Consider the following 144,179-nt stretch of genomic DNA (forward strand, 5'->3'; position numbering starts at 1 on the left):
CGGCAAACTGTTGAACCAATCACTAACAGCTTCCTTAAGTTCATCATCACTGCCGTAGTGGCTTCGTGTGGAAAGAATTCGTGCAGCCCATCAATAGTGAATCGCCTATCCTCTTGAATTTTCCGCTCAATTCTTCCTTTGAGTTCGTCAGTCACAACAGAAGGCCGGCCCGAGCGTTCCTCATCGTGCACATTCGTCCGTCCGTCATTAAACATAATGCACCACTTACGAACTGATGCTTCATTCATTACATTTCCATACACCTCAGTGATTTGTCTATAAATTTCTATCGGACGCACTTTTCTTGCATTCAAAAATCTTATCACACTACGAACCTCACACTTGGCGGGATCAGTAATTGTATCGCACATTTTACAGTCGCACAGCGAAGCAATAACGGACCGTAGCGGATCGCAGCTGGTGCCAGACTGAGGCTAAAGCATGCCCAGGTCAATAACCCAGCGGCAGCGGGGGTGGGGGAACACGCGCACGCGCTAGCGCAAAACGTTCTTTACTTTCCGAATGACCCTCGTATATATGCATTAGTATAGATATAGATTGGATTCTTGTAGTGAGAAATACACAAAGGTACAGCGTGGCCCGTAAGTCGCTTGACTCCAGCAGTTATTCAGTTCTCAAGTGACTGGAATAGTTGTTGCTGATTGACGTAAAATGCAGTATACCTTGTGATGTTGTTTGTGACAATGTGTGGCTCGTGAATAATATGTAATAAGAAGCGGTTTTACAAAACATTTGAATCTTGTTACATTTGTAATTAAATATGTTTACACTAAATAGAAAATTCTCACAAGAGCAAACGTGTATTTGTACATCAAACGTAATTCTGGTATAACCACAATTACCAAGATGAGATTATTAGGATATTATTTTATCTGAAGAATAATGAAAGACACAGTTAAAAAGAATACGAATCTAAAAGATTTAAAGGAGCGTCTTACTACTGAATTTGAAATAATGTTATCCAATAACTTTAGTTATGTAATTTGTGCATTGAAAATGATGGAGTACCCTATTTAGATAATCAAAATGCTATAATTATTTGTAATAATTTTAGTTTCATAGTTATTGTCAAGTGACCAAGAAAATGTACCTTAATATCTTGGATTAACGTTTGTTTCGTTCGGTGATATTTAACTTAGTCAGGAAAGAACTTGATTATTGAGCTGTGTGGTTTCTGGTAAGAACTCACTAATCCAATAGATTTTTCTATTCTATTATTATGACGTTGGTTGACAAACTGAAATCAAATGAAATATTTCAGTTTACCGTCCCACGATTATGCCCTTTAGGTTAAGGTAGACAATAATTAAGGCAAGTGAAAGGTTATGGAAGAATCGGTGGAATGAGAATGTTGGAGGAAACGTGAGTACCCGAGAAAACCCACGAACACGATATTGTCCACAACAAACTTACTTGGACGGGGATCGAATCAGGGATCCCACGCACCAGAAGTAATTGCTTTATCACTGAGCCATCGTGCCCTCCGATATTGATTTCTAATTCCAGGTATTGTTGCTCTGTGAGAATTTTCAATGCTTAGTTGCTATACATCTAAAAATAAGCGACAAGTGTTCAGTGAGTAGTGTTTTTGTTAGGTTAATGCAATATTGTGACAACAGTATGGCAAACAGTGATAGGCAAACATTATATTTTTAAAAGAACTTAAAAACTCTATTGCGCTTTCGTTAACGGAAAACAAGTTAGACTATTATTGAACGACAATCAAACCATATAAGCCGGGATAATAGTCATTCTATTGTGTGCATAAATTCAAATAACCAGCAATATTCAAATATCAGAAATGTAGGTAGAATCAAGGGGGTAAAAGTGGGGGGACGCGGGGTGACACCGTCCCCCTACCTCGAAAAAAACATGAATGACGTCCCCTCAGTTTCTAAAAACTTACAATGGGCAAATATAGGCAGGGGAACGGCGTGACGTCATGCCGCTACCTACCGTTCCCCTACCTTTTCAGATCCTCCTTTAACACCTGGGTAGAATCCCATACAATGAATGTTGCCTAATGTTTGCAATAAGTAAGTAATTTCGGTTCTTTGTTTAAAAAAAATATTTGATTGGTTCGTTTTAACGTCCCTTTTAAGCCCCAGGCCCATATCCGAAGCTGGATAAAACGCAGGGCCACACGTGCTACGAACTTGCCTGCGGAGCACATTTTTCAAACTGTATGTAGTTGTATAAATTACATATTCCATTACAATCATACCCTTCATGAAATAGAGTAAAGATAAACATAGGGTAAAGGAGACAGGTGACAGAAGAAAATGGAGATTGAGTAGAGGAGGAAAATAGAAGACAAACGAGAAAATCCATTAATAAGACTCTATTACAAAATTGACAGTCCTGAAATTGAACGCGAGGTCTTTCGTACTACAAGTAAACGTTTTACGGCTGGAGAATCGTGCATCATATTATTCATATTCATGTTATTCTATTCCAGCAAAGTCACCGTCATCGTCATCATAACAAGTGAGTTTCGAATCATATTCTGAAACAACAGTAGACTCCCAAACTACGAGAAAAACCGGAATTACTAAATATATCGATTCTGGTTGCAATACAGAGATAATGTCACAGATGAAACCTGTCTTTGGGATGCTGAATTCATATCAAAAACAATTTCCTTTTGAAAACAACATTGAAACCGGAAATTGAACTTAACTTTACTGCTTCCGGTTTCAACAGAATAGTAAGAGTTGAAATCGCACCTATTCTTGCGATCAGAAAACCATATCAAATTATCGTGTGTCGCCACCTATTACCGTTTTCACTCAATGAAAATAAATATTGGAACCATAAAAGTAGGAGTAAATTTCTACCACTTCCAGTTTTAGTGAAAATATAAACGCGGTGATAGAATATATTCTTTTGAACATTGAATCTTTAACAACAAAAGAAAACCTTCTAGCTAGCTATTGTCGTTTCTACTGTATGGTCTTCAAAGGAAAGTGGAAATGGTTTATCTATACTCACTTCAGATTTGAAGAGGGAATTAAGGTAGGAAGTGAAACCTATTTTTGAGACACTGAATACATATTGAAAAGCCTTTCCCGTTATCTCTTAAAGTTGTGCTCTGAAACCTGAATGTCTGACGAACGGACGGACACAGTGGTCGAAGTGAGACGGTATGTGTTGGTATGCCATAACCGCCTCTGGTTTTTCCGTAATAAGGACATACCGTCTCAAGTTTTTTCAGTAATCAAGACAATATTTAAATAGCCGGTATGTTGAGTCAATATCATAATAAAAACATACCGCCTCTGCTTTTTCTCCACTTCGAATACAGGACTATGCATAGCATGGTTGGGAAGTCCAGAACATTCTCTCATCACTGATGTTTTACTTGCCATGAATTGATAAGCTTCCAAGCCCATCGGTTCTCCATCAGTCTCTTCATTTTAAAGTAAGAATTGCCTTCTTTAATGGGTGATATCAATAAAAATAAGAACTGCTCCTGAGAAGTCCTGCTCGAGAATCGGAGTAACTACACCCGGAGTAATCTCTTCCCTTAATTTCGTATCAATAAAACCAGCCACTATTCAGGTCTAGTCTGCTCCAGATTTATGAACGTTTACTCGCGTTTCCTCTGCACGTAGCAGTGAGTCATATCAACAAAAGGAGTAGTTACTAATTTCTCCCATCTCTCGGGCGGTCATTTCGTTGTATTTAACCTATGGCGCAGTATCCAAAACGCCTTGGAAGGGACAAGTAGCAACGACAATTTCAATTAAAGTGCATTTGTGGATATTATAACAGAATTTCCAGTGATACTTTCAAAGTGACAGTTACCAGAAAGCAAACGAAAGAAAGCCGAAGCTTTGAAGGCAATTACAGTGAAATGCAACGAAATATCAAATACATTTACGACTGAGACACAAATCCAAAAGAGAATCTTTAATATTCGAACAAGAATAAAACAAAAAAATAACTAATTTGAAAAAAAAAAGAAGATAAACAAGAAAGTAATACTGAAATCATGAGAACGAACCTATTGGAGTTGGATGTTGATTCGAATCCAGCAATATCAAGATTAACACGATAAACGCATATCACGTGTTGTCTGAGGTCTTTGTAGATTGTGTGGCTTTAAGAACGAAATCAAGCACTTGTCCCCATCGTTTCCTTTTTAAAGAAGCCCAGCCAGTCACATCATAAAGTACGTCCATCTGATTTGTGTTTTCCACACCATACGTGTCCCCTTTCGCCTTGACATCAACAAAATACATACATATATATACCCCCTTCCTATCAACGTTGAGTTGAGTTGATTTTGAGTTTAACGTCCCTTTTAGTAGCGAGGTTATATGAGTCGGGACCTACTGATTAACATGGAATCCGAACCACAAGGGCTCCCGCCGGGGATCGAACTCGGGTCTCCCACGCCAAAGGCATGTAAGCTAACCGTTTAGGCACGACGGAGCTCTTCCTATTAACGTATTCGTCTCCAATACTAGGTTTCTTCATTGCTACGTGTGTATAGTCAAGTGCTCCGATAGCATCCGGAAATATATATTGTTCTTGCCACTCTGCTGCTTGCATATTACGCGCATTTGCCGGACACAATCCAGTTTTCAGATTTCGCAATAATCGCATCCATTACACTTGTAGTAGTCATAGACAGTACTTTGAGCCACACCAGAATCTTCTGACACTCCGACCTGAAATCCAGGATCACTCACGTAACACAAGAAAAAAACTCGCGTCTTTTCGTCATTACTTAGTGCGCCACCCCGACTTTCGGTTGATTCTCCTAAAAAAAAAAGTTGTGCTAACCATTCTACATTTTCTTTCATGAACCTATAATGTTTTTTGTAATCACCATTTTGCAACATTTCTAGGCAGTTTATAAGTTTTTGTACGCTGCAAAACAATCATATACTCTGCCATATTTCGCCCGGAGTCAGCTACTGAGCTTGCTCCACAAATTTGGAGAAGTTACTTTCATCACAGAGGAGATTTTTATTGATATGAAACGCGGAGTAGTTACTCGGCTCGAGAATAGAGGTGTGGTTTCTACAAAGAGGCGCAGCTTCTGAGGTCAGCTGAGACGACTAGTTCTCAGTTCTCTTTTTATTGATACCAATACGAGTAACTACTTCAAAATTGCTAATAATGAGTAACTTCTTCGTTTTATTGATATCACCCAATATTTCTAACGTGCTTCTCCTCTCACGCTTTTACTTTCTACCACACCTTTCTTTCCATCTTTAAGAAATCATTTTTTTTAAGCAAGATACAAAATAATTTATTTCGCCTTTTTAAGTAATTCTATTATTGTTTGTCTTTCTTCAAGTTTCTCTGACATTTCATCTCTGATTTCTTTTTCATTGCACCTACTTTAATTTTCTCAATTCTCTATTGTTATATTTCGAAATTCCTCAAAGTTCCCGTGTGCTTATAGTAGTTGCAATAGCCGAGTGGTCTCGGACATTTGGCTTCGGATTGCAAGGTGCAGTCTATCGTGAGTTCTCAAGTCCCATTGCAGAGCATAGAAGCTTTCAACTATAAATTGCTGTTCGTGCATTTTTTTTTTTTTTTTTTTTTTTGTTCGTGTCCCTGTCACAGGTTGGATAACATAAAAAAACACTGCACAAGAAAGGGCACAAGTGGGGACGAACTTTGTTAAGAAAAGAAAAATGAAATGAAATGTTTAAGCTTTACGTCCCATGGTTATGACAGCTAGGGTAAAGGAGACGGTGATGATGAGAAATGAATGAAGATGATGGAGGAAACTGGGGAACCGCGAGGAAACCCAAGCATACGGTGTTTGTTCACCACAAAGTTCACTTTGCGCGAGCTGGGATCGAACCCGGGACTCCACGCACCAGAGGTGAACGCTAAACCATTTTTTTTTTTTTTTAGAGTTAACTGATTCACCGAACATGCCTCATTAACTTGCTTATCTACTTATGACTAGTTTCTACTGAACTTTACAAGCTTTTTACTTGTTTAACTCCTTTACCAGTAACCCAGAACGACAGGGACACGAACACAGAAACACCAAGGACAATTAAAATTCCAAAGGCTCTCCCACCGGGAATCGAACCCGAGACCCCGTACACCAAGGACGCACGTGATAACCACTAGACCAGCGGGGAGGACCCACTGAGCCACCACCGCCCTTTGTTAAGGAAAGAAAATATACGGTTAGTGAATTCTTAGTTCTAGTTCTTGTGGTATGGATTCCATCTTAATTATATAAGCAGGCTTACATGTCTTATACAGCTTCGGTTCTGAAACAGGTGTGTGCGAATGTTTTCCCGAAGTTCTCTCGTTTCTTCCCATTTTACCAATCCACCAATTCTTTCACAATTATTCACTCTTATTATTCATCCGTCTCTTTTAGCTTACAGGGCGTAATCGTGGGACGTAAAACTAAAAGAATCTATTTCACTTTTCTAATCTAACTCTCCCTCCAGTCATCCATCGAAGTTTTATTTATTTTCTTAATAGGTTATATCCAACAAATTAAGAATATTTAATTTAAAATATATATTTCTAGAATTTGTAAGAAGAATGTTAGTTTTTCTTTTCATCCATTAGGAAAAGATTGTTCTCCGTAACCTCATTGCATTCAGAATTAATTGTTCTTTCACCATATGTGTCTGCAAAAAACACTAGAAATTGTATAACAAGATCGAACGAAGGGCAACATATAATCCTATTGACTTTGTGATAACCTTATCTGTACTGTAAAGTATTAGAATCTACATACTATTTCTTTTTTTATTTTCAGAATATACATTGGGAAAAATACGTCTTATCAGTTAAATATGAGATTATGTTAGAAGTATAGCGGCAGAAGCACGAAGCATTGACAAAACGAAGAATTTTGTTTGGTATGCAATTGACTACATGAAAGACAAAATGAGTGATAAACAAGAGAAAAGAGATTTAATTTCCTACGAAGATTGTACAAAAATTATTAACAACTACTTGAAAAACAAGAACTTTAAAATTCTGGATTATCAGCTCAACAGCGTAGATTCCGCTTCCGGTTTTATGGGTATTTATTTCAATCTTCAAGTGTTGGTTCTTCACGGTGATGAACAAAAATCATTCCGATTCTTTGTGAAAAGTTTACCATTCCAGGAGAGCCACAGAGAGTTTGTGCGTGCAACGGGTGCTTTTGCTCAAGAGCACATATTGTATGGACAAGTGCTACGTGATATGAAGTGCATAGTGAACCAATGTGATCTCCCATTTCCTTCTGTTTACTTCACTGAAACGGATCGCATTGTGATGGAGAATTTAGTGTCGTCTGGCTACACTGTGCTTGATAAAAGGGTTCTTTTAGATTTTGATCAGTGTTCCCTTGTGTTAAGAACGTTAGCGAAATTCCATGCGGCCTCAATAGTGCTTGACAGTGTCAAGGGTGAACCATTAGACAAAGTTTACGGTATCTATGAAACTTGGTTTAACGATTATATGGAAGGTCATCCGGGGACATCCTCTACTACAAGTAGTTATGAGGCTTTCTTAGCTCTTGCCTCAATCTTACCAGAACACAAAACCTTTCTAGAAAGCCACGGGGATAATGTACGCAAATTCTTTGATTTAATATACCAGCTTGTGAAACCTTCGAGTAGTTACAAAAACGTGATGTGTCACGGTGATCTTTGGATTCGAAACTTAATGTTCCGATTCAATGATTCCACTTCTCAAGTGACTGATGTGAAGTTTGTAGATCTTCAGTTAGCTCGCTATGCTCCACCAGGGATAGATATATCGCTTTTCTTGCACACAACCACTACCAGAAAAATGAGAGAGGAAAATCTGGAACGGTTACTGAATACATATTACACTTCTCTAACATCACGTTTATCGGAAATTGGGGGTGAAAATTTCAGATTTCTGTCTAATTTCTCATTTTCGACCTTTGTACGTAGTTACAAAGATACATGTAACTTTGGTCGAATTGCAGCAGTGATTTACCTACCGCTAACTCTTATGGATAATTCATCAACAATTAAGGTAGTTGACGATACATCAGAAGATAATTTTGGAAGTTTTATGAAAGGGGATCGATTCAGTGCTTTCCGTTCTTGTTTCCTTAATGATTCCATTTATAGGAGTCGCGTCACGGAAGCGATATCTGAATTTTTTGAGCAGTGTGTATGATACCTTATTTTGTGTAACTAAAATAAAATCGTTATATTGTATGATATAATAAAATAGGTCTATTTTGCTGTACGGTCAAGAAAAAACGCATTTTGAGTCAGAGAAAAATGCATGTAAAACTGTTAAATTTTCACTTTTGGAATATTCCATTGTCACTATTTATCCTAGGATCATGATTAATACCTCATTCTCTTCAGAATGGAGCTGGCTTTCAAATGGTACCACTTGCATGCTCATACCATATACCAGGAGAGGGAAAAGTAATGCCAAAGGGAAAATTTCGAGGGGAAAAAAATTCCATACTTTGGGCCCCTCTGGAACGGCCCTGTGTGAACGTAGAGACCTCAAAAAAATCTGGTAAATAGTACTTGGTATACTGAATGTGTGTGCCAAATTTCAAGTTTCTATCTTGAATACTAAGGGCGGGAGAAATTTTATCAAGAATCCCCACAATGCCCCAAATTACCACAAAACACCATGATCTCAGGTAAAAAATTTCCTGAGACATCTCTATTTACCCTAGGACTATAATCCGCCAATCATTCTCTTCAGAATAGAACTGCCTTTCACGCGGTACCATTTACGTGTCTTTGTCGTGTATCTAAGGCGTGAAAATCCTGAAGAAAGGGATTTTTGGGGTCTAAATATCCCTTTTTTCAAATTTAGCCCCCCTGGACCCCGCCCTGTTTTAACGCAGAGATCTGAAAAAATCTGATAAATACTACTAAGTGGGCTGTTTATGCGCAATTCCAATTTTCCAGGTGCAAAAGTAAGCCCGCCAAAAAATATATACCGACAATGTCTCATATTCCCGTATACAGAGGGATATTTTGTAACCATTCTCTGAGACATCCCTAATCACCCTAGGATCATGGTTTGCACATCATTCTTTTCAGAATAGAACTGCCTTTCTGGCGTTACCACTCACATGTCTCCATCATGTATCTAAGGCGGGAAAATCCCGTGAAAGGGATTTTTGGTAAAATATCCCTTTTTTCAACTTTTAGTCCCTGTGTACCTCCCTGTTTTAACACAGAAATATGAAAAAATCTGTTAAATACTACTCGGTGGACTGAATGTTTGTGCACAATTTCAATCTTCTAGGTGCAAAAATAAGCCCGCAAAAAAATACCGAAAATGTCCAAAATTCTCTTATACAGAAGTATATTTTGATAAAAATTCCCTGACACTTCCCTAATTACTCTAGTGTCATGTTTCGCCCAACATTCTCTTCAGAATAGAAGTGCCTTTCAGGCGGTATTATTCACATGTCTCCATCATGTATCTAAGCCGGGAAAATCCCGAAGAAAGGGATTTTTTGGTAAAAATATCCCTTTTTTCAACTTTTTGCCCCTCTGGATCCCCCCCTGTTTTAACGCAGAAATTTGAAAAAATCTGGTAAATACTACTCGGTGGACTGAATGTTTGTGCAAAATTTCAATCTTCTACGTGCAAAAATAAGCCCGCCAAAAAATAATGAACATAGGCGAAAAAGAAAACATATAAAAGAAAATATATACTTAAAATTATGACTCATCACCTCCTATGTCTCGACGCAGGAAGGTGTGAAACCATACGTAAGGTCTTCTACAATGCCTCTGGGCTTGCAAAAAAAAATAAATAAATAAATAAAATAAAAAACGGACGAAAAAGCTCAAATAGGAGAGTTATAACTAGTCTTCGGATTTTTGCATATTTGCATGTTTTTTTCCTGATGTGATATTGATATGCTCTTTAAACAGAAATTCGTTTCAGGTGTTTTGGAGTAAAATAGCAGAGTTTTATAGTGCATATATGTGCATATTTTGGAGGTTAGTGCATGTTTATGTCGTTAATGCATATAAATGCATATTTAAAGAAACCACCAAATTCAAAATTTTTAACGTCCAATAACTTTCCTCATAAATGGAATTTCAATTTTCTAATATAGACTCAAGATCTTGAAATAGTTCATTGATTTTGGTTTAGAATATCTTCCAATGTAATGTGAAAGAAGAATAAGAAAGGAGTGAGTGATTCATTCTTCCGGTAATGATGCATGACTGCCACCTTTTTGGAAGAACATATAAATAACGGTGTCAAATCACCTACAATAAAATTTCCACGTCACCCATCTCGTAAATTATGTGGTCCTGTGACAATATGAGAATACCAAAAGAAAAATCTGGGTCCATTTAGTTGTAGTGCGACATCTTCAAATTTGAATTTTAACTACCTCAGAATTTTGTCCCATTGTCCACCCAAGAAAAAAAAATGTACCATTCAAATAAACGAGAGAGAGCCATTTCAAAATTTCGGTCACTTCGATCACCTGTAGTGCGAGATCTTTAAATTCAAATTTTAATTAGCTCAGAATTGTGTTGAATTTTGGAAAATTTTTGTACCACAAAGAATAAATTCTGTACCATTGGAATAAACCAGGGGCGGTCATTTAAAAATTTGACCACTTAAATCATTTGTAGTGACACATTTTCAAATTTGAATTTCAACTAAGTTGGTAGTACAAAAATCTACAAAAAATAGGGAAAATTCAAAGCTAGTTAGAATTCAAATTTAAAGATGTCACACTGCTGGTGATCGAAGTGACCGAAATTTTGAAATGGCTCGTGTTTTACAAGTGCCTCCATCCGATTTCTTCAAATTTGGCAGATCAACTACAAACACAAACAGTATAGCGTATTTTATAGTATTTCAGGAGGCACCTTTTAACCCTTACAATGTTTTTCCGCATAAACAAAAACAGGTATCGATTTATTTCCAGTTTGCTGTTGATGTGCCAAATTTGAAAGGAAACGGATAGGGACACTTGAGAAACAAGAAAGGCCTTATCTTACATAGGGTCTATATAATATCTACACAAAATTTCATTTTCTTTAGTCCACTCCTTTCTGCGCTATTATGGTAATATTTACTTTTTTTTCGGATTTGGCCTAGGCCCCAACACTCTTTTTCCGCACAAATTAAAACACGTTTCATTTATTGTTTTGCAAATTGCCCCTATACGAAGTTTCGTTGTAATTCTCCATATTCTTTAGGAACTTCTGACGTATGTTTATTTGCACTTTTGATATTTCGTAATCAACGGTTTAGAAGGCCCGTGCCTCACCCAACCGCTTTTTTCCAGGAAAATGCGAAATCTAATTATCTATTTTTAAGTCTACAACGTCTGTGCACAATGTCATTCAATTCGGTGCACTTCTCCTTGCCTTTTGGGCCTCAAGTTTCAAAATTTTGAATGGGGACTTTTGCCCCCTAAAACCGTTTTCCGCAGAAAATAAAAAAAACGTATTTGTTTATTTTTTGCGTATTGTCCCTACACAATATGTCGTTCTTCATGTCCTTCATGTCCTTCTTCATGTCCTTTAAGCGCTTCTGACATACTGTTATTAGCACTTTTGATATTTCACGATCAAAGTTTTGGAGAAGCCTGTGTCCCAACTAAACGGTTTTCTTTTTTCTTTTTTTCCCAGGAAAATAAGAAAACCGCATTTCCTCATTTTATGTCTACAATATCTGTGCACGGTTTCATTCACTTCGGTTCACTTCCTCTGGCCTTTCGGGCCTCAAATTTCAAAATATTGGATAAGGGCTTTTGCCCCTAAAACCGTTTTTTCGAAGAATATAAAAAAAAACATATTCGTTTATTTTTTATTTATTATTATTATTATTATTATTATTATTATTATTATTATTATTATTATTATTATTATTATTATTATTATTATTATTATTATTATTATTATTATTGCGTATTGTTCATACAGAAAGTTTCGTTGCAATTCTTTATGTCCTTTACACACATCTGACATACTGTTACTAGCACTTTTGATATTTCGTGATCAAAGTTTTGGAGGGGTCCGTGCCCCACCCAATCGTTTTTTCCAGGAAAATAGGTATTCCCTCATTTTATGTCTACAATATGTGTGTACAATTTCGTTGACTTCGGTTCATTTGTTTTTGGCTTTCGGACGTGAACTTTCAAAATTTTGGGTGGGGGCTTTTGCCCCCTAAAACCGTTCTTTTGCAGAAAATAAAAAACACGTATTCATTTATTTCATATGTAGTATCTACCTGACAAATTTGATCAAAATAGGAGTGTTACACTTCGGAGGTGTTACTTGTAAGTCTTCTGTTATGTTTTCGATAACTTTACCTTCTTCCCATTCATGCTCCGTGTCTCGCTCAAATCACTTTGTTCCAATTGAAGTATCAATATTATACACAGTAAATTATTGCTGTTTGAAACTGACAATGTTACGCTAGAATAAAATATTCTAGGATTTACATATAATTGGATGCAAAAAGTAATTTCAAGTGAATTTATTTTCTTTTAAACTATAGAACATAAGGTTTTTGAATACAGGCTTTTAATACAATAACAACTGCTTTTAAAATACCCCTTATAAAACGGAAATTTATTTTAAACGGAAATATTTCACAGTCCCATGATTTAAAGCTAAAAAAAAATGTGTTAAATTCTCTTGATTAGGCGGAACCTGTGTTGCGAACAATGAATGTTAAAATATACTTTGTAACATTAATTTTCAAGTTCCGGAATGCAGCGTTTAGAAAAATTTTAGACATTCTGTGAGAGGTTAGGTATAAGAACTACATTGTCTGTAAAGGTCTTCGTTTACTTGTTACCCTACACATTTAACCTTTAGTCCACTGCCATGTAAGGCCCTAGTTTTTGAACGAAGTGCAATTTACATAGTTATTTTCAAATACCAATAACTCGTTCTCTAGCTGGTCTAGAGACATGGAACAATTAGCGTAATATACACAATAGATCAAAAGGGAGCCAATAGTAGAGAGAGAAGCGCTGAAAAGGGCATAGAATCTACTTTTTGTCTTGGCCTTTCAAACCGTTTGTAGTCTTTTTTCACTGTAAGTTTTATGTGTATTAATTCGGAGGATAAATAAATGCTGTAATTGAACACGGTAGGCCTATGTACAACATTTTATCTCACTATGTCCATTGTATGTATGTGAATTGTTTAGTTTTTAAGCTTAGATTCGTCTCCGTTAACTCTAGAACATTTAACGGAAGTTTTTGAGAGTCCTGTTCAGTTTTGCTAGGCAGGTTTTATTATATGCTTTTAAGCCAGAAATTATTTATTTCTCTGAGTATATTTTTATTCACAGATTCTTGGCGCATTCTTATATATATATAAAAGGTATTTTAATTTCACATACTGACTGTGAGCTGTTTTTAACTCGAAGAAATGAAATATATTCAAGAAGCCTTGGACGCTTACGGAGCTGAAAACATTAAAAGCAACCTTGCGTTTATCAATACTCATTTCAGTTCAATTTTAAAGATCATAACGAAATTAAAAGAGCGATAATTAGGATTTTGCAGTGCATTTGGGATGTTTGATTCAGTAACGAAACAGACGCCATCAAGACCAATCGGACAAGCATTTCTTCGAAACTCATATTCAATAAACGCGAAAACTCTAGGCATAAAATTCTTGTTTAATGTAAATAAAGTGTTCCTGGGAACAACGTCACACGCGGCAAGTAACATTGCTTTTTTTAAATACTGTCCCTTAACGACATGAGACACGGAAGAAACTTTTCGATGTACAGTTATGTTTTAACCGACAAATGCAGGTTTTTGCAAGAAAACACCGGAAACTACACAGTTGTGTATTGTAGCATAAATACATCATAGTTATACACCAAGTACATGTAGTTCAAGTAGAGATGCAAGGGCTCGGAAAAAAACCCGGCTTTTTTGGAAAAAAAACTCGGTTTTTTCTGCTTCGCTTTTTTGCTTGGGAAATTTTGGGCTTTTTTGAAAATTCTGCTTTAAATTAATAAACCAGATTTTGTTTCGCTTCTCTACAACACAAAAAGTCATTTAATTAGTGGTTGATGCCGATAATAATATAAAACCTCGAAAATAAACCATGAATTTCGAAAAGATATTTCAAACAGTTTTACTTTTCAACATATTTACATTATGAATTCCAAAGGATTAACCAATGTATATAATAAGATTTTTTTAAACCTCCTACATACAAAAGTAAGCAGGGTTGGCAAGAGCCATGGTTGTTTTTGAAAATGCCAAAAACCCGTTTTTTGGGGGGAGTTTAAACTAGGCTTTTTTTGGTTTAAACCAGGTTTTTTGGGGTTTAGATATTTTGCTTTATGTATTTATATTACATATTGACAGAAATAAGTTTGCTTCGCCTTGGTGTTATTATGCAACAACGGGGTTATGCTGGAAGAGGTCACATAAGCTTAAAGAAGTCCGGTCAGTAAATTTCTTAAATTGAGAAACTCCCGCCCTAGCCATCGGGAAAATCCCGTCATTACTCTAAATGTAAAACAATAACGGAAAAAATCCTGTTATTGCTTTGCATGTAAAATTTAAAGGTCAACGTATCATAATCAGTACGCTAAAACTGAGGTATTAAATTACAAATTTAGTGCGTACATATCATTGAAAGTACAATCCAAGCTAATGTTGGAAGCTACGTAGGCAATCGATAAATTTTGTCAATTTATATCAGTATATTTAAGCAACCTTGGCTTCTTTATAAAACAACAGGCATTCAGGCATGCAGAAATATACAATTTAGTTTCGTTTCGTATGTTCAGGCTTAACATCCTTACGTAACACCGAGGTTATCAAGGAGAAGACTTTCGCTTAAAGTGACATCCGAACCGCTACTTTGTTTATGCATGAAAGAAGGGTTGTGGTTCGACCGAGAATTGAACATGGGACACCTTGATTAAAAGGTGAAAAGGAAATAAAACTAATGCAGATGGTTTGATGTATGGAAACATCACCATGAAGTTCACACGATTCGCATTTTTCGTATCTTTTATTTTTTTTTCGGTTTAAACCAGTTGTTTATTTTTTAAAAAAAAGAAAAACAGCTGGTGTAAACTAGCCAACCCTAAAAGTAAATACTTCTTTTAAAAAAATACTCAAATAAGTAGCAAAATTCTATGTAGTATATTTACTTCAAAATATTCCATACCCTCTTTTTGGAACAAAATAAAAGTAAAATAAAACATAAGAAAAATACTTAGATTTATATGATACACTTAAAGGCTGCACACCTAGAGCTTTTGGTTTTGTATATTCTTGAAATTCTACAGTTTTATATAAGGACCATCACGGTTTATTCAGTCCTCAAGTTTTCTGTATTTTTAACAAGAGGGATTGAACATGAAGGGTGTGAGATAAGAACATGGTAACCCATAATTTTACTATTTTAAGAAATTAGAAATTTTCTGCTGCACAATCCATTTTGAAAGTCGGAAAGCTGATTTTTCACATAAGTCTATACATGAAGGATTAAACGAAGCGGTATGCGTTGCTGCCTATCTGATGCTGCGTAACTCAGCAATTGAAAATTTGTTAGTTACCATGTTCTTGGCTCACACCCTTCATATCATTATGGAACTCTCCCCATCCCACCAACACACACACACACACAAAAAAAAAGGACTACGGAATATATTTAAGTTAAGATAAATACAACTGCACAACAAACATGATTGACTGGAGCTTTTGCGCTTCTATCGAGAAGTCCGGAATTCAACTCAGCATTCGACCATTCTGACAAAACTTTTCTTCATTCCATCTATGAAGTAGAAATAGTGCGTGTACTGTGAGTTGGCTGACTTCATTTCTTATTGTTTTTAAATCGTTATTATTACTAATTACCAGCAATGACGGTTTTGCGAGGGTTAGGGGGGGCGGTCTTTCGGACTGAAGCCTGTTTTCAAAATTACGGAATGTCTAAAACAAACGAAATATCTATTAGTTATGCCTTTACTCATAAACTTTAAGCTGCCGTCAAATAAAAATTACGAATGTTTAGAAAAACTAAACATTAGTAAGAAAAAAAACCCTCCCAAAATACTTTTCTAAATCCGCTACTGATTCTCAGTATAAAATGATCTTCAAGGTTGTATCCGGAAGATTATCGCTAAATATATAAACGAAACGAAATACAGTATTAGTTATGCCTGTACTCAAACTTCAAGCTCCTCCCAAATAAAATTAGGAGATTTTAGAAAATGAAACAATCAGAGAAACCCGTCCCAAAGTACGTTTCTAAATCCGCTACTGATTATTTGTATAAATTAGTATTAGTAATCCGCTTTGACGGATATATAGAAAAACGTAAGTTTAACTTCTGCGTTAGAAGCCAGAGTACTAAGCTCTTAGAAATGAAACAGACGACAAACTGAAATGATATCGAGAAGAAAAAATATCGATAACTCAAAAGTTAAAATAAAGTTAAATAGCCTCTAAAATTGCCCTCAAATACTACATTCTTCATGTTAGCTTTAATTCGTAAAACATGTGCTCCATCCATCTTGATGGTGAATTTTAGAGCGAAATATGGCATTTAGGTCATGGAATTCTTACCTAAGTATAGAATATACTATAAGAAAGCTATTTAGATAGAAAAATTATGAAAATGAAAAAAGCCAAAATTTCCAAAATTCTCGTTTTTTTTCAATAAAGCCGGCTTTTTATGTGAAAAAAAACATCGATTCAAAAAAGCCGGCTTTTTTGCATCTCTAAGTTCAAGTAATACAACTTTTTTCTCTAAAGATAATAAAATTATTCATTTAACTTTAGCTTTTGATTGGTGCATATTTACAATTTTTAGTGCATATCGGCATATTTTCAGTGCATATTTTCGTGATTTTTAGCGCATATTTGCATGCATATTTTGCCGTTTTTTAGTGCATATCGATCCGAAGTCTAGTTATAACGCAATGTACCATGCAACACCCGTATGGTACAAATTGTACCATAAGTACGCCAAAGGGATAAGGATATAGATAACCAAAAATTATTTGAAGTTGCCATCCAGTAACCTGAAATTACAATATGGGAAGAAAAATCAACGTTTATTGTCGTTTACTGCACATATTCAGACACTCGGAGGTATGAGCCTTCTATTGAAAACTAGGTTCTTTCACAAGGGCCATCTACTGTTTCCGTTTTCCTGACATGCTCTGAAGAAGCATGGCAGTATTAAAAGAGAGGGAAAGACCACACGCAGAGGCGGACATAGAAGGTGAAAACTGGGGGGCCAGCCAGAATCTAGACTATGGTAGGTATCTCATGAGTTTACTATAGCCTAAACTTCCAATATATATATATATAATATCTTAAACTATTTTTGTCGCTCGAAAACTGGGGGCCTAGACCCCCCGACCCCGGGCTAGATCCTCCACTGGACCACAGACCCTAACCCAGTTTCTTGCTCACGTTCAAGATCCCAAACAAGAAACATGTAAGTGTGTAAAACACTCTCATATGTGCAGAAATATTAGTACCTACAGAGTAGAAAAAATTTAACAGGGATTTTTTTTTTTTTTTTTTTTTTTTGTCATTAGTGGGACATTGTCTCAGAAAAATCTACGGATATTGATTATAGAACAGTGTTTAAATCTGTGAATACGTGTACCGAAGGTGATATCGCAACTTGTGAGTTTCGAAAGAGTCCACTTGTTAACATAAAGTCATGCATATTTTTAGGTACATAAAATATGACATACATTTTTTTATGTAAAAAACATTTAATGATCTATGATGCAGTATGAAAGTACATAATGAAAATTTGATATAGTCACATGAATAATATTACAATAACAATATATGTCGTAATTAAGAAGGTTAAAAGACAATTATTTAACTATTAACACTAGAATTGAGCACTTCACAATTGTTCTTCTCGTTCCATGCATTCTTTTATTATGTACAGTCTTGTTTCAAAAAAACATCCTTTTACATCTCGTTAAAAGATTCAATATTCTTATTCATACGTAGAATACAAGGTAATACCTTCTCTTCTGTCAGAAATATTGAGAAATTCATCCCCTACTATTCCAAAAGTAGATCCCTTGGGAGTGAGTAATTTTAACACAAAAAGAAACACGCACACACACTCACGCACATTTGTCTTTTCAAAGTAAACCCGTTACGTAAAGACAATATTGCACACTAACAAGCTGAATAAGAAGGTAATACAATTTTAAAACAGAAATCACAGTACAATTCATCGAGCAGAGAGTTTTTAAATAATGTTTCTAAACTCCAATTCCTTTGGATATTGTTCTTTAAATAAACCGTAAACATTTTTTTCTCCTCCATATTACTGTATCATTGAAGAAAGAAAACAAAAACAGCGAAATTGCTTCATAATAATATTAATAGTTGGCATTATAAGTTTGTTATCTTGGAGTAAGTCTCACTCTCAATCCATTTTTGGCCATCAACACCACATTTGGAACAATCCCAATATCTTCCGGTTTATCCAAAGATTCAATTATATATTTTCTCAGAATTGAAGACACAATCACTTTCTCCACCAAACTCATGAATTTTGTGGCTAGAAAGAAACAAATTTGAAATAGCTGTAAGATACTTTACTAAGAAAACAATTTAACATTAGGGAAATACATGTAAAATGTAAGTGAATTTATATTTCACTTTGTATACATATTATATATATTCTTTTCAAGTATGTAAAAGTATTTGTCTCCCTACACATATTCTTTTCAAATAAGTAAAATAATATATGTCTCCCGGTACACATTCTTTTGAAATGAATAAGCGTATAGATCTTCCTATTAGAGAAGCTAAAAACCCAGCTTTTTCGGGATGGAGTTGTTTCATTTAAAAAAAAAATAAAAGAAAAGTTTGGGGAGCGAAAACAGACAATTTTGTCTTTATGGCTTTCTGTAACTGTCTTATTGAAGTACCACCTTTGTGTTCCTGCAGTAGATTCCACAGCTTAAAAAGTGTCTCCAGAGCACTCATTAGTTTTGAGTCCTAGTTTCAGTCTGGGACTGGTTATCTTCATGAGTTCTCAGGCTAACATTTCTTCGGTTCACAGTAAGAGTACGTTATGTAACTCAATATATTACTAGTGACTCTTCGGTTGCCTAGCCTCCTGATCAACTTCCTGAAAGTTATACATCTTTTCATGACGTTTTACTGGTTTTTAAAGTCAAACTGCCAGACAAGAAAAAATATGCCACGAAGCAAGAAACGGATACGAACAATTTAGTTTTGGTATAAAATCTCGCTTACATTTTGTTCTCCGTTTGGAAAATACCATTGTGACTTTCAGATATTGTATTAAAACATAAGTTCGTTTTATAAAACCAAAGTTATTAACAACATTTTTGAATATGATGTTAGATTAACGGTAGTAAAATTTTATTATTCACAACACTACTTCTTTTCTTACTGTCCTATAGAGTCAATATGTTTGTAACAGGAGACTTCGGTATCGTATTTTCACTTGAGCTCCCTTATGGCTATATAGACAGCAAACAAACCTTTCGCGTGGGAGACCCGGATTTGATTCCAGGCTGGAGCTCACGTGATTCGGATTTCACGTTAAGCTTTAGACCCATGTTTCATGTAGCCTCGGCGGCTGAAAAGGACGCTAAATTGAAATGAAATCAAATCAAATGACCTCGATAAATAATATTTGTGTGAACAGATATACTTTTTCTGTAAAATCTCCTACATAAAATGTGTTTCTGCTCCTAAAACGTTATTAAGTGAAAGTTTCGTTTATGTATGAATTGTAAACACACAGTAAAAGATGGTTCTGTTAATTCAACTCAATTTTAACACAGGGCAGTGGTTCCAGCGTGACTACCACTATGTGGTGTTAGTTCAACACATACCCCGCGGTGTTGGCGTTTAACACAGGGGGTGTGTTACGTCTTTAACACATAACCAGTGTTGTGCCATGCCGTAAGCGTTAATGAACCACAAAATTATTCCCCCAAAATATGTTAAATCGCCTATGTGCGTAATGTGTATACATTATGCTGAGTATAAAAAAGCACTTTAAACAAGTAACAAAAATGTACTCCAGTGGTGGGGGAGGCATGAACCACCAACCTTTCAATTACTAGCCGCGTGCTCTTCCGACTTGGCCACGGAGGCGATTAAGAACACGTCGTTTGTAGAGGGATAAATTGTTGAGGTCTTTTGAATTTGACTAATCAGAGTGCTCCTTTAAGCCGCGTATATTCGACGATAACCGTTCGGGATAAGATAAAATCTGCTCGCCATGTAGACCTAATTTTATAACAAAATGACGACTGTCTATTTACTTTATTTTATAGTTCTTCCATATTCACTTTCAAATGATCGGCGACAGTTGCCATCTAATAAAGTTGATGCGTTTGTTACTTCTAGTACACAATCGCTTAGAAAAAGAAGCAATAAATGCATCGAATGTGGGAGATGAATTTGGAACACCTAAATGGCACATGCCTAGCACTTCTTGTGCTGTTAGGGTTTCTTCAGATACATTATGTAAAACAATTGAAAACACATAGCGCGGTTTGCATTTTGAAATTTTGCGTATACCTGGATTTGTTTAAGTATTTCTTTCTACTGTGTTTTTCTGTAGCTTCAATTCATAAGTCTTTATAATTAGATGCGCAACATATTTGGCAATCATGCAGAAAACAACACCGAAGATTCTACACTTGTGTTAATTTAACATACAGGCTTTGTGTCATTTCAACTACCGGCATTTGACTCACAACTCCAAATTTAGAGTGAGTTGTTCTAACCACTTGTTAACTCTATTAAACTTTTTACCAAAACATTTTTATCATTCAACATTACTCGAATAACTCTACGAACAATTCAGTAAAACTAAAAAACAAAATCCACTTCCTTTACTGATTTATCCTTTTTTCCTTTCTATGAAGTAACTGATTTATTTGATTCTTTAATTTTTCGTGTTCCTTTTTTCAAAATAAAATAACTAAATATCTTTTTGTGTTGCAATGGAAAAAGAAACGTGAAAGTACTGTTATTTCTTCATTATAATCGAAAAGTTCAAAAAAGTCTAAGATTTTCCCAGGCAAAAAACGTGGATAAAACTTCTTTTTTTTCGAGCCCTTGCATCTCTACTCCTTACATACACTCTTTTGAATAAATTAAAGTATATGTGTCTACCTATGTACACACTCTATGAAATAAGTAAAAGTTTATACGTCTCCCTATGCACACACTCTTTTGAAATAATTAAAAGTGTATACGTTTCCTTATACACATACTCTTTTCAAATATGTAAAGGTATGGAACTTAGAGAAAAAATATTTAGAGAGCTTCAGAATGTGAAGTTGGAGGAAGATGGAGAAGATAAAATGGACAGAAAGAGTAACAAACGAAGAAGTTTTAAAACGGATAGGAGAGAAGAAGAAGCTTCTAGCCGCCATCCTTCGCAGAAAAGCCAATTGGATTAGACAGATCTTGTGAAGAAACTGTCTTCTTCATACCGCCATAGAAGGAAAGATGGAAGGAAAGCGAGGAATAGGAAGAAGAATAACACAAGTCATAGATGATTTGAAAAATAGAAGAAAATATTGGGAGTTAAAAGAGAAAGCTGAAAATCGAGAAACATGGAAGAAACTTTCCAGGCCCAAACTGAAAATTAATAAGAAAAGAAAAAAGAAGAAAAACAACCTCACTAGTCCCAGGACCTGAAAAAAGGCAGAATACTTATTATTATTAATATTATTAATATTATTATTATTATTATTATTATTAATAATAATAATAATAATAATAATAATAATAATAATAATAATAATAATAATAATAATAATAATAATGTCAAAACCAACGTCAAAAACTTGAAAGAACGCATAGGCAGAGAGAGCAAATATGTCAAGGAGTTTTGGTAAACCAAACTCCTTAAAAAGGTGGAATGGATTCCAATGTACATAATTTCTGTACATTAAATTTTATTTTTTTCACTTCGGTGACATTGCAGAGATACCCAAGGACATCACTATCTCTATTTAAACTCTATTGAAGTACGTTTCTTAACAAGCAGTCGAATGAAGCAATAATAAAGAGTGAGTGACGATTTTTATTTAAGGATCGCACATAAGACCTATATATTTCTTCCAACTTGTCACTTCAAATTTTCATTTAATAAAAATTAGATTCAACATAGGTTAGAGAAGTACGATTATCTCCAACGCATTTCAGATTCGAAACCAGCTCTGGGAGGCGCGGTGGCTCAATGGTAGAGCGTTCACCTCCGGTCCTTGGGTCCCTGGCTCGATCCCAGCTCGCACCATGTGGAATTTGTGGTGGACAAACACCGTGCTCGTAGGTTTCTTCGGGATTCTCCCATTTTCTTCATTCCACCATTTCACTCATCTCTCATCATCACTGTCTCCTTTAGCCCAACCGGCAAAACCGTGGGATGTAAAACTTAAAGATTTCATTTTATCTGGTCATTTTCATTGTCATGATTTTATTTATCGTATCTTTCCGGCTGTTTTCCTCTACCCACATGGGTATAATATTATGTATCTCGATAACAGTAAGAGTTATCGACACACGAATTTTAGGTTTGATACCAGCATCCTCATTTTACCAGCTCGTTTCTCATATAATTACCTAAGTGCTAATCTGTTCCTCCATCTGTCTGTGATGTCCTGTATCTTGGAAATAAATCAAAAAATTTTCCACAAAAAAGAATTCATATTCGGAGTCAGATATAGAGGACACATTACTCACTTTTTTAACACACGTTATGACATCACACGTTACTGTAAATTAAGTTCTAACTTCGTTATGGTATCTCATTAACATTACCATTACTTAAATCTTTTTTTTTAAAAAAAACTTCATAGTAAAATAACAAGTAGAACGCCCTGTTGCGGGCATTGCGTTAACATAGATCTCTCTTCTCGTTAAGCTGCTAATAATACCCACCTATACAATTTCTTGGTCCCGCACTGAATGGAATATATGCAAACGGATGCCTTGACTGGATTTTTTCAGGAAGAAAATTGTCAGGATCGAATACGTCAGGGTTTGGATAATGATCAGGATGACGATGGACCAAAAATGGTGGAGTTACGACATCACATCCTGCTGGTATTATGTGCTTACCTGCAAACAAATATTAATTTCAGTAGTTGAAACAGCACTTGGTTAGCTATGCCACTTAATTTTCAAGGAAATAAAGAATATTAATTTTTACACGATTTGCATGTAATAAACACCAAAGAAATTAAGGTGATAGTATATAAAGCATAATTTTGTTAAAACATATATGAATATATGTTGTCACGTTTTAACCTGCAGGACAAAATGTTGAAGCAACACTCATCTAATTGACACAAAAGCCACTTTACATTTGCGCCACTGATAATAAGATCTTTATATTCACCGCAATGCATTTGAACCACTCATCAAGTATCAAGAAATATACAAGTAGAAACTTTTCAGAAGTTTGAGTTGGCAAACGTACAGTTTCCCCTCTGACTGTCTTTTACGATAAATACTACATTGTAAATCAAAGTGCGAACTGTTAACTTACTATACATACATAATAGTTGTTATGGGTATGCCAATTCCTATTCCATGGAATATCTTTACATTTGCTTCTTAAGAGAGGCAAAGAAAATTCACGTTGAAATTGACAACATATATACGATCTTTCTCTTAGCCATAACAAAACACTCAAGTTCGGAAAGTTTGAACCATAAAATTAACGTTAATTGTCAAAAGTTATACGCTTTGTTTTCTTTGTTATCAAGGAAGGGATATTATTGTAAAGTACTAGATTAGCTTTCAAGTGACAATCATGTGTGATTATGAAAGAAACATATGTTCAGGTGAAAAACTGCAGCAAAATAAACAAAAATCAAACAAGAAGTTGTAAATTTCTAAAACACTTAAGATTAAATTAGTACAGAACAAAGCTTTTCCACGATGATTGTGTTCAGTATGATATGATAGCAAGTCATGTAATGATACTTGACACCTGAGTGTTTAATTCGTTCAGTTTTCCATACGTGTGAATTTACCCGTACAACCCGAAGTTGAAAATGAACACATGAATGAGATCACATTCGCAATCACCAAGAAAAAAGAAATTCAAAACAACACCTTTTGCTGAAAGAGCGATTATCATAGTCTTTCTCGAGATATTGATGGACTGAGATTGGTGGATGTTCTCGCTCGAAGTGAGACAATCAATTCGGAAACGAACAAGAAAAGCCCCGAAAGCTCCGAATTCCCTTACAAGAGAAGAAAAATACATTTGAATATGCTAAAAAAAATGCCACATATGTAAAAGAACACTTCAAGAAATTCTTTGCTGATTAGAAAAGAATATAGAGAATTTAAATATTTTAATTAGCTATTTAGAAAAGAAAATTGAAAAAGAATTAGAACACTTCGAAGAACAGTTGTATATAGGAAAGATGTTGAGATGGATTGGAAACATAAAAAAGTAATAGAAATAAAAGAAAAAGTACAAATGAAGGATAGGGATGAATGTAAGAAAGAATTAGTAAATGGGATTTAGATTTCTTGGTTTTCGGCATCTATGGCCATTTAGCAGGTCATGTATGAGCACAGGGAAGGAAGGAAGCGGCCTGGGACCTATAATTTATGCACGACCCCCGACATTTGCCTGGTGTGAATTAGAAAAAAAACACGAAAAACTCATTCAGGATGACTGTCCTGGAAAAAACTTTTTACACTTTTTCGACCGAGTGCCCTCACCGGGAATCGAATCCGGGATTGCTCGCACCGGAGGGGAGAGTGTTAGCGACTACACTACGCGGGACCACAGAATTTGTAAATAGTATATGTAGTATAGAATCATGTAAATGAAAAGTTGATGATGATAATCATTAAACAGGGAAATTTAGAGAAGCAGCTCAATCTTATTGCAACTTCCAATATACAAATCCAAGATGTATTCCAATATTTATTCATAATTTGTCTGGATATGATCCGCATCTACTCATAAAGGGGTTAAGTGGTGGACCATTAATAGAAAAATAGATATAATACCAAACACAGAAAGACAATACATTCAAAGACAATAAGAAATAAATAAAGATAAAAGAATAAAGAAAAATTATTCAATTAAGATTTATTGACTCGTTTAGAGTTTTATCAGAGTTTTAGCAAGAATTAGCAAGTCATTTAAAACCAGAACAATTTAGAGAAATGCTCAAATTCTTTACTAAAAACGCGTTTGGTCCCGTAGAAATAAAAGTTTAAATCCATATGATTATGCTAATTCGCCCTGAAAAATTAAAAGAATCCGTTCCGCTATCCAGAGACAAATGTAAAAACTAATTAGCAGGAGAAAAAATAAGCATTGTGGATTATAATCACCATATAAAAGTTTGTAAAATATTCGATCTAAAAACCTTAAGAGAATTTACACAATTTTATAACAAAATAGATTACATTCAATTAATAGATGTTATTGAAAATTTTTCACATTCAGCTGTTAAAACATATAAATTAAACCCAGTATGGTATTTTACTACTTCTGGATTTGCTTGGGATGCAATTTTAAAAATGACAACACAAAATTAGAATTATTAACTAATTACGACAAATTGTAATTGTAAAACTTCAAAGAACAGATTTCTGTTAAATCAAGTTGCTTATTTTTGAAAAGAAACATATTTACGCAAATGTTCTTCGTAAGGTAATAGAATTATCGCAAGAATTACTTTAAAAAAGAAAGAAAGAAACTTAGACCAGGAACGTACACACGAATTTATTTCGGGGTGTCCAAAGATTTTTTAGAGAGTTCAAATTCAATATGAGAGTAAATTGTACTAAAATTTGTAAAATTATCCCTAAAATTAGACTAAATTTACAGAAAAGTTGAGATTTGGAGAGGGGGATTCGAATCCGCAGGACCCACTCCCTGGCTACTTTCCTAATAAAAGAAATGCGTAATCGTTAAAAGCCTGGGTACCCTTAGATACTTTGTAAATTACACAACAGAATGAGTGATTGTAAATCATATAAACTATATGAAAACTTAATCAACGGACCTTTAAAACCACACGAACTTAACCGAACAAGTTCTGTAGTTGATTAACATCTTTCCAAAAGCAAGCATATTTCTTGTACACATCATATCAAATTTCGCCATCTTTAAAACGCAGCTGCAAAATACGACACCGAAATATTTGAAAATATATATTTTATAATATGTATTTATACGGTTGTAAAATGGAAAAACTCACCTATTTTTACATCTTCAGGCAAAGTTCTTGCAATTAGAGGCAAACAAGGGAATAGTCTATGGGCTTCCTTGATACATCTTTCGAGATAATGCATTGATTTCAATTCCTCCATAGTTGGAGCCCGATCTGAATATGATAATATTTCATTCGTTTCTTCTACAATTTTCTCCTAATGTAAATAAAATAACAAAATTAAAGTAAAAATAATATTATTAATTATAAACATTAACGGACATGTTAGTTGTTAATATATTTTCTTTTTTTTGGGGGGGGGGGAACTCATGAGATATCATTGTAGTTATATTTTATAAAATTATTTATTTATTTATAAAAATATGAAAGTGTATAAATATTTAAATTAGTGTCCAAACTATTAAAGAATTTCTTCAACTTCTGAAATATTTATACCTGATCAACATAGCACACATGCTACGCACCTATATACCAAAGCTAAAAGCCGCCCCAGATCTGTTCAGCAAATTCACCATCCTCACGGATTTCTTCTCTGAACTACTACCGTGGAGTCAAGAAACCTTTACACCACTTCGGGGCTTCATTGCTTGTTGTAGAATACATTTTTCTTGTTTTATTTGTATTGTTCTGTATTTTATGATTTTGTATTGTAAACAGTCAAAATAAATAAATAAATAAATAAATAAATTCTGTTACCCATCTTCCAGTAAAAACTAGAAATAAATAAATGCTCATGGCCCAAGAAACGGTGTTATATTTTGCGGCCCACCCATCTTCAGATGGGAACAAAATTGCACTTTAAAAAAGTGTATAAAACATTTTTAATTGTATTAACACATAATACATTATTTTAAATAAGGTTAAAGAGTTTAGAATCAACTTTTTCTTCATTATATATTGCAAGCTCGATTCATTAATAATAATGGATTTAGCCTTACGAACTATATTGCACATAAGATGGGATATTTTATACGTATTTTTTTTAAATATAGAAACTGTTCCCATCAATCCATACAGACGTCTGTATGTATATTTGTCTATTGACAAGTATCAAAGGAATACAGAAGCAGATAGCGAGAAATGGATATGAATTCAGGGTCTCACCGATAGATTAAAAACTCTGCCATTATTCATCTAATGAAACCAGAAGTAGTTGATCTAGAACTTATGATTTAAATATTAGATCCCCATAGTTTTGAAAAAACATATCTATCCCATATCTCCGTTTCTCAAAATTTGCTCTATCGAGTCTTGAAAAAAAAAACGGTATTCAGTTTTAAAAGAAACTTACTTCATATTGTTGCAGTTATTCCAATTGTTGCTTCTTCTAATTACACGTAAATAAAGACCGAAATTTAAAATATGTAATGGCTTGTCTATCTGTTTGTTAGAAATTTAACGTTCAATTTCAGTATCAAACCTAGACTGCAATTTTTTTTAATAATTACAGTGAATAGCCGTCAATCATGCTGCCATTCCATTGCTATTAAATTACAGCGATACAACACAAGAAATATCATTAATTAACAGACAGACGGATGGACACAATCGTTGTACGAGAAGATTCACATACTTATACATAATGTATTTTGAAAGTCTAAGATTGCAAAATGTATAAAACTTAACTAAAATTGTAAAATTGCAAAGAAGAAAAAAAAGATTTATCATTTTTCATCTGGAAAAATCAATAAATAATTCGTGTTTTGAAAAATGTAAGAAGAACTAGGTGACAGTACTGCTAAATAGGCCTAATCACTATAGATTGTTGAAAATGAGAATACAGCACAATTGTTAAGTAATAACACAATATTTGTTGTATCATGCATAGTTTCAAATAGTAATTTCTGCACCAGGTAAATTTACAGAATTTCTTAACGTAGATTATTGTGTACAAAATATAAATCGAAATTATTAATACTTGTGTTTTACATACTGTATATTAAACATGTTATGCAATGCTCCACATCAGCTCCTTGTTAAACATTCAAAATCATGAGAAATTGTAGACCTTCACTCAGAAAGTCGTTTCTTGCAAAGAGTTATAGTTCTAAAATCATTATCTTCAAAATCAGTCAGGTTTTCGAATTATCCATAAATTTGCATGTGTAAATTATCCATAAATTCGAGAAATTTTCCCGGAATTTCCCGAAAAATATTTTTTATCTATTCAGACACCCATATTGGGGCTTCAAGTTTATCTAGCTGTACAAAAGAAAGATGCTACATACCCTAGGTTATATATTTGGTAAGTTTAATTGAAACGCGGTTAGTACCTACGAAGTTAAAAGTACTTTTTGACCACGACAGTTCCGGTTAGATATTACTTTATACTTATTTCGTTTGCCATTGAGTTAAGAATGAATAATCAGAATTTCGAATGACAATGTAGATATGTGTTACGGATCCAAAAGTAGCTGAGAAATTTTGGGGAAAAAAATGACTCTTCTTTTTTAACATATGAGCATATTATCTAAGTTTCAGCTTTAGGCAGCTGCACGAAAGATACCTTGAAAACTGAAACATGTCCTACATTATATATTTGCAACTTTCAAGTTTCATTCAAGTACGGTTCGTAGGTGGGTGGCCCAAAAGTAGGTATACAGTACCGGACTGCATTTTGTATCATTTCTTATTGTTATCCATCAGGTAGACTTAGTTTCTTTATTATTTGTTCTTATTATGTTTTTACTTACATCTTAAGCTCGGAAGAGTCGAAGCAAGTAAACCCATAAACTAGAATGTTATACTTGATTGATCAATGCAGGGGTATATACCTAGATATGTATATATATATATATCGAGCCAAGCACAATAAGTTTTGCTCTTAATGCGACTTGAAGAGAATGAGAGGAGAGAGAGTGTATTTGTGTTTGTGTACGTGTGTTATGTGTCTCGGATATGTGTTTACCTATATAAACAATACCACGATTTATTGAGTAAAATGGCGGCGGTCAGAAAAGCACTTAATTTAAATATTTACGTGTAAATGCTACAAATGCTACGTAAATTACCAGTGATCACACCTGCTCATGAATCATCGTATGAAACGTATTATTAAAAAAAAAAAAAACTAAAGATATAAGATCAGCGCCTGAACCTGTATGATGTGTCTACAATAATCCAGGACTTTCTTTTTTTTTCTATTTGATTTGGATGTTGATCTGTGCTTATCAAGTGATGATAGAGAACATTTCACTTACTGATGTGCATATTGTTGTAGAGTTTCCAATAGAAATGATTATATGTTCCTTACCTTCTATCTTGTGAATAATTTAATTCGAACATTCTCTAGCTACTATATTCTCTGTTTACCACACACACACACACACACAAAAAAAAACTTCTCTCAAATTGGTTAATTCCTTCTATTGTTACTGGCAAAGGAGCATATTTAAAAGATGTATGTACATATTTTTACTGGTAACTGAACCTAAATTTTTTGGTTTATGGGACGCCATATATATTCAATATGTTATTTTACTATAATATGACTATACAGTGTTTTATTTTATATATATATATATATATATATATCAAATATATAGATACTACATGATAATTTAAGTATTTCATTAATGAAGTAAGAAGAGGGATGAAAATTTGTCACTTTGCGTACCTGGACATCAGGATACAATCCCAGTGTGTACAAACAAAAGCTGATTGCAGTGGCTGCAGTAGATTCCTGCCAAAAGAGAACAAACTACATTAGTAAAATTTAAAATATAGACTACATAGCATAGTTATTATCTACACTACACGGCTGGTAATTACAATTACAATAATACAGGCAGGAATACCATTACATATGGTTGCGCATTATAATTTTGGGAAATTCTGCTATTGAAGAACTGAAGTAGTGGAACTACAACATGCTCTGACATCTCATTGATATAACAGTGGCTGTTGAACGCCCGTGTGTATCAGACGCGATCTAGAATGGAAGAAAATGACACTCAAAATGATTCCTCCCGATGTTGGACCGTTCCACTGTCCTGAGTACCGCCACAAGAAGTCTTGGGGATGCTCGAGCATCGGAGCATCCTTCACTTAGTCATAGAATCTAGTTCAGTCTAGTTCATTTATCTTCACGTAGCTAAATGTCGTCACTAAACCAATACAGCAAGGGCACAATGACCAGTTAATTTACCTGTATTACTTAAAAGGTAGGAAACAGAAAATTAAGGAACTGGAGTGGAGGAATAGATAGGGTATACATGCACAAAAGAACTAGGAAATTATGGCTTAGGTACACAAATAGTAAAATACACTCTAATATTATTAATTGACTAGTAATAGTCATTGAGTATTTTTGATAAACATATATTAATAGCTCTATATAATCTGTAAAATTGATTTGTAGAAAGTTGCTACTTTATGTACAGTGGCGGATCTAGCCCGGGGCCGGGGGGCCTAAGTCCCCCGGTTTTTTGAGTAACTGATGAGAGGGTGTATTGTATATATTTTTCAAAATTGATAGTAAACTCATGGTACACCTATCATAGCCTAGCTTCTGTTTTCCTCCTTCCCCGCAGTTTTTATCTTTTAGATCCGCCTCTGTTTATGTAATGTGTCATTTTTGAAGCTTACTACTCAATTATATTATGAAATTGTAATAAAATGATAAAAGAAACACTCACCCCATTAATGAAAGCTAATAATTCATCCCTGATAGCTTCATCTGTGAGACTATAACCATCTTCAGAGGCTTCGATTAGAAGGTCCAAGAAAATCTTGTCCTTTTTAGGTTGATCTTTAGAAGAAACAGAAAAAGAAAATATAGTGTATTTCCTGTACAGTTCATTTTAGAGTTAAACAGAAAAATGTCTTAGTAGTTTATATTATTATTATTATTATTATTATTATTATTATTATTATTATTATTATTATTATTATTATTATTATTATTATTATTATTATTATTATTATTATTATTATTTGTAACGAAACAACTCAACTTCAACTATTCAGGTTACTCCTTCGCTCTGAAAATCTCCTTAAAGGCAGTCTGCAAAATTATGAAATGAAAATAGTACACGAAGTGACCGGTAGAGTGCAGGTATGAACAGTGTTACAATGCCACCTTGTGGAGCAATCTAGTTTCATGTCCAAATAAATACGTCTGTTAGCTGTGTATTTCACTTTATTTTCTTGCAAATACGTTTCGTTTCCATCTCTTTGAACCATTTCCTCTTTAAAAATTCTTTTTTTTTTTTTTTCGGAAACGTAACCCTTAACTACTCTTGAATGTAAGTTACACTAATGTGCAACATGAATGGGAAGAAAAACAAAATTGGTTTGTCTAAGGGATATATCGTTCTGTAACTTGCAATACGTTGTATGTTAAAATTTGGGTATTTTAACTTAACACCAGTATTGGATCTGGTGTCACTTGTTTCATCATCTGACAAAGTATCGTATGTATCCGGCTAATAATAGCAGAGTTATAAAAAAGAATTGTATATCTCACCCTATTTCAAAACTATAAAATTCAAAATAGTTTTTACGCTCTCCTATTAAGTTGTGATTTTCAACATACGACCTATTGCAAGATACAAAGCGATATATAAAAGCTTCCAATCTATGTTAAACCTATAGTCCAACATTCAGAAGAATAAGTAGCAAGATATACATACCTTTCTGCTCTACGGTAGTATTGTTATTTTTCCCTCTGGCAATCGCCTCCTTGTTTTCCTTTATTACCTACAAAGTATACCAAAGGAAAGTGTATCGACAGCTGTTGTACTCTACAATATAAAGCACTATTATTTATGTTTCATTTCATTAACGAAGTTTAAAAATACTATTACATTTTCCAAACGTACTTGAATAAAATAGAACACTCGATTTTTTTAAAATTTATTTATTGTAGGATAACAAACAAAACTCGGAAGCATTCTACATAACACTCCCTCTCTCCTCGAAAGAAAACTCTAATTTAATTTTACGAGGATATTGCCACAAGTTCCCGGTCTACTACTGAAATATCACTCATTGGTGATATGACATACAGTACCAGCTATGAAAGAAACGATATGTCAACTTCAACTGTCTAGTTAGGTCAGTTTCTTGGAAGTAGTCGTTTAAATAAGTCGTAGTACATTACGCTTGCATAGTGGATGACAATGCTCCTGTTCATAAGGCTGTGGTGACCAAGGCTGCAGGGCTAAATCTGGGCTGTAGAGTGGATGATGAATCTCCTCGAAGTCTTTTACTGGAGTCCTGACAACAGCCGTGTGAGCTGGTGCAATGCTATGCAGTGTGTAAGCACAGCGATTGATTAAAATCACTACAAAGAACTAATTGAACTAACTAGTTGAAATTAATACTTTATTGCTACCATAGATGGCACTATATGCCATAAATGATGTGTTACAAGTGCTCGATATTTCAATGCTATGCCGAAAACTTTTTGGAAATACCCTCGTAAGCAGAACTGTTTGACTTTTGTTATCTATTTTCATCTTTCTTCGAAGTTAATAGGATCCACCTCCTTTTTCACTTGCATCAACGCTGCGACGAATCAGTTCAAGTAAGTGAACCATGCTGTTAAATGGGGGATTTGGTAACTATTACAAAAGTAGACTGATTGATGCTTGTCAGGTGGCTATAATCACTTGTATAAAATGCGAAAATACAGGAGCGATCTGTACCATTCCATATTAGGAAGTAGAAACTCTCTGCCTCTGCCCAATATTAGTAGATCTGTTTGTAGTGCTCAAGCGAACTACTATCTGTTTTCACACAGGAATTTCTGAAAGGCACATCAATATTGTTATGCGCTGAAGACATGTAAACGTTGGTGGTTGGTGCAACTTAAACAAGGATGTGCGCCTTATATATACATTTGCAATCATGCGTATATACTATAGCTGAAGGAATTTCTTGAGTTCCGACCTAGGTCAAAGAGAGCAAGTTGGCTCAGTGGTACAGTGCTTACTCCTGGTGTTAGAGACTTTGGGATGGACAAGATCGTGTTCATGTTTTTTCTTTTAATTCTCCCATTTCCTTCCACATTCTTATCCCACTAATTCTTCCATTATCATGTCTTTCATTAACTATCCGTCTTATTTAGCCTAAAGGGCATAACTGTGTGATATACTCTACTAGTCATAAATCTGAATACACTCCGAAAATTCAAAGTTTCTGAAAAACAGAATACATTAACACATAGATGGCACATGAATTCGTATGTGTGGAGACGTATATTTTTATTCAGAAGAATGTATATTCAAGAGTTATGATTACATCGAACTTGTATATATTCAGTGTGATGCAAGGAAAAGACGAGTTTAATAGTATGGTTTAAAAAAAATAGTTAATACGCCACCCAACATGTTCTATATCGCAGGTAATGGTACCACTAGCCAAGATATCCTTCCGTATAACAATATGGGAGTCGTGGATCTAGACAGTAGGAGGTGTGTGTCGAAAGGAGCAAATGGAAGTGTTCTATATTTTTGTGATTGTGTGTATGGAAAACGTCTTCGATAGGATTGCCTACATAGCTGCAGGAAAAGAATTAAGTAAAGAGACGCGTGCAGCGATAGTTGCGTTGCGAGACGCAGGTCATTCGATAAGGGATTTTTTTAATTTTTAGTTTTTTAGCGTCCCTTTCAGCAGCGAGGCTATATGAGACGTGGACCTACTGATTAATGTGGAATTCGAACCACATGAGCTCCCGCCGGAAATCGAACCCAGCTCTCCCACCATTCGATAAGAGAACTGCAAAATTGCGAAAGATGTCAATTGGGGGAGTCCAGTCGACGGTACGAAGGAATACTGACGCAGGCATCTCAGCGATCGCCTGTGGCCAGTAAAGTCACGGAGTGCACAAGAAAACAAGAAGATACGAATAAATTCACTGGAATTGCGAGCGAGAGAAATCAGTTCAAAACACCGCATACAAAAATGCGCTGATCTACATGATGGTGGTGAGAGGTGGGGGATAAAATATTTCATTTGAGAATAGTAGAAAGAATATTTAGCGTATTTTAAGTTAGTACACTGATATTAGAAAAAAATTGTTTGCTTCTTTCTTAAATTCTGTTAGCAATAAATTTAGCTGTATTTTAAGTAAGTTTAACAAGTTTAGCTACTTTTGTGCGCCATTTATTTCTTTTCCTGAAGGCACCTGTTGTTCACTAAATAATGAGAAAACCACGTATTTAAAATCTAGTAGAAGTGTCCGTTCTTCACATGGACTGAATAGTATAAAACCTGCAATATAGAAGAGTAGTTTGGTTTGTCTAATTGGAACGACTTCTGAAATACATCACACTTTATGAACTTCCATAACATGTGACCCTCAATTGCGAAACTCTTATGAAAGACACACGCACACGTTTTATATATATGATGATACGAAGTGTGAACGTGAAATCAAAGCAAGGATAGGAATGCCGAAAGAATCCTTTAAAAGAGAAAAAGTTACTATTTTGTGAGACCTTGAATAAAGAGTTGAGAAAAGTTCTCATAAAGTGCTTAATGTGGAGTATTGTACTCTATTGGGTCAAAACATGGACATTACACAAAAATGATGAAAAAAGACTCAAAGCTTTCGAAATGTGAGAGTGGAGAAGAATAGAGAGAATTAGCTGGGTTGAGCGGGAAACGAATAAGAGTGTCTTGGAAATGTTGGGGGAGAAAAGAACCATTTTAGATATTATTAAGAAGAGGAAGAGAAACTGTTTGGGACATTGGCTAAGAAGGAACTGCATCATAAGGGATGTGCTAGAAGATATGGTGGCAGAAAAGAGAGGAGCGGAGCGAAGAAGACTGCAATATTAATGGACGATATCAAAACAGAAAAATCGTACATGAAGACTAAGAGGTTAGCGGAAAACCGTGAAACATGGAAGCTTCTCAGCTTCTCACCACATCTGCATATTCAGCGTGGGTGTATTGGAACGGCATTCTACTACAACACTGTCAATCTTTTTTCACAGTCTACATGCAAGCTAGTGATGTGTCATTCGCGAGTGAGCCGACTCTTCTGACCGACTCTTTTGGATGAGTGAGAGTCATGGCTCACTAGAAATGAGCGACGACTCTTTGGGAGTCGTAATTCTCCGGGAGTTGTTGTTCTTTAAGAGTCGTGATTCTCTGAGAGTCGTTGTTCTTTAAGAGTCTTGATTCTTCGAGAGTCGTAGTTCTTCAAGAGTAGTTACTCTTCAGGAGTCGTGATTGTTTTGGAATCACTATTCTCTGGGAGCCACGTTTCTTTGGGAGTGCCAATGTTTGAGGAACGTGAATCTTGTACGTACGTCGCTCACTCGCGAACCGCTCTCTTGCTTCACGATCTTGTTCGTTGGTTTAGTCAGTTGCTCTTTTGGACAGGTGTTTTTGCTGGTTCTCACTGAAGTGAGCGCCTCTTCAATCTAGTTCAGTAAGTGTGCATTGGCATAAATGTTAATGTATTTACTCTACATATATGTGTAACTTTGACATGAATAAATTAAAAATAGTACCAACAACGTAAATGTTTTGCACTTTAATGCAGTAATTGGAATTACAATGATATTTTATATATAAAGCGTAAAACTAATTCGTAAACTTTTCACTGTTAATTAAAATTAAATTTGCACCATGGGGGAGTAGGTCAAGTTAATAGATTCCTTTAAAAGCCGGTTCTTTTCTTTTCGCTGAATCTGCTCTGGCAATCTGCTATTCATTTGAGAGTTTAAAGAATGAGAACATAAATGTGCAGTAGTGGTAAGAACTGACCAGTGGTACTATGTTTGTTCGTACACTAATTGTGCAACTGCTAGTTTTAAATATAGGTGTGTGTTACACAATTCTTAAGGGAGAATGATATGTTGAAATAAGCATATATAATTCAAATAAATTCTTAATAATTGCAGTAAACTCTTATTATATTTTATAATAAGAATCAATTCTGATTACGACTTAGTTCACTATTTTCTTTGCAGAAGGTAATTTCAACTTAAATAATGGTCTGCTGAAGGGAAATGGAAATTCTTAAGGCTGTGATGTACAAAATTCAAAACGTAATTCACCTAAATTGTATCCGAACATCTCTGAATTTTATAGAAGTACACAGAGGTGGGATGGTTGGGGCCTACGCCCCCATTAAGACTTTGTGTATTTAAACAATTCTTAAACCGCAATATTATATTATTGACACAATAAATCTATTTTATATAAAAATGACAAGAATCTTGTTTATGATCGCATCACAGGAAAACAGTTGGACCGTTTAAATGAAATTTTAGATATAGTTATCACCTACCTCGAACTCGATTTTTTTGATTCCCGGCGGGAGCTCATGTGGTTCGGATTCCACGTTAATCAGTAGGTCCACGTCTCATATAGCTTCGCTGCTGAAAGGGACGCTAAACTAAAATCAACTCAACTCAACTCGATTTTTTTATATAATTGATTCCTAAGGAGGGATGAGCGTTGGTCATTTTAAAGTAGAGATGCAAGGGCTCCGATAAAAACCGGCTTTTTTGGGAAAAAACTGGGTTTTTTCTGCTTCGCTTTTTTGCTTGGGAAATTTTGAGCTTTTTTCAAAATTTTGCTTTAAATTGATAAAGCAGACTTTGTTTCGCTTGTCTATAACACAGAAAGTCATTTAATTAGTGGTTGATGCTGGTAATAATATAAAACCTCGAAAATAAACTATGAATTTCGAAAAGATATTTCAAACAATTTTTCTTCAACATATTTACATTATGAATTCCAGAGGATGTATATAATAAGAATTTTTTAACCTCCTATATACAAAAGTAAGCAGAGTTGGCAAGAACCATGGTTGTTTTTGAAAATGCCAAAAACCCGTTTTTTGGAGGATGTTTAAACCAGGCTTTTTTGGTTTAAACCAGGCTTTTTTGATTTAGATTTTTTGCTTTATGTATTTATATTACACATTCACAGAAATAAGTTTGTTTCGCCTTGGTGTTATTATGCAACAGCGGGGTTATGCCGGAAGAACTCCCATAAGCTTAAGGAGTCCGGTCAGTAAATTTCTTAAATTGAGAATCTCCCGCCCTAGCCATCGGGAAAATCCCGTCATTACTTGAAATGTAAGACAATAACGAAAAAATCCGGTTATTGCTTTGCATGTAAAATTTAAAGGTCAACGTATCATAATCAGTACGCTAAAACTGAGATATTAAATTACAAATTTAGTACGTAGATATCGTTGAAAGTCCAATCCAAGCTAATGTTGGAAGCTACGTAGGATATCGATAAATTTTGCCAATTTCTATCAACATATTTAAGCAATCTTGGCTTCTTTATAAAACAACAGGCATTTAGGCATGCAGAAATATACAATTTGGTTTCGTTTCGTATGTTTAGGCTTAACATCCTTACGAAATATCGAGGTTATCAAGGAGAAGACTTTCGCTTAAACTGACATCCGAACCGCTACTTGGTTTACGCATGAAAAAAGGGTTGTGGTTCGACCGAGAATTGAACATGGGTCACCTTGATTAAAAGGTGAAAGGGAAATAAAACTATTGTAGGTGGTTTGATATCTGGAAACATCACCATGAAGTTCACACGATTCGCATTTTTCATTCTTTTTATTTTTTTTAATTAACCAGTTATTAAAAAAAAAAAAGGTTGGTGTAAACCAGCCAACCCTAAAAGTAAACACTTCTTTTAAAAAAATACACAAATAACTAGCAAAATAGTATGTAGTATTTTTACTTCAAAATATTCCATACCCTCTTTTTGAAACAAAATAAAATTAAAATAAAACATAAGAGAAATACTTAGATTTATATGATACACTTAAAGGCTGCACATCTAGAGCTTTTGGTTCTGTATATTCTTGAAATTCTACAGTTAAGTTTTATATAACCACCATCACGGTTTACCCAATCCTCAAGTTTTCTGAATTTTTAACAAAAGGGATTCAACATATCATTACGGAACTCCCCCCCCACCCCCACCCAAAAAAAGGACTACGAAATATATTTAAGTTAAGCTAAATACAACTGCATAACAAACATGACTGAATGATTAGCTTTTGCGCTTCTATCGGGAAGTCCGGGATTCAACCAGCATTCGACCATTCTGACAAAGTGTTTCTTCATTCCATCTGTGAATGCAGAAATAGTGCGTGTACTGTGAGTTGGCCGACTTCCTTTCTTATTGTTTTTAAATCGTTATTATTACTAATTACCAGCAGTGACGGTTTTGCGAAGGTTAGGGGGGCGGTCTTTCGGATTGAAGCCCGTTCCCCAAAGTTACGGAATGTCTGCAACAAACGAAATATCTATTAGTTATGCCTTTACTCATAAACTTTAAGCTCCCGTCAAATAAAAATTACGAATGTTTAGAAAAACTAAACATTAGTAAGAGAAACCCTTCCCAAAATACTTTTCTAAATCCGCCACTGATTCTCAGTATAAAATGATTTTTAAGGTTGTATCCGGATGATTATTGCTAAACATATAAACGAAACGAAATATTAGTTATGCCTGTACTCATAAACTTCAAGCACCTCCCAAATAAAATTAGGACTTTTTAGGAAACGAAACAATCAGAAAAAACCCTCCTAAAGTACTTTTCTAAATCCGCTACTGATTATTTGTATAAATTGGTATTCAAGGTTGTGTCCGGAAAATTATTGGTAAATCACTTCACAGCTACAGTATAACAGAAATGTGGAAGTACGGCTTGACGGACATATTGAAAAACGTACGCTTTGACGGATAAATAGAAAAACGGGCAAGTTTAACTTCTGCGCTAGTAGCTAGAGTACTAAAAGCTCTTAGAAATGAAACACGGATGACAAACTAAAATGATCTAGAGAAGAAAAAAGATGTCGGTAACTCAAAAGTTAAAATAAAGTTAAATAGTCTCTAAAATTGCCCTCAAATACTACATTCTTCACGTTAGCTTTAATTCGTAAAACATGTGCTCCATCCATCTTGATGGTGAATTTCAGAGTGAAATATGGCATTTAGGTCATGGAATTCTTATCTAACTATAGAATATACTATAAGAAAGTTATTTAGATAGAAAAATCATGAAAATGAAAAAAGCCAAAATTTCCAAAATTCTCGTTTTTTTTTTTCAAAAAAGCCGGCCTTTTATGTGAAAAAAACCATCGATTCAAAAAAGCCGGCTTTTTTGCAACTCTATTTTAAAGTAAAAAAAAATGTTTCTCACGTTGCTGTGAAATTAGAAATATTAAACTTGGAATGTAGACTCTTCACTAAAAATAAGCGGGCTCGTATCTTATATATATATTGCTTTCGTGTTGTATTTTTAGATATATTATTAATAGGTACTTTTATTTAATCCAAATTGTTCATGATTTTGCATTAGAATTATACTTTTTTGTACATGACATCTGTTAATTGTATTTGGTCTGATAATACGAATTTATGTTTTAACCTCAGCCTCTCCCGATTGTAAAAATATAAGTGAGTCATTGAGCCGTTCAAATGAACCGATTCATTTTAGTGAGCGAACTACTGAACAACGAATCTGAGAGGTGAATCGTTTTGCCCATCACTAATACAAGCACTTTGCCCGGTACCGAAACTCCTGCTATCACTTGCACACGCGAGACAGAAACTAACAAAGGATCCCTTCAAGCTAAAAACTTTGGTGCGCCACTTACAACAGAAAAGCTCCAAAAACATTTCGAGAAAATTGAGCATAACAGTGGCAACGTCTCTCTTGGGTGTACGTAAGACAAACAAAATGTTCGTGTGCATTAGAAGTAATTATTTATGATTTTGACAATTCTATTGCAATGAACATTCTGGTGTAGTATGTTGTACGAAAACTAATTCAAGTGATTTTTTTTTCACTACCATCTGTTGTTGTTGTCCAGAATTGTTATTAGTGTTCCCTCATAGAAATGTAGAGCTCTCGTATGTTAGGGAATAGTATTGTACTTCCAATTTTGCATAAAAACATTAATATTCGTATATTCGTATTTATTAATATTCGTAACCATTGTTATCTATAAAAAGCTGGAACATTGTTATGTTATTAGAGTAAGGAGTTAGGAAGATTTTTTTCGGCTTCTAATAAAGCTAAAAACGACACCTCACCTGAATCTTTGGTATACAGTATAATTTTCGCCTAATTATACATTGTTCGGCGTAAGCTCTAAACTGTGATAAACAAAGCCACGTGAAACTAAATCTCGTTGATTTGCTGTTGTTCTACCGACGCTTGTACTCCTCCGCAAAATAGTTCATGTGATTGCATTATTACTTTTACTATGAAGCTTCATACAAAACTGCTATATTATTATAAATGACAAAAATATAATACGGATTATCTAATAATACTGCAATCGACTGTTGCTAATGAAACAATAGAAATAAACACTAAGCATGCGCAGTAATTATGGCGCTAACTCAACTGTGGACTTGTGTTCTGCTTTTAAAGTCTGAAAGATGGCTGGCACGAATCCCGGCTCCGCGAGTGTTGTCGTGAAACACCAACAACGCAAACCTTTACTCACTAAGCAACCATTGTTTACGAGCGAAATTCAAATACTTTCTTTTTTTTTTTTTTTAATCTTTCGAGTTTCTTTTCTTTCTTTTCTGCTGCTGCTGTAAGTATCTGGACAACACTAGACAGTATTGTCAAAATGCACGTGTATAATTTGCTCCTCCCCGTGGGAGTGATACATCACTACCCAATCGTATTTGTGACAAGCGGAAGGATACAAATATTTTGTTTATCGGAGTTTAGAGCTTACGCTGAACAATGTATAGATACTGTTCCTCTTGCGACAGTGTTTCCTCTCAAGAACAGTGCAAAATTATTTGAAAAGTGAATTTTATAGGGAAATTCGAAAAAAATCCCTCCGTAACTTCTCTCTTGTATGCAGTACTGGGACAAACTGTATATCATCTGCAAGCCTGTTTCATTAGCTATCAAACGAGGTATAATATGTAACATAATCCCAACTATAGGGTGTGCTAGAATGTTTCAAACGAAAATCGGCAAGTGCAAGAGGCAAAAAGTTACTCCCGGCCCTATCTCCAGAACGAGGGGGGATAGACCCTATGTTCACATAAGCATTTTTGCTTAATGACCTCCCCTATCACCTCCTAAAATCTTTGACTTTCCTCACCATATATATATATATATATATATATATATATAGAGAGAGAGAGAGAGAGAGAGAGAGAGAGAGAGAGAGAGATATCAGGTGTTCTAAAAATGGTGCCCACGGACCACAGAACACTATTCCTTAGGTCAAAGTAAAGTGAAAACGTTATATGATGGTATACTCTCCGAAGCCTCCTTCAGCCGCTATATGGAATCAAAATTTCACTGTGTAGTAACGTCGCAGATTAACTTGAAACCATTAGCTTTGCTCTACAAATCCATCGAACAGTTGCCACAGTAATAAGTGATGCTAGTGGCTACGTCTATCGTCTTAGACTGTCATCTGGAAAGAATTGATGCAACTTTTTGATGAATTGGCAGATGTTCTCTATTGTTCCTTATATGTGACATTGCCACAGAGTGCAATTCGTGTCTCAAGAATTATATTAATAAGGATAAACAAACAAGTAAATAACTAAATACTAAGTGCACGGGTAGTAATTTACTGGTTCAAACGGTTTTTGAAAGAAGTGCTATCATTTTAAAGTTATGTGAATACCAATATACTCGTATCTTTTGTGAATGACCAGCTTTACTCAACTAAATATATAGCATAAATAAATTTAAGAGTTCAGTTATTGACATAATACTCGTAAATATTGTTACAGTAAAGAAAGTTCTATAAGAATAACCAAACTATTCTACCAGGCCTTGTTTCCATTTTGTACTAATACACAATAACACACTGAGCAAGGCTATGTGATAATATGTAAAAAACAGTATCACGTAACAGTTTCAACACAATAACTGTGTCTTCATCAGACTTCCACTCCTTCTCTGGAGTGGAAGTCTGATGAAGACACAGTTATTGTGTTGAAACTGTTACGTGATACTGTTTTTTACATATTATCACATAGCCTTGCTCAGTGTGTTATTGTGTATAAGAATAACCAGTGAGAATGAATCTAACAGTGCAAGTTACCGCAGTACAAATATCTACGAGCATGTTTACAATTTCAATAATAATAATAATAATAATAATAATAATAATAATAATAATAATAATAATAATAATAAGGAGAAGAAGAAGAATGCGAGAAAACATGTATAGATTAACTTATTCGGGAAAAGTAATAAATTAAAAAGAGTAGATTTCATTATAATAAATTGGATGTTTACCTTCATCAAAAATTCATCAATCAACTTTAAATATTCTGCTTGGCGTCTTCCATTCGCAGTCAGATTGAAAATGAAGTTTGGAAGGAGCCATGGCTTCACCATTCGGTCCATCATTATTTCTTCAACCCTGAAAAATATGAAAAGAAGGCTCAGTAGGGGTGGTGGTGATATTTTGACTACTGTAAATGTTTTTTGGAATAGAAGGTAACTTACGCAAAACTGAAAAGAAATATTATTATCGTATTTGTGAAGAAAAAAAAATTGTCATATCAACATATTTCGCATTTAAGAGTTTTAATGTAGATCAAATTTAAAATAATAATCATTTACAAGGGAAGGGTTTACAACATATAAAAAATAGATAAATTTATGAGTATGTCGGAATTTCATTTTATTAAAATTGTTATTAGGCTTTAACAAAGTAACTTCCCTATTGCACTAAATAGAGAGTAACATAATCAGAACCCTATACAGTAGAAGAAAGTTGAAAGGAATGAACTTTTGGTAGACAGTAAGAAGGATCACACACACACACACACACACACACACACACACACACACTAAAAGTTTGAATTTTGCCCGATAGATGTCAACCGCTGGGGGATGCTTCCTATCATTTAATGGAGTGATTTGTAGCTTCTACTAAATTTGTTTTAAAATTTGTAGATGGGATATGGATATGGATATGGAACTTTTAAAGTCCCTGTTACATGTAATTGACTCTATTAACTTGCTGAGCCAAGATCATCGCTCTAGTAACTATTGCGGAAAACAGTACGGTACTTAAAAAATTCACTTTCGTTCAAGTGTTATTGTGTGGAGTAACGGAAGTATCTCAGTCACCGTTACCCGTTAAAATGCTAACGGATTGACTCAATTAACTAATTCGATTGATATAATCACTCGAGTTATCTATTGCAGGTAATGATATTCAAAAATTTGCTTTCGTTCAGGAGTTATCGTGTGGAGTAATGAAGGGGCCTCAGTCACCGATATCCGACTAACTCGACTAACTAACCTGTTTAAATGCCATTAACTAACTCGACTGAAATAATCGTTGTAATTCTATCTATTGCAACAAACAGTATTCAAAAGTTCATTTTTGTCCAAGCGTTATCGTATAGAGTAATGGAGGTATCAGTCACCAATACTCGTTAAAATGTTAACGGATTGGCTCCATTAACAAATTGAGCCGAATAATCGCTCTAGCTATCTATTGCATAGAATAGTATTTTTAAAAATCGCTTTCGTTCAAGAGTTATTGTATGGAGTAATGGATGGAATGAGAGTCACCGTTACCCGTTAAGATGTTAACAGATTGACTTCATTAACAAACTCAGCCGAAATAATTGCTCTAGCTATCTATTCTAGCAGAAAACCGTATTCAAAAGTTCACTCTCGTTCAAGCGTTATTGTCTGGAGTAATGGAGATATCTCAGTCACCGTTACACGTCAAAATGTTAACGGATTGACCTCATTAAGTATCTCGAATGAGATAATAGCTCTAGCTGTCTAATGCAAAAAGCCAATTTTAAAAAATAAAAAAAAAAAAATTCTTTCGTTCAAGAGTTATCGTATGGAGTAATGGATGGATAGAGTCATCGCTACCCGTTAGGATCTTAACAGATTGACTCCATTCACGAACCCAGCCTAGAAAATCACTCTAGCTATCTATTGCAAAAAACAAAATTCAAAAATTCTCTTTCATTCAAAAGCAGAGATGAACCAACGCCGGGGGTTAACTACCCCCGAAACTTCGTAATTCGGTATAATGAGTTGATTTTGAGTTTAATGTCCCGTTCAGCAGCAAGGCTATATGATACGTGGACTCACTGATTAACGTGGAATCCGAATCACATGAGCTCCCGCCGTGAATCGAACCCGGGGCTCCCACGCCAAAGGCGCGTACGCTAACCTCTTAGCCACGGAGGAGCTGCGTAATTCGGTATACTTTCTTAGTAAAAATATACTTGTTTAGCACGGAAATGATTGATGTGGCCTAAAAATTCGATTTTACTCTTCATCTGTACCCTTCCTTTTCTTGTAAGAACATTCTAGTTCTATTATTTTTTCTGGGAATATAGATGTTGGAAAATATGCTTGGGCGGAATGTGCTCGCTAATATGCGAATAACCGTTACGTTGTTAGGGAAGCCGGATGTGTAAATAATGTAGTTCATAATGTCGGATGTTTCAATTTTTTATCTATGTGTAATAAGGAAGATTTAGAGCATAGAAATTTGGTCTAGAAGTGGAATTATAAGTGCTCAGTTGTTTTAAGGGAGCTCAGTGCTCAAAAGGAGCTGGATGCTCAGAAGATAGAGAAAGCTCAGTGCTTCAGAGGAACTTAGTGCTCAGTTGTTCTAAGGGAACTTAGTGCTCGAAAGGAGCTTAATGCTCAGTTGCTTTAAGGGGGCTTAGCGCTCAGTTGTCTTAAGGGAGCTCAATAGGAGCTAGATGCTCAGAAGTTTAGAAGGAACTTAGCGTTCAAGAGAAGCTGTGTGCACAGAAGTTTAGAGGGAGCACCGTTGGCAGAAAACGCTTCGTACTCCGAATTATTAGCATTTGTAAGGTGATGGCAGAATAAGAACGAAAGTAATGAAAAAGTTGGCGTTCGATTTCCAAGGAAGAATTAAGGTGGATTATGTTTTTTTGAGGCCGGGGGAAGATGTTGGAAGATATTGCAGTAATAGGTATCAGTTCATGGCAATGTAAAATTATTGTTAAAAGAAGAAAAAGAATGATATATACTATTCTTTAATGTATTGTGCTTTTGATAAATTTTGCAGCGTTATAAAATGAAGGCTATTTGGTTCTTATGTCTAAATTTTATATAAGAATAATAATTTATGTCAGTTTACGTGGGAATACAAAATGGTATTAAAGTGCATGTGTAGTATTTCCTAATTGGTGTTAAATTATTTGATACACATTATTTATATAGGATAAGGTTTAGGTGGTGTTAGGCCTAAAAAAATAAGCCTAATGTTATAAATGGATGATACTGCATAAATAACATTTAGGAGCAGTAACTTATGAAATTTTCCACATGTTAACAATATGTAATAGTACTTAGCAACTACTTATTGTCTTTTCGGGTGCAGAATTACATCGATTAAATACTGCATAGACATGGTGTCCAGGCCTGTAGCTAGCCCAAAAATGTAGGGGGGCGCTAAAAGTTAGGGGGGCGACTCAACCATATTATAGTTCATATGCAAGTTTACCATGAAAATTGTAGGGGTGGCCAGTGAAAATTTAGGGGAGCGGCCCCCTAGCCCCCCGTGGATATGGACCTAATAGTGTCTTCTAGTAATATCCACCCTACCCCCCAAAAGATTGGATCGCTCCAAACAAAAAGATCTGTATATGCACCTGTTCAAGAGGCATCGTGTAGACTAACAGTCGTACGCATGAACGTACTGACAACATATTTTAAGTCTCACTTGCATGATCCTAATAAACTATTATACTAAATAGAATAGATAATAATAATAATCTTCAGATGTACAATAGAAAATTAAGGATTTGGAGCACCTGCGTGAACGCATTTCGGCATCGGTACCTACGATTACCCTAGCAATGTTGCAGCGGGTGTTCAGGTGCACCGCGGAGAGATAGCAACTGTGCTTGGATAGGGAGGGTGGCCATGTCGAACTGCTGTGATTTCATTGGCTTAAGTGTCTTCTTTGATATAAACACTTTATTTGAATTCATGTGTTCCTTTCTAGAAATGGTGATTAACTTCTCGGGCACCCTGTCCAGAATTTGAATTACAGCTGAAATAAGGTATCTTTGCTATAAAAATCAAACCTGATGCTGCTTGTTTCAGAGGTTCGTATTCGGGCACGCAAAACCAAGTTTTGTAACTCATTGTTTTGATAAAAGGAAAGCATACATTGTGCTGGTTGTTTAAATTTTATGATAACATTCATGTCTTTTTTTTTTTTTTTTAATTTAGCGTCCCATGGTATGCACCGAAGTTAAGTGAGATGGTGATAACGAGATGGATGATCATAATGGAATGGAGAAAATGAGACGAAGCGGGAGAATCCCCAAAAATCCGAGCACGCAGTGTTTGTCCATCACAAAGACTACTTAGCGGGAACCAAAATCGAACCAGGTATCCCATGCTCCAGAGATGAGACCTCTACCACTGAGCCACTGCGGCCCTTAATTGTTGTTGTCATGTAAGGGATAGGCATGTTATAATGTGTTTTATATAACATAGTAACTGATAAATCACTCTCTGGCTCTGAGTATGTCTTTTGGTTTGAGGTTTGTTAATCGATTTTGGTGAAACTAGGACGTTGTACACTCAATTCCCTGAAGCATGGGCTCCCACAGCGGGGAAAAGATGGGATGTTTGCCCTCCAAATATATGCCAAAACATATTAGATTTGTTTATTCATCCACTACATTATTCAATATTTTTACTGCAGCAAATAAAGTTATGCAATGTGCGTAAATAATAACTGTTTTGCATGAAATATTACATGAATCATGTATTCGCAACTTCGCCTGCATATTGGTCTTTTTCCCCCTTTGGAAAAAATCTTGTGGGGCTTACTGCTACGAGTTTACCATTTCTCTTTCTTTGTAAAGGTACTATGGTGCCTATGAAGTGAGAAGATAACGGCCCAGTATGAGTTGTGAGAATCTGTAGTATGCTTAGGAAGGAGGTGGGGACAAGCTTGTACACCAAAAAAAAAAAAAAATGTGTTAAAACAATTCAATTTATCTACCAATGTTAGCATATTATTTCATCCCCATACTTTATTTTTTTAAGAGCAAAGGATTAGTGATCCGGATAACATTCTTTATTCACCACTTGAATTCCGACATTGTTCTAACTCTAGTCATTACAGCACAGCCTCTTAATCCTCTGTAATACAATCTCCAAGGTCAACACCTTTCTAAAGTTTCAGAAACATCTCGTAATTCACAGTGAGAGTGTGTATTACTAGTTACTTTTTGCTACGAGTATAGATTTACGTGGTATATTTGACATTTAGCCGAGTAACGAACAATGTACGATATTTCTTGTAATTTCTCACGAAAATAGTTTTGAGAATATACAAAATTTTCTGTCAACATTTGCAAGAGCAGAAGTCCTACCATCTATTGTTCTTGTGTGCGCCATATTCCTATGTTGAAAGGAATTCTGGAACTGTACCTGTATAACTCAAAGTCAAAATTATGTCACTTTCATAAACGGTAGATTTGCACTAGAAACTGAGCGGTGTGGAGTGAGGCTCTGGCGTAGATTTTGCGGAAGAAACGACGCTCCGGTACAAAATCAGGAAAAAATATTTGTTTTTTTTTTTTATTATTTCAGAGATGAAGTAAAAAACGGAAAATGTCCTTTAACTTATATCAGAAGTGTTCAAAATTAGGTTTTAAATATTTGTTCATTCATAAATAAACATTAGTAAACATTCGTAATTTGATTTCAGACTGTTTATACTTAAATTGTGCTTGTGGTTCTCTTATATCCCACAAAGCGCTCTACGGCACAGATTGAGATTGTCACTACAATTCTGATTAAAAAGTGTATCCTAAAGGGAATGGGGAGCTCAAAATTTTTTGCCAAAATAGGGGATTTGTCATTGCACTTTCACTGAAATGTTTATCCTAAGGAGGAAAGGAGTTCAAACAATTTTAACACACTGTGTAAAACGGGGGAGAGGTAGAGGGGGGCTGCCTTTTGTAAATAATAAGAGAGTGATCTGTATGGCTGAAGGCTGACACAATATGCATAAGAAATCATGTGCAAATGAGATTCTATCTTAAACTAATATGAAATGACATGAAGTATGTAAATAAATGCGGTAGAGCAAAAATGATAAGTTAATTATCTGAACAAAATGAAGTTATTTTATTTTAATAGAATGCAAAGAGACTCTTGATTTCAGGCACTGTGTGGTTTTACTTCAGATTTTGTGTACCAATAATACCACTCACACAACTAGCACGTATTTTAGCTGTAATCATGCCATGATGGCTTTCTGCATCTTCGAGCAGCTAGAAAGAAAACATGTTACATAGAATCGTGACACATACCTGAGAGGAACTCCTCGTGAAGAATGTAACACAACTTCCATTGGATCAGAAGATTTTAATATTGCACACGCGGAAAGAGCGATATACTTTATATATATATATATATATATATATATATATATATATATATATATATATATATATAACGATAACGTTGTATGTAACCAATCTGTGCCTATTTACAGAAAGGGATCAGAGGCGAATTATTTGAGCAATATTACGTATAAAGAAAAGAAAGACATATAGAGATTTCGAGATATTATTTGTGTAATCGCTAACTAAAATAAGAGTTGTTGTTACTATAGCAACGACATAAATAAAGGTAAATGTACGTACACATCTTGACGAGTAAATAAGTGTGTGTATAAAGGTCTAGATATTTTGTTGGGTGTGCCAAAAAGTTAATTATGTACACTTCGCATGGTCAAATATTAAAAACCAGTTACGAAAGTGTTAAAACGCGTTGAATTATTTTGAAGATTAACTTAGATACGAACCAGGCCCTTACACACACACACACACACACACATATATATATATATATATATATATATATATATATATATATATATATATATATATATATATATATATATATTAATTTTCACACACTTCAATATTTATATAGGCCTTTTAAGATTTTTGTATGTTCGTGCGGGAACCGGTCAAATCCCCCACAGCCAAAACAGCCACACTCAAGAAATGTCAAAACGCCCACACAAACGGTCATAACCCCCACACAAATGGACAATCTCCCAAACACACGAACGGTCATAACCCCCACAGCCAAAACCCCCACACTCAAGAAATGTCAAAACGCCCACACGATCGGTCATAACCCCCACACAAATGGACAAATCTCCCAAATACACGAACGGTCATAACCCCCACAGCCAAAACCCCCACACTGGTAATCGGTCATAACCTCCAACGGTCATAACTCCCACACAAATGGACAAAACAGCCACACATAGCAACGGTCACAATCTCCACATAAATGGACAAAACCCCCAGACAAATGGACAAAACTCCCACACAATCGGTCAAATCTCCCACACTCTGAAATGATCCTGATTGTATGTCTTGCCCTTGTACTTTTTAGTAACATTTTTTATTCCACTTTTTGTAATGACAGAAACACTAAAGTGGGCGTCGTAAAGAGCCGCAACAAAGACGTGCAATCACGGTATTTTCAGAGTGTGGGGGATTTGTCCGATTGTGTGGAGGTTTTGTCCATTTGTGTGGGGGTTTTGTCCATTTATGTGGAGATTGTGACCGTTGCTATGTGTGGGAGTTTTGTCCATTTGTGTGGCAGTTTTGACCGATCGTGTGGGGGTTTTGACATTTCTTGAGTGTGGGGGTTTTGGCTGTGGGGGTTTTGACCGTTCGTGCGTTTGGGGGATTTGTCCATTTGTGTGGGGGTTATGACCGATCGTGTGGGCGTTTTGACATTTATTGAGTGTGGGAGTTCTGGCTGTGGGGGTTTTGACCATTCGTGCGTTTGGGGTATTTGTCCATTTGTGTGGGAGTTATGACCGATCGTGTGGGCGTTTTGACATTTCTTGAGTGTGGGGGTTTTGACCTAGACCCGTTCGTGCACTCTTCTTTTTCAAATTCCCCAGACGCAATTTCCGGTCCCTCTCTGATTTCCAAATCTTCACTGGAGTTGATCCAAGCTATGGTGCTCCCTCGGAGATCTCATCTCTTCCCATTGATGAGAGAGTCACCTTGTTGATTGAAGTTCTTATTGTCACAAAGTTCTAGAAGAAACACTACTAGTTTGTCATCTTATTGCAAATAGCAAGTCCTTCTAGCAGTAAGAGACTTTAGATTGGGAATGTGGTTGCGATCCCAAATTTTAACTGTTGTGCATGTCTTCTTCATGAGTGAAATTTCAGAAGCTCGCGAAATTCCCTGTCTATCGCGATCCAGCCAGGTGTATAGTGACTATATTCCGTCTAACTAATTTCATCCCCTTTATAGGAAAAAGGAAGATGACACTTAGCACGATAACGAAACGGAATCACTAACGTGAATGTTCTCGGTGTTGATCACCTACACGCAATATTCCGTGACCATTTCGTTTCGTTGAAATTTGCACTGTTATTGCAGAAGAAATGGTTTGCTTTTCACGAAATTTTTATATAATTTATATGTGTTATAGTTTTAGCACACCGGCTACCAACACTAACAAACTCGTACAATGAAGAAAACGTTAATTTGTCACTTCGTTTCTATAAACAGACACAGTACATGTAGACTGTATTAACCAGGCAGAGCGCGCAGTTCGAAGCTTACACGCAGATTCGAAGTCAACTGCTTCACGACTAAGAGCCGAATTAGCTCTCTTCACCCCAGTCCTTGTTTTAAAACAAACCCTTGCTGTTCACTTCTTCTTGGGTTCGCCTCGAAGCTCGATGAAATCTTATGACGGAGAGTGCTCGAGATGAAGAGGGTTGAAACCACAGGTCTTTGAACTGCATGGACGCTTATGAGGGATTTGTTAACATTTTCATCACTATCACTGTTCACACATAATTTCATGCTTTCGATGGATATATGTCACATTGTATTAAATTTTGATTAAACCACAGAAATCAACGATAAAACACGTATAATGCACCTGCATTTTTAACTACCTGTTGGGTCCTTCACTTGTGCCAACAGGTGCTTCCCTCTGGTGGCGCTTTTACAAAGGTTTTCCACCTGCATGAATATTTGTTATCGTGCATTATTTGTGAAAATTTTGATGTTTCGATGTAAAATACTATGCTAAAACCAAGTATATACATATTTACAAACATATTTAAGATCTGAAAAGCAGTCATCTTATATTTCAATATATTTAAAGGATTTTACTATGGTTGTGTTGATTTTTCACACAAAACATCCTCTGCTAGCGACGGCCATCTTTTGCTGTTACGAGTAACACGCATCCTCCCTGAGGAGACTGCCGGAGATACAACCACAATTTGAAATAAGCCTTGTTTTATAAACAATAAATATACTACGAGATACGAATTAACCTATGCTACATATTCTGATGACAGGCTGAAGAAAATTTGTACAAATATAAAGAATTACTTGTGGAAGCTTATTTTCATGGCAGGAGTGAAGGCATCTGAGAGTAATGACTACTTCTCTCTCGTTTTCAAACCAGCCTTGTTCAAAATTCTAGGCTCATTTTTCTTGACGGTTGACATAGCTGCTGAGTGATGCTATCCCCTTCCAAGATGCTAAAAATGGTCAAGTCGCAGAAAAATCATTGTTCTCTGTATTATCGCACTTGCCCTGAACTTTCTTGAACGTTTTTAACATAAGTTGTATGCAACATGAAGGCTCCTGCCAAAGTACTCCTTTCATCGTATCCTCCCATTGTAGTTTTTAGCGACTATATTCTCTAGTCAACTCAGTATACTGAATGCAGAAGCAAACACCCATTAGCTGCTTATTACGGTTAGTAACGCTGCTCTGTGCAAGTGTTCAACTACCGTAGGAACAAAGAACTCTGTCTTTAAACTTTTTTTAACGTTCAAGCTCAGCTCCTATGCTGCGACTTTATGTGTGATTTTGAAGCTTCATACGTTTTAATAACATAAATATATGCAATAGTAACTCTTCATTATTCCATTTATACCGCAGCTATGATAGAGTAATCAATATCAACATAAGCTATCTAAATACTGCTTGCACAATTAACTCTTTATTGAAATATATATAATTAAAATATTGATATGCAAAATAGAAATATTATCATATATATAAATAAACTAAAAAATTTAATATGCAAATGCATGAATATTGTATGATCTATACAACACCTACTCTCCCCGTGCGAGAACGGATATTTCAGCTAGTATTTTATGGAAACCAAAATACTTACTTTCCAATTAATGTTGGTATATGGTCCTTTCTTCCTTCTTGTTCCTTTACTGGGTACCCGACGCCACTTTCTAAGAAGAAAAATAAATAGAATTTTACAATTACGAAAGTTTAAAGAAAGTACAATAGAAAATAATCATCATACATTTTCTTGTATTTAAACTAGTTACTTAAAGCCTGATTCTCTTCACTAACAAAATACTAATTATAAAATGTTTTAAGTACGTTATATGCGTATAAGAAATCCATTAGTGAAGTTGTCAAGCCATCAGAAGAAAAAGAAAGTCATACGAACATGAGTAAAAATATGCGTTTTACGAGTTTTAACACTCTATAAACGACGGAAAGAACCAAACTTTATTCCAGCTAGTAGGAGAACTTTATTTTATATCAAAAGAATTTGAGTGATCATCTTGATATTGCATACTACGAGATCAATCTATTATAAATGTTTCAAAATACTGTTGCGCCTGTGCAACGAATTTTATGAAGAAGTATCGAAGCATAGCTTTAAGTACAAATTTGATACTTATTTTTTTTTTTTTTTTCCCTTGCTGAAAGAGTTATAAGATTTATAAGAAGTGGTTAGGTTTCTTAATCGACCGGCAATGCTATCGCTTCTCGGTTTCGATAGTAATTGCACAGCAGATATTTTCTTCATGCTGTTTTACAACCTTAAAAACTTTCTTTTTTCTTTTTGTAATAAAATAATCAATCATTTCCGGTTTGAGCGTTAACCATCAGAGAAACGCAGTTACTCTCCGTCTAGTTTATATATACTATTAGGAAATCCATTTTAAAAGGGGGGAAAAACAGTTTTCTTTAATGGAATCAGCGACTCAAAGATCTCCATCCTTATCCCTGTACTAAAGCCGGAAGTTATAGAAATCTACTGGTTTCAATATTGATATCTGTAGAGCAATAATGGTCAGAGATAACAAGAAGCTGTTCTTTGATAAGTATTCATTGTCGCAAGAATACGAGTTCTACTATCCATATCTTGATTAGAAAAACGTCTGTAAAAAATCTGCTGTAAAAAATCTCCTGTAAAAACTCGTAAAAAGATCTGCTATAACTTTACATGTAGATTCGAAGCATGTAAAGTTATAAAAATCTGCTATAACTATAAAAAATCTGCTATAACTTCCGGTTTCAAATAGGTAGTAAGTAATTGTTTCTCATATTGATTCAGCGTCTCAAGAGCAGTTTCCATCCCGATCTATGGCATCCTGAAGTGATAGATTTGTCAGAATCGTTTTCAATTCTAGGATATGGGAATAGGGCACAAAGTGCTTAAAAGTAAGAAACAAGCTGTTACGGTAGCTAAGAGATATAGTATGTGGAAATAGTAGAACATAATAGGAGTCAGATTATATTGGAAGTCAGAGTATAATGATATGGATTGCTGTGTAAGAAGATTATTGTACTTGTGAAGTAAGATTGGTATAGATAGTTGTGTTATATAACGGCAAAGATTAAAAGTAAAGATACAGAAGAATTTAAGTGTGTATCTTTGTTGATTTAACTAACATCAGTATTGAATTCTCATAGTTTGGAAGTCTTAGACAGCTTCAGAATATGAAATGGTCAGTTTATTTTACCACACACCTTAAAGATAATAAGAAACAATAAAAATATGTTAGGTTAACCATTTAACGCTTACAAAATAATATTTAATGAATTAGTGGTTGGTTTCAAGTCATTGCATATACGAGGAGAAGTCAGAAAGTAAAAGTTCTTTAATGCATACTTGGCCGAGATGAAGTTCAAACCTTGACTAAGCAGAATAAAGTTCCAGCACCTCACACATTCTGAATAAGACGTACACAAAATGGCTATTGCGCTCTTTGTATATACAGGTATACTAAAGGAGGTGCGACTTGTTATTCGGTTTTTTGTGGACAAAAGGGTCAAAGTCATAAAGAACTGCAACAAGTGTATGGCGCAAATGTGACAACAGTTCGCTAAATAATATCGAGAATTCAGTGGTGGCCGTGTGAGTGTACTAGATGAACAAAGAAGCGGGCACCCTCGTACGACAGCAGAGCTCCTCCTCCTTGTAATTGAAGAGGCTCTACAGGCGAATCGTCGAGTGTCAATTGGTAGCTGAATTTGAGTGACGAACATTTATGACGTCATGAACGGTACATACAGTCTGATCTACAAAAATAAGTCTGAAAACAGTTATTACTTTATTTCGGAAGCATCAATAGCATTTTCAGATACTATACACTCACTTTCAGTTGCTAACAGATGGCGTTGGGGAGGCTCAGGCCCACAGAAAAGGCTGTTACGCCAAGCGGTTTGGTTTGGTATAGACTCGCTTTCCATTTTTTTTAAAAATGTTCTTCATTATCTTGAGATATGCACTATATTTTTTTTAAAAAAATAAAGTGTGCAACCAAGCGAAGACCTTTAACGAATAAGATACAGAGAATTGACCTCTCACTGGTAGTTTACTCAGTAAACAGAAATCCAGGACACGTCACTCAACTGACTTTAATTCATAATCTGAGCCTTCAATATTACTAAACTTAATTGTTAACGTATATCTTTGATATTTCTAATCCTAAACGGCGTGACAAACATCTTGGCATTTGAAGGCGGCGCTCCAAGTTCCCTTTAAATGCTGCTAGCAAATGAGAGGCCAGCGGTATTGCCACGTTTATTTTGTGCAATCCACGTCCATCCTCTGCCATCTGATCGCGCTATAATTCGTCTGCTTAGCCATAGCCACATCCCTTAGCACTCGGCAACGTCGCGTCAGAGCTTGAGTTTTATTCGTTTAGCTGAAATGCCAAGATGTTTGTCACAGGCTTTAATTCTTCGGCTATGATTCTGGTATTTTAGTTCTAACTCTTAATCTATGCTTCCACTTCAGCTTTAAAGTTCTCCTTGTATCTTTTTTTCTGTTTAATCCACAAGTAAAATCATTGATCATTGATCACCCTACTCTTGCTTTGCTGCTTCAATGGACCCTCCTAGCTAAGTTAGGGCAAGCAAAGCAAACTAAAACATGTGTCATTGACAGAGCACTTACAGGAGTCATTAAATGTATAGTGGTCAGCAGAAGAACTTTCTCACCTAATCATTTCTAAATAACTTTGCAATGTATTGATCAATTTGAATACGTTTTTCGGTAACGTTATTTGAAATTGTATTCTCGCAATTCGTATGCGTCAATCCAAATATATTTAAATTGACTGATGATCGCACCGTTTCAAAGTCATTCATTCATAAAAGAGCATTAGTGGTGAGTATACATGTCATTTAAATTTGTTAATATACGTAGATTCATTTGCAAGTATTGACAAAGTTAACTATTATTTGAAATTTGGATTTTCACTTAGTTAATAAGTGAATTATTGTTCGAATAATTAATAGGATAGTGAATTTCGGATAAAAGAAGGAAGAATTTCCAAAACTTATTCGAATAATGCAATAATTTTTTAACTCTATTCAAATATAAGTATTAAAGGCACTTACATCATAACTTTCATATATGTTAATAAACCAAGATGAAATCCGACAAAAATTGATAACTTACCATACATGATAGCCATCATACACTTATGTATTACGGGTCCTATATCGAAAACTTCCGATCCATACTTCTCTAACCCATCTACCAATTCTGCAGTTTTTCTTGTAAACACATTGATGTAGTTCGAGAGAATATGAAAATGAAAGGTTGGTGTGACCAATTTTCTGTGAATATGCCATTTTGTGCCTGTGAAAAGAATGACATGACTTGCTTGTTAGAGGCTAATGTTAAAAACAAGAACATATATTTAAAAAAAAAATAGCATATAGCTATATAAAATCATTAACTGATGGATTCATAAAAGGGAAGGAGTTAACTAGAATAGGGATTCAGATTAGGTATTAGGTTTCTGGGCTTTCGGCAGCTATGGACATGATATGAGGAATAATGTTCCTCACTTATGGCGGACACACTACCCGGGAACCTGGGAAGGAGGAAAGGAATGGGAAAATAAAGAAGGTGGCATGGGATCATTATGTTAGTTACATGTCAGCATTAGCATTATGTTAGTTACCATCACAGCATTAGCCTGATGTGAATGAGAAAAATCTCACTCAAAATGATTTGCCTGAAAAAGCTTATACAATTTTTCGACCGTGTTTACCCAGCAGGAATCGAAACTGAGACTTCTCGCACCAAAGACGAGAGTAAAATGAAATGAAATGAATAAGTTTTACGTCCCACTAGGCTACTGCTTGCGTAAGTTATGTCTGCCAGGCTACGTCCCACGGTTATTAATGATACCACAATTCTTACTCAATAGTTACTTTGTGTTTGTGCAGTATTTAATTTAAGGTTGGTGTAAAGGGACAAGATTTGCCAATAGATGTCACTACAGTCTTCGTATCTCTCTAATGTATTTTTTACCTATCACGAAAATTTACAATTTCTCTTACAAATTTCAACGTAGAGATTTCAAATTTTTGTAGTAGGAACTTCATAACCTATCGAAGGGAACAATCCGTGCCGATGTTTTATTTAGAATTATTTTCATTGTTGAAAGAGTTATATTGTTAAAGGCTTGGATATCCCTTTGAACAAAAAAACCATTTCAACAATGAAAATAATTCTAAATAAAACATCGGCACGGATTGTTCCCTTCGATAGGTTATGAAGTTCCTTCTCTAAAAATTTGAAATCTCTACGTTGAAATTTGTAAGAGAAATTGTAAATTTTCGTGAAAGGTAAAAAATACATGAGAGAGATACGACGACTGTAGTGACATCTATTGGCAAATGTTGTCCCTTTAAGCTAACCTTAACGCTTTTTTCGTTACAACAATCTTAATATTTGTAACGAATGTAGTTTGCTTCAGTCAGTATCTTGCGTCCCCAGGTTGGGAAACACTAGTTTAGATAATCAAACACATATGTGTTGTATGAATATACTACGACCAGCAAACTACAGAAATTTGAAGTCATCAACGAAAAAAAATTGTGGAATATACTGTGTACTATTTGATATTTAGTGTATACGTATGTATAGCAAGAAAAACAAAAGAAATATTTTATTCAAAAAAAAAAGTACTGAATTGTCAGCACATTTCTACCCACGGATTTGAAGGTTACGACACAGATTTTCTGTTTTGCGTTTACAAACGTATTACTTTGATTATAAAAGAAAAGCAGCGTCGGGTTGAAGAAATCATTGTCACATATCGTATCTGTTATGACATCTTACGTAAGTAATACATAACTCTTTACATAACTTCACAAGTTGCTGACACACGAAATTCTTAGTACTCGTAGGACAGTTTTTCATGCCAATGATCTCTTTTTCTCATTAACAAAGCATTTATTATTATTATTATTATTATTATTATTATTATTATTATTATTATTATTATTATTATTATTATTATTATTATTATTATTTTAACAAGTTATAATAGATGTATATCTTATTTAGTAGTTGCTTTTATCTTTATTTTAATTTTTGTCGTTTCACAAGGTGACCAGAACTTTTACTTTGAAAAACGGGACGCATACGAATCGGCGATGGGGGGCAGCGGAGGGGAAATTCCACATTGCATTTTGGGACTCAGCAGTGTTTTCAGTTTACAAAATACACAACTAAGAATGATAACAGCGTTTCCAACTTAAGTACAACCCAACAACACTCAGAATTCCCACTCAATTTCCACTTGAACCACAGAACACTCAATTCTCATTTGAACATTCAGAAATTCTAGGCACGGCTGGACCTTCCCAATGAGTGTCGGTACGGAAGAGCGTAGAATTTGCATTGAACATTTACATTTTGAATAATAATTACGGGTCACCTGGGTCATTTTTGCTTAAAAACGGGACATTTAGGAGTCCCGTTTGAGAATCAAAAAACGAGACAACGGTTGTAAATAAGGGACTGTCCCGGCTAAAACAGGACGTCTGGTCACCTTGTCGTTTCAATGTTTCATGAATTGACATAGACTACACTGTCAGTGTTTATTTTATTATCAATTCATGTTAAAAAGTTAATAATTATAGGCTATATCTCTTTTACTATATTATAGTGTTAAAATAATGTTGTAGAATATGACAAAGTGCTGTGTTTTTGTTGCATTTCAGCTGTTCTCAGCACGTAAATAAGTAAATATATAAAGTGTATTGAAATTCCCCTCGGAAAGAAAATCTAAAATTGTCACTGGTCAGAGAACAGAGCAGTTGAGCACAAAACCAAAATAAATAAACAGAAATCGAGACAAAATAGAATTTGAGAACTAAAACTTATTTGAGACCTTATCAAACAGTTTCTCTTCATAGCCAAGGGGCTAAAGTGCGTGTTTTTTTCACGTGGATGTGGGTTTGTTTCTCAATAGGAGCCCTTCCCTCGGAAATATTCCTCGAGAAGTAAATTGGATATCCTATTTTAAGGAGCAAGTCGTTTCTCGTACAACCTCGATGGTCAATAAGTGCGTTGAATCCAAAAACCTTGTCGATAAAAACTACCACCTTGGTTAGATTTTGTTTAACAATGTTAGTGTTGTGTTGTAGATCTATAAGCTCTGTAAAGAGTTTAATAGTGCCAATAGGCATTACACTTCTATGCTTGTTATTATATCCCTATTTCTATCACTATAAAACATCTACATATAGCTCTATCGTGGCTATATTGGTATGACACAAGTTCTCGACACAGAATCCGGTAGAAGTTTATGTGATTTGAATCAAATGTTAAACTGTGTGTCCAGCACGAATCGTTTATATCCTCAGCATGCGACGGGATGTCAAACAACCAAAACATTATATTATTATTATTATTATTATTATTATTATTATTATTATTATTATTATTATTATTATTATTATTATTATTATTATTATTATTATTATTATTATATCGATTCAAATTTATTGACTTGTTGCTCTTGTGTAATGTTATACATTACACGTAATATACTATTTGTGATTTTAGGATCATTGTCCTGGCTAGAAATACACATAAATTACATTAGCATTGCAATTAAATTTTTAGTTAGAACCATATCACTTTTATTATTAATGTTATTTTCCTTGAAAATATAAAACTATAGTATTTCGTTTATTTACATAATGTCAGTATGCAGCTTTTTGGGACCAGGGTGTGAAATTATATTTTCATAGGAAATTATATTTCACTAAGTCCCATATTCAAATATTATCTCCCGGTATTCACTGTGCATAAATGGGGCAAACTTTCGGGAAATATTCAATCTTGATACTCAGCCGTACGCTTCGAACTTAGGATCTTCTAATTAGGAAATGAAAACGTAAACATTTCAACTGGACTCTATAAATCTATAAATACATTTCCTATTATATTTCCTAATATACATCTATAAATATATGTCCTAAACTACATAAATTAATAACTAGACTCAACGAACCTAAACACATATCCAATTAAACGATATTATACCTTATAATTACTGTTACATGTATGTGTATATTTTAAAACACTTACTACCAAACATAGGGTCTATATATTATTGTTCATTAATTTTTTTATATATATATTTTCATATCTACAAATGAAAACTTAACATAACGTATTTTGTACTCACAGTTGTAATTAAATTTAGATTTATATCGCCACAGTTCTATCAAGAAACTTGATTAAAATTAATCAAACGAATAAATCCTATATGTAATATATATATATATATATATATATATATATATATATATATATATATATATATATATATATATATATAAAGTACTAAACGGTGAAAGCGTCATAAATGAATTGTGTACTCACCTGTATTGGTAATTAAACCATCACCAAAGAGCGGCCGTAAAATATTATAAAACGAGCTTTTGGTTATGTATTTTCTGCTACTTAAAATAACCTATATTAAAAAAAAGACGAAACAAAAAACTATTTTAATGAAATTGCTTGATAACAAAATTCAATATCAAAACATATAAAATTACCTACAAAAAATGCAATTTATATTTAACAATATTCTATCATCTTTAATCCGAGATTGCAATGTAATGGAAAATTACATTTTTTTTTTCAGAATTACCTAAACAACATATACTATTAGATTTCAATATCACGTATGTATTGAATCAATTGTTCCTTTGAAACGCCTATTATTTTGACATTTTAAAAATACATAAGTAATATTAAATACATTTTTCGTTTAGTAATAATATGTTGTTATGATCTCGGAACTGTCTGCATTCCTTGTGGACTCACGTAGTATATTCTTCTATTAATTAGTGCATTGTGCTACTCCGACTCAAACCCCATTTTACAGTAGTTGTGTGTGATTTTCTCAAGTGTTTCGCAGGTTGCAACTCTACGAGAAGTGATTTCACACGGTTCTACCTAACTACATGTGGTTGTCACATGTGTATATAATGATCTGCAAACAGTATCATTTCTGAAATAATTAAATTTGCTGCGTTGGCAAGACTCTTCATAATTTGACTTGATCATAAGTGCTATTTATGATTTTGCATAATTTATTTCAATAAATTTTTCCGGTCATTTTCAAAATATCTGTGAGCAAACGTTTTCACAGACAGAAAATTATTTAATTTGTTAGTCATCGAACGTTGCTTCATTAATCTGGTATGTGTTGGGAAAAGAGTCAGAATATCGAATTTAACTTGGAATTATACAAACTGAGACAAAATATCATAGAATCTTATATCTCGCCATCTAGAACTACCAGCTCAATCAACATGAACTCCATATGAATTAATAGAGAAATGTGAAGAAAAGTTTATTTAAGGAAGTTTCATGCCTTTTCTGACAGCTTTTACATTAGTAGCATTTTATGTAGAATACCATATGTTTCTGGTACGAATAAACACACGAGATGATAGCACTGTTCTTTATGTAAATCAGAAAATCCATACGCTCACAGCACTAATTTCGTCAAGAATTTTCATGAAATATAATATATTGTAAGTTACTTGGTATAAATATCAAACATATGGCGTAAAACTTTGCTTATTGCAAAAAGTAAGAAAAAGTAAGACTCTATACAAATATGGATGCAATGGTATTACAGCAATACAACCCTTCCTATCACTTCATAAACTTCTTCCCCATGGAGGACTTAATCATCCTCCAAGCGAGACAGATGCTGGAGTAAATCTTCTGTCCTGCGGCGGCTCGGGGAAAAAAAAAAAAAGAATTATGATTTTCCTGAACATATTTTACTAGACTATGAGTGGCAATGTTTGAAATATGATTATTAATGGTTAGCAGAGACTGAAGGCAGTAATATTAAATTCGTAATAAAAAATGAATATATCCCTTTTGTTCACGTTTCACTTTGATGGGAAATTCTACTCACAAAGTGTGAGAATTTCCTTTATAAGTATGCCTATAATAACCTAAGACGTGATAAGGAACTACCCCGTGGTCGCTATGTGATCCCCCCGAACTGCCCACAAGTATGTTGTATTGTAATGCAGGTCAAGTACAATATAAAACTATCCTTTCCGGTACACAAATAATAGCTGCGCTCCCAAATTTCCTCTTCCCCTTCCTTTGTTCCCTTCTTCCAGGAAATTAAAACTGGTGTCATCACTGAGTGAGCGGTATGATATAACTGTTAAAAACAAAATCTCTAAGATATCCATGTAGAAGATACATCGTACCTCCTGCGTGTATGGTCCCTGCTTCGATTCAATGGAGATAGAATTTTAAATGTTGATCCAGCAACATGAAAGACAAATAGAGAGCAGCTTGCATTAAGAGATAACAAACTTAGGTCTAGAAAACTAGGAATAATGGTGATAACAGGCGATATGCTAACTACACAGCACCAAACTAAAACCTGTCTGAGGACATGAACGATATGAACGCTCACTTCTAGGAGAGGGGTTTCTGGTTCGGTCCTAGTCATATGAGTCTATTGAGGACGACATAACGTCTCTGTTATTTTCGTTGAGATTCACTATTCCCTCTCACATTTTCATCTCATCCCATTTACTAATTTATTTACTAGTTGTAAGCTCTCGTCGTTGTCGGGTCTTCATTCACAACTTAAATAGAGATGAAGAGAAATATCCTTAAAGGAATGTCCCTACAATCTTTCCATCGCTCGGTATTTACCCTCTCCTTTTATGTAAGCACCTGTCATTACTAAATAACGAAGAGCAATGCATTTATCCTGTCCATTTATGTAACCCTGCATACCAAACTGTATTGTGGGTTGCATATAGTCAAGGCGTACATATTAAATCTGAGAGATCAGGAAAAAAGGTGCTCAACTTGTAAACCTCCTGATCCTTTCGAGGTGAAAGTCGAAATACACAGCTTCGTACGCTATTAGATCTGGTGAAGATACATCTGTGTACAAAATCTGGTGGTTCTACGTGACTTCTTTCTATATGAAAAGCTGATGACACACAATTTATCTTATTATTAATGAATTGTCACTGATAATAGGACCATATCTCATGATTACAATAAGCTTACATGTTATTTAGTTATAAGTAACAAGTGCATAAAAGCAAAATTAATAATAGTTATGCTCTTTCACTTATCATCCGTCTCCTTTACCTTAAGGATATAAATATGGGACTTCACGACGGTACTACCTCATATCTTTAAAAAAAAATACATAAGAAAAAACGTTTGAAAAAGTTGGAAATTAGTTAAAAGTCGCTGACTTTCAACTAATCTTCAACTTTTTCAAACTTGTTGTTCTTCTGTAAAGTTGTTTTGTTTCTGAGATACGAGGTAACTGCAAAGTGAGCCAGAAAGTATTTACCAAATGCTACTGCACAATTTAGTCTTTGAAAAGCGTAATCTATACGAAAAGACTTTACAAAGAATACTTCTCGAAGTCTTTATAGATCAGTGATTGTTAAGTGCGCAGTTTCAAATGACATAATTATAGAGTACTCAAGGTCTTAAAGATAATTTAGGAGTTCATTTTAAAGAATTCTCTACCTATTAAGTGGCTCACTCTCCAAAATTATAGTGTTTTTTGACTTCTTTCTTCTTGCAAAATAGCAGGAAAAAATTGTGGAAAGTGTAATGAGTACGAGCTCGTATTAGCTCAGAAGTTTGGCAAGATGCCTCTCTTTTTAACAATTATCTGTATCAGTAATTTTTTCAAGGAAAAATTCGTTTTATGTTGTTGTAACACACAGTGCAAAGTTTTTTTTCTTATTTTTATTTTGATTATTTTGTCTTTTATTAGTTTTTACAACTTCTTAATATGTAAATGGTTATTTTGGCTATATACGAGGAGCAGTCAAAAATTACCGGAATGTTGTTCTAGTTTTGGCATTTTTGATGCAATCACAATGAATCTTGTACAATACAGTCCTTGGGTTACCTAATTATGAATCTGACAAGTACAAACACTTCTTAACAGGCAGTGTAGGAGTAAATGTAGCTAAACGAAGAAAAGTGTGGTGATCAGGTGGGGCAATTTCACAGATCGAGCAACGCACAAACTTAAAAGTTCATTTGCAAATTAGGGAAAAAATCTGCTTCAGAGACTTTGATAGTCTTAAAAACAGTTTAGTACCGTCGGATGTTTGGCTCTTCCCAAAGATAAAAATGATCATTTTCCGTTTTGTCCAATGCAGAAGAGATCAAAACCAACGCAACGCCTGAACTTCGGAAGATACCAAAAGAGGCCTTTCCTCGGTGTTTCCACCAATCGTAGGAGCGGTGAAAAAGGTTTGTGTGTTCCGAAAGTGACAACTTTGAAGGCAATTAAGTAAATGTGTTACCTATATTGTGGTAATAAAGAGCTACAACAGAATTCCGGGAACTTTTTAATTGCTCCTCGTATATTTTGTTACACGAATTTCAATTTGAGTCCTCATTATCGATAAGGACCTTGCATAAACGTCATATTATTATTATTATTATTATTATTATTATTATTATTATTATTATTATTATTATTATTATTATTATTATTATTATTATTATTATTATTATTATTGAAATAGTACAATATATTGATACTGTGAGTGATATTGTGTTCAACGATAAAATTGTTTCCAAGTTCAAATTCTTGACTTAAATTGTGCCACCCTTAATTGAGGAGTTTTGATGCAATAAGGATGTAAGTCTGAAACATGCAGTTGGAGATAAACAATGTTGAAAATTTAAGTAGTGTTTTTTTTTTTTTCTTAGATAAAACAACGTAATATGCATCATTTTATTCCGATATTGAATTGAAAACTTACCAAGAGGCGAAACAAGCATGGCAACTGCCACAAATGCGTTTGATGCAAAAAAAAAAAAAAAAAGGCGTAAACTCGCTTATGCCCTTATTGCATCAAACTCCTCAATTCTAAGCCACTTTTGTTGAAGAGTTGGTTTTGTTTGCGCGATAACAATGTTTCTCCAGTCGGCATCTAAACTAAGAATAGCTTTGATCAATTTAGAACTTCAGAACAATAAACAGTTTTTTCTGTAGCTTCTGTAGAAGGAAACAAAGAAAGAATCAACCTAATTCAACAAAAAGCATTAGAAGCAATATATATTCTTTAGCTTTGAACGCTGAAGAGGCCGCATCATGCCAAAATTTACATTTCATTGAGCAGTAAGCTACTGCTACAGGAAACTTGCGTGAGGTACGATCACTACTGACGACGCTGTTTTATTGCGCAAAAGGTGTGTGAAAAAACACGATTAATCACAAACAACAATACTTCGTATTTGAGCATCTGAATACTGCTAAAACATAAAGATGCTGCTTCTAAAATAATGGAACATAAATCGTCATTGATTTCAACAGCTATTTTCCTATTAGACTTGTCAAAATTTCAGAAAAGAGCCAAATAAAGATGGTAAAGGCATTTGAAAAAAAGGGACTACCAAGTTTCCTGACATGTACGGACACTTTTACAGTGTTGCCAACCATTAATGTTTATTATGAAGGAAATATTTAATTATTATTGCAAAATTGTTATGAAAACGTAGTTTGTTGTTTCTTTCATTAATATATGGGTTATGTTTAAATTGTCAAACATTAATTGTTAACATATTCATAATGCTTCATCAGAAGTGTCAATGTTGCTAATCAGTTATACTATGTACTGTAGAAACTTTTCTCTATATATTCGTTGTCCGCACATTATAGGTATTTTTTATCAGTATTATGTTCCGAAAACTCCGAATGGTATTCAGAGTTTAAAACATTCCTCTATGAATCTTTGAATTATAACAACTTGCTTTTCAAATTATTTTTCGGAGAGTCTTGAAGAAAATTATAGTAGCTATCTTGCGGTTGTAAATTAACATTATGGAGCCTGTAGCATCGATAAAACGTAAATTTCCATATACATATGATCCCGATAAATGTATATTTTGTCAAATAACAAATAATGAACAAAAGTAAGAGTGACCAGACACGATGGAAAATTGAAAGTGAAGGAATGTGATGTGTGTAGATTGAAGATTCGGGGTGTATTTAATGAAAATGGCATCATTATTGTTATTCTGACTTTACTCATAAACAGAAAATTGATCTATGCAGCGTAGGTTTGATTCGCTTCAAAGAGAATCATCAACAAGTTACAGGGGGAGACCACTCGGAAGAAATAAAGTATGGGTAACAATTGAGGGGGTTAGCGCAACAGTGGTCTAACCCACACTTTTAAAAATGGCGAAAAATCAACTTAAACTTAAACACGTGTGGTTTTTTGTACAATATATGTATATACAATTTATGACACATTCAACTACTTGTGCTTGCTTTTGTTATATTGTACAAAAAAAAAAAAAACATGTGTTTAAGTTTAGTTTCATTTTTCGCCATTTTTAAAAATGTAGGTTAGACCACTGTTGCGTTAACCCCCTCAATTATAGTGCACTTTCATCTTCGCGAACGTTAAGAAGTGATGTACAACCTTTAGATTCTAAAAAGTGTTTATTTTGCCAGAAAGAAAGGAAAGACAAGTTATTTAATATTAACACATTTTCAGTTAGTGACAAAATCCTACAGAAAGCAAAGACTCATAAAACACTGTCAGTTCAGTTAGGAGGAGTAGATGATCTAATTGCCACAGAGGGGAAAATATCCACTTGCCTTAAGTCATACTACAGGGCTCAGAAAACTTATGAAAAATCTAAGTTATATGAATGGTGTGGGTTCTTCAGGAAACACAATACCACATAAACAGAGGAGATATTCTGGAGCTAAACGATGTATGGGGTCGCTACATTGAATTGGCAGAATCCTCTTCAACTTCTATATCCGTTAACTATATAAGCCGATGCTCAACACTTAATGGCCATCTGCAGTCAGAACTTAGGGACACAGTACTCTTCATACTCAGAGGAAAAGTCACCGTTGAAATAATATCCATGCTTCTGATTCCATCTCGATATGATTGTAAGACTTATGATGTATCCGAAGAATTGAACAATGAAGACGAGGCATTCATTCCGTATTGTAAGACTGATGATAACTGTTGTTTTCCTCTCATTCGTACAGCCTTGAGAATACGAACCGACATCAAAAACCATTCAAAGTCACAGTGTGTTCATATTAGTCGAAAAAGTGCTTCCGATTTAGTCCCTAAAATTCTTGTAATGTTTCTACGAATCATATTTGGAGGAAAAGATGTAATGGATCGTGAAAGTAATAATGATGAGTGTGACATCATTGTTGATTATATTGATCGCATCCTAAGCATTGCGCAAGATATTGTTTACTACATAAGCAAGGAAAAGCAACTGGCACCAAAACATATGGCCTTGCGTCAAACTCTTCACCAAGCTACCAGAAATAAGCTCCTTGTGGAGCTTTTCCACAAAGCAGGCCATGTAATCGCTAATCAGCTATTATCAGCTACAGAAGCTGGATGCAGCATTAACAGAAAGGACACTGCAGTCTATGGGCGATATCACAGGTGCCCTCATACCTTTCAATTTTCAAGCAAACACATTTATTCACTTCACTATCGATAACGTAGATATCCTAAGCGAAACGCTTGATGAAAAAAAAAAAATACTTTTCATGCGACTCAAATGGCATGTTGGGAGAGGAATGAAACTCAAGTACTATTGACAGAGATTTCTCTGTCGAAAATACTGTGCTGAGGGCACCAGAGGTAATAAATAAAGTGTGCGAAATCCATAAAAGTATGAGTTCCCTCCCACACCATTGCCTGCTTTCAAATAACCTGTAAAAGAAGAGTGGTATTCGCCAAAGAAGAATTCAGAACATTGTGTAGTTGCTAAAGCAACTGATATGTCGTTCTTTTTTCAACGTCAAGAGCAACAACTGAATGATAACTGGAGCAGTTTTAATAAGCGCCTTGAAGGGAAAAATGAAAAACCCTTAACGACTGAATATGCCGATTATGCCGATGAGTTGGTTATATGCCGATTCTGATCGCCCCAACTCACAAATATGACATTCCTAACACAGTCATTCAAAGATGCATTCATGTTTCTTTTAAATTATGCCAGGAATATGTATTCAGTTGTTACTGCTGATGAAGCTCTATTCTGCGAGCTAATGGAACTGAAGTGGGCAGTACCAGAATATAAAGGAAAACTCATCATTCGACTTAGTAGGCTTCATACTGCTATGAATTTTCTAAAAGTCATTGGGAAGTACATGGAAGGATTGTGGGCTGCAAGAATTATGGGTAGAGAGTGGATTACTGGGTGAAAATTCAGCTAATCAGGTACTAGTTGGAAAATCTTACAATCGAGCTATCAGGGAGCATACATTAACTGTACAAGCATTGGGGAGGTTAATACTCCCATAACTTTTGCAAGTTATTTATGACCACGACAAAGAGTTAGAAGATAACATCTCTATGTAGCATTACACAGGAAAAGACTGAAGAGCTCAAAACACTTCTAAGATGCACAGAATTTCTTAATATACAGAGTATGTTCATAGAGCAATTGACGAAGTGTCCCATATTTGTCTTTTGATGGAACTATATGAAAATGGTTGAAATTTTATTCCTATTCATTCGCGCTCAACGTCAAAGTAAAGGGAAGCTTCGTATCAATTCGTTTGTATCAGTGTTATCCTTCTTTGCACGTTATGATTGTTACAATTACGCAAAGTGAGATAGTGTTTACATTACAGAAGTGAACCCGTTATCACAAGAGGTGCTATTGGAATTTGAACATGGAAACTTTTGTTGTAAAACGATCTAAAACATCCTTCAATCAAGTTGATCCTGATCAGCCAGGTACAGAAATGGCTCAATTCTACTGAAAAAAGATGTGGTGGAATAGTTGGAATTACGAAAACGTTAACTCCTTTGAATCGGTGAGCGCTATCCTATAATCATCGGTCTAAGATTGCTGAAGAGACACATGGTTTGTACAACATTACGGCTAGATTCAAACAATTTTGCAAAAGTATGTTTCCGTAGTAAAATCACTAGAAATAATCCAAAGACATTTAAATCGTTATATGAGGTGAAGGTGTTCAATCGAAGCATCCCCCAACGTCTTATTGCAGCATATGAAACAAAACGAGATGTCAATCTTAGTGACATTCTTCAGTATGAGCTTACTCCCGTTTCTTTGGCCTTGGTAAACACAGATACATCTTTAAGAAGTGACCAAAAGTCATTGTTGATGAAGGCATTAGAACCTGAGCCAAATGCGGATCCAGGACGGATTTCTGGGGGGAGCGGTAGGTTGTGATAGTGCTACTTACTAAAGAGCTTCTTTTAAGAACTCCAGACTCTGGGATGGGTTTTATTTATATATAAAATAAGAAAGTTTCCCCTTCTGGGGAGGGGCGATTGCAGATGAATCAGATGAATCAGCTATTATATTGAGGGACATGTCCTTATTTCCTTCTTAATCAGGCCTAAAGATGTAAATACATTTGGTGATTTTGCTAATGTATTTTCGTCCTCAGTGCTTCACGGTGCCCAGGCGTATAGTAGGATTAATATCGTTTTCGATAGATATGACAATGCTAGCATTAAAGATGAAACCAGACGAAAAAGAGCGAAACAGTCAACACAGACTCGTCGCGTTATAGAAAATGAAAATGTACCTCTTCCACACAATTGAAACGACTTCCTTGCACTTCCAGAAAACAAAAAAAGATTGGCAGCTTTCTTAGACATAAAACTTTTAAATATGTCTCCTTCTGATAAAGAAACTGTTGAAGCCGGAGCATTTGACGATCCTGTGGATGTGCGATCATCCCATCCGAACTTAGACATTAAATCTCTACAAGGATTACATGAAGAAGCTGACACATGAATCTTGCTTCATCTGGTAAACATCCCACATAAGACAGTCGTAGTCACTTGCCGTGATACTGATGTTGTAGTGCTTTTACTAGCCCACTCTCATAAATTCTCTTCAAGGGACTGTGGATGAAAACTGGCAGTAGTTTGTTTGCCGGATGTCCTCGCGAAGATCCGTAAATAAAGAACACGAGATGGTGCCCACTATGAGAATAATATGGGACCTAGACACTATAGATGTCGTTGTAGCATACTAGTCGCCAAGATGAAATGATCCTTACTCGATTGTGTCTTGGATACTTTTAACTCATACTTTACTATTTAGTGCGTGGAGCTAACCATCTATGTTGTGAAGACGGTGTCGCCCCACGGAATATTCGATATATTCTTTTAGAATGCCCAGAATACTCACGCCCCAGAGAACGTCCAGGACTGTCAAAGATCTTAGGTTTTGGGGGATAATGTGAACTTTAGTGACCATATTCATGCATTTATTTGTAAAATTGGAATAGCTCTGAGGTCTTTATTCTTAGATTTTTTTATGTATATTTTCATATTTATTCTTTTAGCCTTTCAGCGATCCCTGTTTCAATTTTTATAGCTTTTTTAATGTCCTATTTTGTCGAACTTATGTTTAAAATACAGGCATTATTTTATTTTTTAAAAAATATGCAGCGTGTGTTGGTCACTGCCCTTATCCTGAAGGGGGATAAATAACCTTGGTGCTGACGTTTCCATTAAACTGTAATCAATTAATCAATCTTTCTGTAAGATATCCTTGTTTCGTAAATTCTTTTAAGTCTTATACAATTTTACACAGAGAAGACGTAACCTTCTATCGCCTGTCATTCTCTGATGACAATGAGAGTCTGATAATACAAGGAGTGATCAGAAATAAGATTGCAAAGCCTGCAGTGAAACTTGTATGTATTATTTCATAAAACCAATACACCCAACAGATAATATATACATTAGGTTATTCTCGACATAGTCCCCATAGCATTTGAGGCACTTATCACATCGTAAGATGAGTTTGAAGATTCCCTCCTGGTAAAAATCCTGTCGTTGCATGTTCAGCCACGTTGTCACAAAGTGTTTCATCTCCTCATCTAAAGCGAAGCGACGGCCTCCTAACTGCTTCTTCAAGTGAGGGAACAGGTGAAAGTCACTTGGAGCGAAGTATGGGCTGTAGAAAGGGTGGTTGATAATGTCCCAGCGAAACTCCTTCAAGAGAGTATGCTCCTCGTAGGTGGCGTTTTCTCTACCAGCCGCAAACTTTCGACACCATTCTGCGACATGATGGTGAGACTTACAGTCTTTCTGTAAACCTGTACCAGCTGCCAGTGAATTTCAGCAGCGGTAACATCTTTCGCCCACAGAAATCGAATAACTGAGCGGAGTTCTTCGCGAGACCAGTTTTCCAAACGAGTCGCAATTTTGTGTTTACCTACAACTAGCGCCGTACGTGGCTGAATTTCTGCACAGTTGCCAACTCCATGTATTAATATTATCGCACACTCCTGATTCCTCCATAAAAGACGAAACTCCAGAAACATTGGCCTTGTAATCTTAGTTTCTGATCCTCCCTCGTATGAAGAACCACGAAGAATGAACAACATTTCATATAGCCGATGACACAATTCAAGTCTGGTACCTTTAATAAGGCGCTTTGAAAATATCTCTAAAATATGATGTCTCAGTGCACTCTGAGGTAATTTGAAAACTTAAAAAATGTATACATAAATTGTAACAGGAGATATTTGGTAATTTGTATAACAAATTTCTAACGCAAATACTCCTTGCACTATATGCATGACGATTGTGTAAAGCTATGTTAAAAATTTAAATGACTCTTGTCGTTCATTATTTGATTTTTACCTGAACCGGTAAACCTATACAGGATGTTTCAAAACACCGACAACGTTCTGGAGGTAATTTTTGACACCAAGATAAGACGAAAAGTAGAGACCAAACTGGATACACAAATGTTTCCTTTCGGAATAATAGGCTGCCGAAAACATGAAAAAATGAACTTTAAAGGTCCATAGCTCCAAAGCTACGGGGACTATTGTAGTCGGATCAAGATTTCACTTAGGAACTAATATATGCACTATCCAAAAATACATTTTTCAGATCCTAAGGTACTCACACAACAATTTTTATATGGGCAGTTTGACTACGGGCATATAATTTGAAGTACTCACAAACTACTTCTATAAAAATCGTTGCGGAAGTACCGCAGGATTCTGAAACATGGATATTTGGATAGGGCACATAGTAGTTTCTAAATAAAGTCTTGGCCAGACTACGGTAGGTCCCATAGTATTGGCAATGGTCCTTTAAAGTTTGTTTTATCATGTTTTTGATAGTGTATAACTCCGAAAGGAAGCATTTGTGCACGCAGATTGCCCTATATTTTTCGTCCTGTCTTGGTATCAGGAATCATCTCCCAAACGTTGCCGGTGTTGTTTTGAAACACCTTGTATATAATCGTTTAAAAAATCGTTCTCTATTTGATTGTTATTTTACGTTTAACTTAGTAACCAAAGTTAATGCAAACCATTACACTTCACAAGCTGTATAGCAGATAAAAATCTATCACCTCATCAAGTTTGATATAGATCAGGTGAATTCAGTTGAAACTAAAATATCCTTGTCAATAATTTTCGTCCTTTGATTTTTTTTAAGAAGAATCAATGATAAGGACACTAAATATCCTATGAGTGCAAGTGAGGTCATTCGATCTGGGTCAAACTTGGCATGATGTCCATTGAATGTTTCCTTTTAATTCACAAATTGTTTGTGGCTTATTTTCATACACCTGAGACTTGAGATAACCCTCATAGACAATATCTAGAGGAAGAGATTAAGTATTGTAGCTGACCAATTCATATCACCATTCCTTTACAGAAAGCCTCCGGAGAACGTTTCATGCTAAAATGTCCACAGAATCCATTCTACCCACCAAAGCAGAGGAGGGCTTTATCTTCGAAACATAATGCCATTGATTTCTTTTCACAATTTAATAATAATAATAATAATAATAATAATAATAATAATAATAATAATAATAATAATAATAGTATCTTGTAGTCATCACGTCATTTTATAGCACTCGCACTATTATTGCTAAATCCTTTAGAGTGTACAAACCATATTTTAATATTGATTGTTACGGATAAGCTACGAAACACGTTACAAACTATGACCATTATATTTGCTTACTTATCTGTTGTGTTATATTTAATAAATAAATAAATAAATCATTGATTTCAGTTGTTGAAAGTCACTTTAATACTCCTTATAATGATGCTTTGTTTGAGCGTTTTGCTTTTTCGTTTTTGCTTCCAGTGGCGGCTAGTGTTAGTGTTGCAGCGTTGTGCAATCACCAAAGTATTTCAAGAAAAAATATTATTAGCAATAGCAGCAAAGGACAGAAAAAAAACTACTATCTAATAGTCCCTTATATACTTTAAATAACAAATTTTTTACTTCTATACCTGTAAAATCCACTAATCCGTTTTAAAAACAAAAAACAATCCGTTACAGAGTTTCTAATTTATATTGCGTTGCAGCAAGCATACAACGACCAGATTCCTTCAGCGCGGGAATTGGAGCGAATGTAAAGTCGCCTTTCCCCTATCTCAGAAGTTAAAGGCTTTGGTCGTTGCAGTGCTTCTGCAACAACGCGGTATGGTTTGCAGTAAACGAGAAGGTTTTATGCGCTAAATGAGATTTCTGAATTTTATTTCACTACCAATTATAAATAGAATTTATTTTTATGCATTCATATTTTTAAGTTAGGACTATACTGAAGCAAACCAATATAATGACAATTCTTTAAAAAAAAAAAAAAAGTGATTGTAGAATTACAAAGTAAGAAAGAAAATATGTAGTAGAGCAGAAAACAGAGGAAAGTAAACACGCATTCACAAGTTAATTCTTAGTTTAATGAAGGCTTCTTGTTCAGTAATTTGTGAACCAGATATTAATAAATCAATATATAGAATCCCCCTCTGCGGATAGTATTTTATTTTATAGCATACACATATTTGTTTTATAAAATAAATGTATTTCATACTCTTGATAACTTTCCACATACAGTTGTATGATGGGAAATGCCACATTGATTTTAGAACTACATAGCAATGTTCAGGGGCGCAGCCACGAGGATGGTCCACCGGGTCCATACCCCCTTAAAAAATTCGTTACTCGACTAACATTTGTAGGCATTCTTAAAAGAACTATACTTATATAACAGAGAAATGATTGATGTAGTCTAAATGTTTTATTTTGCGCCTCATCATGTACTCTTTCTTTTCTTATGAAAATAATCTATATTTTTTTCTAAAAATATAGCTGACAGTATGTAAGAATTACTAATCTTCTTTCCGGGTGCAGAATAAGACAAGCTTCGATATTACATAGATGTATTGGACCCTAAAATAATTTGGACCCTCCCAGCAAACATTTTTTGGTGTAGAACTGGCAATGCTGTTTGTTTTGACGTTCTTTGAATTTGGCTTCTGTTACATGCTTATCCTACATTTGGCGGGTTTCAAAGTTTGCTTTCCAGAACGTATGACATTCCTACGCATTGTTTCATCTCATATAGAAGCATATTGTGTTTATCGTGCATTGCTTACAACCAAGACGGATGATTTCGAACGTAGTCTTTCTTTTACGCATGTGTGTTGGTGTATATGTGACATTCGCGATTCATATATCTCTTTTGTATCAACTGTTTTGGCTTTTGTATCTTTTGTAGCTGTATTTTTTTAAATCAGCTGTTTTGGTTTTTAGTTATTAGATTTATCCACATTGTGTGTGCTATAATTCTGTAAATAACCTACAAATTCTCAATGAATTCTATACCATGATTTCTGTAAATAACTTACAAAAAAAAAAAAAAAAAGCAATTTGCCGAGCTCTCCACTGAGGAAAAACTTGCAATTAAGGCTTAGACAAAACATGCAAAGACCAATTCAGGAGAGTGTTCGAAAAAACATCTGGTTTAAATTCACAGGACATCTTATGACAGTAATGTTATTTGCATTAGATGTATTTCCACAATTTATTTTAAATTTTCTTTGATAAACTGTGAATAAAGTATGTTCAATTTATTTATTTATTTTATAACACTAATCTCTGCCACGAACTGTCTTCAGTCTACGCTACAGAGGAATGTGTATCACTGTCAGGGACTGGGTTTGCTGGAATGAATTGTTTGCAATTATCTAGAATAATTATTTAATGAATCTACAAAGCTTCTGAAATCAATATTAACTATACCTATGACGTGAGCAAAAGGTGACAAGCGTTTTCCCATGTCTAAAAAAATTGACACTTTCAAGGAATTGAATATCCCAAGAAAGGTTATCAAAATTGGTTAAGCTTTCTATCGAAAAAGACCTGATAATTAAAATACCAGAGTTCAACCAGCATGTATTAGGCAGATTCGCTCCAATCAAAGAGAGAAGAATGGACTTTACTAATTAAATAAGATGACTAATCGAATAAAATGTTCTGCATTTTATTTTTATTTTTTAAAACAGAATTTTCTTTAATTTAACACATCACATAGCATTTGCACCTAAAGTTATGCTGATTAGTCAATGAGTCAGGTTTATATCTTCTGTCTCCGATTCAGTGTTTCTTCCAGACATGTTTTTGGGGAGCACTGCCTCCTCGAGTGCTCCCGCGGAGGAAACCAAAATAATATGTCTATAATATAAAAATAAATAGACCTAGTTCCCCTGGAATACTAAGTGTGTCCCCCCTTCCTGAACGTTGTTTCTCAAAGAAACACTGCTCCGATCGTTATCTACTGCAACACCCGAAACCATAATACACCGACCGCCACTGTTTGCTTCATATTTACAAGTAAATGTGTGAACTTTTAAAATTAGAATAGTATGTAAATGCTATACCTGCACATCTACTGGAGACGTCAAAACTACTACAGGGTACACCGAAAACCAAATTCTGAAGACTGAGTTGTATTTATCCATTAACTGCCTTCCAACTTTGACCAATTCTAAAAAAATAAAAATGTTTATAGTAATTAGTAAAAAAAAAACTTAATATATCTCTACAATCTTATACACAATGCCATATCGAATAGTGGCAGTCACTCCACTATAAATTTCAAGTTTGCACTCGATAAAATGGCATTCCCGAGATACATAAATCTTGTAGAAGTATGAACATAAATTCTTTCCTATGCAATATGAAATTTTTGGTAAGATTATGCTCAATTGTTTTGTATAATTGAAATCTGGAAATACATTAAATGTATAAAAATTTTCATTATCATTACTCATAAAATAATTCACATAACAAAAGAAATTATCAAGTCTTTCAGTTTAACGTCCCACGATTATGTTCGTGAGGCTAAGAGGGGGCGATGATTAAGGCAAGTGAATGATGTTGCAAGAATCGGTGAATTGAGAATGTGGCATGAAAGGGAGTACCCCGAACATACCCACGAGCATGATGTTGTCCACCACAAACTTACTTGGGCGAGGGATCGAACCAGAGATCGCACATACCAAAGGTAAGTGCTCTACCACTGAGGCACCGTGCATCCAGGAAAATGCTCAAAGTAACTCCATACTCTAATTTAAATGTCATCGAGATCGAAAATTTATCTTATAAACTCTCGAAAATTTACATATTTGATCAAAACAAAACAATTGAGCATGGTCTTGCCAAAAGAAAAATTATATTACATCAAAGACAAACGAAAAAAGGCACATCACAAAAGAAATAAATATCTCTGAGAAAAGCAAGTTTTAATTAAAAATAATAATCGTGTATCAGTTTCGCAAACTAACTAAACATCACATCAAAGACAAACGAAAAAAGGCACATTACAAAAGAAATAAATATCTCTGAGAAAAGCAAGTTTTAATTAAAAATAATAATCGTGTATCAGTTTTGCAAACTAACTAAACATCTTGGCTTTATCAGACATAGTACCTACTGTAGGTATCGTGTCTAATGTAGCCAAGATATTTAGTTAAATGGCGAAACTGTTACACAATTATTAGTTTTAATTAACACTTGTTTTGCTCAGAGATTTTTATTTCTTTTGTGAAGTGACTAACATACAGCAAAGCTAACATGAATCAGATAGTTTACAAAAACGTGTTAAAGATAAAATAATTAGCTATTTTAGTACCAGTTTCAAAATTGAAACTGAATAGTTTGGTTATCTACCATAACTTCACAACGTCCAACAAAACCACCTTGATCGGTTTCTTTTTTTCTTTCTTTCTTTCTTTCTTTAACGATTAAATAATGGAAGAAACTATTGAATGTCTACGTAATACGTATTAGCAATTCTTTTGAAAACTACTCTGGGAAGCCTTAAGATTAACTGAATGTGAACTAAATCCGTTGTTTGGTTTATATGAAAAAGTGTCATTATCATATTCGCATTCTTTATCAAGGTGCACTCATGTCCAAAATTATTCTCGAATGTCTATAAATATGTTGTTCTAGGAATATAATTTGGTAACGAATTCGCCCGGTATTTCTTATAATGTTATAATCGGCAAGGACATGTATGTGGCAAATTTCATGCCAAAAGAGCAGTAAATAAGAACAATAAAACGAAAATAAAACTTTCTTGTTCATTTAGCAACATTTTGTTTTACTCATTCTAATTTTCGTATTTATAATTCTTTTTCTATGAAATTTACCACAAATATACATTTCCCGATTACACACACAGTATCAGTATTATAAGTACCCTGCAAAATTATTATCAAATTATATTCTTACAAGAAGACAGTCATAGGTATGTGACAATAATTTTGGACATGAGTGTACATCACGGACTTCCATGGGCATTAAAATAGTCCACTTGGGCAATATATGGCAGCAAATACTCAGTATCAGCAATGACTATTCTGCACATACACCATTAATAATAACTTCTTTTGACGGCAGAGCTCCCTCATGGCTATGTGGATGGCGTATGCGCCTTTGGGAGACCGATTCCCGGAGGGAGCTCATGTGGTTCGGATTCCACGTTAAGCTGTAGGTCCCTGTCTCATGTAGCCTCGTTGCTAAACGGGACGCTAAGCTTCCATCCAATTCAATCCAATCGTCTTGATTTCCGAAATAATATTTTATTAACGATATATGTGCAGTCATTATATGGCCATGTGCTTATTTCATTTACCCAAACTCGTATAACTCCAACAAGAAAGAACAAGAAGAAATCTCCGTTCTCCTCATGTATACTTTCTCCGTTTTGTACCCCATAAAATATAACTCAAATTTACAATTACTTTGACTGATTAAGATTACTAATTTTCCTTTGTTTCTATCACAAGTAATATATATATATATATATATATATATATATATATATATATATATATATATATATATATATATATATATATATATATATATATATATATATATATATATATATATATATAATTATCATAGGCATTCTGCTCTTACTGGCAGGTCACTTGCAGCCAGGGCCTAAAATTGAGTGGAGTACTCCACACTTTGTGGAACTGTAGGAAAGGAGTGTGGAACTATAATTCCTAAAGTGTGGAGTGGTATTAATGTGAGTACCTTACTTTTCCCGAATTATGTATTTAAACGCGTTTAGTGTGTCAAACTAAGTCTTACTGATTCAATACATTTATTATGCAATGGGTTACTCAATTCTATATAACAGGGACGGCATTAAGGGTGGGCGGGGGTGGGCGACCGCCCACCCGATGGATGGCCTCGCCCACCCATCCGCCCACCCCAACAGAAGTAGAGTAATGAAGGTGACATCCTGTACTTCAAAAGGAATAGGTATTACTTTCGATTGTAATGTAACAGGTTCTAGGACTCTGTTTAACTCTGCAATAAACAATGATTTTAAGACATACTTGTAGTAATATAATGATGCCAAAAGTCGTGATTAACCTTTAAATTATGCGGGCTTTAAATTCCAGCACCTCGTAAACTACGAAACCATTTGAACCGATTTCGTAAGGTTAAAAAAAAAAACGTAAAAATAATCACTTGTAATTGCCGCAGACACATGAAAAAAAAAACTTTTGTTACTTAACATCTCTACTTGAATTTCAGTTATTGACATATACGTGATTTTTATTGTTTTATACATTATTAGTATTGTTGTTACTGTAAATTTCCTTTTAGGAAAGAAAACTAAGATTTCTCCCTCCATTCCTCCTCAAATATACTGATAGGAGGAATATGTGTTTATTATTCCTTGAATTTCATTATTTGACGTCACAATCCATGTTAATCTTCCTTTCTAATTCCAGTTTTTACTCCAGGAGAAAAAAACACGGAAAAAATAAATAAAATTTACATGGTGTATCTAGTTTTAAAGGGGGATTTCCCCATTATTCCCAGATAATTCGCAAATTGTTGTGGACCAATAAAGTTAGTATGGCTAGAACTACTAATATTGTTTTCCCTGGAATGGTGTAAACATGATTGGTAGCTTGTTCTATTGGACACGAGTATAGGTGACTTGCTTTTATTCGAGCTCATTTAATTACACATTACCGTATTTTGTTTCTCCATTAGCAGTACAGGCTGCTCGCGTTAATCCAAACCCACCATAGTCCGAATGATATTTAGCCGGCAGGGTTGATATTTTTAGACTGGTTGCTCAAACAAACAGTTATTGTGAATTATTTGAGAACGGAGTTCCGGATTCGATTCCCAGTGGGAACACAAGAGATTTGAATCCCACTCTAGGTTCCGTTCTTAGAACGTTATCATCGTTCCATTCAAGGCTATGGCAAGTTATCATAGGTTCACTTTGCACAGGAACCTTCGGATCAAAGATCGACCTTCGGGCAGGACACTGCATGATCATAATGACCTTCCACTAATTGGTCATCGCGTCCTTTGTATATTGCTGGGGTATCGTCAGTGATACTACACAGAAAATGACGTCTTCTAATGCAGTATATTCTTATGGTATAAAATATATAGTATTATTTATCTCAACTAGTATCTTCTGAACCACTTCTTATAGTATCTTCTGAACCACTAGCGAAATATTTTTTACCCGTTTATCTTAGGTTGCAGCTTGTATCGCTATGAAGAGAACGTTTAGGGCAGTTATTCTAACAGTTGCTGAGATGAGTAATGAAAATCGCAGTCGCTCTTCTGAAGCAACACATCTATTGAGTGAAGTGAATTTTCAGTTTCTGTTCCAACTCAACTTGTTCACACTTTTTCTTGGAAAGTTGAAAAGATTGTCAGATTATCTACAAAATAAGGAGAGCGCACTGGCTGGTGCTGTTTTAGTTACGAAGGGTGTAGTGGATTATTTTACTGATATTCGAAACACAGTCGAGGAGTTCGAAAATATTTGGAATGAGTCTTTGAGTCTTGCTGAAAATAACGGTATATCTCTAACGGGTCCAATGTCCAGAACATGATCACTGCCCCATCGTTTACGTCAGTATATTATGACTGAGCAAATATCGGTTGAGGAAGAAGATATCCAATTCCAAGAAGACTACAGACTTAGGATATTTCTTCCTGTACTTGACAGAATACTTGCAGAAATGAATAGGCGTTTTACGGAAAGTACAGGTATTCTATGTGGGATAAGCAGTCTTCACCCTAAAAGCGAACACTTCTTCTCATTTGAGAAAATTGAACCACTTGCACGTCATTATGGATGTGTAGACAGGGATGAATTCAGGGAATAGCCCAGGGGGAATCTCCCCCCCCCCGAAGAAAATATATTCCCCCCCGGAGAAACTTCCAAAATTTCAGTCACAAAATGTAGAAATTACTTCACTCAATTATTTGCTTTTCTTTTCGTGCACATGCAAACGAAATCCAATCTCTCAATATACATATAAATGACGCAGACCGATTCTATATAAATATTAAGCATGTAACATCTAAGATAGAATATCAAATAGTCAATAAAACCTGTATTTCGTAACGCTATGACCGAGTTTGGCAGAACATGAAATTGTCAACTGTTGAAGAAAGGTTTGTATTTTAGTAGGTACTATACTCTTTCCCTATATTGTATATTAGTAGGTAGCACTTGCACAGATTGAGATTGGAAAGAAAAGATAGGGAAGATCTTTCGATCATTCCATATGATCTCTTACGTCAGCAGACTTCAGTTCTTCAAAATGTATAGTTCGTGCATTATTTGAAATAGAGCGCCTAAATCCCATTTCTCGCATCGGAAGTAACAGACGTAAATGTGTTTGACGATTGTTAATGTAAACACACCTTTCCTTAACTAAAAATAAGTCAGTTAAAGGGTGCGATTGAGAGGGATCAGGGAGGAGCATTTATCCCTCCCGGGTTAGAGATTTATTTAGAATTTATCAATATAATAGTATATATAAGTGAAAGATTGCTATTGAAGATTACGAAGATCCTGCTCACTGCCGTGCCATGGGGGAGGGGCAAGTGGGGCGACGGCCACGGGCGCCGAAGTAAGAGGTGCAAAAAGAAAAGAAGAAAAGAAAAAAGAGAGGAATGAAACACATGCGCACATGTGGGAATGTGCACATATATAAAATGAAAGGAAAAAAGTAATAAAAAGTGCTCAAATTAAAAGAAGAGCAGGGTTTACTTTTTAAAATTTTCTCATCTTTCGCGGCTGGTCTGTCGACCTCACTCATATGTACGGGGGTGCCGTCGTATACTCTCGCCCCAAGCGCTGATTTTCCACGACACGGCACTAATCTACTGAAGATTTCGTAAACTAAACTGATGTGTATGCAGTGAAGAAACCAGGGCTAATATGCTTGATTTAGAATCAGAAGTGTGAGAAAGAATGATAACTTGTTGTTAAGATATTCCTATGTATGTTTGTTTTAGGCCAAAAAATATGTGAGTTAATTTAAATCTTTTTTTAAAAACTTATACATTAGTAACAAACAGTAACTACTGAATATAGGAAATAATAACAAAAATAGCTACTGTAAATAGCAGTTAAAGTTTAGTCTAAAATATTTTTGCCAGTCTATTTAATGTTGTAGATAAAATTAAACGATTGTTGTTTTTTTAAATTATAATCTCACATTGAATATTTATCAGCAATTAGTCTCAATATTAGGTAAGATGTGCATGTGAATGGAATTGTTAAATATGCTGCTATCTTGTAAAAATACAGAAAAACAACGCTCCCCCCGAGGAGCTCACATTCCCTCCCGGGTGAAAATGTCTGAATTCAACACTGTGTGTAGATAGTGTCGATAGTGTAGAGATGGAGCTGAAAGTTCTCCCGAAAGTTTTGAAACGTTATGAGGAGGAAAACCAATGCAAAATTATCCTCCGTTTTTCAGTTTACTGAAGTGATGGATCGGTTCAAAATCGCTTTTCATGAAATTCACAAATTAGCCTTAATTGTTGTCACCATTCCTGTATCTAGTTCACCATGTGAGCGTTCTTTCTCGTGTCTTGGGTTAAAACATATCTAAGAAATCGAATGGCAAACGGTCGCCTAAGCGATCTTTGGGTCCTTTTAGCAGAGATAATACTTGCAATGAATATTGCTGTAGAGGATGTGGTAAACGCATTCAATGCTGGACATAAAAATTGACGCATTGCACTTCATTAAAGTGCAGGTATAAAAGTTTATTGTAAGCTTGTTAGTACCATGTGATCAGCCCTTCATAGTTTAAAATACATTGTTCTTTCTGTGGATCATGATGGAGTTTTGTTAATTGCTATTTACTTCTTTATCCAATTTATAGGCCTAATTGTTTTAGTTTTTTTTTCTTAAGTTTCAGTTTCAAAGATATCTGTGTAAGCTACGATCAAACAATCATGATTTCGAATTTCCCTATTCTTTTAGCAACATAGGTCTTTGCTGTTGCATATAGAGATCACGTCAAAAAAATCTTATTTTATTTTACCTACTTATTGCGTATTTTATGTTACAAGCTAGAGTGTTATCTGTTAGTCTGTGTTGTTTGAACCTTCTTTTTATTTCTATGCATTCATGTGCATTCTTGGAGGGAGAGGAGTTAAAGCTGTCTTGAACTTCATCGACTACATAGTACACACCGTTATTATTGTTAAAAAAAACTGGAAGTAGAGGTAGTGTGTCTGCCACGCGGAATTCGGTAGGTCGAGTATATAACTCCAGCAGCCCATCCTAAGTCCTGCATTTCTTCAGTCCCACCAGGCGAATGCCGGAATTGTACCTTCTATAAGGCCAAGACAGCTGTTTTCCACATCCTTGTTCCTTCCCTATTTCGGTCTGAGCCTTCGCTAACTGAAGCGTATAGAAACTGAAACTTAATTATTGTCAAAAAATATGTCTGATTGCCCAGTTCTCATTTTCATTGCCCGCCCACCCAGCAACTAGGTCCGCCTCTTTCCGCCCACCCCATCAAGCGTTTCTGGCGCCGTCCCTGCTATATAACTACCAGTATATGACATTAAGCCAGAGTTAATACGTATAGGTGTCTCCTAGATGACAGGGAAAACCATTGTCAATTTTGAGGCGAAGGAACTTTTTAACTATATTTAGTTTTCAAACGTTTTCGGTTGCATTCATATAGTTTTAAAATATGCAACTAACTGCTCGTTTATCTGTTGTTTTAATAGGACATTACACTTTTCCGATATAATGAAATATGTTGTTTTGTAGATAAAAATTACACGATCCTTTGAATCCGTTATAGAAATATGTACTACCAGAGATAACACATCAATAACCGCCAAAAATTTAGCAGAAGCACCGTAGACTCTCAACAAGCAATCATAACACAGGAAATATCCGTTCGTAAGTTGCATGGGGAAAAAATCTCGCTAGCCGGCCCGGGTTAATTCTTGTCTTTTGTCTATAGATCAGTGTTCGCTGTTTAGTGACTATGCATTGTTGTCTTCGGTAAAGTAATTTCATTACTTTAGAAACAATAACGAAAATGGAATAGAGGAAGGAACAGAGGAAAGAAACAAAAAGTAAGCCAATGTTCCTCATCTTTATGCCTGCAGACACGACACCTGACACATGGTTCTCATCTAGTTGATTTTCCGGTACTTTGTGCCTACAAGCAGCATAGGGTATTCAATTTTCCATGTTGCTGGGCGTTGAATATTAGGTCTATTTATGTTTATATGGAACATTGAAATTCAAAGCCTCAGTAAAATTATACAGGGATCCCTCCAGGAATTTCTTAGTGTGGGCACCCACTACTGACTAAATATTACCCGGTTTTGAGAAATCGCGCTCACAGTTAGCAGTATGAACAGGTACAGAAGGTAGTAGCCTATAACGCAGTAAATTTGAGCCAAGTTGGGCATGTTGGGGAAAAGAGTACATGGTCTTGTCAGTGGAGAAGTACTTCACCAACTCGGATTATTTTTATTCTTTTTGCATATTAACGCGGAAATTTTAAGTGCGGGTAAGGTGAGGGACGGCGTCCCGGCGATGTTAAGTGCGGAAAACGACGCCCCACGTGGAGTGATCCCTGAAAATAGGTACGCCTACTAATATAAGAAACGTAACATCTGTTTCTGTTTCTTCGTCATTACTTTCCATCGTTTTGTGTATGTTACAGTGATAATTGGGAGTAAGTAGAATGCTGTAGACTAGACCACCCCTTATTGCTATTATGAACCTATTTTATATATTTCATTTTTTTTTTCAAAATTATAGGCCCATGTTGAGTTTACAAGTGTTGCTAAATATTGTTACGTGTTTTTTTAATGGTTTTACTTCAAGAAATGCCACTTACTGTGTTTTTACAGGCTGAAAACAACATGTCAATGTGAGTGCAAAAACACAATAAGTGCAAAATTACTAAAATATATATGATAAACAGTTAAAAATCTGAATTTTTGACTGTACAATATACAATCACAAATATATATATATATATATATATATATATATATATATATATATATATATATATATATATATATATATATATATATATATATATATATATATAATACCTGTCACATCTGAAAACCCATTCCTAAGTCGCCACAAAGTTATTTGTCCTGATACAGATCTTTTGCAGTTCGCAATGCATTATAGAGATGCATCATCGTGAAGTATGTTGAAAGGTCTGGACGCTAAAAGCCTTCTCATGAAAATCTGTGGAAATCAGTCATTTCATGCTCTGTCAACAAGTCTAGCCCGAGTTGTTGCTTCGAAACCATTTTCTTTCGATTTTGAAAGACTTATAAGTGACTACAACATATTGAAAATAGATAGCAGACTCCCTTTGGCTCCCACTACTGTGAAAAATTACCTTCACGTTAATATAAATATGAGTCCGTTGGAAGATTTTAACCCAACCCCTGCTGTTATGAAATGGCTGGCCAGAAAGGAAAGGCGTTTTGAAGTTGGTAGGAAGTCAAAGGAACAGCCCTGGTATAACGGTGTATTTGCCTCGGCAGAAAACAGACTAAGACACCGTGATGATCACGGAAAAATGACAGTGAAATTCTTATGTAAGAAAGTGACTTTTCTTCCAGTGTGACTATTTTTCTTACCGGTTTGTTTCCTGTATTTTATGGTTTAATACAATACAATTAAATTCGCCAAAATTTTCCTACATAATAATAATAATAATAATAATAATAATAATAATAATAATAATAATAATAATAATAATAATAATAATTATTATTATTATTATTATTATTATTATTATTATTATTATTATTATTATTATTATTATTATTATTATTATTATTATTATTATTTTGGATCGCAGGTAAACATGATGTACTGGACTGGACAGAACACTGATTATATGTCAAAACAAATGCTGACTAAAGTTTTTCTATACTATATAAAATTTTTACCAGTGTGGAGCTGTGATTTCGTTGAATTTTAGGCCCTGCTTGCAGCAGCTGAGAAGCTTCCATGCTCCACGGTCCTGCGCTAACCTCTTCGTCTTCACGTATGAAATTTCTATTTTTATATCATCCATTAATTGTAGTCTCCTCCGCCCCCTCCCTCTCTTTCTCGCCACCATAACTTCTAGGACATCTCTCATGATACAGTTTCTTCTTAGGCGATGTCCCAACCAGTTTCTCTTCCTCTTCTTAACAATATCTAAAAGTATTATTTCTTCCCCCACCATTTCTAATACGCTCTCGTTCGTTTTCCACACGACCCAATTAATTCTCTCCATTCTTCTCCACACCCACATTTCAAAGGCTTCCAATCGTTTTTCATCACTTTTACGTAATGTCCACGTTTCCGCCCCATACAGTACAACACTGCACACGAGGCATTTTATGAGTCTTTTTCTCAACTCTTTATTCAAGGTCCCATAAAACAGACTTTTCTTCCTCCTAAAGGATTCTTTCGCCATTCCTATTCTTGCTTTTATTTCACTTCGTACTTTATGTCATTATTAAGAATACTACCCAGATATCGAAAACTATTCACTTGTTCTATTTTCTCCCCTTCCACTTTTATATTTGACACAGACCTTTTCGTTCCAATCACCATGGCTTTTGTCTTTCTAACTTTTATTTTCATCTCATATTCTTCAAAGCCCGTCCTCAGGTTTATGATTTATTTTATTGATTTCCTTTTCACATTCTGATTTCCATATCGTCTGGAAATCTTATGCATCTAATCATTCTACTTTCTACCGAAATGCCGTTATCATCATGTAAACTCTTTTTCACTATCTCTTCTAGATAGACATTAAATAGTGTTGGCGAGAGGCAGCATCCTTGTCGAACTCCCCTTCCAATTGCACTCTCTTCCGTCAGTTCTTCTTATATCCTAACACTTACTTGTTGGCTCATGTATAAGTTTCTTATGAGTCTTCGATCTTTCCATCCCAACCCTATCTTCTTTAGAACTCCCAACAACAATTCCCAATTCACTCGGTCAAAAGCCTTTTCTAGATCAATAAATACAACATACACCTCTTTCCCTTTTCAATAAATCTTCCACCGATTTCCCTTAATAACCCAATAGCATCTCTTGTGCCCTTACCTGTTCTGAACTCGAACTGCTTCTCCTCAACTTCTTCATATATATATATATATATATATATATATATATATATATATATATATATATATATATATATATATATATATATATATATATATATATATATATATAGAGAGAGAGAGAGAGAGAGAGAGAGAGAGAGAGAGAGAGAGAGAGAGAGAGAGAGAGTGCACTCGTAAATTTAGCCTCAAAACACACATACTGAATTCCTTTGTCAGAGAATAGTATTTCAAAATGCCGTACTTGATACAACCTTTTGGCATGATATATGCATGCATGAAGTATGTGTATGAAAGAACACATACTTTCTGAACTTCGGATTTAACTAGAAATATGTATCTCCTACATTCAATAATAATAATAATAATAATAATAATAATAATAATAATAATAATAATAATAATAAATGCTCTTCTCATTTTCCTTTCAACAGTGTCGTGTCTGAGAGCTTGCTCTTCTTTCAGGTTCGAGGCCAGCTGCAAGTACAAACGTTTCACAGCACTTTAACGTTATAGATCTACATCCAAATAACAATGCTAAAAAAGGATTTGAGTTCGAAAAAAAAGGAAGAAGAAAGGCCCCTTTACAGATAGCTCAACTCTGTATAAAGGACTATCTAGTTCGATTCCAGGCCATATGCGTTTGTGGCGAACAGCATTATGTTTATGGGTTTTCTCAGGAGTTTTCCTATTTCCTACCTTTTTCATCTCATCTTTTTTTCTCATCATGATTGTATTTCCAGGGCTCCTCTTTAGCCTAAAGAATCAGGACTAATGGCGTACTTCTGCTGTAAGCCTCTTATCTTGAAGGCGAGGTAGGGTAGTGGGGAACAGCCTATACTATGATATGTAGTATAGAGTAGAAATTTAGAGCTGGCGACCAGTGTTCAGTAGGAATGGTTTCTGCCTAAACTCACAGGGATGTGCAGTTTCTGTTTCGCACAAAATAATTGTAACTGAGTGGGAGAAAACACAGAATGTAATTAACAACATTGTAATTCGCCCCTCGTTTCCCATCCTCAATCGAAATGCTTTGCTTCTTGGCTCGTCAACGCAAGAGATCGTTTATCCCGCTGTTTGAAGCTAGAACAGCTGGGGGGGGGGACAGTCCAGTGCCTAGAACAGATCAACCAATCACGTCACGATGTCAGTGGTAAATAAAGGCCGTAGGCGGGATGGGACCTCTCATTACACTGTTGCCATACTTGGTACAATTGTACAAAATTCAGCCCTTTTTGTCATCGTCCGTTGGTACCACGCTGGCATTTTCAGCCCCTTTTATGAAAAATTTGGTACAATTCTACCCAATTCAGCACCATGTAACAAAATACATGACACATTTTCTAAAGTGTCAGTAAGACTTTCCCTACATCTCTTTCTTTTGACGTCTTTCATGAAAGGTTCTAGGACCCGGAACCGGTTTTAATTACATTTTTTAGAAATGTCAGTTAACTTATCTTATATTCTTCATACAGTCTATTATCCTTCTTTGGTCTTGAAATAAGCAAGAATAAGGTGCAATAATTTATGTTTTAATATTTTATTATAACGTACTGTTTACATATGAACTCGGAGATGATTGATTTGTTCCTAGTTTCATATTTTTTCATATATGGCTATAATACTTTTTTGGTTTATTGGCCACTTTAAAATAGAGGAGCGTTTGGTTTCGTTACAATACATACCGAAGATGATAACTGTTTTCCCTTTTAATTTGCGACCTCTGTTATACTTCCTACGTACGAGAAAAGTTTCATCTACTTCCAAGGTTGTTCGGGTTCTTATTTGGATGTTTTTAAAAAGTAATTTTTAAAAAGAACATTTTCTTGATTTGCTTCCTTGGAAGAGGGGGGTGGGAGTGTTTTAGAACATCACCTCTTTTAGTTTCGTGTTATAGGGTTATTATTTCACTGGTATAATGAATTCAGCCCTTTTTGTTTCAATTTGGTACTATTTTTCAGCCCACTCCAGAGATAGAACTGTGGCAACGCTGTCTCATAATTTCTACGTACGTGAGAGATACTGGCGACCATTATTTTTGATTGGCGAGTGCGTCTGACCTTGAAATTTTGCACCCCGCATTAGTATCATGTCAAAACTTTTGAAGTAAGTAACTTATAGATACACTTTAAACGTTCTCCCTCTCGCATTTTAGCGGCTTAAAAAGTGTCGGTTATAATGAACTTTCAGTTTATTTATAAATTCTAAATGATAATTTTTCCCTCGAAATCTACTTCATTTTCAGATTAGGTATATTAAACCTCAACCAATCAATCAGTCAGATAAGTTATTGCTAACACTATTGAACGTTAATCTAATAGCTCTATAAACATTTCAATGATAACTAAAAAGCTCACTTTTTCCTTCGCCGTATCGATTTTTCTTTGAATCTTTTTTCTTCTTTTTAGAAATTTCTCTTCAAATTTCAGGAATTACAGGCTTTTTTCGTGTTAAAACAGGATAGCAAAAGTGAAACGTACTTACTGTTATATCCCCATTAAAATTGAAATATTTAAAACAGACCAAAATTTCCTAGGCAAAAAAACCAAGGAAAAAACTTCGTTTTTTAAAAGCATTTTAGGCCTTTAAATCTCTAATGGTATATGCATTGGCCAAATGCATTGGATTCAAGCTAAGATCATAGTTCAGAGCACTGGCGCAAATCCCTGGGGTATGAGGGCGACATGTCCAGGGTTGGCAAGGTAATTTTCTTGTTACGTATTTTACGTAAATTACGCGTAATTTACTAGTAATATACGTCATGTAGAAAACCAGTTTTTTACGCAGACGTAGAAAACTATATTTCTTTCATTAAAACTAAGATCATTTTGAATAGTCGGTTATATTGTAAGCTTAGTTTTCTTATTTAAGCATTAAAACATTATTATCTTCTAAACATTATATTTAAAGTAATGATTTCATGCCAAATCATAGTAATAAAAGATAATTTTGGATAGCCCCTCGCCGGCCCACTACTACTTTCCACCTATTAGCGCACACCCAAGCACAACCACCCAACATATAAGCACACACATTAAAAATATGTGTTGGTTCGGATATGTTTGAAAGTATCAAGTAACCTTTTGATTATAACAATTTATTGTTATACCTTTGCAGCTTTTAATATAAAACTCGAAACATTTCAGTATACTTTGAAACTTCTATAAAAAAAAAAAAAAAAAAAAAAAAAGAGAGATTGACTGTTAGGCTCATTTCACCTTCATATTACACACTATCACACACATAACTGATACGAAAAGTACTGATCAGAATATTGAAATAATGAAATTTTAGAATAAACTGATTTGTTTTCCTTCCACGTCTGAACGATACTATATATACCACTTCACTTAGCACCGGGACATATTGAATTTTCGATGTAAAAGTTATTAGATTCTCATTTTAAACACACACAACTGAAAAAATATAAAAGCACCCAACAGAACATTACACTAAATTTTTCGGAATGAACTCATTTATTTTGCTCTTTTCTTCCAAGTCCAACAACAACACTAAATATATTACTTCCCTTAGCACTTGACTATCATTTGAACATTTAATGTAGACATTTTTCATGCTCATAATAAATAGACAAAACTGAAGAAAATACTCAACAGAATATTGAACTACTTGTTTCTTCATTTTTTTTTTATTTTTATTTTTTTTTTTTTTTTAAGAAACAATTTGTCTTTCTTCCTAGTTCGAATACTGAATATATTTCACTTGGTTCCAATGAAACTGCGTATATCATTTCATTTAAAACTTGGCCATTATTTTAATTCTAAAAAAAAAAAAAAAAAAAAAAAAAAAAGTTACATGCCATTTCAATTATAGTTTAGTACAATTCGAACACAATACTCTTAATCACACTAATATTCATAACTTGAGTGGTCTTGTAATTTGAGGGTGTAGTATATTTGAAGTAGTTTCTTCGAACGTTCGAAGCTGAGCCGGTTTCTTGTGACGTTATGGACAAAGGACCAATTTGAGAAAAAGTCTTTCAATTTGCGCTGAAGATGCTAGGATGTTCAGTAACTTCATAGCAAATTCCGACAACTCCTTATGTTACCGAGTAGCGAAATACCAGAATGTGCGTGGTGTTGTAATTCCCATCTTCAAAATTTCCACATTTTCCCCGATATTGCTGGTAGCTAGTTATTCCTGAAGAGCCGAGGTTTTCCAACAGAAACTCCTCTACTTGTTCGTGATGCTTTTCTCAGACATTGCAGAAAGTCTTCACAAATGGAGACCACGAAGGCTTACCATTGTTGTTACATTGCACAATAGTTTATTCCATGGCTTCTCTGGCATAAAACTTTTCTCGATTACAGAGGGTTTAAAACATGAAAAATGATGAAATGGGTTTTGAACAGTCACGCGTGCAAACCGTATTATACAATGCTACTTTACAAAGCCAATACAAAATTCCCAGTTTATGCCTACGGATTAAGTTTTGCAAAATCCAGCTAGATTCCATACAATTTTAGGAAGATTTTTTTAAAGCTCAGCGTGTAGAACGTTTTCTTTTAATTTGTAGACCTGTTTCTAATTTTTTACGTACTTTACGTATTTTACGTAAATTACGCGTATTTTACACGTCACGTAGAAAACCTTTTTTTACGCGTAATTACCCAACCCTGGACATGTCCCCCTCAATTTTGGAACTGGAGGGGACTGACTCCAATAATTCGATCTGAAATATGTTTTTTGGGGAAAAATATGATTATTTGTAACCGACTGCTACAAAAGAAAGTGAGATGAAATTGATGTTCCTTGGCTTGTTTCATTTTTTGTTCTTCATCTACATCGCCTGATATATAATATACAATAAGCTCACCTCAGATTCATCTACAGTATCATTCCCCCCCCCCCCCAAGAATAAACCTCAAATCTGCCCGACTCCCAAAATTGAAGACAACTCTGCTCCCTGATCCTCCACAGCACTGTTTTTCAACTTCATAAATATTTTGAGCATCGCTTAAAAAAAAAATGGAACGGTCATACCCGCCCCAATGTTGAAGACAGATTTGCGCCGATGGTTCAGAGCCAATGTTAATATTAGGCATATATTCCTTCCTTCACAATCTCGGTATTGAATCATAGCACAAACCACAAATGTTCGAACTTAAACCTAAAGCAATGGTTTCCAACCTGCAAGCCATGAAAAGCAAGGAATGGGGTTCCAAGCTACTGATATAAATAAATCGTAAAGTTATGAGTAAACGACCACTTGTAATGATCATTTACAATTTGGCTTTAGCATAATTAACCGGCTTTACGTGTTTTGACATTTTGTCTTAATAATGGGAAGGAAGGGGCGTAAGAAGGATTTACGAAGGTAGGTGCCAGGCAGGACGGTAGACAGCCCAAAACTGTAGGGGCGGCCAGTAGAAGTTAAGGGGCCCGATCCAACCATATTATAGTTCATTTGCAAGCCTACCGTGAAAATTTTAGGGGGACGGCCCACTAGACTTCCCTGGATACGGGCCTGGTGCCAGGTAATCAAGGTTGGGAACCATTGGCCTAAAAAGTGCAACTATGAGATGCAAAACTAAGCACTCTAAAAAACGGTATAGTTGAAACAATCAGAAACAGGGTGCGAATTACCGGGGGGATGAAGGGGATTTTCCCCCTGAATCACATTTTGTTCCCCCCCAAAGAAATCAACTGAAGTATCCTCACCGGGGATGCTCGCTTTCCTCCGTTCCCAAACCATGCTTAGTATAACGACAAATTTCACTGATTTTTGTCATTTCTTGTAAGTTTAATCTGCTAGCCATATTTCGAAATGAGCGATGTAAACTATTCAGTTTCGGTCTTTTCTAATTTCCCCACTATTTTCACCGCTGCTTAGTTCAACTATATTATTATGACTAAGTTGTTACTTGCAACAGTATCCTCATACCCTTCCGTTCGTCGTCGTTCGTGAATTTAAATGTACTAATTGCGCATAAGAAAGTAGCATATGGATTTATAAATGCTCTTAGCGGTTTCCAAGAAGTAAACAAATAGCTTCTTCCATCATACTCGAGCATGTCATATCCATCCTCTACATCTGTATCGATTACCATTTTGTTTTATTATTTGTTATATTTCATTTTTTAGTTTGCAAGTTTGCATAATATACGTAATATCCAATAAATAGAACAAGTAGACTTAATAGAACATAAGTGGACTATTATTGCCTTTTAGAGCTTACGGAAATGAACTTCTGAAAGTGTACTCAAAATTTGAGTTATATATTCTCTCGTGGCTATATGGTAACGTACATGCTGGTGATGCGTCCGTAGTGAGCAGACATGTTAGTGAAGGTGAGTAAGCACATAAGATTTGTTTCAGCATTTGCTAATACGATTGATTCTCTGTGTCAGTCATTGTCCGTGTCTGTACAAACGCATTAACTGGAGCGGGCTTTTTAAACTTAACCCTTCACTTCCAATCTTTCTTTTCGCTGTACAGTTTTCTGTCCACGCCAATAATGCTGTCTGGAAAACTTCAATGTAATATTTATACTTCATTTGATAACGTAGCATATAGTGAATCAACTCAACTGTAACACAACAGTAAAGTAATTATAATTGATTTCCTGAGCTCCGTCATGGAATCGATATTTTAAAAAAATGGAGAGCGCAGCATTAGCGAGAAGTAGAAGTGCAAGCTCGAAATTCGAATTGAGTTTTTAAATATTTGGCTTTCGATTTGACCTTGATGCCAGAAATCGGGACCAGCAACAATCCATTTCTCGTATGATAGGCTAATACGTAGATCTTTACTTAAGTAAGCCCGGTTTAACTGATAATTTTAGTGGTTTTCATAACACTGAAGTAACCTTTCTTTTGCAAGGCTATGTGTAATAACGCTAAGTAGAAGATTTCAATATGAGCGGAAAAATTAACATATGCTTGTAATTATGGCTATTGCTCGGGTCGTATTATTAAGTAAATAAACCCTAGAGAGCTACGAGTACAAGAGTGAGTACAACATTTAAACACGTTCAGAAATATTATGTGTGGTGTACGCATGCCAAACAATATATACATAGTTATTGTCGGTATATTTATTGAATTAATAAATTTCTTATTTATTACAGATGTCGTATCATATTTATGTGTGTGTGGGAGGAGTAAGGCATTATTGTCTCATTTTGAATTACTGCACCTTCAGACTCTACGTCAAGTTGACCTAATTTTATTCCCCCCCCCCCCAATATAAATTCTCTATTTCGCACACTGATCAGAACTATGTTGAATGCAACATTATGGCTCGAGCAATATACTGTATATAGCCGGAAGGGCAATATTATATGGTTAAAAATGTAGCTGCACCAACAAAATGTATTACTGCTGCAGTTATTTGTATTATGGTAACAACAATGTCAACTATGGTACTTGTAACTATAAAACTACCACTAAATTGGAAATACCAAGACCATCACGAGATTTTATAATTACAAATACAATAATTGATATAATTGTTACCATCATAAAACTTATTGCGACAACAATACATTTTGTTGATCCAGCTATATTTTTAACTATATAATATTGTCATCCCAGCTATAAGTATTGCTGGAGCCATACTGTTCCTTTCAATCATATTTCTGGTTATTCCAACTATCCCGCTTTAAGAGTATGGATTTCATTTTAATTTTATATATCCCAAAACAAATTGTTTGATCTTTCTCGTTTCAATTTGTCCTTAGATAATAATTTTAATTGGCAGAAGATCAAATTAAATGCGATGGAGCAAACAAAAGAAGAATTTCTCCATGGGAAAGGGCATTTTAATTAACGTAGGGTGAAAGTAGCTATAAAAATACTAGTAACTCAAGTTGAGCACGATTGCCACGGAGGGATTTTGTAGCTCAGAGGGAAATTTCTTCGCCGGGCAACACCCTGAAATCCCTACTAGGAGCAAGAATTTTGTAATGCCTTCCTTTATACTTCTTTGTGACTATGAAACATGGAAGCCTCTTGATTTATGGTAAATTATCTAACAGTGATGTCGAAATACCTATAATAGTGATGAATGCAAAATATTAGTTCTTCACTTTAAATTAAACGGAGATCTGAAATATATATATATATATATATATATATATATATATATATATATATATATATATATATATATATTATTTAACTTTATAAATCAGGGAATAAATATCACTCTTTGATACTGTATTTTGAGCTTAAGGTTTTGGTAGGAGGGAAGATAAACGGGCCCTCGGATTTTCGGTTCAAAATTGATCGCAATCTCTTCCTTAGGTCCCAAATAGTGTTTCCTGAAAATTTCAGACCGCGGAAACTTAAGGAAGGTGCCCAAAATTACTATAAAATTTAACAGATATGGGCAGGGAAGATAAACGGGCCCTCGGATTTTCGGTTCAAAATTGATCACAACGTCTTCCTTAGGTCCCAAATAGTGTTTCCTGAAAATTTCAGACCGCGGAAACTTCAGAAAGGTGCCCAAAATTACTATAGAATTTACCAGATATGGGCAGGGAAGATAAACGGGCCCTCGGATTTTCGGTTCAAAATTGATCACAATGTCTTCCTTAGGTCCCAAATAGTGTTTCATGAAAAATTTAGGCCGCGAAAACTTCAAAAAATGCCCAGAATTACTACAGAATTTACCTGATATGGGCAGGGTAGATAAACTGACCCAGGGATTTTTGAATCAAAACTGACACAACGTCTTCCTTAGGTCTCAAATGGGGTTTCCTGAAAATTGCAGACCGCGGAAACTTAAAAAAAAAGAAAAAGATCAGATTGCTTACTGAACGCACTCGACATGAAATAGATATATTGTAACGACTTAGAGATTCCATAATGTTATACAGTACAGTACCATGTAGTTTCAACAAAAGTAATCTTTATTATATTGTTTGTTATACACAAAAAAGTGAAAAACCTAAAGCTAATTGCAGTACGTTTGTTTCCTTCTTGTTGGACAGACGATTTATTCTTTGTCTATGAGGAAAAAGGAAGAAAAAAGAAAAGTTGGTCAGATGGACCCTGGCGCGACAAGAGCGAAAATGAATGGAGTTCCCACGCAACCAAAAAATAACCGAAAATCCGAAGTCCCGTTTATCTTCCCTGCCCATATCTGGTAAATTCTATAGTAATTTTAGGCACCTTTCTGAAGCTTCCGCGCTCTGAAAGTTTCAGGAAACACTATTTGGGACCTAAGGAAGACATTGTGATCAATTTTGAACCGAAAATCCGAGGGCTCTTTTATCTTCCCTGCCCATATCTGGTAAATTCTATAGTAATTTTGGGCACCTTCCTTAAGTTTCCGCGGTCTGAAATTTTCAGGAAACACTATTTGGGACCTAAGGAAGACGTTGTGATCAATTTTGAACCGAAAATCCGAGGGCCAGTTTATCTTCCCTGCCCATATCTGTTAAATTTTATAGTAATTTTGGGCACCTTCCTTAAGTTTCCGCGGTCTGAAATTTTCAGGAAACACTATTTGGGACCTAAGGAAGAGGTTGTGATCAATTTTGAACCGAAAATCCGAGGGCCCGTTTATCTTCCCTCCTACCGAAGTGTTGTTTATAATCGGAAACGTCCACCTTCTTAGTATAATTTGAAAGTAAATTATATCGCAAGATAAAAAGTAAAAGTTATTCCATATAAGGTCAATGTCCTGTTTATATGTCACAGACAATTATTGTGAGTTTGCTTCACTGATTTGGATCACAAAGAAATATTGTAATGTATGCATTCTCATGCAATCAATAAGTCTCACCGAGTGTAATGCTCCTTACTTGCAATTTCATAATATTTATTATATTGTTTAATAAATATCACACTGAATTCAAACGAAATAGTTGTCAAATATTTGACCTAAAAATCATGAAAGTGCTCATTCTTTATGGTTGGATAAAACACATAAGAATGAATTTTCTTTATTAAGTAATTCTAATCAAGTTATATCAATGTTATACTGATGACTACTAAAATAAGAACTTTTTAGACAAAAATCAACATGAACCGACTACAAACCAATTGGTGCATATTTGTCAAAATGATCATAGACACAGGTGCATATTTGTCAAAATGATCATAGACACAATTATGATATTTCACACTGTTCCCGATTAGATATTTTATGGTCTAGCAACAAAGGCCATAATTGTATTTCGATTACATTTGTATGTGACTACCAGGGACATATAATATTTCTTTTAAAAAAATACCAAAATCAGTGCACTTATATCAAAGTTATTGAGTTGAGTTGATTTTAGCATAATTAGCACCTAGTCTATATGAGACGTGTACTTAATGGTTAACGTGGAATCCATACAACATGAGCTTCACCGAGAATCGAACCCGGGTCTCCTGCGCCCAAGGCGCGTATGCTAACCGCTTGGCCACGAAGAAGGTATGTCGACGTTATGTATGAACATACTCACAACTTGTATTTAAACAGATCTAATTGAGAATCTCCTTTTTCTAAAGTCGATTGGAAATATGATGTATTACAACACGTAATATTTGTAAAATAGAATTATTGAACATTCGTGCATTACGACTCCCATGTGTTAGTGCTGTGTTGGGTGATAGGGGGACGGTGTAGGATGTATTTTATGTTCAGTAGGCCAGATGTTAATGTTGCAAAATGAAACATCTGTCTGATTTTCAAAGAAGGTAAATTATGAGCGTGCGGTAGTTGGAGTAAATATATCCAAAATATTAGTGTGTTAAGAGAAACACTGTCCAAAATGATGATGACGAAATACAAAACTCGTGGCAAGATTTCAACAGGGAAGATAAATATGGAGAGTTTGAATTTTTATTTTGTGTACTCGTAGAACATCGAGGTTATGAAGGACTACTGTTACCGTGGGCTCCAAACCAAAATCGGGGCTTAAATCAGATACAATTGGTGATTGTACAGACCTTAATGTAAGATCAATCTTTACAGTATAATCCATTCCCCACCATAATATATCGTCTCCAAGATTACAGGACCATGCCACCAGCCCCGGCTAGGAATATAGAAGATGAATCAAAACTACGTGAAACAGAACAGCGAACAATGAAGAGGATTGTCACACAAAAAGATTATAGCTAATAAGGTACAATTTTGCAAAAGTCAGTAGCTTCGGGAACGATCTTTATTAAACATAGTCTCACGACAGCTGCATAATCTTAACCTCAACACCTGAAATGAGGTTGCAATTTCGAAACTTCTTATCACTGCCGTTAATGAGGTGGTGCGAAAAGAAAATGTTGCTCAGAACATAAAACATGGATCTCCGATAGTAGAAGGAGAGTAACTCTAATGGGATCAATGAGCCAACTCTTCTTGCTTTCGATAAAGAATTTAGGAATATTGGACGTCCAAAGGGACATATGCTCCGAACTTCCTACCGTTAAGCATGCTGAAGCATATACGCTGAGAGCAGCAATTTTTAAAGTATTTCGTTGCCTGTATTCCTAAAGAATGATTTCCTGCTAATGATAATGTGGATATTTTGGAGTTGAGTATGAAAATCCATAGGAGGACGATATAAGAATTAGGAAGGCAAGCATGGAACAATATTGGCCATTGGTGGCCCATCAGCTGAAAATTAGTATATAGAAATTTCACCGTTCTTGAGATATGGAGCATCACAGATTTCAGATACCAAAACAGAAAGTGTTTCTGTTTTTCTTACAGTTCCATTAAAAATGAAACTAACGTTTTTTTAAAATAAATAAATAAATAAACAACTTAAAGCAAACAACATACAGCCTTATACAGAGTCGTTCTGACAAGTAAACCTTACGTTTGGGTGAATCGAGTTGCTGACTGAGACACATATGAGAAAGTAGTACTAAATGTGGTCAGTATTTCAGTGAAGTTGTAGGTGCGAAGCTCCAGGGGTTTAGGAGATACAGCTACCAGAACATCAAATGGAAGTACAGAATAGTCTTCATACAGTTGGAGGTAAAAGCCCTGTAAGACCTCTTGTAACGACAAAAGGTGAATAACAAATATATGGGTACATATTGGGGCTAGTGGAAGTCATATAGTAAGGGTATACCTGACGGCGGCCATTTTAAAATCCGCCATTTTGAATTAAGGTTAAGTTTTTAAAATAAGAATAGGGTCATGTGATACATGATTTAAGGCTCAAATTTAATTAGAAGAACAATGGTGACATTAGTTTTGATTTACACGCAATTGGTAAAAAGTTACAGGGAAATTAAATATTGTTGCAGCATATGTATTAGTCCTTTACCCCACCTTGTAAATTTTGTGTTAATGATAATAATTAAATAAAAAGCAGGTGGATAAATATTAGGTATGGAAAGTTTAAGTTTGGATTGTACACATAATTATATGGAAAATTTTACTCTTTTTTTCCCTTTACGTTGGTCTACTTACCTTGGTTTGGGACTTTCAAATTTCATCCTTTTTTTCCACTGAAAAGTATCGATAATTCATCAAGGAAATAATTATACTATGATAATTTAATTGAAATTCATGGTAATTAGGTCCATGGCAAACAGCAGTGTGGTAATTGAAAGGGAAGAAAGAGGGAAATTCATTTCTGAACACTTTCCAGGAACCTCGTTCCCTTTCGCTTTCTAGAGGGGGGAGGAAACTTGGTAATGTCATCAAACTTTCATGTTCAAATCCGCCATTTTGAATCAGACAAAAGTTTTAAACAAAACGCATAACAGTGACACCTTATTAATAGCAAATTTTACCATAAATCCAACGGTATAACCATTTTTGCTTAATCATTAACCAGCACAAAATTAAATGGGAATAGAGTTATGCAATAGATGACTTCGGGCTAGAAGTTAATCAGAAATACAATGGTGACGTTACAATGTTAGTTGTTTGATGCTGTACTTGCACGCCATTTTGTTGTTTTTCTTGTATCTTGTTCACATCTATTTCTCGTTGCAACAATATTTAATTTCCCTGTAACTTTTTACCAATTGCGTGTAAATCAAAATTAACGTCACCATTGTTCTTCTGATTAGATTTGCGCCTTAAATCATGTATCACATGACTCTATTCCTATTTTAAAAACTTAACCTTAATTCAAAATGGCGGATTTCAAGATGGCCGCCGTCAGATATATCCTTACTATATGACTTCCCCCTAGTCCTAATATGTACCCATATATTTGTTATTCACCTTTTGTCGTTACAAGAGGTCTTACAGGGCTTTTACCTCCAACTGTATGAAGACTATTCTGTACTTCCATTTGATGTTCTGGTAGCTGTATCTCCTAAACCCCTGGAGCTTCGCACCTACAACTTCACTGAAATACTGACCACATTTAGTACTACTTTCTCATATGTGTCTCAGTCAGCAACTCGATTCACCCAAACGTAAGGTTTACTTGTGAGTAATTAGTGCCATACTAAAGAGTTCGACTAACATATGTTTCCTGCAGTAGTCAGGCCTTTAGTGTGACGCTAATCATAAGTCAAAACGACTCTGCATAAGGTCCATAATATCCAAGTGTAGGAGGCAGTTCTGCAAACACACAAATAGTCTACTATTGATATCAGCTGACTTAGAGACCCTAATGACTACCGTAAGATTAAAGGAAGCACATGTTTGCAGATGGGCAAAACATGTGATGGGTTGAAGGCGCTGTTCCCAAGGCTCTACAACAATAGAGGCAGCAGTTCTAGCGACAAGCTTAGAAGTTTAACACTTCATAATTCATAATTGTAATAATATGACAAGGTGATTTGTAATGTATGATTTCAAAATAACAAAACAAATAGTATTTGAAATATTTCACGGAAGAGGGAAGATTTAACAATTGATTTGACTACAGGTAACTGCGGTCGGTGACCTTGGTTATCAAAAGACAACGTAAAATAATATTGCTGTGATTAGTGATCAACCCTTCTCTTTATTTTGTTTACACTCCGTGCAGATATCTGTCAGACTTCAGCTTTCCTTAACCGTTCAATAAGAAATGATGAGATCCTAGATGTGAGCGAGATGTCAACCTCTAATACAATGTCTTAAATCAAAATTTATCCTCATTTTTCTTAAAATATTGATATATATATTTCGTGAGAAGCAATGTACTTACTGTCTAGCTCCAGGAACAGAAGGCAGTTCCCTATTAGAGGAAGTGCTGGTGGTCCAGGTAGCTTCATAATTAACAACACTGTCCTTATGTAGAGTTTCAAGTAGTACAAAAAGATCAATCCAACAGCCGCAATGCAAGCATACCAAATAACAGATAGTAATTGCGGTATTATTGAAGCCATTGCTTTCTGAAAATAAGGAAAATACAATGTATTATTATCTCATAAAAATTACGAATTGCAAGTAAGCTTCATTATGGGTCAGAGAAAAATGTGTAACTTTTTAGGGAGAAGTACCTGTATCTTAAATATCAATGAACCTAAATGAACTTTTTTCTATTGTCGTGAGTGGGAAGGATTGTGTGCACCAATGAAACTTAAATAATTACCTATACACAGTAAACTGAGAAGCCATCAATAGCATTATTTCAAATTTTGCCAAGGGGGAGGGGCAAGGTTGTCCACAGACATAAGAATGTCATGTTTTATGTTTTTATTAGTATATTAGTATTTATTAAAAAGCACTTGTTTCTCAAACCCAGAGGAGGCAATCACACCCCTATCCTTCTCAAATGACGTTCCTGGTCGCCATAGTAAGTGGACTAAATGGTTTAGGCCCAATGAAGTAGGGTGATAAAGAATATTCTGTGAGATGATGGTAATTTTTCTGGTAATCAACTCATTGCTATGATAATGATATTACGAGAGCAAATCAATAAATAACGCACAACATTGAGCTTTTTGTGTGTGTGTGTGTGATATTATTTATACTGAAGTGGGACGTACTTCGCACACAAAGATGTACTTGCTTCATTCACTATTCAGAGAAACAAAAACTACAGCTCCTAACGGACGAATCCACTTTCGAAAATTGTAATTTCTCTTGATTTTCGCGATTCTCCTGTTGACCACTACTTTAGACAAAACGAGGATTAGGCAAAACAAAAGTAATGAATTCTCCTTAAACGGTGGATGTAAAGCGTCTATATTGAGGAGGTATACAATCTTATTTTTGATCTATTTTAACCACAACTAGTACTAATAATTCTTGAAAACCAAAGGAAACGTGTCATGTTTGATGAAGATTATATTTTATTTTTATTATTATTATTAGTGCCCGAAAGTTGAAGAAAAATCCTCTTTTTTACTAGTGCCCGAAGACGAGGCTTAACATAACATATGTTCATTTTGGGTCATTGTAGGCCAGAAAATTATGGATTTTATTTGTCCTTTTTTTTTTTTTACCTTTTTCGGCTTTTTTTATTGGTCTTTTTAAAGCTTTTTTATAGGTCTTAACGTCTGTTTTTGCACTTCATCTTTCGACAATAAATTTATTGGCCATTAACTCGAATCATCACCATCTCTTAAACATCTTTTCTTTAGTAAAGAAAATTCCAATGATAAGACATTCTTCAACGACTGGACTAATAAGACCAGATCTGCAACAATCACAAGTCAGATAAGGAGGCGTAACAATGTCCTCCAGGACGGGGTGTGAAGGTGAAGAAGTTTTCTTATTTTAGTTTGTATTTCTTGAGCATTATATTCATTAAATATGCAATTCTAATTAAATTGGGTCTTATTTTTACCTCCTCTTTTCCAGTTTCTAGGTCATTTTTGATATTTTTAGGTAATTTTATAGGTTCTTTTTTCGGCAATTTTTGGATCTTCAACTTGCGAGCCCTAATTATTATTATTATTTAAGCTGGCAAGAAAGCGCACATAACACTCCTCCATAAAAGATGAATATTTTTTTTTAGATAAGCTATAATTAAAGATTTTGTTATAAAGATCCAAGTGAATTCACCTCTTTACCTCTAATTAATCTTAATTCTAAGCAATATGGATAATTCACCTCTGTTCTTGGGTTTCAAATGAACAACATACACTAAATCTCAATAAAATATGAGAATTCTTTTCACGGAACTTTTTTTATGGGAAACAGTTCATCTCTTTATTTGTGATCGACTAGTTCCAAAGCAATGAAAATGATTGACAAGCATTAAAGACAATACATTCCATCAGCAGGGCCGCATTAACCCATCTAGAGGCTTGGAGCTAAAAAAAAAAAAAAAAAAAAAAAAAAAAAAAAAATGGTGCCTGCTGACTTTGCCTAATAAATCTCTATGAAAATACAGTAGAAAAGTTAATGTAATATGTTTCATATTTTTGGTCATATTTTATCTTATGATGATGATTGTATCTTTATGATTCTTTACAGATAGCCAGTTGAGTTTTTGAACAGAGTGGAATTCCCCGCCTACCTAGAAGCCCGGGACTACAGTCCCCCTAAGCCCCCATTAATCCGGTCCTGTCCATTAGAATCGAATAATATTTACAAAAGTTAACGGTGAAAATTGTTATTACGTTACGAAAAAGTTTCAACTTGATACTGATCCCATTCTTTTTTAACTTCCTTATTCTCGACAATTTTAATCCTAATTGTAGACTTGTAATCAAATCTTAAGAGGGAGTATTATTCAGACCTAAGACATACAGGAATGGGTAATAACAGAAATTTCATAACGAGAAACTGCATAATGTATATTTATTTATCTAAAATTGCTAGCGTCATTAGTTCAGAAAGCTTAGGTGGGTAGGTCATTTATCCAGAATGGACGAAAGTAGGAATACTTTTAAAAAAATTAACTAGAAATCTAATCGGAGGGAAAAAACATTAAGAAGGTCTAGAAGCAGATAGAGGGACAATATTAAAATAAATCTCTCAGAAATGTAACACAACATAGAAAATGGATCCAGTTGGCTAAGGAGAGAAGATAATGGAAAGCTTTTGTGAATGTTGTATTGACCCTTCTGGGTCATAGGCAGTGTTCGAAATGGGAAAAAAGCAGAGGCGGTATGTTTTATTACGATTTTAACTCGGCATACCGGCTATCTAAATGTTGAAATACAGTGAAGGTATGTTCCCTAAAAGATTGCATTTCTGTATACATAATAACTGAAAACCGTTTGAGAGCATCGTTTTATTTATAGGGGGGAGACATGGAGAGACTTTGATCCCTCGCCAAATACATTCTGAAAAAAAAAAATTAAATATCCCCTTATGTTGTATTATACAGAATTATTACACGAAAATGCTCAAAAACGAGTTTTTATATTAACAATTTCCTGTGGGAAATCTCCCGGACCCCCCACTGGACTAAGGAGTATTCCAAACCCCGGAAGAATCGCTCCCACAGCATACAACCCTTAAATCCACTCATGCTCAAAACACGACATTTATATGAATTAAGACAAGAACACACACATATACTTACGAAAGAAACAATTCAATATAGCACATCAAAATATAAACTTGATGAACTTCTTTGAAAACACCTAATTTTAGAAACAAAAGGTAGGGAAAAAGTAACAAAAATGTCGGTGTTGTCAACTTAGAAATTATTTCTACATAAGAAATAAAATCTTTCTACGTGCAAATTTATTCGTCAACTACTGTGTATAAAAATGGATTTACTAAAGGTATTTAGCATCTACTCTCCAGTGACGGTATGTCTTGATCATCAAAAAACCAGAGGCGGTATGCTTTCATCACTGAGAAACCAGAGGCGGTATGGCATACCACCGCATACCGTCTCACTTTGACCACTGGTCATAGGGCAGAATTCACATTTTAAGTCTGAAAGTAAGCGCATGTACACTTTCATTAAAATCGGATAATCATTTTGAAAATTATTGCAAAACAGACAAATAAATAAACGCATATTATGTTGAATGGTAAAAGAAAGAGAAAGCGTAGAATTAATGGGCACGAGTAAATTTCATTTCTATTGTATTTTGATAAAAGTATTGCACTTAAAAACTTTTCAATATGTTTTATATTTGTGGGAGGAGGAGAATTGAGCTTGTAGTTTCAAAAGTTATTCCCATGCATATATAAACGAATATGAATATTCTACAACGTTCACATGTTTAGGTCCACACCTCATATAGCCAAATTGGTGGAAAGGGATATTGAACGTCAAACGAACTATCCGGTAATATGTAAGAAAATTAGTCTGTAGCTAAATTGATAGTGTTACTGAATAGTAAAATTGTTCTATGAAATACCAGAGTTTGATCCCTAGTGGGACACATTGTGGATTGTATTCTACATTACTCGAAAACTGTAAGTTCACTTCTTATAGCCTATACAAACAACTAACAATTCGTATATTCACCTTAAATAGTATCTTTCCGCTTTATATTTAATCTAAAATTATTATTCCCCCCACGAGACGAGACGAAAAATAAAGTTTCCTCGTCTGGAACCGAAAATTTTGTAAAAGTCTCGTCTCGGATAAATTCTTGAAGAATTTTTACTCGTATTATCTCCTGTCTCGAAGAGCTTTTCTCGTCTCCTCTCGTTTTGAAATTTATGGGGCTACAAAATTTATGGCCTGATTGTTTCTTAATTTCACCTAGAAGTTATGGAAAATCCACGGAAGGTGGATAACAACATCATTTAAATCATTTTCAACGAACTTAATATCGTTACTGAATTCTCGATATCTGTGTGTGTGTGTGTGTGTGTGTGTGTGTGTGTGTGTGTGTGTGTGTGTGTGTGTGTGTGTGTGTGTGTGTGTGTGTGTGTGTGTGTGTGTGTGTGTGTTATTTGGGATTTTTTTAATTTTGAGTCCTCCATTCGATAGAACATCAAAAGCTCTCTAAAAGAAGTGACGGAATTTTTCGCGTCACTCTTACCGTTCCCGAGGTATTGGCTAAAAAAGATCAAATTTCGGGAGATTTAAGGAGCCATATCTTAGGAACCGTAAGTCATAGAGAAATCATGTTGGTGTTGATCAATACCTAACATAAGAGGATGTAAACATTTTGGTACCAAATAGTAACCTTGAGCCATTGGCCAACTGGCCACCGTTCCTCAGTTATTTTCCAAAACAGTTCCGAATTCGGGATATGAAGGAGCCATATCTTGGGAACCGTAAGTCACGCAGAGATGATATTTTGCGATTTTTTAAATTTTGAACCCTCCGTTTTGAGCATGTGTATTCGTAGAACGTTTTAACATAATTCTTAAACGAAACATGTGGAAAATATTCAGTACTCAAGGAAATTATAAATGGATAGATAAGATATTACAATAATTGTTTAATGAGTATAATAATAAAGTTCATAGAACAATTGGTATAAAGCCTGTAGAAGTTAATAAGGAAAAATAACTTCTTTTTAAGTTAGTTCTGGCAATGCTCTTGGACCATTTTCAACTGGTTATTATTGGAAAATGAAATGAAATGAAATCTTTAAGTTTTGCGTCCCACGATTATGCCGGTTAGGCTAAAGGAGACGGTGATGATGAGTAATGAATGAAACTGTGGAATGAAGAAAGTTTGAGGAAACGGGAGAACCCCGAGAAAACCCACGCACACGGTGTTTGTCCACCACAAAGTTCACTTGGCGGGGACTGGGATCGAACCGGGGCCCCAAGCACCAGAGATGAACGCTCTACCACTGAGCCACTGCGGCCCCTCGGTTATTATTGCAGTATAGTATATTGTGTGGTAACTTTGCTTATCTTTAAATTGATAAATGCTCTTCATTGTAGTTGTACAATCACTTAAGCTAACCCATCATAACATTGAACTTACTGATAAATAACTGTTAGACCAAACTAATATCTGTATTCATTCTTGGCGGGTTTTTTTAAGTAACCCCGGAAATTTTTTAAATCGGAGTTCGGTTGAACGGGATTGTGGCATGCATTAATACGTATATTCATTAATGTCAAATTGTTTTTCATTTTTTTCCACATAGTGTGCTAAACATGAATGTCTCCCGAAATTTTAGTAATTTCTACCTTCCCCTTCCTGTAAAAGTCGCTATTTTACTGTGTATAGAGGACAAACAAAGAAACATTCAATCATATGTATAAAATTAAAACAAATTACTTGATATAGATTTGGAAGCGACTATAAATTTCTTTAAAAAATGGTTTTAAATGTCCTACACATACGTAAGACAACAATAATAATAATAATAATAATAATAATAATAATAATAATAATAATAATAATAATAATAATAATAATAATAATAATAATAAAATTAATAATAATAATAATAATAATAATAATAATAATAATAATAATAATAATAATAATAATAATAATGTTACAGAAGTAAGAAAAAATATGTATTCCGTTGGGTAATTTAACACTTACATGTAAATCGTGTTTACGCCCGTAGGAAAACATGTTTCATGAGTTAATCTCGTATATCCAACTGTGTAACAGAATCAACACTCACTCACTCACTGTAGCTTTCTGTAGTGGTTAAGGAAGAAGAAGAATATAACCTTCTGTATATTATGTATGAGCAGACAAACTGCTGATATCTCAAATTCTCTCTTCTTTCTCAGTTTATTACATCATAATGTAAACTGTAGAAGGAAATTGTAATATAACACTAGAATTTCAACACGCCGCGTTGCTTGTGGGTTTGTAAAGTAGTGTAGAATCAGCTAGAAATGTTCTAATCGAATATTGTAACACGTTATGCAGTAAATTTATTAGCATGGGTTACTATGGACAAAAGCAGTGAAACTTGGCGATTCACTAGTTCTGGGAATTAGTGTTTTTTTTTTTTTTTTCTAATGTTCCATGCTTATGCTCCGCAGCGGTGATGATAATGAATAAAATGGTGGAATGAAAAAGGGAGAGGAAACGGGAGAACCCTGTTTGTCTACCACCAAACACACTTGGCGCGAGAGAATTGATGCTGGGAACATAGTCTTGGTCATGGTTGTCTATATGCGGGCTGGCGTGTGAAAGAAGAGATGTAATCTTCCCAGTCCCTTAACATTCCAGGGCAGCGGTGGCTCAGTGGTAGAGCGCTCACCTCTGGTGCATGGGGTCCTTGGTTCGATCGCAGCTCGCGCCAAGTAAGCTTTGTGGTGGACAAACACCATGTATGTGGGTTTCCTCGGGGTTCTCCCGTTTCCATCCGTTCCCATTTTATTCATTTCTCATCATCATCATCACCATCATCATTTAACCTAGCTGGCATAACCATGGGACGTAAAATTTAAAGAATTGATTTCATTTAATTTAACATTTCAAAACATTTTTAAAGTTTTAAAAAAATGAAAGAAGAATACACGCTAAAATGAATTTTGAAATATATATTTACTTTATTTATTCTATTTATATTTAAAATCTACATTAGTTTGGACTATTTATATTCGAGAGTTGAAATTAAAAAGAGAGAGAGAGGAGCTGTTATTATCAACAGCTTAGAAAATGAAAGCACTTTTAGAGCTTTGGAAATGTTAACAACAAAAACTACGAAGTACGTGGATAAAAAACCAAAAACAGATTCATCATCGCTACCTCCTCCGGTAACTTTGTATACTACATTTGAGATCACGACATAACTTATTTTTCAGTAGAAAGAAACGTATCTGTTCAGGGCCGGATCCAGGATTCTCTGAGGGGGAGTGCACCAATAACTACCAATACATTTGAATTAAATTTGAGTTTTTTAAATGCCTTTAGGCATTTGTGATGTGAATGAGGAATTTCTTTGGAGATGCTAAGTGTCTGCTCGAGTGAATTATTTTCCTTCAACCTTCAGAAAATTTATTAAAACTATTGATTTTGCAAAACTTACTGTTAGCTTCTCACTTTAGGTAGTGTATATTTACAACGAAGGGGGGGGGGATGCACGTGCACTGTATCTGTTAGCTCTTTCTACTAAAGAATATTCGAGAATTTCATTATCCGAATATTCAAATAAAGGATTATTGGAATTTTAATCAGAGTGGCTCATTGCTAGAGCGCTCACCTGTTTTACGAAAAGCCCCTGGTTCGATCCCATGATTCTGTAGCGGATAACACCTGATCCGTTTGTCTTCTCGGGATTCCCCTTTCTTTCCACATTCTCATTCTACCAACGCTTTCATAATCATTCACTTAAATTAATCGGTCTTCCTCAATGACTAGTGTATGACTCTTTGATTCACGTGATCCCGGTTTAGATTCCAGCTGAGGGAGCATTGAAATTGGAACACATTACGATGGTTCAGCTTCCTTCTTAAACTGTCCGTGTCTCATAAAGCTCTGGTGCTGAAGAAGGACGCTAAACATCCATTAATTCCCCTCTCCTTTAGCCTAAAGGACATAATCGTATACTGTAGATTTCATTTCGAGCTTTTAACAACACTAGTCAGCATGATCCGGCCAATTTACCCTCCCTCCCTTTCTAGTTCGCCCGGGTATTTATTTTAGAAAGACTCTCACACTGTAAAAAATAAGGTGTTGAAGCAACACAAAATATCTTCCACTTTAGCGTGTTACTTGTGTGTTAATTCAGCACCAAGCGCATCGCCTTTTGAGCATATCAGAAATAACTTGTCACTACCTGAGAGAATTTGCATTGGTATTTATCAGGGTGCGAAATCATTTGAAAATGGTGGGGGGGAAGTTCAGCGGTTCATACTAATGCCTCACTGTACTTAACACATCAAGTGGGAGCTCCAAAAAGTTGAAATATGTATGTATGTATGTATGTATGTATGTATTATTATTATTATTATTATTATTATTATTATTATTATTATTATTATTATTATTATTATTATTATTAATAATAATAATAATAATAATAATAATAATAATAATAATAATAATAATAATAATAATAATAATAAATGTTCAAAGTATTCGTCGTTGTTATTTAAAATATTCTAATAATGGTATTTATTCATTTAACCTAAATTAGTTTACTTATCTACTGCATTTAATATACATTTCGGTGCGTATGGTTCAGGGTTAGACTTCCTGGGAGCACAGTCCCCTTGTGTTTACCATCATAAGGGGGACTAAATTCACGAAAATAGTGGTGTGAGATCTAGAAGTCAGAAATAATAGCGCGTGAGAACTGATGTGCTAACCAGCATTAGATATAATGGGCCTTATGCAGAATCGTTTTAAAGCGCGATTAGTGCCATACTAAAGAGTTCGACTAACATAAGTTTCCTGCAGTAGTCAGTGTTTTAGTATGATGCTAATCATACGTCGAAACGACTCTGCATAAGGCGGACGAAGTTGAAGCGCTCCACATGACCAGCCATAGAGTCCCATGAACTGTAGAGTCAGAGTATAGTTTTTATTATTATTTGTGAAATTCACGTTTCTTCACTGTATTTAGTGTTTGTTTGGTCGCTCAGATATTCGGCCACCTATGTAAGTCTAAATAATACTATGTATCTATATCGTATTATTAGGAAGAATGTATTATTATAAATAACATATATTATTTCAACACAAATACTTGAAGGCACAACGAAAAGCCACGTTATCTCAGTGGTAAAGCGTTCACCTCAGGTGCATGGGATCGTAACTCGCGGAAAATTCTGCTTGTGGTATATAAACACTGTGTATGGGAGTTTTCTCAGAGTCCTACCGTTTCGTTCCACTTTCTTAATCCACCATTATCATCTATCTCATCATGACCGCCTTCCTTAGCCTTGGTGGATATTCGTAGGACGCTAAACTTTAAAAAAATGAAAGCAGGAGCACAATAATACGATTGATTTGGTGATTTAAGTTTAGCATTCCTTTTCAGCAGCGAGGCTATGAGATGTGGACTTACAGTTTAAGGTAGAATACGAACCACCGTAATCGTTCAAATTTTTGTGAGGCGATCCCACCAGAAATCGAACCCGGGACCCCGTACACCAAAGATGGTACGCGCGTGCTAGCCACTAGACCAGTGGGGAGAGCCACAATAATAAGAGTATTGAATGATTGTGAATGATTTATAGACCTAATATATAGTTTGCAATAACGTAGTACCTTAGAGAAACATTTTAAGATTAGACTTCACTTTCTTTCCGTGTGTAACGAGAATTGGTCATGTGATGGTCAGACAAAACCTACTTGTATCATTATTTTAGGAGATGCCTATATCAGGGGCGGATCCAGGGGGCGATCGCCTCCCAGAAGAGAAAACTTTCTTATTTTATATATAAATAAAACCCATCCCAGAATTTGGTGCTCTTAAAAGTAGCTCTAAGTAGCAGTATTACAACTCCCCCCCCCAGAAGTCCGTCCTGGATCCGCCCCTAACTCCATTGAATTGAATTGTCAATAAATATTGCAAAGTACTCATCAACATACGGTTTCTTTCGGAACTTTTAATATTATGAGCAACACTGAATCCACGTTCACACGAGCAGTTAGTTGATAATGGCACAGAGCTAACTTTCCTCGTTAGGGCTTTAAGAACTGGGAAATCATTTACCGAATTAGAACTTGACTTGTACTCTCTCCATTCTGATACTGCAGTATCAGGATTCAATCCCAATAATTGAACTGCATTATATACACCCTACGTCTATGTTACCGTATAAACTACTCATGCTATTGTGATATTTATTTTCAAACACTGAAAAGCATTTTAGCACATCATTTGAACGAAACCTTCTTTCCACTTCATCTACTAAATCCTGGATTACCTGCCCCTTTATTTGATCAAACTCCCTATCCTTACTCCCTGTATCAGACGCTTGTCTGCAGTGCACTAAATATTTTTCCCTTTTAGAAGCCCCTTATAGCCTATAAGGAAGTTATAGTCATGCTTCTGATTTATTTTAGCACTATTTAGAAGGTGTGACCATGATTTTTTTTTTCATTTTTATTAATGTATGACATTTGCTTTCCATCTGTCTTTCCCCACCTACAGATTTTGGTGGGGGAAAATGCACGCATAAAATCTTTGTTGGGGGGGAAATTTCCCCCGTCCCCCCGCGATTTCGCACCCTGGTATTTATCGTTTAATATGAGCAAAGCTTTGCGAAATATATTTAGCACTTGTGCCAAGTAACGAATAATGTTCTATATTTTCTGTTATCGATCACAATAATATTGTTGTAAACCTGTGAATCGTCTGACAATAGTTACATAAGCAACAGTTCTGCCATCTACTGCTTATAGTGCTAAGACACAAGAATAACAAATAAAGAAAATAGATGCAAACACTGCTATCTGTGTAACTGTTGTCAGATGATTCACAGGTTTACAACAATATCACTGTGACCGATTACAGAAAACATAGAATGTTATTAATCACTTACCATAAATGCGAAATGTATTTCGCAAAGTTTTACTCATACCATACAGTAAAAACGATGCACATACTCACAGCCAGTAGCAAGGTATTTTTGATATGCTCCGAAGGCGATGTCTTGGTGTCGAATTGACACACAAGTAATACGCTAAAGTGGTAGTCATTTTGTGTTGTTTCAACACATTTTTTGCTGTGCAGTAGCCGCACTGAAAAGAGGGTAAAACAAGAAACTTCACCCCTGGTATCTAAATTAGGCTCGTAAACCTGAAGTGGGTAACCGAAAGTAGTTAAAATCGGTATCAATTGATTTCTTTTGTCAAGCCGAATTGATTGCTATATGGATTGAATATATTTACTATCTAACTATACTCCACCCCGGTAACTAAATTTGTTTTGACAAGCTGAATCGATTGGTATATGTATTGTATATTTTTTTTCTTGTTGATTATATCCCACTCCCAATAACTAAATTAGGCTCCATAAACCAGAAGTGGGTTTACCGGAAATACTTCAGATTGGCATCGATCGATTTGTTTGTCACGCTGAGTTGATTGATTTAAATAGATTGCCTATGTTGTGTTGTTGATTATACCTCAGCCCTGGAAACTAAATTATTCCCACGGGTGCTGACTGCCACAGCCAGGTGCTGATTGCCACGACTGGCGCTGATTGTCAATATCAAGGTGCTGATTGCCACGACAGCGTGCTGACTGCCACGAGCCTGAAAGTTGCTAGACGTAACATTACCAGACGCCAAGAAACATGAAAGAAATATGATAAACCTTAGGATCGTGTTGCTCAGGTCAACTCCTAACAAACGTAAACAGGTCTCTGTATGTACTTTCAGTTTTGTCAGGGAGCGGTGCGTACAAAATTGGTGTTCTCACTTGAATTCCCTATGTCAGCATGAACTGTGTACAGCTGCGCAGCTGCACAACTTGTTTCGAGCAGCTCTTGAAAGTTTTTTTAAAAAAATGCTGACTGGCCCTTAAAGGGAAGTTCGGGAGAAAGCACTCGCCTGCAGAGAAACTAAGCATGCCATTTGAAGCCCCAATTCATGTTGATTACAACAAGCTAATAAAATTTCTGTACGGTTGAGAACTATTCGAGATACTCAACTTGGAAGTTTATATGAGAAAACGAGTATATGCGCATTTAAACTCGTTAAGTACAACATAATTAGCAACGAATATTGACATACGAATTGAAAGCGATCGGAACTAACAGAAAGAACTGTTTTGCAATAACTAACGAGTTTGTTAGATACAATTAGTCATTATATTGTTCACAACAATGATAGGTTAGATATGAAAATAGATCACTGTTGTTCTTTTGTTCTATGAAGAAATAACGCAGCCAAAAAAACTTCCTTGCACCATGAACATTTTATATGTGCAATTGCGTTGCATCCGTCAAGGGAACAGTTCGCAGAACCAAAGCATAAAGCAAATTCGACAAGTGATTCAAAAGGTATAGGCCTATAATTTGTTCGTAACCTGCCTTGTGGAACGCAAACTGAAACAATGCAATGTATAGCGGTGATCGGAACTGATTCGTATGGACACGAACTTTATTTAATTGTTTCATTGGTACATCATAAAGTTCGGATGAAGAAGTTTCATACTATATACAAATCTCCTTCCATAATTTTTGATTGGTCGGAATCCACACACATCAAATGGTTGTATAAATCGTGTGAAGTTCTTTGGTATCCTCTCAACCATTTGCTTTGCCATCCGTAATACAACTTGGGATGGACAATTTGTCTGTGAATGGATCTCAGTGATCAAACAGTAGCAAGTTCAAACCATCAGGCTTCGCCTTGGGAGAGAATACTTAATGCGTTTAAATGTGCATCCACTCATCTTCTCATATAAACTTCCAAGCTGAATATCTCGAACAGTTCTCAACCGTACAGGAATGTTATTACCTGTTGTAGTCAGCATGAATTGTTTTTTAAATGACATGCTTAGTTTCTCTGCAGGCGAATGCTTTCTACCGAACTTCCCTTGTCAGTGCTGGCTTCAGACCATCATATCTAGGGATGCGCATGAGACGAGACGAGACAGAACTTTCCTGATAAAATTCGAGTCGAGACACAGCTCTTCCAATAGAGAAATATACATTTTTCGAGTCGAGACATCACTTTTACAGCACATTTTCGAGACGAGACAGCCTCAAATCTTGTCTCGTGCTCATCCCTAATCATATCCAAAACACAAAATCAGTTTCTCTTGTTCCAATCTATCGTACTACAGAAAGGAAATTCCGTCTTCGAAGCGGAGATGATCCTTCGGAAAATCTAGTTCTTTAAACGTGGAATTATTTTGCTTTATGCCAAGAACTGTCCTCCTAACATTGTTTAAATAGCCCTTCCTTTGACTATAAAAAACATTATTAGGGTGAATAAATACACACTAATGTCACTTTATAATATGGACCCATTAAATAATACAATAAAACAATTAATTAAACAACGAAATGTGCAAATTGTACATATTACAATCAATAAGACAATCTCTTTATAAACATCTATACGTATGTCGTTCCACTTAGTGAGCAACTTTGTAACGTACAGGATGCCACATAGATTTGCTTTGATGATTACTAAATTAATCCCTGATACTAAATTTATGCCGCCTTATGCAGAGTCGTTTTGACGTATGATTAGCATCTAACTAAAGACCTAACTACTGCAGGAAACATATGTTAATCGAACTCTTTAGTGTGGCACTAATCAAGCTTCAGAACGATTCTGCATAAGGCCCATGATGATTAGTAAATTTAGTATGAGGGATTAATTCCGCTCTTTCCAAATGCAGATTCTCCCAGGCTCGTGGCAGTCAGCACGCCGTCGTGGCAGTCAACACCTTGATATTTGCAATCAGCGCCAGTCGCCGCAATCAGCACCAATAATTGACTGTGGCAGTCAGCACCCGTGGCAATCAGCACCAAAGCCCAAGTACATTGCCAGAACGAACTTAAGAAGAATTAATTTTTCTTATTAACTTCTACAGGCTTTATACTAATTGTTCTATGTACTGATTATTATACTCATTAAACAATTCTTGTAATATATCTATGCATTTATAATTTCCTTGAGTACTATTTTTTCCCCACATATTTTGTTCAAGAGATCCGTTAAAACGTTGCACAGTATGTTGTTTTATGAAAACACATGCTCAAAATGGAGGGCTCAATATTGAAAAATTCGCAAAATATAATCTGTCTATGACTTACGGTTCCCGAGATATGGCTTCTTAAATCTCCCGAAATCTGAACTTTTTTTGGGGGGGGGAATATCTAGGGAAAGGTAAGAGTGACGAAAAAAAATCACACTTCTTTCACCCTGCATTCGCGAAATGTTCCCTCGGCATTCGTATAAAATTGATTCAAATGCTAAGTTCTCCGCTTCCCAATGTGTATTATACTAATTTTAGCGGCCCATACCGGTAATTTGCATATTTATAGGCCTTCATGTATCCGAAATTCAATCATATACTACTATAACGCTCTGACACAAAATTGCTTTTAGTTTCTTTAGATGTAACTGGACATGAATGTGGGTATGTGCAAAATAAATTGGATCAAGTACTGCTTCTCTGACACATGTTACCCACTCCGGCCGCCATCTTGGATCCGCTATATGGCCCACTTTTGCGTGATCCTAATAAAGATAGCTGAGGCTTGAAGCTGCGAAAAGGAGTCTGACTGGCTCTGTGTAAAATTTGTGAGAATAAGTTTTACGATTTTACTTGTTGTCCACTATTACGTTGTGTGTAATGATTTCCGTAAAATTGATGTTTTTCCTATTTTTTTTGAGGAACAAATAATAACTGCCTTGACGATCTCATGGAAATTACACGAAGAAGATATTAAGTGAAACAAGGATGAAAAACAGAAGAAGAAAGGCAAACTTGCAACACCTGAGGTTGGACAGCATTCCAAGCAGTAAAATAACATCTCTTTTTAAAATATGTGGCAATTTTCTTCATCTAACTCCCCAAAACAAAAGAGATTTCCTCTTATTTAATTGCAGAAGAAGACATTTGAGTGCGTGTGTACAAAACAAGGTAATAATAATAGTACTCAACCGAGAGAGCATTGTATTATATCAGTAGTATGTGTGAGCTAATTCGCAAGGTCGAACTAAGTTAGTGTTGCAGCCTCCTTGAATTTGCAAAGTCTTAGATTATGTATTAAATTATATTTTTAATCTCTCTTCCAAATAAAATGCTCATAGATATCAAGAATTTTCATAGTTTAAATAATTTTACATTTTTTCTTCACTCCTATCGATATAATTGCGTAATACCAGTGACTAGTGATTATTATATTGTGAAGAAAACATATAAATAACCAGCTGAGAATGCTCAAAAAGCATTCCCAGAACGAACTTAAAAAAGAATTATTATTTTCTACATTTATATGAAATTGTACATTATATTTATTTGATTAAATTCAACAAATAATACTCTTACATATTTGGAACCTGCGTAATAGGGAATCTATTGAATTAGCTGTGTTGAGCTGTCACTTTCTATCATCGTATATGTACTGAAAATGCAGATATAACCAGCGACCACTGGTTACTATTTGGTACCAAAATGTTCATCATCCTCTTAGGTATTGATCAACATCAATATCATTTCTCTATGACTTACGGTTCCCCGAGATATGGCTCCTTAAATCTCCAGAAATCGGAACCTTTTTGGCCAATATCTCGGGAACGGTTAGAGTGACGCGAAAAAATTCCATAATTTCTTTGAGATAGTTTTTGATCAAATGGAAGGCTCAATTAAAAAAAAATAGCAAATAACAGACAAACACACATACATAGAGAGAGAGAGAGAGAGAGAGAGAGAGAAAATTCAGACGTTCGTTGAAAATTATTTAACCTGTTTTCAGAAAATAAAAAACAGGAATCATACACAGGGGTGTCATTCTCTCAAGGGCTTGGAGCAATCCCCAAATTTACCATTATATTATACCTCAAATTTACTCTTCATCCCTGAAATTTACCACTTTCTCCCTGAGTTTACCTTTCCCTCCCAAAATTTACCAAATCTGCCGTCCCCCATCGAAATTTATTATTCTCCAGTTTGTTTATACTGTTTTCAGTGAAAATTATGCCCTCACTCCAAATAATCTCTTAGACACAATCAGCTCTCTAAAATCGGCCTGTGTACACTCCATATCATACACGGGGAGGGGGGACATATTCAAAGTCTTGTACAGCTTTCTGAGAGATAAGTCTACGTTGCGTTATTATCTGGGTAAAGCTGCCCTGTTTTACAACGCTGGCGCTAACTAACAAAATTCCATATACTAGAGCTGAGTGTTTATTTCAATTGATTAATTATTTAACTCTATTTCTCCTGATTCTATAGTTGAGTTGGTTAGCACGCATGCCTTTAATGTACATGATTTTGGGTTCGTCTCGTGGTGGGAACATAGTATTCTTCAGTGCTGACTTGATCCCGCAATTGTGAAGCAATTGGGGAGTTTTTTTTAATTAAAAAACAAATTCCTGTCTACGAAGCCACAAATAACCCTGTTATGAGCAGGTGCACTGACCAGTTGAACGTTAGCCACGGACCTCCCCTTGTATCAGGAAGTTTACCTTCTGATTCAACACTGCCTTCTCTTTTTCTTCCGAAGGTCAATATACAGGAAGAAAACAACTTGTTTTTGTACAAAATTATAATTCCATTATTCTTAGTGTAATTATTGTACAGGAAACACTTACTTTAGCCTGCAGCGATAAGTTTATGTGCGTAAATACTATGCACTCAGATGCTATGCACTCAGAATAGTGGCTTATAAGCGAAGTAAAATATACTAAATATTATGATGCCGTGCATTGTGGATACGAGCAATCCTCCCTTTCACTATGGGTGCAAGAACTAGGTACGTCCACTTTTAGAATTATTTCCGGAGCTGCCTGTTTCTTGTTCTAAATTCACGATGAACACTTATTTAAGTACCTGCTTTGCATTATAACACAGAATATAATATCGAATCCACATGATTCTTGCACACAATGTGCAATGATCTGTTCCTACTGGAACATGTGAAAATCTCAAATTCGCTAAAAAAAATGGACCTATCTGGTTCTTGCATTCAACCCTTCAATTTCTACGACAAGCTATAGAAGTAAGTTTCTCCAATCTCCGACAAAACATACACAATGTTCTATAAAAATCTGAGTGTGTTTTAAATAAATATTCAGGAAAATAAAAGCAAGAATTTTAGGAAAACTAAAAATGGATCTTGGCTAATAATTCGTTTTTGGATCAGGGGCCACAAAATTTTTGAACGGCCCCTAAATCGAACGGCTGCGAGGCAGAATGATACACTCGGACTTGTATAGTAGACAACTAGTGCAATTACATGTAGCAATTCAAAAGAAATGGCCGAAACTGGTCAACAGAAAGAGTATCTTTTACCACGTTGATAACATCAGATCGCATATGTTTTTAACGACCCGTCAGAAATTGAGAGAACTTGACTGAAAGGTTTTAATGTATCCACCGTATAGCCAGGACCTGGCCCCGTCACATTGTTATTTATTTTAGTCTCTGCAAAACACTTCGAATGATGTTAAGTTAGTTTGAGAAGAAACCTATGAAAACAACGTGTCTAAATTTTCTGATCAGAATCCACAGAATTAACAATGAAATTGTAGTGTTGACAGAGAAATGGCAAAACGTCATCGAATGTCGTGGTGCGTACGTCGTTTCCTACTGTTATTTTCAAGCTACAACAAATGTCTTCTCAATTTTGACTTTCAAAGACTTAATACTTTTTAGACAATCTGATACAATGTGTCTGGGGAACTTTTTTTTTTAGTTTTCTTTCTTTTAGTTCTGTGTTGAGCTTTTGTTTTATGTCCAGGGATGGTACCGAGACCGAGACGGACTTTTATATACCGAGACCGAGACAGACCTCTATAAATCGAGACGAGACCGAGACGAGGCTTAGGTCAGTCTCGAAAGTCTCGGTCTCGTCTCAAATATTGACAGCTATTTTACCTTTACTCAAAATTTGTTTCGTTGCTGTGTGAGATAATATGGGAAAGATTGATTGATGTACAGTGGCATATTTAGGGGTTTGGGCTCAAGCCCCTTCCTTCCGAAATAAATTTGCGATCATTTTTTTCGCATTGCATGTACAACACAAATGTTTCTTACCCGTTCTTTAAGCCTCTCCCGAAACAAAATCCACTACTGACGTATATAGCCTTCTCTCTCTCTCTCTCTCTCTCTCTCTCTCCGAATGATTAGAATGTGAGTGAAAAATCATTCACATTCTAATCATTCGAAGTATCGAATTCTAATAGGGCTCGAAAGTTGTATATTTCCGTGCTAATCAATGGGAATATAACGAAAGTAATCACACTTTGGATCTTGAGTTCTCGAAAACGGCCTTAAGTTTGAAAAAAATACAAAAACACTAAAATTTATCTTTATGCAAAGAATATACAGAATACTTTTTCTTTTTTTTTTTTTTCATTTCTATAGCGTCCAAGTACTTTATTTTAGTTGTGTGAGGTCATGTTTGTTATTAATTCTTAAATGTGAGTGAGCTTATACATTTTATTTTCATAATGATTTTGCTGCTCTTTGCCCATCTCTCAACGGTTTTATTTTCTTTCATGAAATGGCCCAGAACTCACCACGAGGACGTGGCTGCAATTCGAGTTCCACCCCACACCCTACCCAACTCTCTTATCAATTAATTAGGGTGTGCTTAAATTATGTTGATTTAGTCAAGGACGCTGTCTTAAAATTAGATTTTTTAAAAATCAAATTTAGGCACTGTGAGTCTTGAGAGCAAATTTGTTCTAATGTGTTCTTGTCTGCACACTTTTCCTGCAGACTCTGTAACATGCTCGACACAACTTTCAACTCCCTGAATATGGCAGGGAAAATTTAAAAAGTCAAGCTCGCGAGCAGATTTATCATGCATAAGTGATAACATTAGTTTCTCTTGTCAAGCTTTCCAGCACTGAAGGGGCGATAGCTTACATTTTTTTAAATTCTATTCTATATTTCCTGTATTCTGTATTCAGTATATTCCTAGCGTAAATGTAAATGTTAGTGTTTTTGTCTTTTATCAAACAAGGCCGTTTGCGCGAACTGAAGGTTCAAAGTGTGATTACTTTCGTTATTCTTCCATTGATTAACATGGAAATACGCAACTTTTGAGCCCTATTAGAATTCGATATTTGAAAATCTGATTCTTTTCGCTCCACCCTAATATACAGTAGACTCGTATATACAGCCGCAGGTCCAGGATATGATCAAGGGAGGGGCTAAACCAAGTTGTGTGAAATGTTGAAGGGGAAATTCTTCTAGATACTCTGCAATACCACTAAATAAGCTATCAGTGTTGCTAACGCAAAGTAAAGTTGTATTTTCTCAAATTGCACTACATAAAATATTATATATTTCTAATTTAGGTATTAAATAAAATCACAATACCATATACATTATTCAGTGTATCAAAGGAGAATACAGTATCACTAACATCAACATTTTGGAGACCTAATAACTCGAATGGCATAGACGGTGCAATGCGCATCAATTGATCTTAGCGTCAAATACTATTATCATGGTATAATGTATTTCGAATGACTGAAGGAATAAAGTTAAAAGAACTGGAAACTTTAAATTTTTCTAAAGACTTTATTTCGAAAACGTGCTAACATATCACGTCTCATCATGTTGATGCTTCCAAAAAAGATTTAAATGATCATAATGCCATTTACAAAAATTATTTTAAACCGTTTCAGAAATACCAAACACATGGGTAGTGATTTTTATACTGTTTAAAATAACGCATTTATGTTCAAGTTTTATAATGATTGTTACTTTCCTTTGCTTCTATAACATTACAACAATAGTTTTTGGTGGTTTTAATTACAAATCAGTCACCTTGCTTTAAGCAGTGTTGCCAACTTAACCCTTATCCGGGCAAGAGATTTTTGTAACGTAGACGGGCAATCGGGGCCTGTCAGACCCAGTATTTATTTTAAGTGCAGAGCATGCAAAAATCAATGCCTATTGTCACATCCTGTTTCGGCTAAAAGTTACAATAGCCACGTATTCAATATATAATTATGTGACCATTTGGTCTTATATTTCACAGGAATTGCTTTAAAGTTATGCGGGGCCTCCTATGCCCCGGTTACTCGGTTACGTCAGGAATAGGTTTTCAATATTGTTTAAAGAAAATTAATTAGTTCTATCAACTCGATATATTCATGATTTTAACTTCGACTAAGGATAGAAGAATTCAGAATTTTATGGCATCGAAATATGTATGGTTATTAAGAAATTCGAGAAAAATGAAGTTACTAGGCCTGAAGGCCCCTGTTGCCCGAATAAGAGTTAAATAAATTGCTAAATATTATTCTAAATGTAGTGCAAATAACGTAGCTAAACTACAAAATATTTTGAAAGTACTCTAATTTGTTTTATGGTGCAAGAATGTTTTCAAAAGACCTTTTTCATAGTCTTTGGTCTACTTTAATGTTAATGTCAAAGTTTTGGTTACAGCAATACATGTCAATGCAAATTGTAACCGAAATTAAATGTAACTGATAACTTTTCAGTAACACTAGTTGTTCCCCTAATCCTTAGGCCTGGTATACACAGAACTGTGCTTAATTAAAAGTTTTAATTACATCCTAATTACATTTCACTTGTTTTAGTTTGACCACCGACCACCTTAAACTCGATCTATACTATATAGCTATATGCAATTATTCAAAGACTTACAGTTAGTAATACACATTGTGGATGGAAAAGAGTTGCCGAAGATAGATAGTTGTCGAGAAGACTTTGAAAGACCTTCATCCAGCAGTGGATTGATAATGGTTAATTATGATTATGATTTTATTATATCTGGATCTCAGAAGTAAACCAAATCATAATTTCGTAATTTTACAGGAGAAGCGAAAAGCCAGTTCCTTAAGAAAGACCTAACTGTTTTTCAAACTATAGTAACAAGGAAATGGTCCTAACCGGACAAGTCCGAATTGAACGAAATTTCGTATAGATACTAATTTGAGGTCGGTGAATAACGTGGGAATAGTTATTCGGTTTGCTTTTGCGTACTTTACGAGATATACAGGGTGATGCAAAACAATGCAACATAAGATAACTATGTAATCCCAGTTCTAATTGGGCGAAATTTTGTATGGATACTAATTTGGGGTCGGTGAATAACGTGGGAATAGCCATTCCATTCGCTTTTGCGTTCTTTACGACATATACGGGGTGATGTAAAACAGAATGCAACATAAGACAACTATGTAATCCGAGTCCGAATTGGACGAAATTTCTGATAGATACTAATTTGAGATAGATGAATAACGTGGGAATAGTTATTCAATTCGCTTTTGCGTACTTTACGAGATATACAGGGTGAGGTAAAATAGAATGCAACATAAGACAGCTATGAAAGAAGCAGGTGCTGAAGATCTACGCTTTACCCTAATACATATCATCATAGCACACAAAGGAAAGAAACTACAGTTGAAATATATTGAATGGAAGTTAAAACTATACATACCCTATCGATGGTAGTGTGCATTGCAAACGAAGTAAGTTAGACAAAGAGCCATAGAACAGTAAGTGCAGGTAAGAAATTCTGCTGTCTCGCAATCTTCTGTTGTGCATATATTATCGTCAACTTGAAATAGAGTTTAAAGAATATTTCGGAAACCACTGCTCAGTTCTTTTGTTACATATCCAGCCTTGCGCCATGCATACACTAACTTGTCTTGCAGTGCAGGGGAACAGAATTGATGATAGACCACGGAACGTAATTTCATTATAAAGACTATCATGCAACTTTTTTTGTACTATTTTCAAGTATAATCTTGTGTCGAGAGTATTCTTCAATTCTCCGAATGACAAGTTTGTACTGCCGGAAAAAGTAAACGTCAAGTGGCTGCACAAATCTCGTAGCCTTGGGAGGAATTATTTGTGTTCGAAGCATCTACTTGTTTAACATCTGTTGTATTTGGGGGTCATTAAAAATAGCACGATCAGTTTGTCCACTCCAGTAATCTAATAGCAGTAACGTGTCATCCGTAACATCAGGAATGAACACGTTCATCAGCCATCTTTCCACATGTAGTTTCGTGAGTTTCCCAGACTAGCATCAACGACAAGGTTAAATGGAAAATATCTGTCTAGAGTTTGTTTAATTTTAGGTCAGAACCCTCCTTTCAGTTCTTGGAAACATATGTAAAATCGTGTCCCTAATGGAACCCAGTTTCCGTTCTAATGTTGATCTTCCAAGGTGTTATTGCAATTGGTAAATGGTGCGATTTCAGTAGGGATGTGCACGAGTCGAGACAAGTCTCGAATCTCGACTCGACTCGACTCGAATTCGAGTCGAGACACACTCTGTAAAATTCGAGACGAGTCGAGAGACGTATTTCTCGTCTCGAATTTTCGAGTCGAGACACGAGTCGAGTCGAGACTGCTCGTAAAAATCTCGACTCGACTCGAATGTCTCGAAAATCTTTCTATAATTTTTAATATTATTTTGAAGAAAGTACTTACTCAGAAACTAATTCAAGTCTTGAAACTAATTCAAGTGAGCAACCATGCATAGACGTAACTTAGAGGGGGGCAAGGCAGGCAACTACCCCCACATTTCTGAAGTTTATTAGGATAGTCATCCAGTGTTATCTATAAACTGAGCTGAAGCGAATACAACACCATTTTGCTTAATTTTATGTTTTGTTTCACAGTATTAAGGTCTTTAGGCGACTATCGAGGCCAAGAGAAAGGAGGGGCAAGGAAGTGAAAAAACAGCGACTCTGGCCTGACAAAAGATACTAGGTTAAACCTCAATCACTCAGTCAGGATGGGCGATCGGAACAGAGTTCGTGGCCATACTCCTCCTTTAAAATGCTGCTTGTTAGGCATACACACTGCCCAGGGCTTAAAGTGGCTTCAGTGAAAAGCCGCCTCACCAGAATGCTTATCCACAGTGATTTGCGAGAACGCAGTCAACAATAGAAGTAAATAATCCCTGATCCATGTTCCACATCTGGTTTGATAGATCATATTAATAGTCGTTTCATAGACGGAACCAAAATATTAATTAAAAATTAATGCACAATGTTTATAAAGTGACAATTGTTGTACACGAACTAAATTCTGACAACAGGCTGATTTGCCAGAACTTTGTGCCGAGCGTTCCGGCTCACTTTAAGCCTTAACACTGCCTCTCTACTACTAGTTGGGTAATTGTCACTCACTTTCGATGCATGTGTTCTGAATTGATTCACACCTCACTTTATTGCTTTTTTCGTTTTTAGACATTACATGTTCCTTTACGACGGTAATAATAATTTATAAACTGTATTGTCATGATTTCTTTATTTTTCTGTTACATCAGAAATGCTTGTAATTTGAATAAATATAGGACTTATTCAGAACATTTTGGGGGGTGGGGGTGGAGGATCACAGAGACAGTGTAAAATTCTGATTGAATATATCTTTTTTTTTAAAAAAAAAAAAAAAAAAAAAAAAAGAATGCTCATATTCAGAGATGTTCATATACCTTCTCCCTTACTGATTCTGGCTGTTTCTTAGGCAATGGACAGTTATTAAAAATTTGTCTTACGGTATCTATGCTGATATTATTATAAAATGTTCGACTGTAAACTGTCTTTAAGTCTGAAAAAAGTTCTAGAATAACAACGGGAATGGAACTCTGATTTTAACCATATCTGGTAATGTCTTGCAATAAATGTTTTCCCACATTCATCTTAATAAAGGTCAGTGAACTTTGAGCGTGCTGGAGAAAGAGGATGTGGTGTTCGTTGATGGTCAAAGGAAGAACAGGTCGGTCTGTTGTCTGGGATACAGGAAATGTTTTATAAGGATAAGCAGAGACATTCAGAGCTCGGCTCTTTGTCGGAAATCTTGTGGTCCTAAATACAAAAGATATTTTATTGCTTTCCCTGTAAGTCACAAAATAGCAACATCTGGTATTGCTGTAAAGTGGAATGGGAGCATTGTAAGGTTAAAATAACGATTTTTTTACTAATAGCCACTCTGGCACCCAAATCAAAAATAAAACACTTGATTTATTCTGAAGTTTGTGTTTGCAGTGAGCAAGGGTGCCGATTCTGGGGAGCCAGGGGACCGGGCCCCCATGTATTTTTCTGAATATGTATTTTGTATTGTTATATGTATTTTTTATGAATATAACAACCGACGTCTGAATGCCCCCCCCCCCCAAAGTTACAAAGAAATCGGCGCCCTTGGCAGTGAGCAGTTCGTTTGAAGGTTTTTTTCCGTATATATAGCCTTCACGTGTATCGGTGTATAGTGGTTTCATTTTTTATATTTTATCTGGGGTATTTGAACATTTCTCAAGTTTCACGGGAAGTTGTTGTGACTAATATGCAGTGCTCCAAAAAAAAAAAAGAAAAAAAAGAAAAAAGAAAAGAAAGAAACTTTGTTGGAATATTTTAGTAAGAAGCCGAAACTTAGCACTATTGACAGTGCCAGAGTAGATAATGAAATAGTGACTACACAATATACTTCTTGCGTTTCAGAAGACAAGAATTCAAGTGCTAGTGTGAAAACAGTGTCAAAAGATGAAGTCTCAGAAGATAAGAATTCAAATGACGGTATTACTTTGGAAACAGTGTCACAAGATGAAGTTTCAGAAGATCGTGATCCAGTCAAAGGTTGTGAAAAGGCAAAGACATTTCTGGCAGTAGGTCTAGGTCCCTTCCAACCTCAATTGAAAACGTACCCCAATAAAAATGACCGCCAGTTCCGATCTGAGTGGTATAGGCCACTGTTCGAAGTGGAAAAAATGCAGAGGCGGTATGTTTTATTATGATTTTGATTCAACATACCGGCTATTTAAATATTGTCTTGATCACTGAAAAAACAGAGATGGTATGTCCTCATTACTGAAAAACCAGAGGCAGTATAGCATACCACCGCATACCGTCTCACTTCGACCACTGGTATAGGCAATTTAGTTGGTTAAAATATAACATTTCTCGAGATAGTGCTTTTTGCTTTTATTGTCGCGCGTTCTCCGAAATCTGAAGACACTTTTACCAGGGATGTAATGGAGGGTATACGCGGGTATACGGCGTATACCCGCCTCTAATTTTTGGAAACTATCGTATAGCCACCTAAAATTTAGGAGGTACGCGGGTATACGCTACATTTGATCAATAGTATACTCACTTCATTGGAACAAACAACTGCTTTTCATGTACTTTTCAAAACAAAAATATCTCACTAAACAGCTGGTCGTCAGGCTGTTACCGGAATGATGTCTAAATTCTTTTAAAATATTTGCGTTTTCGGGGTGTGGGAATCAAATTTTCTGAGAATCTCTTCTATAATGGAAAACAGCGCTCTGAACATGCAGTGATTTTTCCTCAAGATGTCACATGTATTGTCCCTACGTTCCAAATTCCAAATTCAATTTAAGGTCTGTCGATTGATACAATTTGAGCAAGGCAATATGGAATAGAAAAAGTTCCTTTCTAATCGCGGAAGGAGGTTCCAAAAAAATGTGGTCTTTACTTTAGAGTTAAGAGGAAATTAAATCAATATATTTGTGCCAAGAAATCATTGGCCTCCACAAATATAACAAAACATATGACCTATCGTCGGTCTAGTTTGAAGCATTTACCGTCGTTCCCAATACTACCAAATACAACCGCGAACCTCGAATTAGTACTGCTCATTTGTAGCCGCAGTTGATATCAAAGAAAGGAGCGATTGGTTTCGATAAATACTCAGCAGCTAGTACTAGTAGTGGTTTTTCCTCAACCTACTGAACAAAAAAAGGGACGGGGTAAAAATAAACATTTTTCTTCGTTATTTAATTTTGTTTCAGATAAAAAAGAAAATTGAAGAAAATTTGTTAACAGGAATGGGTAGAAAAAAAAGTTAGGAAAGACTTATAGCGTATGAGCATGTCACACCAATCTTTGATCATTTCGATACAGGCGTCACTTCGGAAATATTTGCTTAGTAGTGTTTAACCCTTTGGGGATTTATGGTACCATGGAATAGCGTTGTGTTTAAATGGTCATGTAACACGTATTGAACCCGGTCTTTTATTGGTCAAGTCACGCATGGACCAAAGAGCACCCCAGATGCGTTTCGGAACCGGATGGTAAACTTGGCGGTGCCAAGTCAGGGCGGAGGGATGAGGGAAATTACAAAAAAAAAAAAAAAAAAAAACTTAGTTTTCAAGATATCAAGATTAAAATTTTGCATACGGATTGTGTGTACCTTTGAATATTTCTCTCTTTTTTGTTTTGCTTTTTGATAGAGTACAGGGGGGAAAGAGTACATGGGGGGCAAGAATACTATTCCCTAACATCAGGGGAATATATTCACGTATGGCAATAATGACGACTAGAACCTATACAAGTTGGAGTGTGCTGCGGAAAACTACAAGCTATCAAGGCAAATATATATGTTTTTCTAGTAGTTTGATATAATATTGGGAAATAAGTAGTTAAGGAATAACTTACACATATTTTTTAACAATTTGAAAGTACTGTAAAGCGTTAGTTTCTAACATATCCATTGTTTGACAGGATGGAGTAAATTGACATTCTTCCAACAGTTGTCTGTGCAACACAACAGGAAAGTCCATTGTGTAGTGAAGGGGCGAAAGTACGCAGATACCGACGGGACAAGGGTACGCGTGCGTACTCTTGCCCTTTCTTTTCTATGAAAAAAGAATCCAATTTGATTTAGATCTAACAATCAAAAACGAATGTAGATACCATTGTAATAGACAGTGACGGCAAACTTTACGAATACTTATTCCCATATACAGGGTGGTCGTGCATGAATGTCGGAAAATTCGTGAAATGAATCTACAGGTAAAAACAAGCAAAAAATGTCATATGAACGTTGGGTGAATGCGGCTTCGTTTGGACGCTAGAGGCGTCTGAAATGTCACCTTCCGAGGCGGCAATTTGCAATATCTCAAGAACGGAGAGAAATACGAATGTCGGGTCAAAACATATCAAAGGAAACCCCATCCGAAGAATCCAATTATGCATAAGTGGTGGCGAAACAGTGGCGGCACTAGAGGGGGGCACAAAGAAAGTGAATGAAACATGGAGAAAAGTGAACAATTTATACTGAAAAATTGTAGGAGGGGATGTTACTTGGAATATGCAACAACAAATGTTAATGAACAAAGGCAACAACGGCTAGTCTGTAGGGACTTTATGGGAGGCGGATTGTAGGAATACAGTATCTTTGTAATGGTGAGAAATAGGAATGTCGGGTCAAAAGATATCAAAGGAAATGCCATCCGAAGAATCCAATTATGTATAAGTGATGGCGAAACAGTGGCGGCGCCAGGGGAAGCACAAAGAAAGTCAATGAAACATGGAGAAAAGTTGAAATTGGTGAAAACACAACTATTTGAAAGCAATCAGGAAACAAGGAATACAACTCTAGGTGTACTGTATGATACATGTCCGATGACAGAGGGCGCATAGCTACAGTAGGAGGAACAAGGGGGCGTGCAGAGCGTCGCGTAGTAGAGTTAGTTATAGGAGCAGTGAAGTGTGGGTAACGAGAGCGTTCGCATCAAAGGTGCAGAGGACAGCGCACAGTTCATTCGTACTGAATGGGGCAATGACAGTAACAGCACAAGCGTTTTAGTGCTACACTCTACAGGCAGGGCAGTAATCCATGTGTATGTGAATGTGGTTTACTTTGTGTCGTGTGAAACAGTGTTGATGTTGAGAAGCGTTATGTGTAATGCACCACAATGAATAGGGTAGTATACACTAACGCCGAAATGGCAGATATGCATTTGATGTACGGCTTAGCGGAAGGTAATGCAGAAGAAGCACGTAGGTTATATGCGGAACGCTACCCAGATCGACAAATTCCAGCACCGGGGATGTTTATTCCTATTCATCAGCGATTGCGGAACACTGGGTCATTCCTTCCCAACAGACATTCCGAGACGACGACGCGTTCGAACACCCCCCCCCTGGAAGAGAGGGTACTCCGACATGTGACCCGGAACCCGAGTATTAGTACCCGACGAATAGCAAGGCAGGAACACGTTTCGCATCAAGTCGTGCTAAGCATCTTGCATAGTAATAATCTCAGACCATACCACGTACAATGAACGCATGCGTTATACGATGGTGACTATGAAACCCGACGACGTTTCTGTCGTTGGTTATACCGCCGCTGCCGTGTATCACCAGCCTTTCTAACACAGGTATTGTTCTCGGATGAGGCATTATTCACACGGGATGGCATCACAAATTTCCACAATGACCATCTATGGGCACTCAACAACCCGCATGCAATTGTAGAGACGAAGCATCAACAGCGTTTCGAATTGCATGTGTGGGCTGGTATTGTTGGCCTCAACGTTGAGGGACCACATTTCTTACCACAGCGATTGAACGCAATATCGTATCTCCAGTTTCTGACTTAGAACCTACCTATTCTGCTTGAAGATGTGCCACTGAGGAGTACGACAGTGTATGTGGTTTATGCATGATGGCGCCCCTGCCCACTCATGTCACACCATTCGTGCATATCTGAACAAAACATTTCCACGCAGGTGGATAGGTCGTGGTGGAAGACAAGCATGGCCCCCACGTTCACCCCACCTGAATCCCCTAGATTTTTTCCTGTGGGGTTACGTGAAAAGTCTCGTGTATACACGGCCCCTGCATGATGTTGAAGATCTTAGCCAGCGTGTATGTGCTGCATTTGCCACATTACGGCAAACGCCAGCGATATTGGCACCAGTCAGATAATCCTTACGCCATCGTGTAACTGTCTGTCTCGAAGAACAAGGAGGACATATTGAACAGCTGCTATAGAATGGCATTATGTTGACCATGGTAAGTACAATACCTCTTGTTTTTACAGTACACTGGGTCTCATCTTCCATACGTGTTTTTTACGATCTGCACGTTTCATCACTAAGAGCGTTTAACAGTTTCTTTGCAGCTCCCATGCGCCGCCACTGTTCCGCAGTACGTGTGCATAATTGGATTCTTCGGATGGGATTTCCTTTGATATATTTTCACCCGACATTTCTATTTCTCTCCGTTAAAATTATACTGTATTTCAACATTCCACCTCTCATAGTGTCCCTACAGCGTAGCCATTGTTGCCTTTGTTCATTAACATTTGTTGCTGCATGTTCCATATAACATCCGCTCCTACAGTTTGTCAGTGTAAATTGTTCACCTTTCTCCGCATTTCATTCACTTTCTTTATGCTTCCCCTGGCGCCGCCACTGTTTCGCCATCACTTATACATAATTGGATTCTTCGGATGGCATTTCCTTTGATATCTTTTGACCCGACGTTCCTATTTCTCACCATTACAAAGATACTGTATTCCTACAATCCGCCTCCCATAAAGTCCCTACAGACTAGCCGCTGTTGCCTTTGTTCATTAACATTTGTTGTTGCATATTCCAAGTAACATCCCCTCCTACAATTTTTCAGTATAAATTGTTCACTTTTCTCCATGTTTCATTCACTTTCTTTGTGCCCCCCTATAGCGCCGCCACTGTTTCGCCACCACTTATGCATAATTGGATTCTTCGGATGGGGTTTCCTTTGATAAGTTTTGACCCGACATTCGTATTTCTCTCCGTTCTTGAGATATTGCAAATTGCCGCCTCGGAAGGTGACATTTCAGACGCCTCTAGCGTCCAAACGAAGCCGCATTCACCCAATGTTCATATGACATTTTTTGCTTGTTTTTACCTGTAGATTCATCTCACGAATTTTCCGACATTCATGCACGACCACCCTGTATAGCCTCTAACGTTAAGAATTCTGAAGAATCCTGATATTTTCTTATGTACGAGGAATAAATCGATCCTAAATACAACTCCTTACAGAACAGTATCTAAGGTGGTGTTTGAGTTTTCGAAACAGATAACCGTCTGAGGTAGTTAAACCTACAGTTATTGAATCACAGATTCTGCATTTTATTCAGGTTTCAGAAATGTTACACATTGTCCTCTTTTATCTTAAATGTCAGTGGTTTTCAGTAATAAAATTCAACGGGCCTTATGCAGAGTCGTTCTGACGCGTGATTGGTGCCATACTATAAAGTTCGACTACCATATGTTTCCTGTAGTAGTCAGGCCTTTAGTATGACGCTAATCATACGTCAAAACGACTCTGCATAAGGCGGTATTAGTCCAATGTTTGGGATCCTACAAAGATATATGAAGCTACCCTAACCTAACATTTGACAATATGTAGCTTCATCAAGAGTAGGCCGAGAAGTTTTTAAGTTATCCTCGTTGGTGACAAGCATTCTGTAACTGATGGAATAAGCCGAAGTTGGAAATATATTTTTATACATTGTCTAAATATTATCTGATTTTTAGTATACTATGTATTCCCATTATTGATATGAGGATTTTTCTTTTTTTTTTTTTTTTCGAGAGAGAGAGAGAGAGAACCTGCAACGTCTTTAGATACAATAAAGCCAGTAGGCCTATTTACCGAAGAAATGGAGAACGAATTAGTGGAATATATCACATTGCTGGATCAATTCTTCTATGGCTTAACTTTAAAAGATCTAAGAAGAATGTTATAGGCCTACAATTCTGTTGAACGTAACCAGTTGCCCCATCCCTTTAGCTATGTGAATCAAATGGCAGGAAGAGATTGGACAGAGTCTTTCCGTCGTAGACATATGACTGTTGCTTTGCGACAGCCTTCAAAGACTGGTCTGGGGAGAGCTCGTGGTTTTAGCAAGCCACAAGTTGAATGTTTTCTTAATTGTCTACAAGATATTGTAAGAGAAAATGGTTTTCCTCCACAGGATATCTAAAACATGTACGAAACTGGCATAAATACGGTTTCTCACAAAGTTCCAAAAGTCGACACTAAAAATCAATTGTGAATAAAACTGTATCTAGTGATTTTGGAGTTAACATCACAGTTGTTTCCTGCGGGAGTGCATCTGGTTCTTTTATTCCACCCGCGTTGATATTTCCCAGAAAACGAATGAAACAATAATTACTCGATGGATCGCCGCCGGGTACAGTGGGAATGATATCTGATTCTAGTTCATCAACTCGCAACTTTTCATAGGATGGCTGCATTATTTACACCAAAATGTGCGATCAAATCCGGTCACGAAAAAGGTTACTTGTTGACAATCAGAACTCTCACATTTCAATCGAGGCGATTGATTTCTGCAGGCAAAATGGGATAGTGATGTTGAGTTTACCACCCCATACCAGCCATAATTTGAAACCTTTAGATCGCTCCTTTTTTGACCGGCTGAAATCCTGGTATTCAACAATGTGTGTTAAATGGATAAGAAATCATCCATCCCGCCCAATTACACAATTCCAAGTTGCGAGTTTGTTCACTAAGGCTTACTACAAAGCTGCAACCATTGGTAGTGCATTATCCAGCTTTCAAGAATCTGGAACTGTCCCACTGAATCCAGCTGTGTTCATTGCAGAATATATTCTTCCTTGTACTGTGGATGTCATATACTTAAATGTAGAAGCCAGCTCTGAAGGTGAAAGCATTCCTGAAGTAACGAATCAAACAGGAGACATAAATAAAGCCCAAAATCTTTCATCGGATGATTCACTGGAAGTAAAAAGGAGCCCATGCGGCGCGTCCAGATCAAACACTCCTTTGCCAATTGCTCGTCCTCCTATTTGTGTTACCAGACCTTCAACCTGTAACGCTAGATCCTCACTAGAAGCAGGCGAGAGCTCATGCGAACTGTCCACTTCAAACATTCATCTGCCGGTTGCTCGTTCTCATTCATCTATTACCAAACCTTCTACCAGTAATGCTAGATCCTCAATAGAAGCAAGCAAGAGCTCATGTGAACTGTCAACTTCAAACACTACTTTGCCAGTTGCACGTTCTCCTCTATCTGTTACCAAATCTTCAACCCGAAACGCTGGATTCTCACTACAAGCAAGCAGGAGCTCATGCGGATTGTCCACATCAAACACTCCTCTGCCGGTTGCTCGCTCATCGGTTACCAAACATTCCACCAGTAATCTGGATCTTCACTGGAGGTAAGCAGGAGCCCATGCAGACCGTCCACATCACGTACTCCTTTGGTGGTTGTCAGTCCTCCTCCGACTGGCACCAAGCCCTCAAACAGTAAATCTTGATCTTCTGGAGGTTAATCAGAGATTCTAACATCCTCTCTTTCAAGCAGAACTTACTTCTGAAATGGCGCCCTCCAAAGAGCAAAGGCAAACATCAAGTTGCACCAAGAAAGCTTCAAACAAAGGCAACTCCTCAGGTCAGTGAGAAAGTAGTGTACGTGTGTCCATTATGCAATATCATCTACAGTGATCCCCTAATAGAAGACTGGATCAAGTGCGCAAGATACAATGAATGGTGGCATGAACAATGCACATCATATGAAGGAATAGCCACCTTCATCTATTATAATTGTTAATGCTCGTTTGGGTGCGTACTTTTGACCCTTTGATTTCGTACTCTTGCCCCACATATAGGGGCAAGAGTACGAATTTGAATGTTTTCATTTTATGAATTATAGTTTCTCCAAGGACAGATGTATATAAAAGTTGAGTTCACATTTCGTAAAGCAGAGTTCAAGTTTTGTGTTCCATGTAAAAGTTTTCTGTTGTAACTAATTTTTTTTTACCAAAATATATAAGTTTAATTGAAATTTCCGTACTCTTGCCCCCCCTTTCCTCTACCTGCCTGAACCCGGTTCTTTTAGGAAATACTTTTAGGAGAGCATTTTTTGTCTTTATCTATTTTCCTTTTTTCCCAAGGCGCGTATTTATTTTATTTACTTATCAATCACCACATATAGCTCAGAGGCCATTTTATACTGCATATCTAACAACAACAACAACAATAATAGAAATGATTTGGGAAGGTATCGGCCAGGGCCTGTTTAGTAGGTACTATTCCGGCATTTGCATGGTAGAACTAAGGAATACTACAATCAGGATGGTTGGCAGCGGGAATCGAACCCACGACCTACCGAATGCGAAGCCACGCTCTACCACTTGAGCTACTTCTCTTGGAAACATTGTCGTTTGTGATTTTTAAAATTTTCTCCTGACGGGAAACCTAAAGCTCGAATCAAAAGAAATTATTGGCCTAAAGTTTTAGATGGGTATACCGATACTACTCGATTCTAACTTCGGCGCTGGAATCAATGCTCTTCAAGGTGCCTATTTGCTGTTTGGTCGAAGCAGCTCTTCTGAATCGCTTCTGATAAAAAATAAACGTTTAATTTTTAAAAAAATCATTATCGGACCAAGTTGCAAACACGAAAAATATTCGACCATAAATTGGCATAGACCCGACGTGACTTTCCTCAAGAGCCGCCCATTTATACGAATTTGTTGAAGTTTAGCGTCAGTTTTTTCAACACCGTGACTGTATGAAATATTATCTGCATTTTAAGGTGGAATCCCGGAACCATCGTAATGCATTTAAAACAGCAAAAGAAAGCTCTGTGTCTGAAGATCGCAACAAAGACTAGATTTGAACTTATAACAGTGGTATAACCAAGTTTATTTCTGCTTTTCCGAGACATCTAAAATTCTAAATTCTAGGTGTGGTAGTTCATGAAAATAGCTTGTCTTCGTATTATTGTATTATTTGTCTATTCTTTATACTTAGCTATTAACGCTTCAAGTCATGAACTATTTGCTTATTGGGACATAGCTGTCATTGTTTTAATTGAATAGTTGAGTGACACAGTAGCCTAAGTACCAACAGCAATAAGCCAACACCACCTAGTAATCTAGGTGGTGTTGAATAAGCCCGATATTAGTATAAATACGGATACTAATTTCGACATTATTGCTGTTGGTACTTAGGATAGAGGATCGATCACTCAATCTATCAATTCTAAAACGGTCATGCGGCAACGAAACCAAAATTAAGCCTTTTCTATTTCAATGCAATTATGATCCGACAAAAGAAAGCTAAATTCATTTTCCGAGCAAAAGAACAACAACTAAACACAATTTGGAAGAAAAAGAGAGGTTGTAAGCTGCAGGACGGACAAACTACAAATTGAGGGAGATTAATCTCTTCTTGGTTATGGCCCTGATTATCACAGCAGCCAGTAGGCTGTGGTTCGAGACCGATTTACAATGTTAAAATTCAAAATTTCAATCTTAAATTACTCCAAATGTACTCAACATTTTAACTCAAACGATATATGTGTATTTCTGTGTACATTAAATACATCCTTTGAAAGTGTCACAGCGATAGATAGGACTAAAGGAATGAGCAAGGTGGCGGATACAACATTGGTTCAAGTCATTCTTTTCTTCTTATAGTTATCAGTCATACAAGTACAACCACTTCTAGAGCCTGACCTACTTAACGAAGAGAGCTAAATAAGGTTTTAAATTAATCTATAACATTATAGGTAATCTTTTTCCTAGTCTCTGGTTGATAGGTTAAGTGGTTCGGTAACTGTTCTCCAAAACATAGCCTTCCATTCAGACTTTTCTTGCTACTCCATATACATATCCTGCTTGTTATATAACCAATACGCACAGAGAGACAGTGTGAATTGTCTATAAACAAGGATATTTCACTTTAACTTTCTTATGAACTTTGAACTTTAAATCTTAATAGTGCAAAGTCTAAAAGTATTGAACACCCTATATATATATATATATATATATGTATTTGTGTGTGTGTGTGTGTGTGTGTGACAAGGGATGAAGCGTATACCCACCTAAAAAATTAGCATTACATCACTGACTTTTACTAAGGAGGGTTTCCGTAACAGGAAGAAGGTCGTAGATAAATTAGGTACTCATGAGGCAAGTAACGCTTATAAGACTTGTATTTCTAAGGCTGCGGAATTCCGAAACGCACACTATTGCACGGATCAGTTGCGTGTAAATTAGATTTGCAGACGAACCAAATAGTTAACGGCAATAGAATATATTTGGAAACACTTCTAAATAGTATTTTGTATTGTGCTTTCCAATGTGTTCCTCTTAGAGACCCTAAGGAAAGTAACGAAAGTGAAACTAAGGGAATTTACTAGAACTCTTATCGCTAAGATCCAAAGACAATGACGTGATTCTTCCAAAGGGAGAAAGCACATACAACTCAAAGAAGCATAGAGAGATGTATGCTTGGGATAACCCGGAGAGATAGAAAAAGAAATACATGGATAAGGAAGATGACAGGAGTGACCGATATCATCGCGAAAATAAAAGGACTCAAGTGTCAGTGAACTGGTCATATTGCAAGAAGAACTGACGATAAGTGGACAAAAGCAATCCTTGACTCCATCCTAAGGAAACGGAAACGATCCAGAAAACGTTGTAATACAATGTGGTGTGACAAAATTAGGAAGCACTGTGGAGTAACGTGGAAACGAACTGCCAAAAATAGATACGTGTGAAATAGAATTGGTGAAACCTTCATCCAGAAGTGGGTCGGCAAAGGTTGAGAATTATATATATATATATATATATATATATATATATATATATGTGTGTGTGTGTGTGTGTGTGTGTGTGTGCACGAAGGTTCCCCCCCAACCATATGGGCCAAGGTTATGCTTATGCATCCATGTGTCTAGTGGAGCTGGAGTAAAGCACCATGACGGCTGAGGCGTATCGCACACTGCTTGCAGACTTCGTACACGCCTTCATGACGACCATGTTTCCCAACAGTAGTGGCATTTTTCGACAAGATAATGCACTATGTCACAAGGCCAGGAGTGTGATAGAGTGGTTCGACAAACACAGGGAGGCGTTCCAAGTTTGGCCCCCCAACTCGCCGGATCTGAACCCAATCGAACACATCTAGGATGTGAATGAACGTGACGTCAGAACACATCGCCCCCTCCCCGGAATTTACGGGAATTAGGTGACCTGTGTGTGCACATGTGGTGGCAACTAGAGATGCAAGGGCTCGGAAAAAAACCGGCTTTTTTGGGAAAAAACTCGGTTTTTTCTGCTTCGCTTTTTGCTTTGGAAATTTTGGGCTTTTTTGAAAATTCTGCTTTAAATTGATAAACCAGATTTTGTTTCGCTTCTCTACAACACAAAAAGTCATTTAATTAGTGGTTGATGCCGATAATAATATAAAACCTCGAAAATAAACCATGAATTTCGAAAAGATATTTCAAACAGTTTTACTTCTCAACATATTTACATTATGAATTCCAAAGGATTAACCAATGTATATAATAAGATTTTTTTTAACCTCCTACATACAAAAGTAAGCAGGGTTGGCAAGAGCCATGGTTGTTTTTGAAAATGCCAAAAACCCGTTTTTTGGGGGGAGTTTAAACTAGGCTTTTTTGGTTTAAACCAGGTTTTTTGGGTTTAGATATTTTGCTTTATGTATTTATATTACATATTGACAGAAATAAGTTTGTTTCGCCTTGGTGTTATTATGCAACAACGGGGTTATGCTGGAAGAGGTCACATAAGCTTAAAGAAGTCCGGTCTGTAAATTTCTTAAATTGAGAAACTCCCGCCCTAGCCATCGGGAAAATCCCGTCATTACTCTAAATGTAAAACAATAACGGAAAAAAATCCTGTTATTGCTTTGCATGTAAAATTTAAAGGTCAACGTATCATAATCAGTACGCTAAAACTGAGGTATTAAATTACAAATTTAGTGCGTACATATCATTGAAAGTACAATCCAAGCTAATGTTGGAAGCTACGTAGGCAATCGATAAATTTTGTCAATTTATATCAGTATATTTAAGCAACCTTGGCTTCTTTATAAAACAACAGGCATTCAGGCATGCAGAAATATACAATTTAGTTTCGTTTCGTATGTTCAGGCTTAACATCCTTATGTAATACCGAGGTTATCAAGGAGAAGACTTTCGCTTAAAGTGACATCCGAACCGCTACTTTGTTTAAGCATGAAAGAAGGGTTGTGGTTCGACCGAGAATTGAACATGGGACACCTTGATTAAAAGGTGAAAAGGAAATAAAACTAATGCAGATGGTTTGATGTATGGAAACATCACCATGAAGTTCACAGGATTCGCATTTTTCGTACCTTTTATTTTTTTTTCGGTTTAAACCAGTTGTTTATTTAAAAAAAGAAGAAGAAGAAAAACAGCTGGTGTAAACCAGCCAACCCTAAAAGTAAATACTTCTTTTAAAAGAATACTCAAATAAGTAGCAAAATTCTATGTAGTATTTTTACTTCAAAATATTCCATACCCTCTTTTTGGAACAAAATAAAATTAAAATAAAACATAAGAAAAATACTTAGATTTATATGCTACACTTAAAGGCTGCACACCTAGAGCTTTTGGTTTTGTATATTCTTGAAATTCTACAGTTTTATATAAGCACCATCACGGTTTATTCAGTCCTCAAGTTTTCTGTATTTTTAACAAGAGAGATTGAACATGAAGGGTGTGAGATAAGAACATGGTAACCCATAATTTTACTGTTTTAAGAAATTAGAAATTTTCTGCTGCACAATCCATTTTGAAAGTCGGAAAGCTGATTTTTCACATAAGTCTTTACATGAGGGATTAAACGAAGCGGTATGCGTTGCTGCCTATCTGATGCTGCGTAACTCAGCAATTGAAAATTTGTTAGTTACCATGTTCTTGGCTCACACCTTTCATATCATTATGGAATTCTCCTCACCCCACCAACACACACACACACACACAAAGGACTACGGAATATATTTAAGTTAAGATAAATACAACTGCACAACAAACATGATTGACTGGAGCTTTTGCGCTTCTATCGAGAAGTCCGGAATTCAACTCAGCATTCGACCATTCTGACAAAACTTTTCTTCATTCCATCTATGAAGTAGAAATAGTGCGTGTACTGTGAGTTGGCTGACTTCATTTCTTATTGTTTTTAAATCGTTATTATTACTAATTACCAGCAGTGACGGTTTTGCGAGGGTTAGGGGGGGCGGTCTTTCGGACTGAAGCCTGTTCCCCAAAATTACGGAATGTCTAACACAAACGAAATATCTATTAGTTATGCCTTTACTCATAAACTTTAAGCTGCCGTCAACTAAAAATTACGAATGTTAAGAAAAACTAAACATTAGTAAGAAAAAAACCCTCCCAAAATACTTTTCTAAATCCGCCACTGATTCTCAGTACAAAATGATCTTTAAGGTTGTATCCGGAAGATTATCGCTAAATATATAAACGAAACGAAATACAGTATTAGTTATGCCTGTACTCATAAACTTCAAGCTCCTCCCAAATAAAATTAGGAGATTTTAGAAAATGAAACAATCAGAGAAACCCGTCCCAAAGTACGTTTCTAAATCCACTACTGATTATTTGTATAAATTAGTATTCAAGGTTGTATCCGGAAAATTATTGCTAAATCGTTGCACAGCTACAGTATAACAGAAATGTGAAAGTACGGTTAGACGGATATATTGAAAAACGTACGCTTTGACGGATATATAGAAAAACGTAAGTTTAACTTCTGCGTTAGAAACTAGAGTACTAAGCTCTTAGAAATGAAACAGACGACAAACTGAAATGATATCGAGAAGAAAAAATATCGAAACTCAAAAGTTAAAATAAAGTTAAATAGCCTCTAAAATTGCCCTCAAATACTACATTCATCATGTTAGCTTTAATTCGTAAAACATCCATCTTGATGGTGAATTTAAGAGCGAAATATGGCATTTAGGTCATGGAATTCTTATCTAACTATAGAATATACTATAAGAAAGCTATTTAGATAGAAAAATCATGAAAATGAAAAAAGCCAAAATTTCCAAAATTCTCGTTTTTTTCTCAAAAAAGCCGGCTTTTTATGTGAAAAAAACCATCGATTCAAAAAATCCGGCTTTTTTGCATCTCTAGTGGCAACTCTCTCCAGCGACCTACAAAGAATCATTACGTCCATGCCAAGAGCATTCGCCGTTGATATCCGAGCCAAAGGTAGACATACTGACAATTAGGTAGGTAGTCATAATGTTCTGGCTGATGTGTGCGTATATTTTAACTCGTATATTTTGTCTCGACTCGAATTTCGAGACGTCTCGACTCGAATTCGAGTCGAGTCGAGACAGATACTGTCGAGTCGAGACACGAGTCGAGACAGAGACATATTTTCGAGTCGAGACACGAGTCGAGACAACACTTTCTCGAGTCGAGTCGAGACAGGCTTAAATCTCGACTCGACTCGACTTGTGCGCATCCCTAGATTTCAGGGATATGTGTCCTCAAAGACTCGTACTTCTTTCCAGGATCTCAATATCAAACACTGTTTCTCGTTTCATTTTCATGTGGAACCCACTTTACTCAACGCGAGACTTTTCTGCGACGCCATTGCGTTCCTCATTATCGCTATGAGATTTCGCATATTCATTTTGGTATCCACGTGTGGGCTTTCATCGTTCTATACCGGTGTATTACAGAATGATTCCATGTTATTTTACTTTTGCATCGCCCTGTACATCTAGCAAAGTATTCAAAAGCGAATCGAATGACTATTCTCACGTTATTCACCGATCTCAAATAGTACCTATACGAAATTTCGTCCAATTCGGACTGGGATTACACAGTAGTCGTATGTTGCATCCTGTTTTGTATCATCCTTATGTCTCGTAAAGTACGAAAAAATGAATCGAATGACTATTCCTACGTTATTCACCGACCTCAAATTAGTATCTATACGAAATTTCGTCCAATTCGGGCTTGTCAGGTTGGGATCATTTCCTTGTAAGTAGTTACAAAGTAGTAAAATGCTTTTAGACTTACATTATTACACCACTAGAAAGAACATAATCCATTAAAAAGTATTCTAAAACCCAATTTCGACCAAAGAGTGACTTAGCATAGTCTACCTCTAAAGTCAGATATGCTTATGTAATGCATAAACATATGACCTTATGAACTTGTGTAAGAAACAGAATGTACTTAAAGTGAGAAGCGAACTATGCGAAACTTCGGACTTTGAATCTAACATGTTTGGTGATGCAACCCAAGACCACACATAGCAAAGATGAGTGTCATAGCTCCCACCACAAGGTTCAGGAAGTTCGTGTTATAAAGTGTCAATTAAACAAGGAGATGCAAAACGGTAATAAAGCATTTGATCAATTTGAAACAAAATATAGTGTAGTAACAATTTACCCTATTTGTTAAGATAATGAATGTTATATTATTTTTTTAAAAATGACAGTCAAAGCAGAATGTATTGGATAATAAACGAGAAACTGTAAAGTTTCAATTTCGGTACGATTTAATACATTCGTGCTGCTATGTGTTGCGCTATCCGTTAGGAGGTATTGATCAATTCTGATTCAAAGGAAGGAAATAAACTACTGTGTAGTACTGGAGTTAATTTAATAGAGTTTAATTGTATAGGCGGTACTGAGGCTATACGGGACAAAGTCTATTGCTGAAAGTGAAATATGGGTTACTATTAGGGTTTTATCCCAAGTATGATATACCCACTGATGATTGAACCTGGAACATACTCATGGAAAGCATAAGCGCTAGCAAATTAGCTATAAAGAGGTATATCTACCATAATTCTAAGTCAAGAATGAAGGCAAAAATAAATAAATAAGTAAATAAATAAGAAGCGGAAACGACAGACTGTACGATAATAAAACTTCACAACTTTAATTTCACTCTATTTATTTCGAGACTTTCGAAACGAGACCGGAACTTGGCCCTCGAGACCGAGATCGAGATCGAGACAAGCATCTGTTGACCGAGACGAGAGCGAGACTGAGACGGCGATTTTTGAATCGAGACGAGATCGAGACAAGCATCTGTTGACCAAGACGAGAGCGAGACTGAGACGGCGATTTTTGACTCGAGACGAGATCGAGACCGCTATTTAACAACCGAGACGAGACCGAGACTGTACAAAGTTTCGTCTCGTCTCGTCTCGATACCATACCTAGTCCTTGTGTAAGGTTGAAATATATCGTATTTTCACGGGAACACTCCCGGTTTAAAGCTGAGAGATTTTTTCCCCTTATCGTCATTGGTGTACTCTAAAATATTGTTTTTGGTAATATACATATTTATGTAAACTTAATTTATAGTAACGCTACGTCTTAGTAATCCTTCGGTAAATAAGATGTGTGTTACTTCTGTAAGTAACATTACTGATGTCTCGGTCTAACAAGAACAAAACGAGAGCTGTCCCGCGTTCGATTCCCGGTGAGAACACTCGGTCGTAAAGAAGTAGCAGCTTTTTAAGACCAGCCATCCTGTGTGAGATTTTCCTGGGTTTTACTCATTCACACCAGGCAGAGGTCGGGATAGTACCTAATATAATAGCCCCAAGCCGTTTCTTTCCTTCCCCAATTTCCCGGGTAGGGTGATCGCCGAAGCACATCATCCCTCATATCTGTCTCGTCATGGTCATAGATACCGAAAGTTCAGAAATCAATCCTTAACCCTAACCTAAGAACAAAACGAAAAAAAGAAATGACTTCTATACTGCTTACGTACTGTACCTAGGAAAGGAAGGGATGGAAGTAAACGTCCCAGCAAAAGTCCTCTGGTTTGGAATATGAAAAATATAATAACCCTATCCTTATTCAACATCGAGGTTATGAGGGACAGGATCTACTATTACTGTGACCTAAGTACGGAATTACAACTGGCGGTTGAACCCGATGCAAATGACGTGTACACACACCATCATGTAATATCAACTCCTATAGTATACCGTTCTACAGCACACAGTCTCGCCACCAAGAGATCCAGGTTGCAGAAAGATTTCCACAAAGTTGCGAACATGGTTATAGTAAATAGACTTACTACTACCTTAAAATTAATTTTTCGTCTTACTCAGGAAACAATCATCTTGTCATTCTTTTAAAACCAAACAGTTTTCAGAAAACCGTTGCCATATCTTGTTTTTCTGATACGATTTACTATGTAAAACCATATATGAATATTACATACTTTTAAAAATTAAAAACGAGAACTTCGTTTTTCTCTGAAAACTCTGACAAACCTAGTTCTCACATTTTTGAAGCTTTCTGGCTTATAAAGACATCCTTGGGTACGTACAAAATTGTTCTTACCGATACCTTCTCTCTGTACTTACGCTTTACAAGTTAGCTTCTTATAGGGGTGAAAATCTTCCGCCCCACCCCAAGGTCTAGGGTACAATACCCCTCAATTGACTACAACTCCTAATTTACCATTCTTAACCCACAATTACCATTCTTACTCCCATATTTATCATTTTGTATTGCAAATGTACCTTTCTCCCGCCAAAGTTACCACTTTCCAATCTGTTTTTTGTGTCATCTATGTCTCTATCAATAAATAAAACAATATATTTATATGTGTCTATCATCACTTTTCCACACAGAAAGAAGGCATTTAGAACCACCAATTTTTGCACATAGATACACCTTCACCAGATCTAATCGTGTACAAAGCACTTTCTTCGATTTTCGGCTCGAGAGGGATTGGCTGGGATGGTCAAAATGTACGGTGTTTGTCCATAAAGTAATGAGGCTGGGTCTGATAAAAAAGAATTTATTGATCCGATCGGTACATATTGTTGAAGCTCTTCAAAATAGTCTCCTTGGGCGTCGATACACTGGTGCCAACGCCATTCCCATACTGAAAAACCTCCCTGGAAGTCAGCAGACATAACCTGTTTCAGAGACTCTGTGTCAGCCCGTTGAAACTTCGTCAAAACCAAGGATGTTAAAAAGAAACGGTGATAATTCAAGCTTCTCTTGAGCTTTAAACAGGAAAAAAAAAAGGTCTTGTGGGCTCACATCGGGACTGTTCAACGGTCTCCTGTCCGGTCTTGAACTCACTGAACCACCAGGAAACCTGTCCCGTTGACAGGATGTCGTCTTTGGAAGCCTTCTGGACCAAGGCAAGCGTTCCGGAAGCGGTTTTGCACAGGTGAAAAGAGAATTTAATCGCGTAGCGCTACTCCAGCGAACGCTCCATTTTTCACGTTTTCTGCCGTGACAGAAACTCAAAAACAACTTTTGCGCCACGCATGATCCTCATTGTGTCAATTCTCGGACATGACTGCCACCCAGTGCGTTGCTTAGCTTAGACCCTCCGCTAGGGAGCGCGCTGCTGGCAACTGGAGCGCAACACAACAGCCAGTCTCATTCACGGACAAACCCTGTATGCACGTTTTTGGGTGCTTTAAACGCTTCTTGTATGCAACCAACAATACATAATTGTTGTGCGAGATTACATAACAGGAGAGAATAAATGTGTTGCTCTTCTTTATTTAATTCATCCATTTTTTCACTTTGAAATATTTTGCATAAACCTTATCCTCCCAGTGCGAAGAACGGGCATTTCAAATAATCTTCAATCATTTTTTTTAAACTTATGTTCCCCGAAACATTTTATGAGCGCAACTTTCTCCCTGAAATCCACGCGTTCTTATAAAAGTTCAGGTATTTACACAATCGTAAATTTCTTTC

At 35.6% G+C, this 144,179-nt stretch overlaps 2 protein-coding genes across 2 annotated transcripts; one reads left to right on the top strand and one right to left on the bottom strand.

Annotated features, from left to right (window-relative positions):
* The first annotated feature begins 6,796 nt into the window (after positions 1–6,796).
* LOC145666321 (uncharacterized) lies at positions 6,797–8,168 on the top strand. The gene has a single exon (XM_081733425.1). It carries the CDS (start codon positions 6,895–6,897, stop codon positions 8,158–8,160), a length of 1,266 nt encoding a protein of 421 aa, XP_081589551.1. The 5' UTR covers positions 6,797–6,894; the 3' UTR covers positions 8,161–8,168.
* A 9,577-nt stretch (positions 8,169–17,745) lies between these two features.
* LOC145666329 (cytochrome P450 4C1-like) lies at positions 17,746–106,911 on the bottom strand. Its single transcript, XM_081733437.1, has 13 exons — positions 106,810–106,911; positions 100,633–100,819; positions 75,509–75,615; positions 60,154–60,244; positions 55,918–56,100; positions 52,372–52,441; positions 42,427–42,553; positions 31,824–31,890; positions 30,828–30,940; positions 29,807–29,872; positions 26,218–26,386; positions 22,919–23,098; positions 17,746–18,536 (listed from the first exon to the last, which is right to left on the bottom strand). Exons 1-13 carry the CDS (start codon positions 106,840–106,842, stop codon positions 18,379–18,381), a joined length of 1,551 nt encoding a protein of 516 aa, XP_081589563.1. The 5' UTR covers positions 106,843–106,911; the 3' UTR covers positions 17,746–18,378.
* Positions 106,912–144,179: the final 37,268 nt, after the last annotated feature.

Source organism: Thermobia domestica, chromosome 1 (genome assembly GCF_964235325.1).
Source record: "Thermobia domestica chromosome 1, izTheDome1.hap1.1, whole genome shotgun sequence".
Classification (NCBI taxonomy): Eukaryota; Metazoa; Arthropoda; class Insecta; order Zygentoma; family Lepismatidae; genus Thermobia; species Thermobia domestica.

Bases quoted from the DNA above. Each gene is read 5' to 3' on its own strand.
- LOC145666321 (XM_081733425.1), top strand. From the start codon at position 6,895: ATGAAAGACAAAATGAGTGATAAACAAGAGAAAAGAGATTTAATTTCC.
- LOC145666329 (XM_081733437.1), bottom strand. From the start codon at position 106,842: ATGTTTTCCTACGGGCGTAAACACGATTTACAT. The intron at 75,616-100,632 runs GTAAGTACATTG...TTATTTTTTTAG, and splicing joins TCTGTTCCTGGAGCTAGACA to AATTGGTCAAAGTTGGAAGG. The intron at 52,442-55,917 runs GTAAGTTATCAA...TTTTCTTCTTAG, and splicing joins TATGATGGCTATCATGTATG to AAAGTGGCGTCGGGTACCCA.